Source organism: Scomber scombrus, chromosome 5 (genome assembly GCF_963691925.1).
Source record: "Scomber scombrus chromosome 5, fScoSco1.1, whole genome shotgun sequence".
NCBI classification, from domain to species: Eukaryota; Metazoa; Chordata; class Actinopteri; order Scombriformes; family Scombridae; genus Scomber; species Scomber scombrus.
In genome coordinates this window covers 25495617-25639795 of record NC_084974.1, presented here as the reverse complement: position 1 = coordinate 25639795, position 144179 = coordinate 25495617, and the positions used below count along the sequence as shown (strand labels likewise).

The following is a 144179-nucleotide window of genomic DNA, read 5'->3' as shown; positions in this document are numbered from 1 at the left end:
AAGCATAACACTTGGTAACAAATAGTGGTCTTCTGCAGCAAAGTCCACTTTTTGCCATTTAACCATTTAGCCATCCAGCCAACCCACCACCTAATAAGGAAATAATCATACACTGACATCATCTGAGCTGCGTCACTTCCATTGGTCATAACTACTACGGTCGGTAGATGACGTAAACATAACTGTAGGTTGTATATCTCGTGAGGATGGGCTGCATCTACAGAATGTCTCCACATAATACTCATGTGTGCAAAATATCCCACATTTCAATAGTATTTACCAAAACAAGAATACAGAGAACTGATCAGTCAAGATATGAAAAATATACTTGAGAGAATGTTGAGAGTAGTGCTACTTTAAATGTATCTTTGGTTTGATGTGGGTGAACTTTGGCCACAGTTAATTCATCTCTCATAATCATCAGTTTTAAACTGGGCTACTGCATTAATGAAAAGAACATTCAAATCACAGTAATGAGCTGGTTTTCTTCAACATTTAATTAATGTGACACTATGGCACATGTAGTATCTTGTTTAGCAAGATTATTCTGCCACTATTAGATATTTTCATATCCATTACATGACACAACAATAGTGCAATTATCAGTTGTTTACACGAATATTAACATCAATGAACATAGAAGTTGTTAAATTAAGTCGCTTATTTGTATGCATGGCATCGTTAACCATGAAAAGAGGAGTAGCTTTTCAATATCAAACTTCAACTATCAACATCTTTTGGTAGAATGTTTGTGTGTGGTGCACATTTCACGTTTCACGTGTCATTCACCCAAGAGCATGTGTTTTATTTAATTTTCCTCTGTGGTGTCAGATTTTGTGTGTGTGTGTGTGTGTGTGTGTGTCTATGTGTGTGTATGTGGTCTGTCATAGGCTACTTTTAGGGACAAATTCCAGACTTAGGACTTGTTAAATGAGGAAAACTTTCCAATTGGGGACAAATGCCATGTACCCAATTGGGGAAAAGCTGATTTTTGAGTGAGTGGTTATGGTTAGAGTAAGTCTACGGGTAATGTAAGTCAATGTAATGTCCCCAAAAGTGACCATGGTCTGAGATTTGTGTGTGTGTGTGTGTGTGTGTGTGTGTGTGTGTGTGTGTGTGTGTGTGTGTGTGTGTGTGTGTGTGTGTGTTTTGCTAAAACAGCAGTGAGGTAGCAAATTAAGCAATCCCAACTTGGGTAAAGATCACAGGACCAATATTGGCAATCTGCAGTGAACAAGTCTTTTCCTCCACTTTATTTTCAAGTGTTCCTGATGTGTTGTGGGTGGCAGAGTGAGTTCAGTAAAGGTCAGTCACTCTTTTTCTTTCTTCCTTCTTGAGAAATTATTCACTTACTTTTTTCACACATTTTCTACATACTGTGTTTCAAATGGGAAGAGTCATTTGAAACTCTTCCAATTTTGTTGGTTATAATACTACACAATGTTCTCTTGCTACTATAAATTGTTTTGACGTCCTGTAGCTTTATTCTTTTTGAATCCCTTTGTAAAGCTCCCATATAACATTCATTGTATTGGATTTATTGATTTCAAAGAGATCCTTTACAGCTAAAACAATTTTTTAAAGTGAAAACACTGACATAAAGAAGGAGATGGTGTCAGCGTTTCCTCTACTGAAGCTGCAGGAAGCCAGCTAAACCGCCTTACACTAATCCAGTTAGCTTTCCCATAATTCCTCTTTGTGCTCTACAGTTACAGCAGTCATCAGCCATACACATATTCAATCCACTTTCCTTTCAGGTCATACATCTACACTGCCAAGGTCCCTGCAGGGAAACAGTACAGATATACAGTATGCATCATTCAATTGCACACTACTGACTGCATACAGTTAATTATCATTGTGCACTGTGTTTGTAGTTAGTACAATGTTTTGTACTTTACAGTTATCTGCTAAAAGAAAATAATTCAAACAACAGACTAGGAGCTGCTGATTGGACTCAAAAGAGAAAGTAAAAGTTCTTCCAGACAATAGATTTATTGCTGTTTCAGCTCTTCCTCAAGCTGGTCTTGCATTGCGGCACATTAGTGTGACAGTTTAAAAAAAAAAAAACATTTTCACCTTCCAGCGTCAACACACAACATATAAAAACCCCTGATTGGAATTTGTAATACCGAGTTTGAATGCAACTTTCATGTAATCAGAATCATTAGTGAAAGGCACTACAATAAAGTGTCAAAAAAGCAAGTGTTAAAGGTTAGAGAGTTAAGAGTTATGAAGCAGGAGTGTTTTGAATTCCCATTTCATATTTTTTTAATTTAAACAATATCCTAAATGTTAATTAACATAGAACCATGAGTGTCTCCTGGATAACATCACATATCTAAAGGTTTATGTTATGGACACCAGTTTTAACTATCTCAAATTTGTTTCTGTGGAATCAATTTTGTCCATCAGTTCGAAACAGTTCAAATTACAACAATATACAAGTCTCAGCTGCAATTAGGGAAAAATCCAGTCAGAGGTTTGTCATTGTTTTATTTGTGATTGTAAATTTGTTAATTATGACTTAAATTGTGACTGAATTGATTTAAGATGCATATTACAGTAGTTGGTCTGTTTTCTCAACACTGTAATCTTTAGCTTCCACACACCACTATGCACACAACATGTTGACTGGATATTATTTTCTGAAAGGCAACTTGGTAGTTTTTATATACACTAGCTTCAACCTTTGCAGTTTTATCATTGAAAAATATCTGTTCTAATGCAGTTGTTTATCTTTTGTACTGATGACCCACCAACCAGGAGAGTTTCACACTGATCCAAGTAGTAAAAGTTCTCCAACTGTGAGTCATGTATTATTGTCTACGGGGAAATGAATGGGACTTTTACTTCTGCACTGGGGGCACCTGAAATATCCCCTCCCACTGTGAAATGGTCAATTTTCCAGCACTTGGCCTTTATGTGCGTTTTTACAGGGTGAGTCAAAGCACAGCCGATAAAACATATAACAGCTGAGTCATCACCAATTTTAAAAGAGAGGATAGCCTCTTAAAAGATGCTGTACCTCCAAGACAGGATTTTATAGTAAAAACTGATCAGCGAATGCTAGATAACCTACAATTAAAATCAATGCATACAACCAGTAATGCATGTCTAAAGAAACTGACATGAGAAACAAACACAGCAACCTTCTGACCATGCCACGAAGGATTGTTGACATCTTGCATTCTGTGGCTTAAAGGCCTTAACACACCAGGGACGTGACAAATAAACACCGCTAAAATATAAAATAATCTGTGAGTATATTCCATCAAAACAATTCACTCCAGCAGGGATACGAATTTGCGACACAAACAGAATTTGCAACAGCTTATTCTTCTGAAAAAAATGATTCTCCCAGTAAGGATGTGAGACAGTTGAGAAGAAACGGCAAGATGGAGGAATTTAATTCATCAAACAGGACATCCTCGCTCACTCCAGCACTATTTTGAGGAGACAGCAACTATGAACTACAGCATCTCAATTGTAGAAGTCAGCCATCAATATGTTGAAATGATTAGGTAACAGTATAAACTCTAAAGTTTAGGCTTACATTTCATGTACAATTAATTAACACATAAAGTTCTCCTCCACACGTTGTCCTTGAGTTCATTGCCTTAAAAAATGTGTGTTCTTTGTCATACAGGATGATGACAAACACAATAAACAGGTTCATCATTGTCATTAAGAGTTGTGGCTTCACATCCATCCGTACATGATTGGTTCACGCCTTTATTCTCGGTGTAAAAGCACAGAGAAATCTACCGATTTGCGTTCTGTGTGAAATTACTCATGACAAACACAATAGCAGTTAACCCATAAAAAATATATTGACGTGTGAATTAATCGCACAAAAAAATGAACAAAAAAAAACGCTGCCTCTGTGTGTGTAAAAGCCTTAAGTCTATCTATAATGTGACAGATAAAAATAATTTCTGTTAGGCATGGTGGAAAATGTCTGATCATGCATTTTGGGTGCAATGAGTACGAAGGGCCACACAGCCTTTTGACAGCTGGCACATGAGCAGCCACATTTATCACTTAGAAAGAGAGACAAAGCGATGAGAGAAGAATACAGAGAGGCAGTGAGAAAGAGAGAGAGTGTGACTGATAGCTGCTCGCCTGTCTGACAAGCTGTAAGTCAGCAAACTTCACTTGGCTGTGAGCCATGCATTGCACTTCCAACACTGTTACATTACAAGCTTATCAGAAGAGACTAAATATCATGCCTGACAAACTGAAAATTCATTTAGGCGTGGCACAGCATTAAACCAACACTGCGTTTGGATGCTTATAGACTTGCTGCAAACTAGGCAACCATGTAGAACCATGAGGTTTAGTGTAACATATGTCAACACTCATGTCATACAATTGGGATGTGAATGAATCCCAGCTGAACATAATTGTGCTTGTCTGAATATTTTAAATTAATTTGGGTGCAAGGAGCCACTATTACAAGAAGAAACAAGTAATTGCAGCATTGTTCACAAAGACCTTTGATACACAAAAACACACAAGTATATAAAAAAACATATACCACCCGCCCGCCCACCCACCATACACACAATTGTTGCCATCCACAGAGGAGGTACATCAAACAGCAACAGGTATTATCACAAGATGGCCAGAAGCACTCACCACACTCATGGGGGTCGATCACATCGCCTTTGCAGAGAGGGCTTAGACTGTTCTTCCTCTCTCTCTCTTTGTAAATGGTACTTTTATTTTTTTAAATCAGTCCTTGCACTCCTGCTGCCTCTATCGCTACAACCTCTCACTGAGGCTCAGGATAGATTGTATTTAGCTTTTGTGTCTGTGCATGTGTTTGTGTTTATGTCTTAGTGTGCCTAATCCCTGCTGAGTAGAGTGGGTGCTAGGCAGCAAATGCTCACTGGAGAGTTAGACACACAAAACAGAGGTTACAATGGGATTTGTTATGTGGTAGTGAGCTTAGGGCTTGCAAGGGTCCTCGTTGTGAGATGTATAGAATTATATAGACCATTACAGAATCAGTACATTTACATGTGTTGACCTTCTAATAAGAGCTAATAATTTATAAATCACAATATCACACAGATTTTAGAGAAAAATATTTGCCCAAGCGGGTCCTCAAACACTGAACACACCATTCTGTGCTGAGCCTGAGCAGGGTGGTGAGGGCTGACTATCATTTTAAGCTAAATACAGTTTAGACAAGAAGCCATTTAACTTAATGTTACCATGCAAGCAATGCTCCCCTTCCCCCCAACTGAAAAACATGAGTTAAGTGTCATGATTGATGGTCAGCCTATGAGTCAGTCCATTTTAATCCTAGACTATAAATAAAGATGGATGTTGCGAAGTGTGACATCACCAGTTAATTTGCACTGGAGCCAGAAGTTGAAGCCCGAAGTAGCTGCTAAACACATTTGGAGCCAGGACTTTCCGAATAAGGAGTGCAAGGTGTTTCCTTTGACCCTCTGGATACACACCTGACTACCTCAGACAGAAGTCAATGCTAGCTCACTAGGAACACCAATCTAATGTTAGCTTCTTCTGCAAAATAGTACAAACAGAGCAGAAATCATAATCCAGTAACATTAAATTTACCAAGATATTGAGTGACCGCATCCTGTTAGGGTCTAGTGTAACTTTTTAACCAAAAACGCAGTAGAATTGCATGTTTGATGAAGAACCACAATTAATTTTTCAAACAGAAGCTCTGAAAGTCCAAGACAGCCAAGTCCATTCTTATACTGTACGCTTGATAAGTCTTGGCAAAACATGTCTGAATTCACTTCTTTTGGCTACACTTCATAGTGACACAGAAGCAGTGTATTAAGCTATGGCAAAGCAATGACTTCATTGAATAATGAATTACAGAGCATGTACAGTCGTGGAGTCCATCCATGTGCTCAGACACATGTAATGGTAATGAAGCTGACTAAGTGGTAATAGAACTGATTTTTTTTGCATTTTTTCCAAACAATGACTCTGCTGGTAACAGTCCAGCTTTAATCAGCCACAAACACTGTTTCACATACAGAATGTAGTGAGACAGAATACTGAAATAAAAGGAATACAGCTAGGCGAAGAAAACCATAAGTTAGCGCTCTATGCAGATGATAGTATCGTATATATTACAACAGCGGAGGAATCTGTACATAAATTGATGATAATTGACAAATACAGCAAGGTTTAAAAAATAAATAAATAAGAACAAATGCGAATCATTAATAATTAGAAAAACGGCCCAGTCAAGCATAGAAAGAGTTACAACATAAAATGGGATGAAAAGAAAATGTTTTGGTATTAAGTATTTGGGCATTCATATTACTGATAACCTTGCAGATCTGTATGAGAATAACTATGGTCCCATGGTAGGTAAAATAAGGCAGGGTTTGAATAGATGGGGATTAATACCAGATGACATTTTATACAGAGTAGAAAAAATAAAAATGATGGTTTTTCCACAATTCCTACTGTCCCAAGACAGTATTTCAACAGTTGTAATAAATTGATTTTAAATTTTAAGAAGACCCAGATTTTTCTCTGTGGAGTGGAGAAAATAGTTAGGTATTTTTTATTTAAATGAATACTTAAATATTGAAAATTGGCTAGGTGTTCAAGTGGAAGGTAAGATAAAATCAGTAGATACATTTTTTTTAACATCTTAAGAATAACGGCCATGAAGCAAGTGACACAAACTTGGAGACAGCCAAATACCCCACAACTAAAAACATGGTTACTAAAAATAAAACAAATCTTGAATATGGAAAAATGAACTCTTACAATTAATGATCACATGGATAAATGGAATACGCTATATTCCAAAGACAGGCTAGATAAAATAATGAGAATTATTAACAAGGTGAAAATGACATAGTGAAGGACCCACCCCCCCCCATCCTTTTTTATGTTACCCATTTCTTTTCTATTATTTCTATTTCATTTGATTTTTATTTCATTAGTTAAAGTATGCATATGTTTGATTTATTTATTTATTTTTAAAAGTGTAAAATGTGCAATGAAATGTGGGAAAAATGTGTGTTTTGTGTTTATGTGATGGAGAAATCATTGTAATAAAGTATTTAAAAAAACAAACATACAGAATGTAAACAATGGTTTATTCCTTTGTCCAGCTCTCCAGGTCAATCCATTCTTAATGAAGGCTTTGTTGCCCTAACATGCACTAAAACACACACATCATGAACTAAGTGTAAGTAGATTAGAGGACCGTATGATGAGCTCTTAATAGGACTAGTCCTTGACACCTGAGGCCAGCAGAGCATGACAAGCCTAAACCTTGACAACATGCCAAACTCTACTAATGCGTTTAGGGATAGTGATAACCTGAAGGGCAAACATTGCTCTCTCACAACAGCCAATAAAAAAATGTGTCTTGGAAGAGGGTATTTGACCTCCAAATGCTTAAACATGTTGGACAGCAAAATGCACCAACACTGGGGCTGTATGATTATATAAAATGATACAGAGAAGATGCATTTATATAAAGACTACTTCCATTAATTGGATAAACATGGCAACATTCCCACACAGGTCCAAAGATGAGCCATTTTCAGAACTAAATTATTTGGATCCTTTTGTTTTTTTTGTTTTTATTTTATTTTTGCTCTGTAGGTGGACATGTAGACCTGAAATGTGCTGTGTTATTATCAATTATATTTCCCAAGACAGCAAAGCCAAGAACTATTCCAGCATTTGTTCTACCAGGCCTGTTGACAGAGGGCAAATTCGAATCAACAGCAACGGAGAGCATGAGCATTTGCAGTGAGTGAAAGAGGGTTAAACACACACACACACACACGCACGCACGCACGCACGCACGCACGCACGCACGCACGCACGCACGCACGCACGCACGCACGCACGCACGCACGCACGCACGCACACACACACACACACACACACACACACACACACACACACACACACACACACACACACACACACACACACACACACACACACACACACAATAACAAATACCCAAGGGCTATACTACTACTATCACATATGCTTGGTGTTTGAGCAGCTGGGTTATCTGGGTGTCAGAGGACTTCAGTTGCACTTTAAAAGCCAACCCTAATTTGCAAGATTTGTAACAATGCAATCAAAAACAGAGCATCTTGTTTATATATAACATAATATAATAGAAACAAAGCATTTTTTAAAAAAAACTAATGACAGCAACAAAAAAGGTTTGAAATTGAGTCAAAATGTGTTTTTGTTTTTTTCCCCAAGAACTTTAAGATAACTTTATTACCATAAATGCAGCAGAAATTAGAATTTATCTACAAAGATACTTGAGGAATAAAGTAAATTAATTAACTGATTAAGATCATATGTGAGCATTGTATCACTATGTGGCCAAGCAATTCTGCTTAAAGGCATGGCTTTCAATTTTAATATGATACTCACAGCTGGATGCATAGCTGTGCACCACATCTCGAAAGTCCTGTCCTCACAGTCCGAACAAAACCCTGGTGACTGTGGATGGATTGATGACTTCCAACAACAACTTATCTTTCCAAAATCTGGCCTTATCTCAAGACATTTAGGAGGTTTATTTAGAAAGCCATGTTTCTCAAAAATGATTACAGCTAAGGGTCTTCTTATCTGGCAATCCACATGGGAGCATGTGTCAACACAAAGGATGTGTTGTTCAGTTATTTCCATTTCATTCAAGCTTTATCAAACTAGACAGGGTCCATTAAGATTTATTTGATATGTAATTGATCTGTTCACATCAGAGACAAAGATGGACTCTTTATCTCTTTTCTTGCTTATAAAATAAACAGAACTTTTGTCAAAACAGTTGAAAACAACCATCCTCAGACAAAACACAGCTCGACCCCATCATCAGCTTCATCTGCTGCAGCCCACGCCTGCAGTCTTTTTCTGTTAAGAAAACCTATTTAACCCTAACCCTGCTTCTACCCAAAGGGATCACACGCACACACACACACACGCAAGAAGAAAGTTAGGGGAGTGACAATGGGGGAAATGAGGAAAGGAGAGCAAGGGAGGGAGGAGAGAGAGAGAGAATTGAATAGTAGCGGAGGAGATGAAGAACATTAACAACACAACAAAGCAACTGGTGCACACACACACACACACACACACACACACACGATCAGACTTGCACAGTAAATAAGCTGAAAGAAGCAAATATAAAACTTTTTTTTCTCCAGTTGATTTCATGCTGATTCTTGCAGCGCATCAAATATCAACAATGTCCTAAATGATCATTTCCGATGCTGTGGTTGCTTTGCACTTTTACTAAGGCATTGAACACACAACTAGTGACGCATGTAGAATTTCTAGTAAAAACAAACTGGTATATGCACATAAGAGTTTGACAAATAAAGGGAGAAGAAAGAAGAAATGTTCTAAATAATTCTTCTCACTCAACCATTTAAAAGATCTCCTCCAGACATAATCTGCTTTGCATAACAATTTGTGTCTGATTTGTTTTTTTCACCAAAATGTTCAAAATTCAGAGTTCACGAATATGCAAATATTGTCTCAAATGTTTAACTGGACAAAGATGTCTCCTACTTTACTGTAAAGTTCATCTCAAGTTTTGTGTAAGCTGCATAAAGAACCACAATTGGCTCCAAAATGGTCATAAGTCATGCTTGTACTTGTGCACGTCTTAAACTCAGACTTAAGATGAGCACAGAGAAAGTTGAAACAGTGAAAACAGCCTCCTAGTGTAAAACTCTGCGCATACATTATTCTGCAAAGTGAAGCTCAAGCGTCCAAGAAAAAGAGAATTTTGACTCGATGTTGACTTCTCTTAAAATGGTTCAGCCATTAAAAGATGTGAATGAGGAACATGCACAGCTTAATGCTGTATTAGATGCTTTATATATGAAATGAAATGTCACCTATGGAGAATATTACAGTAATCAACTGACTGTACATTTTTCAATTACAGAGGCCACACACATGTATGAAAGGGACTTAGTTTTGGTGACATGACATGACCCCACTGGTCTGCAGCATGTTTCTTGTCTCCAGCTTTGATATTCCACCAAATTTCTTTTTAATTTACAGCTTGTTTTTTCTAAGCTGTCAGTGTGCAGGTGCTGCTCTGACCCGCCATCACTCAACACATTGTCATGCCAGAACTATGACTGTTTAGTGGCCCATATGGTCTCACCATCCACAACAACTGCTTCTAATTCACATTCAGCATCAGCATCGAAAGATGAAAGCAACACACTGCAAATGAAGTTAACAGAAGAGATGAAGGGGATGGCGACTTGAAGGAGGTGCTTTTCTAATTTAAAACTGACAGAGTAATTGGGGGAAGCATAGTGATTAAAAAACGAAACTAGCATGTAGGTGACATGAAGAACAGTTTCGAAAAGTGGAATAAATGTTACTGTAATAAGCATTTTCCCCTCACATCATAGCAGCCAGTAGTACAACAACATGGACATGAACCTGTATCAGCTTGCCAACTGCCAGTTGTGTGTGATGGAGCACTCAGCCAAGCCAGAGGCACCGTAGCCAGAGATTGAAACTGGGTCTCTGCTGTGGTGGGCAAGTACTTTTTCTTCTGCGCCACCCAAGCACCACTTTCTTCTTTTTTTCTTCTTCTTTTTGTACTTAGATGCACTCAAACACCACATGTACACTGGATTTTACTGTATGAGAGCACAGCTGAAAGGTTTCGTAATTGTTATGTTGATTTGCTACATTTGACATGTTGTCATATGACTCACCAAAAGGAAAACTGTGATTTTTACTTAAATTTGAACATTTTGGCAAAACAAGGTTCTCAGGATGTGGCCACATTGAGGCAGGCGCAGGGAAAGAAGAAAAATGCCACCAAACGGAAAGAGAGGCAAGAGCAGGGGAGAGAGGAGTGCAAGGTAAAGGAGTAGAAAGGAAGTGACTCACCGGCAGCATCTCTGAAAGTGTGGGGGAGACTGAAAGGTAAACAGACTAGCAGAAAGTCTTTGAAAGGAACTAGGTAGAAAGAGTGAGTAACAAAGCGAAAGGTCATAGCTATAATTGGGGACATTCATCATGGGGCAGTTTTAGGAGTTAGGTGTTATGTGCCATCCATCCATTGAGCCACTGGCTCTCTGAGTGGCTGTTGATAAGACTCCGCATGGAGCTTGGCCAACGACAGGCTTACTGCTGCATAAAGCCTCAAAAGCTGTTTTCAAACACTTCATAAATTATACCAGTATGAAAAATGTGTGCCGAGTTTGTATGCATAAGTTCCAACGGCCTATTGTTCACACTTCTCAACAGTATGAACATCTGGAGTTTGCATGCAACATTGACTCAATTGATCAAATGATTAAAAACTGCCCCATAATTCTTTGACAAGCTCCAATTTAGTTTTAATACCTGTTGAGCCTTCATCAAAAAGCAGTGGCAGATTAAGACCACCTGTCTCACAAACTCAACAGTATTCTCACTCTTTTTTCCAGAGGATACGACAGAACAACTAGAACTTTGTAAGAAAGTAAATTGGAATTTGAATTGATCTTGATTTTATATTGTTGTTTGTTGCTGTTGAAAACATAGGTCTATGTGGTTTACTTTGTGGGTATTTATTTCCTGCAATGTCCAGCATTGGTTGACTAGGATGTGAGTACTGTTATGTCCATGTTCTTACAGATGAACAAACTTAACCTTTGAAAAAGGTGGATGTAATACAAAGAAAAAGTCAACAATTTAACAATTTACTATTTAACTTAAATTATGTATAATCTCAGAAGCTGAAGGCTTCGCTGCTAGAGGTAGTACAGGGTCATGGATGGATCCAAACACATCACATCAATCCTCCATGCTTGAACGACTCCCTAGAGGTCGCAGCAGAGAATTTATCTTCACTGTAGTTGCATACAGTAAAATGGAAGCTCTGGCTAAAAGGCGACTATTGCACACCAGGTAGAAAAGAGCAGAAGGCATTAGAGAGAAAAGACAAACTGCAGGGAGGAAAGAAGGAAGAGAGAAGAAAGACTAGAGAGAAGACAGAGACTGACAAAACATTTTATAGGCTCTTTTCTCTATAAATACATATATGTAGCATCCTCTTTTGGATGTCATTTGTTAAATGTCAATCAAATTGCAACAGTTTTTATGTGTGCATGAACTCTAAATCATCAGTATGCTTCAACTGAATTCAAGTCGTGTCCAATTGTTTTGTTTTTCTGAAAACGGCAACACATCCATTTCAGGCATGATTGGCCAGGTGAGAGGAGGTAAGAAAACTGACACAATTTTAACTTCCCATGATTTTTTTTTCCAATTCCAAACACAACTACTACTGTCACTTTTCAAATACACAAATGAGTGCAATGCTATGAATGCTTTGTCTGAAAGTGTGTGCCGTTATCCCTGTATTTTAAGGATTATCATGTCACGTCTTTTATACTCACACCACCTTCATACCCAATGTAATTTACATAGTTTAATCATGAAGTGACGTGTTTTTATAATGTACTGACCTTCCTATTGACACTTATTTAATATTTACAAAATCAACACTTAGTGGGCTACAGCTAAGCCTATTAGTGGGTTAGCTGAGATTAATTTGCATGATGATGTACATCAGACTGAGAGTAGCTGTCTCCTGAAAAGAGAGCTCCTGCGAGCAGCTTGTTGCGAGTTCAGAAAGGTCATGTGAAAGTCTGCAGTTCACTCTGCATCCTGTGTACTTTACAGTGTACATGATTATATTAGTATGTATAATATGCTAATGCACAAACAGATGTAAAGATCCAATATTGCACAGCTACGTGGTGTCAAAAACCCACAAACCTGGAACCCTATTCACAAACATCCTGAAAATTCCCCTTGAGAGATCTCCTAACTTAGCTTGTCAAAACTTGTCACTAGAAGCAACTCTATAGTAGGAAGCTTTATGAAGAATGCACCTGATGACTATCTTAGTAATCAAGTTACATCAATGTCCAAAGATAGAGTCAAAACACAGAAAATCCTCATGGTTGCCGATGTACTTGCTCACATGAAAAGACAGGACTGAAAAAAATAAAAAGCTAGAGTCAGTGCCAGCTGAGCATTCGGTGGAGGTTGACCTTGGCGATGGCCCTGAGTGAGTTCATGCATGTCTAGTTGAGAACTCCACAGTGCAGTGATGGTCACACCCCTGAGAAAAGTGACACAGTTACATGGTAATGGAAGGGCTGTGGAGGTCACATTATAGAGACAAACATGAGTAGGGAAAGCTTACGTGTTATTCCCCTTAAGTCCCCCCAAATATATGAAATATGTGTGATCTTTCTACAGAAAAGTAGTATTTGTCCACTTTTCTAATTTTTCAATGTCAGTTCGGTGTTCTGTAACCATTTTGAGTTTTCCTTGGACCTTGAAGAGCCCCTCTTAACCTTTCTGTCAGCTTTCCCTGCAGGGCTGCAGTTCTGCAGGCTTTTAAACAGCAAGCATACACTGGTCTCAGTAGATCCAACCAAAGAAGTTTTATAACATGGGCTCAGACAAACCACTGGTGTGCACAGCAGGGAGGGCAGGACTGGTCCTGCTGATTTTGTCCTTGTAGTTCCTTTTTATTTGTAAATATGGAGTGGTACTGCTATGAGTGACAAACCTTGAGATAAACTCTGTCGAGGGGGGCAATTATAAAACCCTACAGCAGTATTTTCTCTATATGCAGACCTGTCAACTCCCAATATTATGGTTCTCCTCAGAAAGTGAGCTAATGCAAGTTAAAACACACTATTTATGTCCCACACTATTAGTGCAGTGTTGTCCAATCACAGCAAGAAGCATGTTCCTTAACCTTTTGAAGGGTTTAAATTTTTCAGAAATTAGCACTTAAAGAAAACGTGACATTTACAAGATTTTAATCATTCCAAGAAAAATCTGAGGAAATTGTTTTCTCTCACACAAAATGGGAAGCTTCTGAAAAATAAGACTAACTCTAAATCCTCACTCTAAGCTGTGTGAGACTCTACTCAACATGCTCACAATGACTATATGAGTCGGCTGATATTGAGCAATAATGTTTTACCATTAGCATGATAACATGCTAACAGTTGCTAACATGAGCACTGAACACAAAGTACAGTTGAGGTTGATGGGAACATCATTAGGTTTGCATGCATTAATTGCATTCATTAAAAAAAGTATTGGGCACATTAAAATAGGGCTGCAACTAATGGTTCTTTTTTATTATTGATTAATCATACAATTATACTTATAATTGTTTTGTCTATAAAATGTCAGAAAATAGTGTCTTGTTTCGGTTTGAAATGTAAGATATTTGATGTATTATAATGTATTGTGCTTGATGATTATTTGATTATCAAAATAGTTGCCAATGACTGGACTAAAGTGGTGGACCATCTGGCCTACCAACATTGCCATTCCTGGAGCAGAGTACAAACAACATGGCTAATAGAAACCTCCAAAGCAAAATTATGATGCTCTTCTACAGTTAAAATCAGTGGCAGGTAACATGTGACTAGGGTTTGAGAGACCAAATACAAGCTGTTGATATCAAGACCATGAATCTCCTTGCAATGCATGAATGATTCCATCACAAAATCCAGCAACCAGAGACTCTATGCCAAGCGGAAAGAGGGGGGATGAAGTGTTGATGCTGCTGTCCTGAATGATCTGCAGAGCATCCATCAGTGAAATTGCTTGAACAGCACTTTTTAAGTTTGATTTTTGTTTAACCAAGATGGTCTCTTGAGGCAAAAATCACAGCAGTCACATGAATAAACATGATAAACAGACATTCAGTCAAGGAAGAATAAAGAAAGGAAGAAAGTATACATGGTTTTGGTGCACATTTTTAAAAAGAGAAACAGGAAAAACACAATTTCTCAACAAAAACTATAGCTCAACTATAATCATCAAGTACATTTCTTGTATTTTCCTATATTTTCAAACTATCCCTCCAAAGATACATATTTTACATGTTCTGCATTATGTAAATCCATTGTGACTGTAAAAGAGCAACAAGCCAAAATAAAATGTCCTTGTTGCTGAAGCTCTTTTGGATCAAGCAGTGGAAATAAGAGTGAAAATGTCAAACCAGAACGAGACTGAGGCTGCTGGGACTCACCACCACCTTAAGAGTACACAAAATAATGTCACTGTTGTTGTTCCACTATTGCACATTATAAACTTATTTTACAAATGTTATCCAAGAGCAAATCAATCAGTCAAGTGACAAACAACATTTTATGTCTGTTGGATTGGTAATATTTCTTTCTTAAGATAATATTGAAAATGTAAAGACAAAGAAAAGGCTCTGGTGGCAAAATCCCAGTGTGAGGGACTTCAATCAACATTTAAGATTTCTGTCACATATACACACACAAACACAGCCATAGGTCATTTGTAGCTCCTTGAAACCAAATCCCCTTTTTATCATCAATGCAAATATTTAAACATTGTGGGTCAAGGTGTCTTTCCAAGCTGAGTTTTGCATTTTTCTAAGAGCAGAGCAGGTTTTGGAGTTTGCTCTGTAAAACAAAAACAAAAAAACATTTTCCACCCTGAGGATCACCTGTTTTTCATAATAAAAAAATAAATTCAGATTCATACTTCATTATATGTGTTTCTTTCTGTCTTTTGCCTTAGGTAAACCCACACTAGGAAGTGCATCTGGTTTGAAATGATTTGAGTTTTTCCAATGATGCTGCAGATTTGTCCTGTTTGCCCAGAGAGCTCTAGTGGATGTTTGTAGAAGGTGAGTGTGCCTGTCTGGTGGGAAAAAGTAATATTATGACTAACAGCTCTAAGACTAACAGCTTATTCGGAACTGAATATGTGAGTAAGTGCAAAGACTAAATTTGGCATCTATGGACTTTGACTCTGCAAGCAAACACCCAGCTCCGCACAGCAGAGATTGGGAAATAGTGATGATAAACTGACCCTCTTAAAATCCCATTAGATACAGTGCACAAGACCAGCTATTATGATGAATCAATCATATGAAGGCCGGACTCCTGCCACCATGTGGCCGCTCTCAGACCAAGCACTTTAAACTAAAGGAAAATCAGAATCGGCTTGTTAGCCAAGTATGTTTTAGGCATACAAGGAATTTGACTTTGGTTTGTAGTGGCACTCAATGTACACACAACAAAGTTCAGTAGATACATGTAGACATACAGTGAAAACAAGGACAACACAACTGAACAAAGGCAAGTAAACATTGTAGTATGTAGCAGCAGCATGAAGTGTGCCCGGAAACTATACTGCCACAATATTCATTAACAGTATGCATGTTAGCACATGCAGCAGGTGTGTACCTTGTTCAGGTGAAGAAGTGGTCTCCAACATCTCACAGGTGAGTAGTCCCTTTGGGAACAAAACCTGCTGGCAGAAAACTAGTCTTCCAATTTGGAGGGGCTTTAGAAGCTAATGACAAAAAGGCAACCAGCAACCGTAGTAGAGATGTTCTGCCAGACACAATTATTCCTTCACAGTTTCCCAAATCAACATAATCTAACTGTTGGGAGCAGGTGAGCAGAAGTTTAAGAGATGCATGGTTTTTGCAGCAGAAGAAAAGAGAAGGCAGGGCACAAACAGTTCAAATAGCCCGCCTCACTGCAGAGGGTGTGTCCAATTTGTGTTACAGGCTGTCAGGTGATGTCAGGTGACACTGCAGTGTTGCTGCTCCAATAATCAGCTTGAAGCTCTAACCTTAAAGGGGATGATGCATAGTTACTAGGGTTGCACATCTCTCTGTGATAAACGATTCGATATGAATCTAGATACACAGGTTACGATTCGAACGATATCCTTTTATTACAGACCGATTCGATACGAATCGATTTGATTCGATACGAATCGATTTGATTCGATACAGTGTAAGAACGATTTGATTCTACGGTTAATATTTGGGGTGGTCTTACACTAGGTCTTGGTAGTCCGGGGCGGGGGTGCGATCGTTGTCTGTCCGGGGGGGGGGGATCGGTAACACAGAGCTACAAGAACGCTTTTCTCTAACACACGCTGCATTTATAGTCACACACACACACACACGCACGCACGCACGCACGCAGTCACTCTGTAGTGCGCGTTCTTGCTCTTTTACTCCAGATTCCGGGAGATTACATCTCATTTGCGGGCGTCAGGGAGCCGCTATCAATATGCGGGAGACTCCCGGAACTTCCGGGAGAGTTGGGATGTCTGCTTATTTATCACTCATGCTAATACCAGCTAGGCAGCTACGGAGTTTCACTGGCAGCTTCAGCTCTCGCATTGTTTTAGAGACGCTGGCGCGTGTGTGATGCCGCCAACCGATTCCAAGTCTCGAGATACCCGATCCATGACACACCAACCGATTCATCTAGGAATTCATGGCTAATTCGTATCGATTGAGGAGGCTGCTACCGATGCAGCCGTATCTCTTACTTGTTGAACCGAATATCCGGTCGCATAGGTTTATCGTTCACAACCCTAATAGTTACAGGTCTATATTTAGATATTATGGAGCTCAACAAGAATATCTTTGCATGATTTACTGTTTAAGAAAACAAACAAACAAAAAAACGCCTGTTTTAAGCCCCTCGATGAGCCTATTCTCTTTTGATTGGCCAGATCCCAAAGGTAGCTTTGTTAACAGTCAACATGAGGTCATTGTCTCTTTTACCCACTTTTATCAGCGTAGCAGTGTTTACTGTTTGTATGCTATGTATGCATTAGTAAATTAAAGGGCCAAACTGTTTATATCCCTAACAGGCAGACATGATAATGTTACTTTTATGTGTATGGTTCTTGTTTGTTAGAACCATAGACTGTATATAAGAAATGGACGTAACATCCGTGACGTCACCCATTGGTTTGTGGACTCCTGCTCGGAGGCCAATAGTTTCGGATCTGAGCAGCGCCATCTTGAAAATTTCCAGTGCATGCCGGGAAAAATAAAAACACAGATTCTACTTATATGGGCATCAGGAGGAGCAAGTGGACGGAGCGGGGGAGGTTGCGAGGGCTGGATCTACCAGTCTACACCGGCAACCTGGTGATGCTAACTAAGTTAGCTGTTACGACTAACTATAACATCAAAACTCCCGAGAAAACTGTCGGTGTGAAATAAGTTACTTCCGCGTTGGCCTCTTTTCAGAGGACCGAAACTCCCTGCCTGGTTAGAACATAAATGATTTGATCCCCTGTCACTGATTGCTTTACAGTCAGAACATCTCAGCAACTATAAAGCTGCGTTCACACCAAAAGCGTCTGACGCGAATTGAGCAGCAAGTCTACATAGAAAATCAATGTAAATGGCGCGATAACACGCAATTTTATATCTGGTGGCGCGAATGAAGCGGCGCAAATAAAGTTGGAAAAATCGAACTTTTCAGGCGACATCGCACCGCGACATCCAATCAGCGGCGAGTTTTTCCCAACGTCACATCCGTGACGCAAGCGCGAATGAAGCGAAGGTCCAAAAATGTATATTTATGATCAAGCAGCGCGATACAAGCGATTTTTTCGCGTGTGAACACAGCTTAAGACTCCAGGGAAAATGGAGGGCCAGATATGAAGCATTTCTTTTTTAAAAAGCCTAAAAGACAATTGAGTCCCACAAACTGTCAGATTGTTTAGTGTGATTTTATTATAACATAGCATGAGCAAAGAGGGAAAGAATGTTATCACTACATGTGACTGGTTAGTTTACACTGATTCTTTTCATTCTCTGTATTTGCCTTACTCATTCTAATTACAGAACTGAAATACTGTATATTATGAATAACTGTCCAATATAATTTGTGCATACCTGCAATTTATTGAGCAATCAGTAGATGCACAAGTGAGTGAAAACAGATGTAAAATCTCAACATGAATTAACAAAATTTGCCTGTAGCTGTGTGTATCTGAAGTTAGGTGGTAAGGTAATCATGTAATTTTAATCATGTGAGTAACATATCCATATCCAATGTCCACACTCATTTCTCTGTCCTATGAACAGATCTTAGCAAGAAAGTCTGCTTTCTTTATCTCACCATTATGCATCTGAAGCTGTAATTAATTTAGGAGAATCACAGAGAGTCACAGAGCACAGCGAGGAGGGAAGGGACAGCAGAGACAGAGTAGAGTTATCAAGCAAATGACTGCAATAATAATTTGAATTATATCAGCAACCGAATACCACATTCTGAAATTTCATCACTACTGAATACTTTTATGTAATTAAATAACCCTGAATGTATTGCACTGAAATGTTTGACTTTGAAAACCACCCCTCTGAATTTATGTGGTCTGAATTTCACCTTGTGAAATTTTCAATAACCACTTTCAAGTTTTTCAATTTCAAATCTTTACTTTACTTGTACTTAGATCATAAAATGTGAATTACGTAAATGTTGCCTTGAATGACTTCCCCACATCAAGCTTTTTCTGCACAGTCTGACCACAAAGTTTTACTCACCAACAGTGTGAGTTACCACATTTTTCTTATGCATGTGAAGTTTGACAAAATGCAGAAAGACTGGGTACCAGGGGCTATGAACTCAGAAACAGTAATCAGTTGTGATTGGTGGTAGTGAGAGTCAACAGGAGAGGGGGATGGTGATGGAGGGGTGGCGATGGTGATGAAGCAAGCTCGTTAAGTAGTGAGTAATCTGCCCTCAAGGATTGCTGGACTTTCTCTCTCTGTTTTATGTTTTCTGGCCTTCCACCTCGCTGTGCCTTATTTGCTCTCACCCTCTCTCTCTCTCTAACCATGTGGATGACTGGCCTGTCAGAAGGCTAACTGCACCACTCAGCTGGAAAATGAATGGCTTTTCATGTGGTGTAATAGTCTGGCTCTTTCAACATCCCCAACAGGCAGAATCCTGCCAACACTGAAAAGTCCACTTTCATTTTATTTCTGTATGGCCGAATATACGTGTATAATATTTAAGCCCACAGCCTCAAACATAAAGTGCAGGCAACATTACTACAGTCTCTACATTTTCCCTATACTGTCATATCAAGATAGCACAAATATAATGAGTGTATAAAATAAGGTATTAAATGTTTCACTCAGAAGGAGTGAGAAGGAGTTGGCTTCTCTGCAAGTCCAGACTACAATATCTCATCTAAAAATAACCACTCATGGAAGTGCAATGAAATATGGTACAGACGATCATGTTCACCAAGATGAACCTTGGTGATTCCTTAAATTTTCATCATCGGTTCAATAATGTAATTCGTTCAATACTTTTATTAATGACAAAAAACTACAAGACTAATGATGTTAACCTCAGCTGTACTTTGTGCAGATGTTAGCATGGTGTCACGCTAATTAGGGAAACATTATACCTGCTCCATATCAGCAAGTTATAGTCATTGTTAAGCACCAGTGTGCTTAACTGCCTAAGAGTTTATAGCATGGCTCTAGACTGTTAATCTTGATTTTCAGAAGCTGTTTGATATTTTAGGTGAGCTCTGACTTTTCATCATTGAACATGTTAGCGTGCCTAGCCTTAGTTGTAATCATCTATGCAGTAATGATTACTGCTAATTAAAAAATGTTATCATGCTAATAATCATATCTGCTTAACATTAGTCTCACTGAACATGTTAGCATGCTTAAACTTTTAGTCTTGTAAACTTTAGCTTGCTGCACAAATATTCATTGTTAATAATTTCAGCATCTGTCAATTATGACAGAAATAAGCCAGTTTGCAAATCAGACTTGAACATTCCAAGAATTAATCTAAAGATTTTGCTTTCAATCAAATATTCATCTGACCAGACCTGTATTTCACGGACCAAATGTGTGTTAATTGTACTTCTTACTTTCTGTTGGTAATGTAGCCTATATTAAATAAGGCAGTCCATTTAAGGCTTTTACGTTTTATGAATAATAACCTTATGCTCTCACTTAAAATAACATTATGCTCTTGGCTCTTTCAGTATATCTCCTCCTTATCACTAAACATACCTACCTTTTCATTATAAGCCAGCAGCTAAGCCTGATTTTTCTCCGGTCTATAATGGAGGATGAGTGAGTAACCCTTGACACCAAGACACTGAAGACTGAAGGGGAAGTCTGACTTTCTCAAGATTGTACGACTGTGCTCAAGTCAATGAATTAGTGTGAGTGTGTGAGAGGATAGAGATAGACGTGACTCTTTTTGGAGCTCTTGTTTTTCCCCTCAGACATGCCTCACATCTCTTCATCTTTTCCAACTCTTAACCTTGTCAGGGCCACATAGACATATAATATATAAGCCTGTCACAGTAGCTTTGGGATCAAGTCTTAGCACCAAACCGCTAAGCATTTGAAATAAACAAAGGGATGTTTTCTTTACCACACAATCAAAGTGCATGAGAGGGCAGCAAAAGCTTGAGAGACACAGTGAATAAAATATTTATCTGTTCATTTACATTTTTCTGCAGCACACTTAAGTCAAATTATCAGTGTATTTATATTTAATGTTTGTAATATTCACATTGTTATTAGTGTGAGCCAGTTCCTTTACATAAATCGTTATAGAATTACAAATTCATCCATGAACATCCCAGTTTTACACATACTGCATCTGCAACCAATAACTTAGCTAACATCACCAGTGAGGGTTAAACTATATGTAATGAGAAGTCCTGAATGGAAGATACTGTAAATTATTTGGGGCATGTGCAAGGTCCTGTCTAAATTTACCAGACATCTTACACAAGATTTATTCAATGTTTCTTTACATCACAGGCAAATAATAAAAATATACTATAGATCAATTTCATATTCAGTCAGGGTGACCTTGAGTGGCTCAATATGTTGCTTCCTCTGGTGTACAGAAAGCAAAATAGTCCTCACTAAACATAAAAGCTCATTGAGTGAGATACAAACAGATACAGTATGTATCGGTTTCATAGATTTAACACACTGAACTCCCACAGTGAGTTGCAACTCACACTGACACAGAGGTCAAGTTGTACACTGAGACATTTCTTAACATCACACACTTTCTTTTTTAGTGATCCTCTCTGCAGACACTGCATCATTTGAGATGACCAGCTTAAATCCAACTGTGACAATAGCTCAGTGTGAGTCAGACAATGAATGAAATGTCCTAACACAGAGTTTCTTCATTCAGTTTTGTTTATTAACTTAAATCATTAGTATATCCATCTGTGTAGTAGTATTGAGTATATAAACATTCAAACAGACATTTACGGTGGTTAATTTCTAAACTCTGCTATTGGAAAAAGCTGATTGGGTTGTTTGGAAGCTTGTGGAGCAGTTTCAGGAGCGGGAACACACCCAAATTACACCCCTTCCGGCTCCTATATAAACAAACCTAACCCTCTTCCCTTTCGCTCTTGTATTTGAGTTTCACGTGCAGGTAGTCTCAGTCAGAGTCTCAGTCAGAGTCAGAGCCAACTCACCACGGATAACGAACTCCCGATCAACCTGTCCGACTTGACTGAAGATTTGTGTGAATGGAGTGGTCCTTATTGTTTACAACAACAAAGCACTTTTTTAGTGAAGAGATTGAGATTTTATGTTTGTATTTTGCAATGTAGTCTGAATAAGGAAAAAAACTACAAATAATAAATGTTTTCAAAATGAATTTTATTTTGTACTGAAGACAAGCAGCAATAACTTTTGTATGTTTGTAAGTCTGCATAAGGGAGAAACTAAAAAAATATATATTTTTGCATTTACCTCTGGAGAGACAGAATTTTATGTTTGTTTTTTGCACCAGTCTTTAGTTAACTCAAAATAGCATTTTATTCTAACATTTTGCACTGGAGAATGGCAGAAGATGGCAAAATACTTGCTTGTTTTGTGCACATAGTTAGGAAAAGACTGAAAAACAAAAAGACCAGGTTTTGTGGCCTGCCTGACTGAGGTGTTTTTTGTTTGTTTCTTAGATAATGTCTTTTTGCTGTAGTTTCAGCCTCAGCAAGGTAGTGATCTACTTGTTAATAATAAAAAAGAACCAGTGAGATTGGTAAATGTGTTTTCATTCTTTCTTTGTGAAGCAAAACACTCCCACACACTGTCTCCAACTTTTGCAGTCAAATTGTTTTTCATCAACAAAAATGTTGTTACACAGATCTTCATCGGGTCATTTTTTTTTCATTTTTTATATCGTATCGTGATCCCTATATCGTATTTCGTATGGTGAGTTGACTATTTCGCTACACCCCTACACTTTCACACGTTCAACGTAACCTACCTGTCATTTTCTCTGGTCACTTCGACCATTTCATTATGTCAAAATTAAGGTGTTAAATCTCACTGTCAAACTAATATGAAAAAATAAATAAATAAACGGGTTAAAAATTAATTGGTATCACTCTTGACATGCTAGAAGTTCGAAAAGGAGCTAAATAAAGCTCCACATTTAACCAAATGTTTGGGAAGTTAAAATCTCACTGTCTTCCATCTGAGTGCTGTTTGTTTCTCTGTCATTTGCGTGGTGGGCACTGGGCAGAGCTATGAGCTGGCACTTAGCCTAACGTAAGCTACAAGCCTGGGGTTTGTTTGTATACAGCTTCATTATTATAAGGAAGACATTGATATTAATTAATCACAGCAGAATTGTAATTAATTAGTTAATAGTTTTATTATTTGACAGCCTTAATATGAAACAAGTGTAATATGGCATCAAATTATTAAATAGGATGAACCAGGCTAATTGTTTTACACAAAGTAACATATACACGGTCCCCAATAAAGTTGGAATAAAATACTTTTTACCTCTTTCCATGAAATGATTGTGACAATGTGATGTATTCTTGATAGATAAAGTGTAAATATTCTCAAAATTGTATTGATCAATCTCATTATACCTGATCAAAGGTGATGACCGATGTGTATAAACAGAAAATAAAAAGAGGAATGTGTCTGAAAACAAATATATATTCTAACTTTATGGGCGACCGTGTATATTGTGGATAGGATCAATAATAGCCTTCATCTTATCTTTTCAATCATTTGTTTATCTTATAATATTGTGAGGAGATATCAGGACAACCCTGTTAGTTTGTACTGTTTGTACGTGGCCGGGTGTTCGGCCTATTACGGAGAAAGTCCAGGGCCCTTTTTTGGTACCAGTCCTTCCCTGCTTACTGTGTAAATTCAAAAATACACTTAAAATTGTATGATTGCAAGGCCATACTTTATAGCTGTTATTGATTTATGATAGCTCATTATCAGCAATATCCTCACTCTGTAAACAGACCATTTATGTTTTCTTATTGTTAACTAATCCACTAATCCGTTTGTTCATATATCAACCTGTTGTTTGGACGTGCTGTTTTCTAATAGGTCTTTGTATCTGTACTGTATGTGTTGCTGTCATCCTGTGTCCATGGGCATCAGAGAGTTTCTCAGACCCAGGCATCCAAACGCATGCTCCCCTGTCCTTCACCAACACCATCACCGCTGGAATGCAGGCCAACCGCCTGCTTTAGCCTCTGAACGTCCTAGCCTTGTTGTCTGCTCTCATGAGGCCTGTAATGAAGGCTAGGCAAAGAAATGTCAGAGCACTGATGGGGAATTGTGATGTAATCACAGAGAAAGGTCAGGGGGATGGAGGAGGGAGGAAAGGAATTCGATATTATTAAATAAGTATAGTGTGACTTAGGAGTGGAGATTGGTTGTCAACCAAAGTAAAACTAAGGAGGGAATCTCACAGATATTCTTGATAAAGGTTATGTGATTTCTCTGGTACTACAGCCTGTCCACATTTCAACCTGAGGTCATCTCTGTGTATTCCTTTATATCAGAAGGTCCCTGTAAGCTGCAAACATACATTACATATTGCAAACATTTTTTTAATTCATACTTAGGGCCTGATTTACTAAAGTTTTGCGTGTTTAAAAATGTGTGCAAACTTCACCCGCAAATAATGTGCAAGCTGATCTACTAACGCAGCGCACTGAGGTTTGTGTCTTTCAACTGTGCAAGATAGTACGCGCTGTCCATTTAGTACGTTTGCCATAATGAATATGTAATATGGGACGTTTCAACCCCAGTGTGCAAAATACAGGGAGGAGAAAATGCAAATATGTTATTTAGCACGTGCATTGTGATTTACCAAACCTGAAGGTATTTTTTCTGATGCTAACTGCGTCTATAAATAATACCTTTGAAGGGCAGGTATTAACCGGCTGCGCACTGGGCACAGATGACTTTTGTCACTGTGGAGAGGAGGAGACGGAGGCACAATGACAGAATACGCACAGGACAGAGTTTTTCCATCCTTGTTAATATTTTTGGTTTTACTCACAGCATTGACTTTGTCACAAATACTCTCCCATATGTCGGTTTTTCTGGTATTATTTGTTTTTGTTATAACTCAATATATTTGTGAACCTCTTCCACTAGAACCTGATCACATTTCATTTTGCGCTTGCAGCTTTCTGCTCGTCCAAACTCTCCATAAAGACACGCAAAACCCTCATTTCAATACTGCTGTCTCCACCCTGTTGCACCTGTTTTCATTTACGCAGTTATTCTTAGTAGATCATCCGCAAAACGCACGCAAACGAGACGCGCAATCTATTGCAATGTGCACGCAATTTAGTACCCACTATTTGGCATCTTAGTAAATCAGGCCCTTAATGTCTTCTTTTCTTCTGTAGCACTACTAGTAATAATATGATATTGTAATGTAGATGCACCTTTGAGTTTTTCTTATATTGTTGTGGTATGTAAGTATGTCACAGCATAGCAAATACTTTCATTCGTGTGTTGCACCATAATCTATTATTTTCTTTTAATGTGTATTTATACATTATTGATTGATTATCTTATTTTATTCTATCTTATCATATATCATATTTTTTGCCATTGACATTTTGGTAGGTTGTATTTATATAGTTTACAATTAACTATATACTGCACTTACAGCGCATCTGACACCAAAGGATAGATTCATAATTGTTCATGTCTGTCTGGTGCCCAAATGAACATTGAAACAGGGTTTTTCTTACCATAATTAAGTGAAGGGGGCATGTGACAGCCAGATAAGAAGCTCTGCTGTTTCAGTAAGGATTGTGTTCAGGAAGAAATAGGATCCTCGGTGGTCTTTCGGAGGAAACACCTCAATTATTAATTAATTTATTTGTGTGAGGAGAGAACTGACCTTCAAATAAAAGGGAGATTCCTATCAGATATCTGAAAATTATAAATGATTGATTATTAAATAATCACTCATTTCTGTCATCAGTGTCATCAACACATCACAAGAACCAGTTAGAAATTACTGTTCAGCAAATAAAATAGAGAATAATACTAATACCTTCATTTCCTAAACTAGTGTTCTAATTTTAGCAATTAAACTACAGCCAAATACACTTCTTTGTTTAAAAAATAAATCCATGCCATAAAGTTGTGTGACCTATATAATATCTTAAAAATTGTTACCAAAAAATATCAAATTCATTAAATTGTTCTGAAACACATTAAAAGTCAACACAGTTTAGATGAGTCCAGATACATATTTACATATTACACATTTTAGTGGCATTCCTGGCCATTTCAGAGACTGATTGTGAGTAGAAAGAGAGAAAGAGTGAGAAAGCTGGGTTTTTAGTCCTGGACCATGTTTCCTTGTCATTCTTATGCCTTGAGGTCAGAGGTCATTGTGTCTGTGTGTGGCCCTACTGTATATCCACACAGATGAACTTTATCTTACATCATCATAATGTTTTTAAAGAATTCAACAACGAAGGAATTTTATTCTAAATGAAAATAACTTTGGAAGATAACCACTTAGGCTATGTTTACACGGAAACGATCTGAACAGAAAACGCAAAAGTGGCGTTGCGTTCTCACTTTTTATTCCGCGTTTAGACAAGCGTTTTTGGGGGAAATCTGCGTGCAAACAGTGACGCAAAAGTGACTGACCATTTTGTCTCAGACTACAATTCTCTCCCCCCTCCTCTGTCATTTTCGGCCCCGCTGCAGCGGACAGGTATCAGCAGAAGGATAGGTACGTGACGTCACATGGAAGAGCGTCTGTCACCTAGGTTACAGCTTCAGACCGAAGCTAAAACTCTGCTGCATTTAAGACAGACTTTTGCGTTTTTACCCTTTAGACGGGAACGCGACGGTGAAGTGTTTTTAAGATTTCCACTCTGGAGGGTGGTTTCACTTTTTTGCGTTTTTAAGCCTCAAAAACGCTGTCACCGTCTAAACGAAAGGCACATCTGATAAAATATTTTGTTGTTTTCACCCGCGAGCGTTGTCGTGTAAACAGGGCCTTGGTTTATCTAACGCAGACTGCTGATGCTGACTGCTTAAATTGTGAACCTATTCTTGAAGTGTAGTATGATTTACAGGCTGCATAAAAAGAATCACTGACAGAAGAAACACGGACTCAGCTGATCCTCTTCTGTTGCTGCGTAGGACTATCAACAAAACAACAAATAGGAAGGAGGATGCCCATCTGATTGCTGATTATAATACAGGATGTTAAAACCAAGCTCAATGAGCTCAACAGACAGCTGGGGAATGTGTTGTGTTGTATAGAACTGCAATTCATGCAAATTAAACTAGCTTATTTGATTATATTAAGAAAAAAATAGGCCCTTCATTTCCTACAAAACGCAGTTATTGTACTTTCTCTCAAAATATAGCTGCAAGAGATGAGAGCTTGGCCCCCAGGACGCCAATCTTGGCTGATAAGACCCTGCTGTATCAATTTCCTCACAAGTTTGAAACAGGGATGTTAGGGGTATCATGTTATTCTTCTGTCTCAAAATGTCTTGTTTTTTCTCTCTAATGTAGCAAAACATGTATATGATCCCAGATTTACTCCACCACCCAGCCAAATTTTGGTTTGTGGCACCAACTGTGTTTTTGATCTAGAGCTCTGGATTAGTTCCCCTTAAATCTGTGGAAGCCTCTCATTACCAACAGAAGGTGAAGAAGGCATTCCTGTTTGATGGGAGATTTGTCTTTGTCTGCATACGTTAAATTATCCACAAAGACATATTATTATTCATGAGAAAAGTCCATTTAGTTCAAGTGCTACCTCTATATTTTCCTGTCATTGTCTATTTGCCTACAGCAGTTTCCATGCCTTATTTATTCATGTGTTGAGCGAGCTGTGACACCTGGAGACGATTCCAAGGACAATGTCTCATTAATAAGTCATATGTAATATCAGGGGGAACAACTGTAACTCTTCAAGGATGCCCGCAATTTTAGGGCAAGAGTCTTCACAATACAGTCTGTTGATCCATGACAGAGGTGTAAGAAATTGTGTATTTGATGATACAATTTGATATGGTCCTTACTTAGTTGGAGGTATTTCACACTGTCACAGTGGGTCAAGGAACAGCAGTTACTGTCCTCAGTGAACACTTTTATCAACCACCTTCAATGTGTTGGTGCAGCCAGGTTAACAGTGAATACACTCTTCATTCATATCTGTATATTAGAGGTTTGAATGAATCTGTACACGCACCTCTGGTTAAGGTCATTTTTTAAAGACTCCACCATCACAAATGAACATGAAATGTACACACACACCCCCGAAAACTCGTCCTTCAGCACAAGGCTCTCCAAGAACAGCTCAGCAGTGGGATGTGACATGTTGACAGGCTAGTCTAGATAACCCTGAGGGGGACGGACCAAGAACTACTTAAACACATGCAAGCAGAAATACACACACAGACGTCCTTGAATAAAAGGACAACTGACAAGGTGTCGGGTTACAGACCAACGGAGCGTCTTGTCTTGTTACAGTCCTACTTACGTAGCAAATTTCACTTTAAAAAACCTCTCAGGCCTTTGAAAGTTAAATTTCAAAAGCAATTAGATACAACAGTCTTTTTTTCCCTTTTTTTTTTTTTGCATAAGACCTTTATAGTATTTGGTGTTAAAATGAAGACTTTAGCAAATATCTACCCCCTAGGCCTTGAAAACCTATAGGCAAACTTTGATAGCTGAGAATTTTGCAATTCTTGAGGTCAGACCAAATATAGAGTTGGTAGGCTTGAGATGACACAGCCACAAAGTCATCAAATGAGTGCTCCCTAGCTGGAGGCGGATGCAGCTTCTCCAGTATGGAAAGGATGACCAGCAGTTCATCTAGACATGCTGAGAATAAGAGAGGAAGCAGAAGCAGGTGGCAACAAGGCAGGAATTGTGAACAGAGTCACATGGATTTGTTTTTAGTGTACGAAATATCACCTAAGGACTGATGTGAGGTTGGTTAATCATACAGGGATGAAGGACTATACTCCTAGAATTATAACTTGTATAAAACATTTTGAGACAGTAAAAATGGCAATTACTGTGCTAAGGCTCAACCACTAAACACATCCAGTGCAATTTTAAGATTCCTCAAGGGAATTTAAATGTGCTAACGAAAAATATTAAATCAATATGTCGACCAGTAACATATCAATGAAATTAATTAACGTCATAACTATATTCTCTTTGCCTCCAATATGTTAAACATGAGAATATAATGGTATACAATTAAGACATTAAACACTGTTACTGTGACTTGTATGTGACTGTATATCTGTGCTTACATACAGAATCTAAAGAGTGTGAAATTATTGTTTTTGTAATTGTCTTGTTGCAAGAACACAAATGGTTGGGGTTTGTTTTATGAATGCTACTTAATATGCTCTATGTCAAAACTGCATAATAAATTAACAAAATTAACAAATTAACAGAGCAGTGCCTGAAACGTAATCTTTTTCAGCTCATTGACCAACCCACCCGACCAAATATGAACATTTTGGAACTGGTTAATCTTTAGGCAACAAGGAAATATCTGCACCAGTATCATTAGGAAGGCTACATCAAATACATTGAAATGGAATGAGCAGCAAACTGCACTTAAAATTGAGTCATACATTCCTCATGGAGACTTAAAAGTTGTATTATCTGATGTTTTTATGATTCATGTAGCTTTAAAAAATATATGTTTCTTGTTTATTGTGTATTTATGCTGTATCTGTCTGTTGACTGTGTTCTTGTCTTATGAATGTTTCTTGTTCTTAGGTATTGGAAAGGAGATCTTAATTTCAATGACACTGTCAAACTATTATAATTATAAGATTAAATAAACAAACAAATAAATAAATAGTAGTGATAATTTAAAATATTTCAAGTTTAATTTCAAGCATCAGACAAGTTTGTCATCAATACTAAAATCAGTTTTAAAAAAACAATAAATAATAAGATAGTAATGAACTGAAACCACAATAAAATTAACCCAAAAGGTTTCTTATTGACTGCAGCAAAAAAAAACACAACGAAAGGGCACATGACATCACAGCTGTTTGTTCGAATTGTCTCAGATGTCTCAGGCTGGAGTGTCGTCTCTGGTGATGGAACTCATTGTGACTGGGATCCTTGTCCAAGCTGGTTAAGTGTGTCTCTGTCACTGGCTAATGTGATTGTGCAGAGTCTTCAGCAGACACTTCCACAAAGGTATCAGAGATCTTTACAGCCGCTGCCATGATGGTGGAAGAGGGTTTCTACAGGTGAATAACCCAGTAAGCATTAGCTTCACTGTGCAAAATGGCTGAATAATATACACCAACATCTGATAGACCAAATCAAACATCACTTATTAGTGTGGTTATTTCTCTCTGTAATTCAAGTCTGTAAATTAAGTCTATATAGGGAGAATCATTGAACAAACTCAGGTCTGAACCACTAGTACAGTGAGCTTCATCCTTCTGATGGACTGCGTTAACTCCCAGTTTTTCAGAAGCTTTTCAAAAAATCTGATGCTGTATCATTGACACATGTTCATAATGTGCATAGCTTGCCTGCAAAGATGTTCTGCCACCTGCGGATCTGATTTATTGTTCTCTTCAGTAATGATTTTTTACAGACACCAGACATCATTTCCTTATGGCAGGTGGTATTACATTAGCTGACCATAATAAATAAAAACAGGCTTATAAAATGGGTATAACTTGTCATGCTGATACGAAAGTCACACAAAACAGGTGTCTAATGGCTGTGCAGAAGACAGTGACGAATTTTGTGAAGACATGAGTGAACAGGACTCTCACAAACACATCATGCCTGCTGTGAAATTAATTTCCACATGCACTTACGGAAGGGGAGAACACTGTATGTGATCTACCAGAAAAATTGATTTATGGTTGTTGTTTTTTAAAGGAAAAAAAGAAGAGGAATTCAAATGTACCAAACATTAGCAGTAGTGAATTATAGAGTACGCTACATTAACTTTAGTATTGTGCATCAGTGTGATTTTGAGGTTCTTGTATATTACATAAGTATTTAGTGGAGATTTTATGCTTCTTTATATTTGTAGTCCAATACTTTTCATTGAGAATTTTGATGCTTTTTCACTTCATTACATTAATTTGAGAGACATTATCCCCTCATAAAATATGATGCTGTCGATGTTTATAGATTAAAAGAATATTTTCAGACTTTGGGAAATACACTTTCTTGTCAAGAGTTACTAGACTCTTGTCATCACTGTGAGGGATCAACCACAACTTTTCATTTTTATATTTTGGTTTTTGAACAGAATTAACAATCAAGAAATAATATGTTAATTGATGAGCTTTAGAAGGGTTTAAACTCTAAACTCAAAAACTCAAAAACTTAAAAGGGAATACGTCCTAAACGTTGTCTTAGTCCTATAAACCATCCAGCAGTGTATACCATAAAATGCTAATGGTTTTACAATAATGTACATATGATAAATGTCACACACAAAATGCCGCCATTCTGCATGAGTATATTTTATTCCCTATACTTTTTTATACTTCTTGCTAAAGATCCCAATACTTCTTCTCCCACTGCAAAATATACCAAAAGCTGCCACAGAGATTCAGTAGAAAACAGCATTGACTCAGTGCTGTCAGTACAGTGTAGCATGCAGTGAGGTTTCAAATAAATCATATACTGTAAAGCATGTTTCATGCATGAAACCGATGAAATATTATGTAACCATCGACTTCAGAAAAGACCAGAGATCACATTATATAGTATATTGAGACTGACACGAGTGTGGGTCCTGAGGTTGTAAATCCAGGCTGCTTCTTATTACAATGGCACAGTCCAGAAAGAGCGACCCTCAACCTTTTCAGTCCCTATGTAGTGAGGAGAGGAGATGTGGTGATTATCCTCAATAAAGTGTGCAGACAGACGATGGGTAACGTTATTACATCTGACAGGCCTACAATGCTCAGCTGTATGTCCTGACAGGAGACATCCTGTACCTGATTACAGAAGAGTCAGTACGCATTTCGTTGCACTCTGTCTGATTCAGGAGTCACCCCAGCCAGATGGCTGTAAAATGAATGGTCGTGAGTCGTGACGTTCCCACACAGGAGCCCTTATGGCCTCTGATGTCCAGGAGAGCGTGTCCTCTGTATTCAGGGTCCACCTCAGTGTTCTCTTGGAGATAAAGTGACCAATCACCTGAATTGTTTGCTTTGTCAAATCAAAGGAGAGAACAGGCTGCTTTGAGGGTCAAACAATCATCGGTCACAGTGAATGAGAGCAGTGCAGAGCTGAGCTGGTCACTGTGGGGTCACCATTGGATCAGCTATGCCCACAACACACAGGGTTTCTTAGGTGACTTTGTCACCTTGTAATTTCTGAGACTTGCATTCACGTACGACAAGCTTAATTGAAGATGACATTGTGTCTCTCAAAAAATTCAAATTTAGTGTCACTACTGACAGCGAGGAGCACAAAGGCAGCCCTGCCAATAGTACGGACAGGTTGTTCACACAGGGCTAAGGCTGGAAAAATAAAAAGGAGCATTCAAGGGATCTTTTTTCCCTCATTTTGTGTTTCAATGACAGTAGTATGTAGTAGTCATGACATTTAACTGTAGGAAAAGCACAGGTGAATAATAAAATGATGGATGATGCTTCCATTTAACTGCTTCAGTTTCAGGGTCCTGCTCTTAATTGTTCATGTTATTAGAAATGGGTTCTAACTCTTATGACAAGTCCAAATTTGCCTGTATGCCCTGTATGAGGGCATATACAGTATATTTATTATTATTCTCCACTCATTTACTCAGGTTTTTATATGAATTATCATCTGTGTGCTTTATATTTTCATATTAAGTATTCATGGACAGGAGTCATGTCCTGTTCATGAATAGGCATAGACAGTGTTTATATTTTTTAGGCATTTTTACCATTGTAGGATGATGTTCACTCTTTTGATGAGCTGTTAGAATACATTGTAGTTTCTGCTAATAAGAAGTTAAGGTGTGGTGTTAGAATATTTTTCAGTGTGCAAGTCACATCTCAGAAGAGAGAAAACAGGCAATCTAAGCTCAATTTAAGCGGCCAATAGAGAGCACGACCTGTACCTTCTGCTCCCGTAGTGCTAGATTTTCGATGTATTTTCACTTAAAAACTGAAATATGATATTGGCCATATTCCAATATAAATAGGTGTGCTATTTTACCAGACAGTATATTTAAACACTAACATTTTAGTCAAAATGAATAATGATTATTTTGTTAGCATGTAACAACTACAATAAATGCAAAATCCCTCAAAGATCCTGTGTCATAATAATGAGTTTTGTTTAAATGCAGCAGCTACTAACATTCACAGCAAACACAAACCACTGGCAGCTGATACAGTACCAGAGCGCCAGTCATTTCTAAATCCTTTTCTCTATGGTCTGATTATAATAATCAGGCAGTTGTTCAGTTTTGTTCTTCTGTTTTTGAACTGTTTTTGTCTAACCCTAACCCTAACCCTTTTGATTCCTGCCATACATCTTAGACGGATTACAAAACATCTGTATTTTTTAAACATCTGTAGTCTAAATCTGTAATTACCAGCATGTATTAAAGCAGCGGGTCGGCTTTGAAGGCAGAACTCGGAGGATTTGACCCAGAATCCGTTGTTTGTTATTTTATTTAAAGGGCAAGTCAACTAAAAAGTCAAGTCAAACCAATTTATTTAAACAGCACCTATAAAAAAATGTTTAAATCAATTTGCTTCAGCTAAACTGATTGTCAGCCAATGAAAGCAGACTTATTTTTCTAATATTTGCTCAACAAACAAACATATAGTGATTTCAAGTCACACCATATAGAGGCCATATTAGCGTTATGTTATGTTCAATATGCTCTGTCCTTCCTTTCTTTAAAACAGGAATGTGTCACACAGTGCATCATATCTATGCATTACATATGACGATCCTATCACCAGTGACAAACATGAAATCCATTTCCAGTCTCAGATTAAGGTTATGAATCCCTTTCACCCAAACAAACCATTGCACACACACTGATACCACCATCAGATGATATGATGGTGTGGTGCTGTTAAATCTGTCCTGTGTTCAGAGATGTTTTTGAAGATGTGCTATATGTTCCATCTTCTTCCCTCCCAACAAGCTGCAGGGCTTCTGGGCTTCAGGATGAAACCAGCTAAGCCACGCAGGTAGATTGCTACTTCAGACGGCAACTGAAAGGTCAAAGCTGATGATTGCTTAGATATGAATCTAAAAACCTTTTGACTTTTGAGAAAGATAGAAAATGAAGAGGCTTGACACGCTAGTTAGAAAACACATTACTCCATAATTTTCTTGTTGTTTACATCTTTGTATGCTGGTGGCAATGGTCTATTACCCACATAAGCACTGGCTCTGTGTACATTGAATAATAGATAAAGAACCGGATCAAGTGTGGTATTGTGATCTGCCACCATGATGCGTTCAATGCTCAGTGATCTTGGCTTTGTACTTGTCTCAAAGGCTCTGACAGGTGCGAAGGAGAGTAAATGAAGGGGCATGCAACCAGAAATTTGTGACATTTTCAATAAAGAAACCCTGTAGTGACTGAGAGGAGACTGATATATCTCAAATGTCCTCTTTCCACCTCTCACATTTAAAATTGATGTGCTGTTTGCCACATCTGTCTTACCTTAGTCGTTTTAAAAATTGCTTTTTAAAAGTTATTACATTGAGGAAGCATAAAGAGGTCACATTATGATGAGTTAAGAGAGGGAAAAAATTAAAATGTGTTCCTTTTCAGTCCAATTTCCCACCCTGTCTCAGATCTTTCTTCAAATTACCTGCCAGTTTGCCAAACAATAAATTCAGCGTTTAGTACAATTTTGCAAGTGCTGCTTTCTGGGTTGGGGGGTGGGGGGCAGTGATATAGCCCATTCAGTACCTGTGTAATTCCATTATTGTAATCTCCTTCAAGGCAATCCCTTCTTCAAACAGTATTCAAGCAGCAGACTCTGCTTTTAAAAGCTGAGCTATGATGACACCAAGTGGACAAAAGACTTCACGTCAGCTGTGTGGAGTCAAGTCTTTGAACCTTATAGACTCTCTTCTCATAGGTGTGAAGGAAGAAGTGTTTTTTCTTTCCCAAGTATCTATTTTTGTCTGTGATCTCATTTATAACCTATGAGACAGTTTGGTCAGTTGTTTATTTTCTGAGCTGAGATTTTGGCCCCAACCAGCAGGATATGACAGAGCTGGATTACCCAATAGACTCTTTCCTCAACATCTGGGTGCAAGATGCCCAACCAGATGAGCCGTGTCTTTCCTCCTGTCACCTATTCATCGTGGGTTTTTTCTCCTCTTCCACTTGCATTCCTTTCCACTTTCCTCTACTATCTTCTATGTTCTCTTGCTGTTTCTTCTTTCCTGCTCCTCCTGTCTTTCTTCCTTCGAAGAAGGACTACGACTTACAGCATCAGCTGCTTACAGTATCAATACGTTAAGATAAGGGATACATTACATACAATTTATGAATAAATTAAACGCTTAGCTTATAAAACTACAATGCTTATATGAGGACATGCGGTTACAAAAACATAATGTGAAAACTATTACTTAACCTCGTCTATGCAGTTTTGAACTTCTTTTTGGCAATTCTTGATTAGTTCTCTTGCAGAAAGACAATCATAGACAAAACTGTCCAGTTCACATGACTGAGAAATTGACTACAGCCATGCTAGCAGCCCTATGAGGCTGTAGACACAGTACTGTTTTGAGCTGAATGTTAGCATAATTTTGACTGGATAACAATGCTAGATGGAGAGTCCAGGGATTACCAAATTTATTTCAATTCATCCTACAGTTGACATGATTGTTTGTACCAAATTTTATGGCAATGCATGCAAAATTCAATGGGATATTTTAGTCAGACTGTCAGATTTACACTGGAGCCGTGCTACTAACAAGGCTATAACAGCTATATAGCGCATGTGATTTAACGTTTCATGTAGTCAAATATTCGTGTGAGTTGTTAATTTCCTTGTATGAAACTTTGAAGGGTAACGGGTTCACAGACAACACTTTAAATACACAGCAGGACTTTACAGACAGAGCTGCTGACATTCCTCCAGGATCTGTTTTAGCTTGTTGTTCTCTCAAACTCTCATCCCTTGTTTCTACATACCAGCTCCTCCTGGATCTCAGTCCAGACATTTCCTGTCCCCCAGGGATCGGGGCAGCATTTCATCTGTATGTAACTATGAGTGTATTACAATAGTGATGTGCACTGAATCCTCAGGGTTTAACAGGGATGAGAGAGTTTGGAGTCTTAGGTTGTGACAGGCAGGCGAAGACCCCCCTCCTCACCTTCAGTTCAGTCCACATTTCATTATGACAGGAATCTTAAATCATATGAAGGCCTCGGGGACCCTGCAGTCCAACAAGAAGGATGAGTGAATGGGGATCTGGTCATGATCAGAGGAAATGCGTGTGTGTGTGTGTGTGTGTGTGTGTGTGTGTGTGTGTGTGTGTGTGTGTGTGTGTGTGTGTGTGTGTGTGTGTGTGTGTGTGTGTGTGTGTGTCAGAAAGGAAGAAACTAAAGCTGTTTTCATCATTCATCCTCAGCTCTGGAAGATACATCAGCTTTACAATCTCCTCACTCTCTGTTTTTATTGATTTTAAATGTCCTTTCAATTTTATTTATTCTTGGTCATAACCATGTTGTTTTGAAATCTTGAAATCTTTTTTTTTTACATGCAGTAGGCTCTCTTTCAGATTTATGATGCATTTAGAGTAGTGGAAGAAAGTATTAATATGTTTGTAAAAAGAAATTCAAAGGGCCCCTGCCAAACTAACTTAAGCCAACTTAAAGGAAGGACCAAAAATATGTATCTTGTGCAATACTGAATATATTTTATTCCTGACTACACTTTCCTGGCTCCTATGTAAAACTTCCACTCTGGTCCAAATACTGAATTTTTGAAACCTTAAATAATCTTTGGCCCTTTTAATCAACCATACAACTATTTGCATCTTCTGCAATTTAAAGTCTGATTTATCAGTAAAGCCAGAGGGAGAAAGAATGTGTACAATTCTCGGTCCAGTTCACACATATGTTACACATATATGTTTATAGTAACTCCGCCACACTCTATCTCCAAGAGGCCCAGGCCCCCCTGCTTGGGGAGCAGCAGCCTGGATAAAAAGAGAGCAAAGTCACAGATATTGAGCAAGTAAGGGGAGACTGATCGGAAGCCAGTATTGGCGCTGCTCCTCTCCCCAGCCGGACCTCAAGCGTGTGGGTCCTTGGCGGGCAGATAAACAGGCAGTCCCGGGACTTCGAGGAGGAAGAGCAGCCAGCTGGAGCAGTAACAGAGTGGTATTGTGAGCTGAGTGACTGACTGACGCCTCAGTGGAGCAGAGACGCAGGCTGACGGGGTGGCCTCTTTCTGGGGCCCCTCTGTGCTGATGCGCTGCTTGAAGTGGGTCAGACAGACACAAGAGCACAGTGGAGAGCAATCAGAGGGTGTATGCACAGCAGAGCTCCAAGACAAAGAGGCATCTAAACAGGGGAGCTTGTGTACAGTGAGCTGGAAAGAGACAGGGTCAGAAGGCTTTGTTGACGTAGTATTATAAAACCTCCAGAGCAGAGATGATTATCAGTATTGTGGTCAAATTATGATTGTGGTTGACAGTGCAATAGTCCAGTTCTGTTCAACAACAGAACAATGTTCCCTTATGTTTTAATATAAACCATTGCTCAACCTGGTAAATAAAGATAAAAATGAAATCAGCTTTTTACACATTCATGTTCATTTGGACTCGCAATCTTATGAAAGTGCATAAATGTCACCTCTGTTACCATTTGTTCCCTGGACATAATAACATAACAATCTGTTTCCCTCCTGCCACATACAAAATAATGATTATCATGATGATATCATGAGTTGAAATCCAAATGAAACAGCATTTCAAGAGTGTATAACTTCTGTATTGTGATATATTTCGGAGTGAAACAAGATAGAAAGAAGTGACACATTGAGAGGAATTTGATTCAAACATTGAAAAGTGAGCATGTCTTAACGAATCTCAACTCTGTACTGCTAAAAGCTGACGATTGATTGATGGGTGGATGTCATGATGTTACTGGTTGAAATTGGATTGGTTGACAATTTTGCAGATATTGTTAAATAAGTGCACAAAGTGTCTGGGGATGTGATCTTAAAGGGTTAAAAAGGCATTTTTTTATTTCATTTCAGCTTTATTGACATTATGATAAGGTCTCTTTGAAAAAAAAAGTTCAAAGCAGAGGCTAATGCTGTAGTTGCCAGAGGGAGGCAGTGTTCTCATTCATCGCACATTAACATTCTTCACAGCATCCATTTTGCCTCCAATTCTCTGCAGCTCTTAAAACTGTAAAATGATCGCCGGCCATACAAGCAGTGAGCAGCTAGTTATCTTGTTACTGATGTGGGGACTTTGAAGAGAAGAGGCTGCCACATTCTGGCAGGTGAAAGGCTGGAAGATGGAATGTCAGGAATGAGAGTGTAAAACCTCCTTCAGAGGATGCAGAGCTGCGGCGGTGTCACACTTCAAACCTGGAACATGCCTGAAAATACCATAAAGTTATGAGTTGTTCTGGGTTTATCGGCTGCACGTGGTGAATCAGTTATTAAGTACAATAAATGCTCAAATCTGGTCACAATTCAGCCTGGAAATTATTTCAAATTTTTCAACCCCACCTACACTTCATCTATAATCTCATGAAAAAGAGAATGAGTAGCTTGTTTGTTATACATTCAAACATTTCTTAAAACACAAGTCAAATTGAAAATGTTATAAAACTACCTCGAATACTCAAATCACACTCCAGTATGCAGCAACATGTGTGTATTTGGTGGTTATGCATTACATCTGTCTTGGCAGCCTCTGAGAGCATCATCTGGTTACCAATTCTGTTTGTTCTGAAACTGAACATGCTTTGTATTTACCCACCTACACACAACCCCAGCAGGGAATCCAGTAAGTCAAAAATCAAGCTTAGTTTAAAGAGTAAAAAATCTCTTTCAGCCAAGATCTGGTGACATGCAGTGGTGAAGGAGACAGAGATTTATGTGTGGATTTTGAAAAAAAAAAACAGACCACACTGTCACACGACTGGTCTTGGTAAATACTTTATATGCAATTGTTTCTTGATCTTTGCAAACACTGTATAGAAAACACTTAAGGTAACATTTTTTCAAACATTTAAAGCGCGCCTGAGCTTTCAGACAGACATGACACAGTAATCTACAGCTTTATAAACATTCTCCCCCTCCGGCCTGTCCATACACAGACACACACACATACACACACACATACCTCACCACACTTCCCGTAACATACAATTCCCTTCCACACACACACACACACACACACAAACAAACAAACACACACACACACACACAAACAAACACACACACCCACCACTATCAGGCTCTCCATTTATTATTCACAGTAGGCTTTATAACACTGTTTCTGTATCGTATGATGGTTCTCAATCAACATATTTTTTTATTATTTAAAATAGCTATCAACATTTATGCTGTAATATTTGGAAAGTGATACATTTGTATTTACATAAGCTTATTGAGCGGGATTCAAATGTGTGTGTACATATGTATAATTGTATGCAGGTGTGTGCGTGTGTTTGAGTCAATGATCGATTTCCACCGATAGCTGTTCAACACAGTCCAGTTAGAAAAGGAGAAAGTGGCGTGGAGCTCTGATGCGTTTTCAGCCCCTCAGTCGCTCAGAGAGGCGATGCGGGGAAGCAAGAAGAAGCTCCCTTACAGCTGTCTAGTGATAGCACGAGGACAGTACGGGAAACAGAAGTGACTGGAGATGGTGTGTGAAGTGCTTGCAACACACTGGACTCATCATACATTCAGCAGAAGCTAGGAGGCATCAGTCATTATCTTGGACGGCTGTGATTTAGGGTCCAACTACAACCTTGCGCTGACTGACTGGCACATTCAGACTCATACTTATTCAGCCTTTTTCATTTCATTCGAGATTATAAGTAAGAAAACGTGGCAAATGGTCATAGGACTGTGTCTGATTTTGAAACGCCTCCACAAGCATCGAAAATGGATGCTTCTGGGGCGAGGAGTCTTCACTTCCAGCTAGTCATACGATACATCCTCTTCCTCCTCACCTTTTCTCTTTCACACATAGAGATGCAAGCACTCATGTGTACATTCATATACACAAAAAGTACAGAAGCAATTACACCTACATACACACACACAGAAAAACAACAACAAAAAAAGGTTTGCACACACACATGGCCACACATACACATTGGGACCTGGGTAAGAGACCAAACTAATGTGAGAGGAAAGTGAGGCACATAATCTGATATATATATATAGCAAAATACAGCCTGAATTTTGGTATACTCAAAACAGAAGTCAGATATGGATAATTAAGGTGTTACAGGCTTTCAGCCTCAGTGAGAACTTCTAAAATCTACTTAGCACCTATACACTCCTAGGTGCCATACTCTGAAACTTTAAGTACCTTTTAAACAGAGACAGAGGTAGAAGCTCTGGCTCTACTGTCCACATGAGTAAAAGCCATACTAGCAAATCATTTTGGGGTTCAACTTGGACTAAGGTACCATCGTGATGACATGAGTAGTGCTTAAAAGGCTTAGCTTTTCTTTCACATCCTCATTTGCTATTACCAAGGTCAAAGGCATTGTAACAGAGATCCACATAATTAAACATTTAAAGAATTCATGTGCTCCAACAGTCTCATAAACTCTGGGTAGGGACCCAAAATAAGTCACAGGCCTATTTCTGCTGGGTCCCTACATGGCAAGAGTAGCGATAGGTTTTTCATGAGTTGGGGTCTGAAGAACAGGGACTGCGTTTTGTTGTTCCCTTGATGTGAAAAGCTTAAGAACCACAAACAGTCTCCGCTGGGTGGAGGAGTGACAGTGGTGGGAAATGGAAAAGGATATGTCTAGTCAATCTCTTGAGGGCGTTTACAGAGGTGCTTGAAAGGCCCCTGTGGGTCTTTGAGGGCCATTCATTCAAAGTGGTAGCACTTTTCTATCCCTGTATTTAATGTATGTCTTTTGTTACTCATTTTTCATCTACTTTCCCCTTTATTTAAAAGCTACTTGATCATCCTGGGCGTGTTGGTTAACAGGGTCAGTTAATTTTGATCCAAATCGATAACAGAAAAAGGGATAGTAGGGGAGAATGAGAGAGAGCAGGTTATCTGTCCATCCTTCCAGTCACCCTTCGCTTTGTTAGGATGGGGTTCAGGGGTTTTTACGAGTGTCAGTTCAACCGTCGTCTGGAGTTGAATCTTCAGGGGTGGATGAGTCCTCGGCGAAGTCGTCTGACGAGCCACTCTTGTGGATGCGGCCGTCGCTGCGCATGCTGTGGAAAGTCTTGCGGAAAGCCTCCATCATTGAGTGCGCCAGTTTCTTGGCCTCCAACTTGCTCTCGCACTCCACGGCGTGGCAGTCCATCTGGAAGGACAGGTCATCGTTGATCTCCCGGTAGATCCAGGCAAACACGTTGGGTCTGACGCTGTGGTCAGCTGTGCAATAGGCGATCCGCGCTACTTGGTAGGTGTCCATGGTTACTGAGGCCTCGCCGTGCTCATCCAGGTGATGAAGACGCACCTGGAAGGGCCGAATCTCCAGTAGAGAGTTGTCCATGGGGCAGGTGCCCTGCTTCTGGGTCAGGGCACGGCGCTCTACCAGACCAATCACCGCCGACTCTGTGCAGCCAGACAGGAACTGGGTCCCAAAGATGGTCACCTTGCCCAGGTAGGCAACCTGCAGGAAATGAGACACACACACAGATACTATTAGACTCACATTTAGAAGGTTTCTTTTTCCACTAGGACAACCTGTAACAAACATAAATATACAACTGGCCACTGATACACCACAAGTGATGCACAAAATCACAGCTGCAAATGGAAAAACAACAGGAAAGGGATTTAAAAACAGCTTAAAATGTCAAAGATCATATATCTATTTAAAAAAACTGCTCCTTGGATGAAGTGGTCCCTGTTATAAGGAACGATTCCTCCAGGAAAGTGTGAAGAACATCCAGGTGAAACACTAGCGACCTGGAAAAGGAGCATCCGCCCACCAACATTGAACAGTTCTGCAAAGAACTAATGTCTTCGTGTTCTGCTTTAACGTCAGGGCACTACAGGGCCCTTGCTGAGTCACTGTCATGATGTAATACAATTGTTATCAGGGTAATGGATGGTTGAGCTCACTACTTAATGGTCTTTATTCCTTTCAGGTGGAGTGTACACCCAGTGAGCTGAGGTAAAATGGTGGTAAATAAGCTAAGTTGGACACATTCATTTCAAAATCACCTCAGGCAGTATTCAATATTAAAAGCATTACTTTATAAAAGGCTTAGAGAGAGCTAATCAATGTGAAGTGAAAGTGGAAAAATACTATTCCACTGTCAGCTAATTAATTTCATGTTCAGTATACATCTTTGGGTTACTTAACCTCAAAAACTGGGGTGCTTTAAGTCTCTCTGCGTAGAGGAAGAGCCAGTTGCTGTGATAAAGGGCTTTTCTAATTTTATGTGGTAACCGTGCTGACATGCTGACGGCGAAAACACTCTGTTGAGCTGTGGCTACTACAAGGACCATAGAATACCATAGTAATGACACCGCATACCAGCAGAGCGATAGACTGAGGAGATGGAGAGGGATAAGGGGAAAGGGGGGGTTAAGATGTGAACAAAGCTGGAGTTTTCAGCGGGAACGTGGCCAATTGGAGAGCGGTCCAGGAATAATGGCTGACTTGTGTGCTTTCTCTACATGGTGTTCTTTATGGCTTTATAAAAATACACAGAGGAGGAGCCTGCTACGAGTCAAACACTCAAAAGAGTTTTCACTCCTGTCTGTGTTTATACTGGGGCAGGGGAATACTCCTCTCTCTCTAGAGTTCATTACAGCTGGCTTATATGAAGCACACATTTGACACATGGCTACAGATTACATGTGCAATGATAAGTGTGAAAAAATAACTGTGAATATTAAGGACAGACCTGTATATATATATTATATATATATCAGTATACAGATGTGACCTACAATTGTGGATTCAATATCAGGCCAATAAGTGGTCTCAATTACACTTTCCACTGAAGAAATTTCATTAATCTTTTATGTTCAAGTATTTTCAATTCTTACATTTTATCATTCTGATAACAGCAGACCAACACATACCAATGTCAGGCTGACACAGAACAACTGAAAACAGAAAGCAGAGACCCACGTCCTGTTTTATTTATCACATGATCTGACTGCTTCTCTTTTTTCACAAGTTTTGTTTAGTCTGCAACCATCAGGTATACCTTTCTCTGTCGCGATTCTGACTGAATGGGATCTTTCAGAGTGTGCATGTAGAACAATCAGCCAGTCACTGGCTCTCTGAGTCGGACAGTCTCTTGGTTAGATGGGCGGTTAGACTTGCGTAGGATAGGAGTAGCATTTACCAAAAAGCTACAAAAGTGTGTATTCTGATGAAGGCATCAACATCTTTAATTAGGGCAAAACGTGGTAAGGTACGTTTCCAAATTCTTCTGTCAAATCATGTACTGTACATAATCCCAAAGTTGTAGAGCCCAAAAGTCTTCTTTCCAGCCATAATTACAGAAAAACACATGCCTGATAGAAAAAAAATGGAGCAATAGTACACCAGATTGAGGGAGAGAAAGAGGAAGCTAGTGATGAACAGAAAATAAACCATAAAATGTATTCTTGTAAAATGTAGCATTAGCATGAAGTATTCCCTATCCCCCTACCTTTAAGATAATAGTTCAACATTTTGGAAAATGCACTTATTTGCTCTCTTGCTCAAAAGTGAGATGAGAAGATAGATTTCAATATCGTGTCTCTGCGTTAAGTACAGAGCTGGAGCCAAGAGGTGGTTAGCCTAGCATGGCATAAAGACTTGAAGCGAGAGAGAGAGAGAGAGAGAGAGAGAGAGAGAGAGAGAGAGAGAGAGAGAGAGAGAGAGAGAGAGAGAGAGAGAGAGAGAGAGAGAGAGAGAGAGAGAGAGAGAGAGAGAGAGAGAGAGAGAGAGAGAGAGAGAGAGAGAGAGAGAGAGAGAGAGAGAGAGAGAGAGAGAGAGAGACAGCTAGCCTGTCTCTGTCCCAAGTTCAAAAATACACCCTTCAACACAGTTAAAGCTTGCTAACTAGCACGGTGTATCATATTCAACACACTCAGAAATGTAAAAAGGATAATTTGCAGTTTTAGGCTGAATTACTTCTTCTTTTTCAAGCTAGGCTAACCACATTCTGTCCCCAGCTTGATACTAAACACAGTTATGTAAGTGGTATCAATGTTCTCATCTCACTTCTGCAAAGAAAACTAATACATTCCCCAAATATGTAGAAGTATTCCTTTTGAAATGAAGTTAATGTTGAAGGATCTTTCCAATATAGTTCTTTTTTATAAACAGGGCACATTAAGATGGCTACTTAAATATCCTGCAAACAAAAAGTGCTACAAATGTAATGCTAAAGAAATATGAGACAGAAATATGTCTCCAATGTGGACAATAACTCTTTTTTAGTTTTCTACAAGACAAAACAAAGTGTAAGATATATTAAACTATTGCATGTGGCTGTGAATGAACATACAATATAGCTTAAATCACTATCATAATATTAAAAAGGCTATGAGAAAGATCTGTATTTACATGTAAAACAGCAGTATCAGACCACTATGGTGGATGGTGGTGGTCCCTTAAATACCACCATTGCAGCGTGACATGACATTGATTTCTAGTTTCCTGTAGGCAACAGTAACAGATCCAGTCAGCAAAAGCAGCTGCCTCTACATGCCTGGTTTTCATAAGCGGCAACCGCGGGGTGGGACATGCTGCTTTTGCACCGGATCCATCATTCAGCTGAGCACCACAGGTCTGCAGGAGCAGCCTGGAGGCAGAGCGGTTTGCTAGTCGACCACACTGACACCCAATTGCAGCCAAAAGGCGGTCAGTCACTCAGCCAGCCAACAAATCCAAACACTACGCCAAAATACATCAGCCATCTACACTGTGCTATTTGTACGTCAAACAGCAATAAAGGCTCATTATGGCCTTCTTTTCTCTTTTTCTCCTATTTTGATATTGAATTACTTGTTTAAACGTTGATCGTCCCTTCTGACTGCCTGCTTCCTAGTTGAATGACGGCAGACTACTTTGCCAGGTTTAATTTTCTTAGAGTATCTGGATGTAGGCCAAACACAAAAAGGCAGCTAATGTCTTCTCTCTATCTTCACGTCTGAATTTTGCTTCTTGTCATTGTTGATGCTTTGCTTCTGTTCAGGAAATGATGTAGTTAATGTGCCTGGTTAACTAATGTTCATAACTCGGGGGGGTGATTTTGCACACGGAAAAGATGTTGAATAGGGAGAACGGAGAAAGAAGTATTGTAGAAAGTTCAAGAATGTAAAAAAAGGAGAGAGAGGAAGGTGGAAAAAAGGCCATCTTCATTTGAGGGTTAGGGTTAATTTCTTACAGTCGGTATAATACAAAACAAGGGGTTTACAGAGTAAATTGTTGGCACTTTGTCATACTTTGCACATGCACTGTTTGAATTTATTTGGGCTGAATGTCAAATTTCTCTCCAAGTATCAACTTCTTTCAACTGCAATGCTTCTTCGCTGACTGACCGGAGATCTTTTGGAGGAATGAAGGTCAACTTGAGCTGGCTCTTCAGCAAGTGATATGAGAGTTTGAGGTTGTTTATCTTTTTGGCCGCTGTGAGCCACACAAGCATTATACAGACCAGACCAACAAGTATGTGACAACTGGTTGGTGTGTGTGTGTGTGTGTGTGTGTGTGTGTGTGTGTGTGTGTGTGTGTGTGTGTGTGTGTGTGTGTGTGTGATGTGTGTGTGTGTGTGATGTATGCGATGAGGTGGTCACTAGACTGACCAACGATTGAGTTTGTTTCTTCAGCTGAAGAGGAAATTGTTGAATTTCAACAAAGATGACAAATAAAACTAATAAAAACTGCCTATGAGGCCTTCCTTTTAAAAAACCCCAAAATAAAACAAAAACCAGATACACCACTAAAACTTTTTTTTTTTTTTTTTTCTTATGTGCAGTAGCTGAATTACACATTTTTCCTCCTGGGCTTAGACAACACTGACCCCATTTAGACTTGGCATTAAACTGCGGTCTAGGTAAATATAGCATCTGTAAGAACATTGAATGTTTGTGCATTCATGAACACACTAAATGTAAAACAAAATGTGGAGTTTATAAAGTTTGGGAATGCCACCAAATTCTTGCAGGGAGGGTTGCTGATCAATAGCACTGTCATAAAAAATGAATACATTCTAATTAAATTAAACCCTCAGGAGGCTATTATTTAGATGTAAACACATGAGAAAAAACATGAGATTCTGTCAGTATGAACTTGGTAGACAACACTGCATAATCCTCCCAATTAGGCTTGCTTTGTGGTAACTAATATCAAAAACTTTTTTTTCCCAGTCTGAGATGTTGAAGGCAAATGGTTCAATGTGTGACATATCAGGGATGCATGTGTGGGCCATATGTGTTTGAACGGAATAATTCACAAAATGTATGGTGTCTGGTTATACAGTATTTAAAGAGGACGTATCATGCACATTTACTGGTCTATATTTATATACTGGGGCTCCACTGGTACATCTTTGCATGATTTACAATTAAATTTAATTTTAGCTCCTGTCTCTTTAAGACAAGCCCACTGATTGGTTACCCACAGGCTGCCATTTGTTCGTTGCTCAAAATGATAACCTTTCACCATTTTCTGGTACTGTAAATTAACTTTTTGAAAAGCTTTTCTTTTGATGTTTGTATTGTTGTTTATTTCCTGAAAAGTCAGCCTTGTGATTCCAGCACTGTATCAGTCTTTCCTAACTCAACTGTCCACTGCATGCTCATTGATTTCCCCCCAGTACCCTCCATCTGTGCTAATGTAGGCAGGCAGCTGGTTCAGGGGCATTGTCCCAGGGCCGGGTTGTTCTACGACTGTCACCGTCAGGGTTTCAACGTGTGATTCTGAAGCACCGGTGTCATGTAGTGTGGGAGTTGACAAAAGAACCACCTTGAAATTAGACTGGACAGACTAAATTAAAACTCTTCATTATCTAATGCTAGCAGAGGTGGGAAGTAATGAAGTATTTGTACTTCATTACTGTACTTAAGTTGATTTTCCAGGTATCTGTACTTTACTTGGGTATTTATTTTTCTGATGACTCTTTACTTTTACTCCCTATATTTGAACACACATATCTGTACTTTCTACTCCTCACACTGTCAAAACAGGCTCGTAACTTGTTTCAACCTTGGTGACGTTATAGAAAGAAGACATGACGTGCAGATAAGTAATAGAAAACCAATCTTTTTTTTTTCTTTTGGTGTGTTCGCTTTGTGTTGCCCCCAGTCAGATGCCGCCCTGGGCGACTGCCCATAACAAAATCTGCTACTGAAAGGAAATACCAACAATGTGTGCAGGAATATGACAGCAGCAAGAAGACTCCTACCATATGAACACTGCTGGGCACTGGGCACAGTTTACAGAGGTTGATTATAACAGCAGCTCTGTGACAGTGAGTGAGTCAGTGAGCGATTTTTTAAAAATGAATCGCCAATTTTTTTTTTCTGTACAGGTTGTTAACAAAAGAGTAAAACTATCCTATTTTGTGTGCTGAGAACTTTTTTTCATTTTGGCGAGTTATCAAAAGAGTTATTGTGTCATTGACGGTAAAAATGTATTTTTACTTTTGTACTTAAGTACATTTCAGAGCCTGTACTTTCTTACTTTTCCTTGAGTAAAGGAATTGAATCAGTATGTCTACTTTTACCAGTGTTTTTTTTTTTTTTTTTTACTTCTACTTAAGTACAGCATGTGAGCACTTTTGCCATCTCTGAATGCTAGCCAGTCAGTTGTCTCGACCTTAAGACTTGCAGCTTTGAAATATCCAGTCAGCTTGGGGATTTTTCTTAATAGCTGTGACTCCTGCTGGCCTTTCTCTCTTTGATTTTTGCATTTTTGAGCTACACTTTCACATTTCTTTCCAAACATTTTTGCAAACGTGGCTTTTGAAGTAAATTTCCACTCAAACCAGGAAACTGCCATGCGTATAAACATTTGAATAATAGCAACTCATTCATTGGACAATAAAGTGAGTACCACACAAAGTCAAGCATGATTTTTTGTTGTCCCTGTCAATTTTATTTTATTTTTTTTTCCACGTTTCACATCATCAGGCCTGAGGTTTGAGCCCTGGTAAGCCTGTGCATTAATGCTGTTGTCTGGCAGCAGGCAGCTTGCAGAGGTGGACCTGAGACAAGTTAGTGGGAGACTTTAACAGCTACAGTGTGTGTGTCCATATGTGTGTGTTTATCCGCGTCTCTTTCTGAGAGAGTGCGTGTTTATCAGGACGGTCTCCAAAGATACAAATCACAGGTTATGACTGGAACAACGAAGAGACATACTGACTCAAATGATCATAAATTCTGTCGATGGAGAGGAGTCATGAAGCAGGTTGGATTCAGTGACGGTGAAGAAATTAGATGCTTTCTGACTCTCCAAGCCAAACTTTTGAAACTTGTGGGGCTGCTCTGTATAAGCCACTTGGGTTATGTGCATGTCGCTGGACTTTCTACACATTAAGCTCTGGATAACACTGGTACATCAATCCATTCATCCCAGATCAAAACACATCTGCTGTCCTGTGCTCTGGCTGCCTGCCCGCCAGTCGCCTAAGTACTGGCATGTCAGGCAGGCATCTTAAATCATTCCAGAGATCTACAGAGTCCTCCCCTTTGTTTCAACTTTCCATGTGTCTTCCACTCTGAAACCCTTGTCTTCTCTCACTTTCTCCTCTCTTTTTTACTGCACACATCATCAGTTCCCCCATATTTTTCGCGTTCCCGTCTATGGGTAATTGTTAATTGTTCTATACCATCAAACTGAAAATATTGACTGCATGTGAAGTGAAGCAGAGACAGAACTAAAGGTCGGAACGAAAGCCTCGGGGGCTACAAAGAAGGAATGCTACAGCTCACAGAGAAATGGAGCAAACATTAACAGAAAAAACAGACAGAGACTGAGGAAAACTGTGAGGGACAAGGAAAAAAGTAAAGGTTGAAATGTAAACTATCCACTGGAATTCTGTAGACAAGAAACTAAATGTGTGTGTGTGTGTGTGTGTGTGTGTGTGTGTGTGTGTGTTTTATGCAGGTATATACTGCAGAAATTGGATGCATTAGATCTATACTGTACCTGCTTTGTGGGAGACACAAAAAAGCAAAACAGTGGCATGTGAGAGTGTTTGTGAGTGTGACAGAGAGAGGGGAGGATCATGGTTAAACATTTGCATGTGTGGGGAGACATGTGGCCACCATTACTGACTCTTGGTTCATAGAAGATATTGTCCCTTCCTGTTCTCTCTCTCTCTCTCTCTCTCTCTTTTGTACATTTACACGTACGCATTGGGAAAACACACATAATTGGCACACTCACTTGGAAAGATTAGCACCCAGATATCTCAAACTTTTAGTTCAGTGGTTCCCAACATGTGGTTTGGAACACTTCATGGGGTCTTAAGATAAATCAGAGGGGTCACAAAATGTTTAAAGGGATAAGTAACTGATTTATGGCCATGATAGTGGCTGACAAGGGTTAGATGGCTAGCGCTAGATTAAAAGTGATTACAATTCATCTTCATGACCAGCCGACCAACCGCACTGCCATCCCGAGAGCCATGCTATTAGTAGGACTGTGTGTTATGGACAAAATCAAATATCACAATATTTTTGGCAAAATACCTTGATATTGATAATATGATCATATTGTCGGGATGACAATTGGTGCCTACACAATAAGAATTTGACAAATAATCATTATTAATGTGGATATAACTACCAAGTGGGTAATGGCAAATAAGTTCCGAAAATTAAATCACAATACTGCCATAGCCAAAATCTAAGACAATAACTAGTCTCATATCACAATATCCATATAATATTCATATATTTCACAGTCATACCCACTAATATTTATGATGTTATCATTTTTGTTTTTCTTCGTGTCATCTAGCTGTTTCTGCCTCTTAAGGCCTCCAAAATGATTCTGATGAAATGATCTGGCAAGGAAAAATCACTTTTTGGTTGAAATGCTCAAAACTTACATCCTCAGTAAGGCCATGAAGCTGTCTCATTTTAAGCGGTCAGAAACTACAAAGGTTTCAAATGACTGCTCTACTTCCAAACGTCTTGGTTTCTGTGCTTAAAGGCACATTTATCAATTAGACATGTTGTGTAAATGCGTGCGTGCTGGCTTAAGCTATGTCTCCACATGTTTACAGCAAACAATATTACTTATTAAAACCATATACTGCAGCACATATGTGCCAACAAAGTCATTCTGTCACCACTGTTTGTATGTGCAAAACCAATGCTGTCTGTGATTATTGATAAATGAGTCAAACAGATTTCAACATTTAACTTTTTTTGATGAATCACTTGATGCAAACCCAACAATGCCTGAAAAACCACATTACAGAATGTCAAAGTAGAAGCAGACAGACCCAAGAGTCAGGGAGAGAGACAGAGAGAAATGTACTGTAAAGCGGATAGAAAGAAAAAAATACAAAGACCGACAGAAGAAAATGAGGGATCCACAGAGGTAGACAGAAAAAACATCCGCAGCCCTGCAAGTGAGCCGGTGGGAGGAGAGACAGGAACATCCTGGTCTGTCTGTGTTAGTATGTGTGTATTTGTGTGTGAGAACACAGGCATGCATGTGCACATGAGAGGTGTAGAGCTAGGGCAGCTGCTGCTGCTGCTGCTGCTGGAGCCACAGCTGGTTCAGCTATCAGCAGAGAAAGGAACAGAGGAGACTAGAAGAAAAGGAGGAGGAGGTATGGGAAAAGAAGGAGGAGGAAGAGAGACTTGGAGGAATCAGTGAGGACATACCTGTCCCTATGGAGAGGCTTTGGGAACATGGAGAAAGAAGAAGAAAGGGGTTGAGATGACAGGAAATGGGGCTGAGCACAGAACAAGGAGGTGTTTGTTGAGGAAAGCTGTTTGGTCCTGTTGAATCAGGTCTGGGAACAGACTGTGATGTGAAGGCACAAACAGTCGGCAACACTTCCAGAACTTGTTGTTTCAGCACCGGGCACTTTCCCAGACGTTGGTCAAAGGACTAACAGGTGGTACAGACAAAACACACAGTCCCTCAATCTGGCCTGTTTTCTTCCCCACCTCCACTGTTGCATTGTGCGCCATTCAGTAGTAAGTTTGTGGTGTAGTCAGAAACACTGTGACTAAACAGAGCATGGCTCAACTAAGCTATACTAACTTTGCTAACCAAGCTAACAAGCTGATAGCCACCATGCAGGCTGGAACAATGATCTGTCATGTCCCTTTATATCTGTGGTTTTTAAGCTTCTCTCAGACTGCTGGAACCTGCTCTCAGCCTGGCTGGGTTTATCCAGGTTATCAGTGAGATCTGCGCTGTTAGCCCGGTCAGCCTACCGGCTCCAGCTTATCGAACAGCAACAGCCGACCCTATTGGTATCGGAGCCTCCGTGTGAGACGCTTAGATGTGTCATAGTAATAAATGCTTGCTCAGTACAGAGAGTAGCATCAATAGTACAGTGACTGTCTGATGTAAGATTAATGTTGGCAGACTAAGGTCGACAGCCAAGCAAATCCATGCAATTATATGGATTTATAAAAGTTAATTTTAAAAAGGAACAGTTCAACATTTAAGGAAATCTGTTTATTATGTGAATATAGCCATCAGATGGTTAGCTTAGCTCAGTACAAAGGCAAATTAACAGCTAGCCTCTCACCAATGATAAGAAATGTCACCTGCCAGACGACAACTGTGTGAGTATATCATGTTTATGTAAAAATATTACTATCAATGTCAAAAATCCAGTATCACTTTGGTTGTAGTCGGTATGGCACTGGAATAAAGACAGTTACTAAGCCCAGTGTAAAAACGAAATACTATGTACTAAAGGTAAGACACAAACGTCGCACTGTCAGAGAGGGAGGTTACCCTGGCGTTCTCCCTCAGTAGGCCCCTGTGTCTGGATCCCCCTACATGACTGGGAATCCACTGCTTGGGAATGCAGCATTCTTGAGGAGGTTGTTAACATTCCTCTAAACTTATTGAATCAGCACAGCTGGCTCCGCTTGCCATGGCATGCAAAGATGGATGAGGTTTTTAAAAGTGCTGTGTGTACTTGCTTGTTTGTGTTGCGCGGTGAGAAGAAGGTGCTGTGTGTATGTGTGTATGTGTATGTGTGTGTGTGTGTGTGTGTGTGTGTGTGTGTGTGTGTGTGTGTGTGTGTGTGTGTGTGTGTGTGTGTCCTTGTCTATTTTTTTCTACATCTGCATTTTCCCATGTTCCTTCTATAGCCTGTGGCCAGACAGCTGTATTGCCATGGTTTCATCAACAGATGTTGGAACGTACAATGAGACTGTGCCCCGCACTCCACCCTCCAGCCCCTGCTGTGAGGCAGTTTACATCCGCTTATTATCCAGAGTCAGCACTGGTGCCAGCAACATTTTCAAATCCTGGCCACAAAATGTGGTCTCACCCACAAATTTGCTGCCGCGCCAAAGTGTAGTCCTGTGTTTTCCATACCATTTATGCATAGAAATGTCCTTGCTTAAATGCCTGTGCATTAATATAAAATATGTTGATGGGGGCGGGGTGGGGCAGATCCATTCACACACAAAAGATCCAGTTTATCAAGCCATCCTGACTCTTGAAATGCTAAGTGGCAGATTTTTTACTTAAATATGTAGGTAAAATTGTTCTCTGCCTACTTGAAGATCCCTTTGAACTACCTTGGTGGTTAATCTAAATAACAACTAGAATATTTTCATTATCAATTAATTTATTTCATTATCAAGTACACCACCACCACTTAGTATAACCTCAGTAATAATCAAAGTAGAATTATCACTTTTTTTGACAATGTCAAAAACTGAAAATGTATGAACAGAATTTATAGCAGATCTGTTGTATTGGATTGAATCATATTGCACATGTGTTCCTAATGAAGTCCTGAAGTATATACTAAATAACTAATTACTATATAATATAGTTCAGAGAACACCTTAAATTGTAAGGAAAGTGACAGAATACAATCTGCGGTAAGAATAGGACAAGGTGTGACCTATAGTCCCCCCTAACAAAGTAAAATCCACCTATATGAAGCATTTAAGGGGAGGAATCCCCCCTATTTTGAAAAATGAATTTCAGGCCCTGTTAACTTATATAGTATTTAATATAGAAATAATATATGACTGCTAGTGCATTTAAAATATATTTTAAACTAGGGATAGGCATTTTAAGGCATTTCAGTATTTGAGTTCTTACATTAAATTATTGTACTTGAGTACACGCAAAAAAAAGTAAGGTAACAATAGGGTCTAAATTGAACACCCAAGGTAAAATGTGGGTACGCAAGTTTAATGTTACATAGCTTACACTACACCTTTATTTCCTTTATTTAATCAAAATACTTTCAAATATCATTCTTATGTCTGGTCGCCATTCTGCCTGTAACGTTAGATTGTGTGTTGCATGACTCAAAACGTTGAATGGTCTTTTTACTTACAATTAAATTTAAAAAGTTATCTGTATCAATGCAGATCTATAATTTTTGCTGTTTGGATCTATGCAGATATTCACCAATAGCAGTTATATCACAATGTCCTGTCCAAAATATGTAAACTTTTAATTTAATTTAATACATTTATTTCATTTAACATAATTGTATTTAATGAACATAATATTTAATTTCATTACACTACATCCCTGAACTTCTGCCCAGTCTGACGACTCCACTGATGAGCAGCAGCGCCAGCAGGGACGACACACCACTTAAACTGAATCCAGACTGCCTTTTAACACCTCTCGGCTCCAGTTGCCATACAACAACAACAATAATAATAATAAAGCTGATAATTGTATCACGTCTTCATCAATAAACACACACAAAAATGCAAGAATATTGATGCAAGGGCTCCAATAGACAGCATCTCTCACACACATTCAGCAGGGACCTGTGAGCACCGGGCATCTCACCCGAGAGGTTGTTAATCATCTAAATGTCATCACTGTGTTCTCTGTTCGCTGGAGAAGAAGTGATGGTACGTCCAGCACACTGACTGACATCAGAATACCAAGTACATTGAGACAAAAAGCCTCTCTGGTTAACAGATTAGATAAGACATGATAGGAACAGTCTGGCCCTGGGCTGTTGGCTTGAATGACGTCAAATGAAGAGAATCAAACACCATCAATGGTTTGGATTTTATTAAACAGTGTACAACCTTGCTGCTAACTAGCGTTGCAACTGACAAAAGGCCTTGATTCACAGCACACATTTTGTAATGTCCTACTAGTAGAAGAACAGGTGTTGCTAATGACTTTAACAATGGCTCTGTTGTATTCGAGTGTCCAAGTAAGTCACGACAGTGTGACAGCGAGCCAGCATGCACACCAGGACCCTGAAACTGAAGCAACTAAATAAAATTCAACCATTCATTTTCTTCTTTACGCCTGTGCCGTTTTCATACTGTGTCAAACGTCTCAAAGTCACGTTCGGCCTAATGACTGTCAATCATACCTTTATGGCAACGCCCAAGTGAGAGTGGTATTTCTTTTTACTTTTACTCAGTGTGAGAACAGTGTCTGACCATTTCAATTTTCAAATTAATATACTGTTATAAAATGCAGGCAAAGAAGAGTTAATTGCAAGACTTCCTTCATAATTAACACAGCTAAAACTCACAATTTTGAGCTCTCTATGCCTTTTAGAAAAATCCACAAATTAATTTTCTTGTACAAATTTAGATGAGAGGACGGATACAACTTTAATGTTTGTCTGATAAATATAACACTGGAACGTCAAGCCGGAGCTGGAGCCAGCAGCCGGTTAGCTTAGCATAGCAATAAGAAACCGCTCCCTGCCAAGAAAAAGTCTGGCAAAAAACCTCCAATTAAAATGCAACATGTTGTTTTTAAACTTTCTTTTTGTACTGATTAAACAAACAAGATATTATGTCTTAATTTAATGAGCTTTAGAGGCAGGTTTTGTTATCTTTGGACAGAGCTAAGCTAGCTAATTTCCTCCATGTCGAGTATTTCAGCTAAACTAAGCTAACCGGCTGCAACCTGTAGCCCTATATTTACTGGACAAACACGATATTCTCATCTAACTCTCAGCAAGAAAATGAATAAGCACATTTTCAGCTCCACTTTGCACAACAGACTAAATTCAAACACAACACAATCATGTGTAAAGAGGTGAACTGTATTTTGAGCAGACTCCAAAGTAATTTAATGTTTATCTTGGAGTATGACTGTGAAGCTGGCATAACTGCAGAGTGCAATGAACACATTTTCTCAATGGATGTGAAGTGGACGGCTTCGACAGCAGCAGGCCAGGCAGGCAAAGATGAGAGGTGGCCTTTCATCCATGCTAACTGTTAGGTTTGGCAGTGGGACAGCGACCCTAAGCCAGCCTTCCTGCCTGCCTGTAAACTGGGAGTACAACTGGGGGCTGGGAGCGGACTGAGTGAAGCAGGGGGTGGATGAAAAACATTGAAAAGAGGGAACATAAAACAGTCCATGTGGTTAATAAATGGTATCATATTGTGTTATAGCATATAAGGGCCGAGCAGGAAGGATAGCAAAGATTGGAAAAAACGACCATTGTTTCCTCAGTTTTCTCCCTGTCTCCTATTTCAACACTGAGAAAAATAATGTCTGGAAGCTGAGGTGCTAAAGCAGGTGGGCAGACAGATATGCAGACAGGCAGGTAGTGACTCAAACAGAAGTTACACAAGCCAACAGATGCAGGCAGTGAGGCAGACAGACATGCATATATTGTAAGGATGTAGCACGCAGATGAGGGAAATTTGTTTTTCTTTTTTGTGGTTGGTATTCTGCTGAATAGCTGTAGTGGTATCCATGGCAACATGGCTTGGCATCGTCAGTGAAGCTGGAAAGAGCAGGGAGCACAGAGGAGAAGGCAGCGAGTGGTTGTTGGGTTTCACACTAGACAGAGAGGGATATCAAGTCCAGCTATATGCAGTAGTGGTGTGAATCTTCACTGTCCTCACGATTCGAATCGATTACGATTCAGCTGTTAACGATTCGATTCTACGATGCATCCCAATGCATCTCAACGTATCACATCCTGATTTTTCTATATTACTGCATGGCTCATTTTTCATCAATTGATACAAGAAGTCAGATAAATATGAATTCCCTTTTTAAGAAAGTACTTTAAAAATCTAAATGTCAACATTCAACATACATGTTAGACACAAATGTCTTCACATCAAAATAAGTAGACCAAAATAAGTCAATAATATAGACCTAGTAGGGGTGAAACTCACCTGCCTGTATGAGAGGAACAAACTGAGGGCGGAGTGCAGTGCTGTTTGTTATCTTGTCTCCAGCAGTGCAGAGCAGCCTCTCTGCTGCACTGTTAGCTCCAGGACAGACATCACTGTCCAACATGCTGAGCAGCTGCAGGGTTGTAGAGGTGAGACAGACTGAGCACCGAGTTATTTTCTTCACCTCAGAGTTTACGTTGTTTCATGCTGCAGTGTGTGTTGGTCAGCTGCTCTGTCAGCTGCACCGCTAAAGTTAGCATTAGCTGAGTGACGGCGTTGAAAGTTCTCAGAAAACTTCACGGTCGTCTTGCATAGGTAATTATTTAGTCATTCAATCACAAAATGCTTCCAAGTCCAACTGCTTATATTTTTAAGATGAACTACAGATGCTGCGCTGCCCTCAGTTTGGTTCCGTATTTGTCGTCCGTCAACATCAAGTTATAAACTAACGTTTATAAAAAAATCGATTCTTTACTTTTCTTAATCGATGCAGAATCGTCCACGTCCGCATCGCGATGCATCGTATAATCTATTAATTTCAACACCCCTAATGTGCAGTGTTCACCAAGGCAATACATCAATATTTATCGTCTATCACAGCAATAGAAGAAGAAGTGGCTTAGAATTGGATGCTTCTTGATGCCATCTGAAAATCATTTGTCCAAGTTCTTGGGTTGTATGTCAAGCTTCACCAGTATGTGACCGATAATTAAAAACAATGAGTGAGTTGGGATATTAAGTATGATACACTTAACACCGGGAGAGATGAGTCAGTAACATGTGACAACACTACAGCACAGAGTTAAAGATACTGTATGTACGTTTTTCTTGTGTGTTTTGTGGTGGGGGGTTTTAGACGGAGGAGGGAGGGGTGAGAGTGGTTTTCTTTTGGATCTCGTCCTAGCTTAATTTCTTGGACTAGGATATTGTACCTTAAGTATGAAGTGAAAAGTCATAAAGACCCAGTAAAATAAAAAATAAATTATCCAAGCTTTTATCTCTATATGCCAAATACATCTACTAAAACTAAACTAAATATAATCTCCAAAAACAATAAATTGTACAAACTGCACGCAGCTCTGTTAAAACTAAAATTCAGTTTGGTCAGTCAACTACCAGCTTTGTGGTGTATTATGGAGAAGTATCATGAAAAAGGAAGAGCAGTAACTTCATTTCCAGAAAGGACAATGGAAGTAGATGCTCATCAATTGTCAGCATTCTGGGAATTTTTAAGAACCAAAGCTGGAGTACCCTGAAGCAACGCTGGTGCTGAAACACAATAGAAAAATGCTGATTCTCTGCTAAGTTTTCTGCCAACTGAAATAGCCATGGGGCAGTTTCCATCTGTGTCATGGATAATATGCAAAGCTGATGAGAATCTAGAAGTTCTGTAGGGTTATTTTACTTGTCTGCTTCTATGTTTTGAGCTAATGAAGAAATGGAAACAGTTGTATTTCCCTGCAGTACTAACAAGAGGTCAAAATCTTGCTTGACTTTATCGAGCCTGGCAGACTAACAGCTGTTGTTAGGAGACAAGAAGGTGACGAGCATGAGGAGTGAAGAGTGTAACAGGTGAAAGGATTTGTTGTAAATAATGAAGTGGCTTGACAATGTTACATCATCATATATTTTTATTTTTTATCATTTAGCAAAGCTGTCATCTTCCAGCTTCCATTTCTGTGTTGTCTTTAACTTGATGGATTAAAGATAATTTTAAACACTGTATTGTTTTTTGTTTACAAATCACAAATCAGAAGATATAAGGGAAAACTCTGCTAATTAACATGTCTCTGTGTCTCTGTGTGTGTGTGTGTGTGTGTGTGTGTGTGTGTGTGTGTGTGTGTGTGTGTGTGTGTGTGTGTGTGTGTGTGTGTGTGTGTGTGTGTGTGTGTGTGTGTGTTTGTGTGTGTGTGTGTGTGTGTCCCAGCCAGATCAAACCTGTCTGGTCTGCCAGTAAAAGCTGTCATAATGAGTTTGACTTCATGTTCACATTTCAACTTTTGATATATATTAATGAAGTCTCAGCACTTTTCGCCTCTGAAGTGGCCTGGGAATATTGTGTGTATTCATGTACATGTGTAACCATATACACACAGTATATACACCTGTGCAATTGCGTGTGTGCATGTGTCTCTGTACACTCCTCAGTGATTCATCAACACAGACGAATACCAACAACAAGCACTGGGACTGTTTTCCACTTTTGTGTTTCTTGGTAATATATTCGAAAAGGATAATTTCCCTCAGAATTTTAAGGCAGCTATCAACTTTGAAATATTTATAATAATATAGTTCAGTTAAGTTTGACAAGTTCAATTACTTTTCCGACTGTTAATGGTATGTTATTAATGACTGAAACCACATTTAAGTTACAAAACAAAACTCACAGTCACTTGAAGTTGTCTCACATGTGCCCACTTTTCTGTTTCTGTTATTATGCTGACAATGCTGTGTGTGGCACGGACAGGCAAATACACACTCGTTACTTGGTTGGAAATGTTGTGAGTAATAACAGAGCGTGGCTGCTATTTTAATCCGCAGCCCTGTTTGTTTTCTGTTTCGAGGACAGAGAAACGAGAATAGGCTGTGAGTGAAACAGCTCATTGGATCGAACTCTACATCTGACACTTAGCAGAGCCAAGGAGAGGAGGAAAACAAACACACTCATGCCAGAACACACACACAAACACACACATTTAATCAAATAAAATGTGACTCAGACGTTAAAACTGTGCGAGTTGGGGGTATATATAAAAACGTGTGAGTCCAAAAGAAAAAGGAAAAACAGTTGGATTATGGGTCTATTAATGCTATTATAGATTTACTATTCAGGGACCGGACTGGATTTAAGGATTATTAGGTTCATGTGATTTTACCTTGTATCCAGCATGGGTCCTGTTCTTTGTGAGCGGTGTGGTGGAGCACAGCTCAATGGCCTCGGGCTCATGAAAGATCACCGTGGGCAATGGCTCCTTCCTCAGCGTCAGCACATTTAGCTTGGTCTTCAGCATGCTCTGAAAGTGCTGATGGAGAAAACAGAGAATATTTAGACTGTGCTTTACCCAAACTTTCAATCTGTACCAGACAATCGTAAGCCAGTAGTTCAACTTTTGTCATTTCCAAGTCAACACTGCTGGAGGCCAAACAAAAGATGCAACCCCGATAACATCAGCATTTCAGTGGGGGGTTTTTTTCTTCGTATTTTTGTGTGTCATACAGAATAAGATATGTCTCTAGCCTCCAGTCACAAATATCACAACAGTATGAAATGTGAAGGTAGAGAAAAAATCTGCTTTCTGCTCAATAAAACTGTTACGGTGCTCCAAGGTTATTAAATGCTACTATCAAGGACATCAGGATGTTATGTTATAAACATCCATGTGACACATATAAAAAGAAAGATACCATGTACGTTACTCAAGGTTTAAGTACTCCATATTTCCCCTAACACACACGCCCATAGAAAACAATGCAGTGGTGACAACTGGAGATGAAAATTGGACGCAAGGTGGTGATGGAGGCCTATTACAGCAGAAAGTGGAATGTGAGGAGCAGACGAGGGGAGCTCTGCCCTCACTGCCTTCGTCAAAACAAGACAAGCGAGCCGCCTGCTCTCACACTACGTACAGTCCATGGCCAGCGTTTCCTGAAACCAAGCAGAACCACATGGTCGATCTGGCCCCGTGAGTTGTATGCACACTGTGGAATTTCTGGGCTTCCTCGAAACAGTCGAGACAAAATGGAGCAGCTAATGAAATCAGGACGAGAAAGAAAAGGCAGACCTATGGCATGTCGGCTGGGCTGTGTGTCTGCAGCCTAACCTCAGTTAATTAAGATTGTATAGCTCTGGCAATATATCAGAAAGAAAATAAATTCTTGTACATGAGCAATAACATTTGAGAGGTCTGTTGCACCTGCGGCGGCTGTTTGGAATCTGATATTCTTCTTTACAGCAATTTGTTATTTATCAGTTTCTTTGCAGCTCCTCTGGATGACCTTTCTTGAGCTACCAACATAGTTTTAACAGGTTTTGTATGTCAAGGAAATGAATTTAACTTTTTTTTTATTTCATACCTCAACTTTTGCTCAATTTCTGCTGCATACAACATTAAAAAACTGGGGAAAGACTTTTGCATTAGCTACTTTTAGCTAGCAAGGTTAGCAATGACTCTCAGGGCATAGGAGGTGAAGAGCTCATGTCCACCTGACCCCCTCTACACCCCCCCCCCCCCCCCCAATAATAAAGAAGCAGAAGATCATGTAGGAGGTCTAGAAAAGGATAGAAGCTGTCAGGGAAAGGTACAAATCACTGTCCTTAGCGTTGGCGCTGACAGGATACTTAAAGCAGCTACAATAGTCATATTATAATAATTGCTATAATAGCTATGAACCTACAGAGTTACTGGTGACTCTGCAGTTTCTCTCAGCTTTACAGAGCTACATAGTGAATTTCAGCTCATTGTATAGCTGACCCACAACTATAGCATTTTGGATCCACTTTCACAGCCAGGAGTAAAGAATAAACAGAATAAAGAATAAATATTGCATTTACATGTACTAAATGGAAAGAAAGACAACTCCAAATGAATGATAATGTTGCTCCTGGATGTGCAAATAAGTGACTCTTTGCTAACAAGTACAATACACTAGCTTTAAAGGTGATATGTCAGGAGGTGTTCACAACTTGGTTCTGTTGCCCCCAAGTGGCCAAAAAAATCAGTTGATGAAAAGTACTGAGTCACTTTTTTTTCAACTAACTTACTTAACTAACTAAATGTTTTGGTAGTAACTACATAACGATCATAATGGAAAAAGAGCAGGCCTGCCCACGTTACGCTTTTTTATACTTACTTATGCTACACTTGCTACCACAAGTACCAATTGCTACCACAATTCAAGGCGAGTGAGGGGTCACAGTTGAGGAGGGCACATAGAATTTCAACTCTAACAATAAAAAAAAAAAAATTTAATGTGGATTAAATGTGGACGCATTCACTTTCCTCCCTTTCTCTTTGGCATTTAAAATACTGGTTTCCGTGTTGGACCTGCACAAAATGTCTATTTTTTATACAACAGATGGTCAACATTTTCAGGCCATGAAAGCAGTCAATCCTGCCAATTCAGGCTAGCATCAATCTGCTCTGTTGGTTTGTTGGTGAAAGCCAAGAAGAACCTCCTCAATCAACTTCAAGAAGTAGATCTGGTGTAGGTTTGGTGTCCACAGTATTCTTGTGTATTTTCTACCATCCAAAGTGCATTGTAGCTTGCCTCATCAGTGCCTGTGACAGGTTCAGTCACACTGATGGGTCAACAATTACTTATCAATTGGCTAAAATATCTTAATATTAATACTGTGATGATAGTACTATTAATACAATGAATGGTCCAAAATTCTAACATCGTTTTCCAACTGTATCCTAATCATCTTTGTGTCTATATGGGTTTTTGGGGTCCTGTTTGCAATTGTGTTCTTACGATTTGTTAAATAACATTTAAAATAACATATTACATGGGTAAAAAAAATATATTTACAGGCTAATTCAGTTCCTAATCCTATGATAATGCCCCACAGCACACCAACTTCATCTTGCTGGTGCAGGAACAGAACCATTGGGGCCACAGGCAGACTCATTATAGTGGACCTTCATGTTGACAGAAGAATAATAAAGAAAGGGAGGGGGCCTGTCAGAAAGGAGGAAGATAAGGCAAGAAAAAAAAACAAGGAGCAGATGAAGGAATTATGGAAAAAAAGCAAGATGGAGTTGTGAAAGTAAAGCCACATGTGTGTAAACGCTTGCTGACCTCTGCGTCAGCACTTTACAGCTTCCTGACAGCGGCTCGCATTCCTGCGGTTGGCCCGGTACGGAGAAAGGAGGGGTTGCTTGGGGTGTGTAGTAGGCTCCCTAAGTCCTCCACCCCCCACCAGGAGCAAAAGGCCTGAGCAGAGGGCCATTTATGGAGTAACGCTGGAATTCTATTCATAATATTTTCACTACGTTTAACTGTTTTTATACATCTCAAACCCCAAAAGTCTCCTCATCAAGTCACTGCTGTTGATTGTTTCTATTTTTGACTTTTACTTGGACCTGGGGAGTTTTCTGTCTCCACCATCAGACCAGTGTGGTTGGTTTTGAGCTGGTCTAAGCTTTCGGTCTACATGCGAGGCAATGGTTGCTGTCTCAAGAAAACCTAAAATGTCCAAATAATGGCCCTCTGTCAGGATTACAAAAAAAGTGATACTTAAACAGTCAAGTACATACTAAATATACATTCACCAACATACTCAGATGAATTTTATAGGTTAACTGTGACGTGCTTCTGAAAGGTCCCCCACATTTACTGTGTAATCTTGATCTGCATGTTATATCTGAATCAACGAAGCACATGACATCTCCTCAAAAACTGGATTTGATGGATTCTCAGGGACCATTTAAAAACAATACATATGATGTGACACAGATAGTTTTATAGCTGCTTATATTTCCAGTTTTGAAGGGGAAACGTTTATTCATTAATATAAAGTGGTACAGCCAAGATGTGCTTAACATTCTGAGGAGGCTAACAAAACCTGTTAGCAGTGTGCATTCATTCCTAGCAAGCAATTTCCATCAGTTCACACTATTAATGAGACTTAAAGAAATATATTGTGCACAGAAGTTTAAAAAAAGGTCTGATTAAATGACTACATGACTTCATATACTGTAACATCACTCGTTCTTTAAATTACCATTCATAAATGGTAATTTATGATTTTTGGCTTAAAATGACATCCCCTCCATCTCTCTCATTGAAAAATCCAGAATCTATGATTATACAAATATTTTTAAATTTCAAAAGTGTAACTGCTGGACAAAAGATTTTCCAACTTAACTGTTGACTCCATTCTTAGTGTTTGTAGATTGGAGGCTTCAAATTTCCAAATCACACTTGAAGTTGCATACTGGACCACGATTGGCTCAGAACTCTGATGTCACAAATCCTGCTCGTATGGTACACACCTTTAACTGAGATTTGAGGTGAGTTCAGAGAAACTTTCCCATTTAAGCAGATAAATGTGAAAATACATTTCTAGTGTCAAACTCTGCATATACATTATTCTGAACAGTGAAGCTCAAACATCACACTGTAGGAACAAGAAAGACAAAGACATTGGAGAGACACTTTAAGTTTTATAACTTCCACTCTTTATACATTTAGACTTGCTGTTAATTTAAGCAAACTATTTGGACGTAACCGGTTAGGACATTGACTGTCATAACATTAATGTTCTACATATTTAGCAGCATAACTGTAACACTAAAAGCATCAACAGTGACTCATTGCTGCCTGTATCCATGTGATTAATGTGTATTTATAGAGAAAAGAAGTTACATAAAAAAGGAACTAGACCTAACAGTGCCAAAAATATTACAGTGTGACTTTTACAGGAATTCAGTTTTTTAAATTTTATGAATCTCCATGCCCCAGGCCCAAAACAGTACTGACAATGAACTTTATCCCAGAGTATTTGGCATAGGTTAACTTTTTTCCTAAGGGAACTACTGATATTTAAGTTTGGGCGGGTGACCAAGGTCAAAACTGGATTTTAGCTCTAATCAGACTCCCTCATGGCAGCAAATTCTGAATTACTGCTCTGTAAGTACGTCTCTGATTACTGTTAGAAATCAAGTGTCATCAACACAAGTACATGTGCTAATTTTTCAAAGAGCCCCCACTATTAAATAATTGGAAATTGCCCATGTAAAAATATGTTAATCTGGGAGAATACTTGAACAATCACGTCCATGAGAAGTCAAGCAGACAGTCGTTGGAGAGTGTCTTATGCAGTTTGCCTCCTGCGGTGATGAGCTTAACAGGTCACAGATGGTAAATTAAACTTTTGGCCCCCTGAGGGAGCATTCTTACAGGAAAGAGGTTCTCAGGTCAATCTCATGGTAAGGTCCTGCATAACAGGGCAACAACCGGCCTATGCCACACCCACTGAGAGACACAAAATAGGGTTTATAGGGATGTGATCCTGACAATAACAGCTGGAAATAATATGAAGAAACCGACATGGGCAAAAAGGATAGATGCTCCGTGTCTAAAATGCATGATAATCTAAGAAAATACACCCTTTGGATGCAAATGGCCCTGAAATGGCTACTGGTTCTTCCTTAAATCTGGTCTGTGATGTAGGGTATGGTTTCAAGCTTTAGCACAGACCTCAAGACCAAAACAGTTTGTCAACAACATTAGGCTGTCTCAGATACATCTGCATACACCAACCCAGACCCATATGTAGAGGGCCTGAAGATGAAAGAGCACGTTGAGTTTTACCAGATGTTGTAGGTCTGTCTGGTGCAAGACAGTAGGACGTCACTGTTTGTTATAAGGTCATCTGTTCTGGATCTTTACCCAACCCTCCTGTTTTAACCTTCCAGAGAGAATACACTGATGTTCACAGGTACAGCAGAGCGGGAGGAGGTGGACTACTCGGCAAGGGGCGCCAGACAGTTACTTCCTAAACCCGAAAGTGGGATGCACCACCTCCAGTCTGTTTCCTAAGAGGACTGGGCAGTGTAACTTTCTAAGCTGCTCTACAGTATGTGTTTACAGCCTCCTCCTCTGATCCAGGGGCAGTTTACAAGAAGAAATATGTCTGAATGGGCTTAACCCAGAGAATACTGTGGGAGGTCTGCGTTCAGCCCCTAAAGAGAGGAAAACCTGTTTTTCTCAACCGTGATTGGAGAGCTAGGCTCACAGGAGGGAGCAAGTCAATGATTGAAAGCTGTGATTGGTGGGTTTGTTCAGCAGGAAGGAACTGCATATTAAAGCAACCAAACTTCATAGCCCGGGGGTGGCAATCTCTGGCAGGCAGTAAAAACATCAACAACTCTTTGACGTAAACAATGAACCCACCGCAACATCTTAAATAGTCTATGCAGACGCAGGGCACCCGGGCAAGACCTGTTAATGAAAAAAAGCACTCTCGACATCAAGGTCCATTTTCCATTATTTACCTTCTGTCTGGTAGAAAATGCAAAAGTCCAAAAACACTGTTAAATTTTATTTCATTGAGAATTGTAAGATCTTCATTGGTTCATTCAGCAGTCTTAGGCAGGACTAAATGACTGTTAACTGGTCTCCAAGTTACTGTCAAGATTTTGAAATTGCACTGTGGCTTCAGTCTTTGGTTCATTCATGCCACATATTATTTTCTCAATTAATCGATTAGTTGTTTGGTCCATAAAATGACAGAAAATGGTGAAAATGTTGATCTATAGCCTAACGTGACATCATCAAATTATCTTATGTCTTATTTTGTCCACAACCCAAAAATCAAAGTTTAGTATCACAGAGGACTAAAGAAAGCAGAAAATATTCACAATTAGAAACTGAAACCTGAGGATTTGGACATTTTTTTCCTTCAAAAAATTCAAAATCATTAATCAATTATCAAAACAGTTGGTGATTAATTGAATAGTTACCATCGAATTGACTAATTGTTGCAGCTCTAGATTTGTGTCTCATAAAGGCTCGTGTTCTCATGGCTGAAGTAGTAGTATTTAAAAGTACTGTACTTCTTTTAACCTCTCAAACTTTAACAGACTCTATACATCCCCACAGAGGGCAATGTTCAAACAGTCCATTAGATACAATTTTAACAATTTTTTCAGCATTCGTCTACCAAACCAAACTGTGATGGAGAAATTAAGCAAAGTTTCCATGACTGATGTGTAAACCTGGACTATAGCTTCCATTGAAAGACCAGATTTTTCCCAAACTTGTCTATTTAAACAAAGCCACCTTGCTTTTCCTCCTGCTGGGACTTGGATCAATCAATCAGCTTGCATGACTCTTAGTCCACACAATGTGTTGTTGAGAATTTGGAGACTGGCACGTCAGGTCCTCTGAGAGCTTCTGACAACTATGAAAGCACTTAACACCCTTCTGTCTAAAGATCCACAGAGAAGAATAATTCTACCCTCAGGTATAATCAAGGAAAATGGGGATCTGGACATAACAGAAAGAAGGAACAAATAATTAACAAATGAACACATGTCAGATTGAACTCTGTTAAAGTAAACCTTTGAACGAATACTGTGTATCATTCATTCATTTGAGCTTCCATATCTTTGTCTGAATGGAAAGTGAAGCTTCATGTTTTTACTGGACAGAACAACATCACTGCCCAGACTATCACCAGCTTTACATACTAAACATAACTGTTTTATTATAGCGTCCTCCTGCTCTCTGGCGTAATTTTCGGGGCTCAATATATACAATAATCACCACATTTCAATAAATATGACTGTATTAACAGGAACGCCCTGTAGAAGCACTGCAGATGGTCATTCATAAATTAATATGGAGAAATAGCCTATCAAATTTATGAAGATCCAGAAACCACTACATTAGTGCTTCAGACGAATTGACATTATTTTACACACACAGACCGTACCATTCACGGTGTAGAACCCAAAATATTTCCAGACACTGTTCCGCTCAAGGCAACTGTTCTGCGTGTCTTCCATTTTCGAAAACAAAACATATCATTTGCTTAATTTACAGATGGGGCAAGATATATCGAATAAAACGTGACAGCCGTACCGCAAACAGATAAGAGCCATGCCAGCAAGCCAAGAGCCAAATGTTCGGAAGGGGCAAATGTCTGCTGGTTGAAAAAAAAAAAGCAACCAGTCAAGGCAACCATGGGAATTTTGTGTCAGTCTGCTCATGGATTCCTTTTGCCACAGTCTCAAAAACATAGCTTTCACCACAAAGCAACCTCAGACAGACAGATAGACTTGCAAACAGCTACATACAGGTGGGGATGGCAACAGTAGCAAGCAAAGATGCACAGACAGTTCTGACCGTATCTAACCTCAGTCTGCCATTTCTGCACCGTCAGGTCCACATCTTTTCATCTGCTCAGCCCTATTTCTCAGTGTCACACACATTAAAGCGTCAAAAGTGGAAACCACGGCTAAAGAAAGAGCCGCTGACAAAGGAAAAAAACATGTTTGGTAGCCACAGGGGGATTAAAAAGGAAGCATGTTTTTGTGTTGTGTGCGTACATTTATCCTGCGTGCCAACTTGCATTTATGTGTGCATCCATGCCAAGACCACTGCATATTGTGCAATCTGTCGTTGAACTAACATAGCCTGTGCCTGGGAGGAAGGGCCCCCGAAACAGTTTGAGGGATGTGGTCAGCGAGAGGTGGGAGGGAAAGAGAAACAGTGAGGACAAACGGACAGAGGGATAGAAAACAGAGAGGCAGAGGCAGACAAGCAGCAGTAACACCAAAACACTCCTGATCCTCAACATACTGTAAAAGCTGCGTAACCCCCCCCCCCCCCCCCCCCCCCCGCCAACCTCTATCTATCTCTTCTTCCCCTTCTCTCCCTGACTGAGTGTGAAACATAAATGCAGCAAGACATTAGGTGTTGCTATGGCAACATAGGAACATAGGACAGCGCAAGTGAGAATAATATGGACGGACAACACAGTGAATGAAAACAACCAAACACAAACAAGATGATAAAGCACAAGCACATTCTCGATCAGCCACCTGATAGCTTTGGCTCCAGAAAAACCCAACGATTCCTGATTCAACATCCATGTGAGTCACTTGGGCTTTCTGTGTGGTACATGCACAATTTAGGTATTCTGCTGTTTACCCTGAGAGGAGAGCAACCTGAGCAGATTTTGATGATCCAAGGCCATTCATCGCTTGTTCCTGAATCCTGAAATGTGGGCCACCACAGCTGATATCCAGAAAGAAAGCTAGGACTAAGTGGGTGGTGACTAAAAGACACAAACCTATCTTTCCAACATGTAAGTACTGCCCCTCCTTAATTTAGGAGAAAGATTAAAACAGGCATTATTGCAACAGAGGTCGGAATATTCGGACTTTCAGTTCCTTCTAGTGGTCATGCTCCAAAAAAAACTGGATCCTGCATCTCCCATAATGCAACTTGACACTGACATGTTGACAGTGTCTTTCCTTAGCCTATACCTTCCTGGTCAATGCCCATCATGTCTTTTGAACTCTATGCCAAGCCCAAGCCAAGTCTACATCTAAGACAAGTCTAAAAGTTACCCAGATAGACCAGTTATAAAATCATTTGATTAATCACACAGTATGCATGACAATAAGGGAACAACCCATAACACAACAACCATAACAGACTGTTATGTTAACTATAGTATGGCTACACATCAAATGACAATGACTTTGAGACTGACAGGGTATTTGACACCTGGTAGCCCCAAAAGGCAGAATACACTATAGTACATGACTCAGGTGGTCTTGTGCTGCACATATCCATCAGTCTGTTAGGACAACTACAAGTGTGGAAGTGGTGGACTGAAAATGGTAGTAAAAATGCCAACTTTCATTTCAGAAATTATTGGGCAAGGACACTTTTTTCCAACTTTGAAGGAATTGGAAACTGGATGAGTTATTATTGGTCAAAAATATTAAAGGCTTCGACATCTAATGAAATAACCAACAACAAGCATATGAACCTAAATGAGTTATACTTTCAGACATATCAGCTTTGCCTCGAATGATTTCAACTTATATACAAATGTAGGTTTAAAACTGCACCATGTGACTGTTTTTATGATTCCTTTGAACGCATGATTCACTTGTCATGCACTAAATGAACCAGTATTGCTACATATGACATACATTTAACTTGGTGACCGAAACAGTCACAGTTTATCCAAAACATGTTCTAAGGACCCTAATCGATAACAGAACGTCATCCACTGTTCTGGAACGCGGTTGCTAGGCGACACACAAGTACCACTGGTGGCCATAATCGCTCAATTTACAGCTCAGATTTATAATTGAACTGAAGCTAAAAACTCAACGTCTGCCTGCAGGGACAAACACCCGGAACTCTCGTTTTTTTTTGTTTTTTTTATAATTCGCGATTCCATCTTCTTGACGCCCGGGCAGAAGAGGGGATTGTGCAAGTTGACTTGGCAGGCAGTCCACAGGCCGACATCTGGAGAGCATTACGGTCTGCAGGAGACGTGAAGCCAGGCTCGGTGCGCGGCTTTGCCCCTGGATATCAAACTACGTGTCATTAACGATGGGTTGCCTTTTTTTCCATTTCTAAACAGGTCGCAGACGGCAGGTTACTGGCCGGAGCCTGCTTTTTCCAGCAAATTCACACAGGAATGAGGAGGGAAAATAAGAGATTAAGCATCCTGACGTGGTAACATGAAGGGGGGAAAAATAGTGACAACAGGGGGAGGGCGGCCTGCAGTTGCACTCAGTAGGTTGGTTGTGTTAAAGGTAGAGATTTGGATGAAATACGCCTGTGTTGGTATACACAACTCTTTGATATTTTAGGAAAATCTCCAGCGGTGGATTAGCACAGGAATGCAGCGGAGGTACAAAATGTTGTTGCACAGTACCCCCGGCTTGCATAACGTGAATAGGTAGCATTTAAACGGAGCACAAAGGGGAACCGTACAAAGAAAGACAGAAAGAAAGGAGCAGAAATTGAACACGTAGAGCTGGTTTCAAGCATTTAAAAGACGACTGACAATTTTCAGCTGAAAGACCACGCTCACAAAACATCTGTGGCTGCTCGTTGCACAGTGTTAATACCGTTTATTTACTGCTGCCCTGTCGACAATGAGCGTCTCACATACAGCCGTGTCCTACCTGCAGTCGCTCCGACGCGGGTTGCCACATGTTAGCAGACTCAAAGGATCTCCGTCTTTACTACAGCTTGTTCTCTTTTCGTAGTCCGGTTCACATCTGTTCGCTTTCACGGCTCGCCTCTCTTGTCCTCCTTCAATCTGGACTGGTCGGTAATGAAGGATGTGTTGCTCCGCCTGGCTGCAGTTACCTCACTGACCAGCAGGTGGTGGTATAGCTGCTCTCTGTGTCCGGTCTGGCACCGGATGCTGCTTTCAGGCGCTTTCGGAAATAGAAGCTTTGCGCTGTTTAGTCTCAGGCAACATTTTTAAATTATTTTTGTGCATATGCATTCATGACAGGGCAGACATGTAAGCCTGACCCTACTGAATAAACTATTTGGGCTTCATGACATTACATTTTCACAGTATTTATGTGGTTTACTAAGTCCTACATACAAATGATCAATACTTCACTTGGCTTATGGTCAATTTGTGCAATTTTCCAAAAACGTTCTCATATTATAATTTTCTTACAGATCCATACCACTTTATAGCCTTCAACTTTAATGCTTTGGACCAGTCTTACTTGCTTTCATCAGTGTCATTTTAAGCCACATCCAGCAGATGTTTCCAATAATGTGATAAACCCGCCACTGCATGCTATCTATCACTGAACCCTAGACAGACAAATCAGCAATTAGCTGGTGAAAATATTGAAACATTTTAGCAGCTGAGGAGCCAAATTTCTCCCATGAAAATGTGGAGACCAGACCAAAGCTAAGAGCAAAGCAAATACTAGATCATCAGATGGCCAAAGACATAAACTGCTAAAATAAAGCACATTATCTGTAATAAAACTGAAGAACTGGTGTATGTCCACGTTGTCATATTTGTCTGTGTAAGATAAGGACTGCCTTCTCTAGTGACATCACAACTTTGTCTGTGTGGCTCAGTGAGGAGCCAAGTCTCTTACTGACAAATTTGGACAAAAAGCACCCAATTTTCTGATTAATGTCTTGTAAAATCAACACAAACAATGAATTAGTTTTTCAGCTGAACACCAAAAGGCACTCATAATGATGTTAAGAACCACAATAAAGAAGACTTCAAGGACAGATGATTAGTCATCCAGAGCAGACTAGCCAGCTAGTGCAGGAATGCTGGTAAAGTAGTAATGATCATATAAAAATCTGACATAAATGGCATGGCATTATTTCAGTGGTGACTGGCAATGAAGACGTGGTTAGTTTAAATGTTCCATTGTCATGCTTACCAACGTTTGCAAGGGCAGCTAAGGACAAAGTCTAGGCCGCAGTCATGCCCACACATTTTGATCTTCTTAAGCTTCACACAAACAAGTTGTAACAAAAGCATGACTGTTTTGATCTGAGATTGGTTTGGTATGACCTTGTTATTCTAACAGTGAGGTCTGGAAATTCACTAGTATGGAGTACTATCCATTATTCTGTGGAAAATTCTGAATTAATTAATTATATTGCTGCTAACTAAAGATATAGTACATATTTTAACTATTGAGTAATAATTGTGTTTTTTTCTAAAAAAAAAAAAAAGTGATTCAACCTTATAATGAAAGCACACAGCTGCTTCTTGCCTAGTGACAGAATCTCATGGAGGCCTTAAAAGAGATTGAGAATCTCTGCAATAGACAACGTGTAGTGGGACTCGTGTCCTGACCCTCTAGGGCATAAAGGGGGAAAAGGTCAAGCACACAGCCTCTGACTCTGACCATAAGCAAAAGTGAGAGCCATCAGTACCATCTGGTGCTCCTGCAATGTCTGCGTGTTTGTGTACACATATAATGCATGTAGGTGTGTTGAGCGACGTGACTCCACAGTCCTGCTTTGTAGTTAGAGATGTTTACATGGAGAACATCTGGACAAAGCCTGAGGTCACTGAGGGTGCTCACATCATCAACACTCCATAAAAGGTTGTTCCCACGACTGACGGCTCAGTCTGGTGGGTTTGACCTTGGGATATTGCTGGAAAACAGATGCTGTAAAGAATGTGTTTTTTGTTTGTTTGTTTTTTATCAGGACCCATGTTTTAAAAAAAAAAATTTCAGCCCAAAATATATTGCAGCATGCTACTGTGTCAGCTATTTACAGTCATCTATTTAAATGTATAGAAGCGCTGTATTCTTCCCCAACACACTCAAATAAAGAAACAATCAACAGTACCACTCAATTTTTGTTACAGACTGAAATGTGCATGCAAGACAGATAATTGAAAACAGTGAAGTACCCAAAGCTGGCAGCGAATGTCTGGTCATATCTAAATCTTTAATCATTTATTTTGTGATCAGATTTAAATCAAAACAAAACCCAAAAATTGTCATTTTGGTGTTGGTACTGAAAAAAGTATTTTAAGAGGACATATAAATTGCACATTTCGTAGTCTATATTTCCAGTCTGGGGTTGTACTAGAATATCTTTGCATAATTTACAGTTTAAAAAAATCTACATTTATCTTAAACTGGCCCTTTATGCAGCCCTTCAGATCAGCCTGTCTGCAACAGGCCATTTTAACTCCTGTCTCTTTAGGGTCCCTCTCCAAGCTGCATCATGGCAGACTTTCACCAGCACCAGATATCACATCAAAAAAACCATTAAACAAACTATATTAGCGGGATTTCACTTTTTTTTTTAAAATCTTTAATCGAAATGCAATCTTCTCAAATACGTCCTTACATGTTGGAGCCAGAATCTGATCCAAAATATGTTAGTGGAAAAAGCAAATAAAGCAACAAAGGCCACTGAATGGATGGCCCTTTATGGTAATACACAACAAGGCGACGTCGGCTCGGCATTAAGATAGAACAAATATTGCAAAGGAAGCATTTAGAGCAGCACGAAGCCTGGCTTTTGACTTGCAGGGAGCATTTTATATATATTCCCCTCAAATTTGAGGACTTTCTGACCATGTTTCACAAAGATGTCTGACATCATAACTATATAAAAATAACAGAAAACAAGAAAAAAAACATATGTCCCATTTAAAAAGGAAGCCTATCCCTAAATATCATGCAAAAAAAAAAACAGTAAGTTTTGCCATATTGAAAATGAGAATAAAAACAAAAAGTCTCTGGAGTGTTACCACTTCTTTCTGTTGGAAATAAAAAACAAAACCAGAATTCACACAAGAAACTCAGTGATTATGTTCACTAGAATCTTTATTGTTTACATCATTCAACATAGATAATAGGTAAGCATGTGGTTGCTGTGTTTAAAACGAGAGAAAACAAACTTGAGCCTATTGGTAAAACATTGCTTGACCTTAAGAGGAACAACACAGCTGCACAGACAGAGAGTTTTCCATTGGCAGGACACAGAAGCACATATATGCTGGAGCAATCAATATCATCAACTTTTTTGTTTATTCCCCCTCTCCCTCTCGATCTACTCTTCTTTCTCTTCCATCCTCAGTCTCAAGGCCATTCCAGCAGAGTAACTATTCAACACTGTCAATACTAGAGGTGAATTTGTACACTGGCATAAACAGGTACACTGAGTAAAACCAACTATGTTTCTGTGCATTGAGAAATATACCTACCTATTATCCTAAATATCACTGAAATACATAGAATAGGATGGTAGGGTCACAGCACTCCAGCAAACCCACTTTCTTTACTATTCATACACCATTGAGAAACTTGCATGTAAAAAACAGGACGATATGTATTTTTAAAAGAAAAAAGTCTCCCTCAGCTCCTGTGTGAGTAGTATTTTTATACATGTGTGTATTTGATCTACCAACCACAAATTACCCAAAGAAATATTTGGCACAGTCTTGACAGAGAGAAATACAACTGCAATGAAAAATAACAACCATCAACCAAGTACAAAGGATTTCAAAGTGATGCAGAGAGAACATTAAATCTAACCATGCACGAAGTAAGGCAACCTACTGCAGATTTTTTTTTAAATATAGAAAAAGATACAGTGTATGCACTGTGAGGAGTGCACCTATTTCTACAACACCTGCAAGGACTGTCAGCACTGTCTGCTGAGTTTACATTTAGAAACTGGGCTCCTGGGTTGCAGGCCCCACCTGCAGACAGACAGTCTGGTGCAGACTAAAGTCATCACTCTATTGTACAGCAGAGGTTTCTGGTAGTGTTGCCCACCATCAATTAAGTAATGCAAAGTATGCTCTTATGCTACAATAAAGCCTTATCGTGGACTTTGACAGGAAAATAGATGTATCAAATTCCAGATTTGTTCTTTTCAAACTACAACTATGTTTCATTTTTCTCCATTTTACATTCAATTTTGTTTTGCTGTTTGTTTGTTTTTTTCTTAAGAAATACTTAAAGATTTATACTGACTTTCTGTATAATATGTGTATGTGTGTGTGCGTGGTCTGTCATAGGCTACTTTCAGGGACACATTTCAGACTAAAAACCAGTTAATTAAGCCTTGTCCCCAATTGGTAACAAGCTGATATTTGGGTCAGTGGTTAAGGTTAGGGTTATGTTAAGGTGAGGGTAAGGGTTGGTGTTAGGCAAGTAGTGGTTATGGTTACAGTTAGGCTAAGTCTTCAGGAAATGAATGTAAGTTTATGTGATGTCCCCAAAAGTGACCATGATCTGATATGTGTGTGTGCGTGTGGGTGTGTGTGCAGTTATATGTGTACAGCTTGTGATGTGCTGGGATGGTTGTGTTTTACAAATCCTTTGTTTTGATGAGGGTAACCAAAGGCTTGTCATCAGGACTGTAGTCTTCATAGGCGATGGGAGTCGCATCGTACATGGCAGGCCTGGACTTCTTGCCAAATCTAATGGGGAAACATAAACATCAAGCGTGCATCAATATTGCATCATCAGATACAGTTTTGCAAACCAGCTTATCCATTGTTTGCACTGAGTTAGAAGTGATATGAACAAAATTCAAGAGCTGAAAACTGAGAACTTTATAACTTTATATTATAGGGGTACTCCAGTGATTAAAATGGAAATGCAATGTCAGTTGGGAGGGGAGGACTACAAGTTTGAAAATGGAGAAAATCTGGAGTTGCAGCACTAAAAAGAAGTGATCTTACCAGACCTCTGTAGCCCACTCCTCTATCAGCTCAAGGCTATATGTGATTAAGCCTCATTGTTTCTTTTTAAGACTTGACAAACCTCCTGGAGAGCCAGAATACTTTTTTAAAAGGGTGATCTTTTCCTGTTCTCTCCATGACAGCTAAACAGACCTTTGTAAAATTGATAAAGTCCCCCTTTAAAAATGGCAGATGAATGTAAAGGAAACATTAAGTCACCTAATCAAATACACAAAAAACATCAGCACACAACTGCATAAATTACTCTGTTCAGTGTTTAGTGGTAAAGAATACTATCAGTAATTTACAACTCTTTCCTGTACTACACATTGTTGTTAATCAACACAGTTGGTTGAAAATCTGACCTGGCATGGCGGATGGAGGCGATGGCATTGCTGAACTCGCTGTCGATGCTGCGGCAATTGTAGAACTCCTGGTAGGCGTGGCGTGATGAGCCCTGGTACTCGATGCGGCTGATGCGACAGATGCCCACGATGAGGATGATGAGCATGAGCACGAAGGCCACACACAGCGCTCCAATGATGATATAGAGGGAGTGACGGGGCATATTGGTGAGAGTGTCCTCAGAGTGTGCTGGCTTCCACTGCAGGTCTGACAAACACACACACACACACACACACACACACACACACACACACACACACACACACACACACACACACACACACACACAATGCATACAACTTTCCTTGTGTCTGATTTGAGATTAATAGCTCAGCAGATGTTTTCTGACAGATTGACTTACGGATCTCACAGCTGGGCCCCACCCACCCGGGTGGACAATGACAGATGAAGCCATTTGATTGGTCAATGCAGGTGCCTCCATGGTGACAGGGGTTGCTCTCACACTCGTTAATGTCGACCTCACACTTCTCCCCTGAGTGGACAGGTAAGGTTGTGTTCAATGACAACTACAACAACAAAGCCAAGAGCAGCAAGTATACACAGTCGCTGTATTGTGACTCCTGATGCAGTGGTTTCCAAAACCCAGGGACAATTCAGGGTTTAACAAAATCAAACTACAGAACTATGCTGTGTCATAAATATTATCACAATAGACTACTTATGGGAAGGGTAATTCTGATCTTATTCTTTGTATTTCTTAGTGGAAAACATAATGCTTAATGCAGTTGTTGGTCCTTTGTGTTCAGGTTTGTCACCAGCCATGAAAATGGCACTAAATAATGGCTTGCCTGCTTGTATTCAGGCAAATATACAGTACGAGTGCTCACCCAGGTATCCAGGGGAGCAGGCACAGGAAACATTGAGTCCTGCACTCTCACAGCGGCCTCCATTTTGGCAGTGCATCTTCAGACATGGGTCCTTGTAGATTTCACAGTGTCTGCCTGCACACACACACACACACACACACACACACACACACACACACACACACACACACACACACACACACACACACACACACACACACACAAACATACCTAGTGTTAATATGTCTTGTTGCACATTTTGTCCTGTGAAATCATAACATGCAGACAGTCTATGAGGAAAGCAAAGTTTATTCAGAGATATATGTGCCCATATCTAAAAATAAACACATGCCATGCCTACCTTCAAACTGTGGTGTGCAGACACACTCATAGGCATTGATGAGATCCCTACAGGTGGCGTAGTTCTGGCAGGGTGCAGACAGACATTCATTGTACTCCTCCTCACAGTACAAGCCATGGTAGCCTTAATGGGACACACAAATACACACAGTATATATAAATGTTAGAATCATTAAACTTTTTTTTTTTAAGTTGTTTTTCTGCAACACTGATACACGCTCAAAGTATGTGTTTTACCTTCATTTATCTAGGAAAAGGTTTTGAAATTGATGCTTTTTAGTTGTGATCAGCAGTTAGTCATTGTTACCGTTAGTTGAACATTTTCAAATAAATTTACTGTAGATGAGCAGTGGAGGATAAAGCTATAAACACTTTATAGTTAACCTCAGTTGATATCACATACATTTTTCATAAGTCAACCTTAACCCTAATTCTGAGTGAGTCAGTGTAGCATTATCATTATTTTCATGCACACTGATTCACAATTCTCAAATTTACATCTCGGATGTGATTTGGTGTGTTGACACCATTTGCTCACAAAATATTCAAAACTCTTTCTGCATATGTTTGTGTATCTGTTAATGTGTAAGAAACAGAAGGAAAGTTTGCATATATATGGATGTGACATACTAGTGGCAAGCAGTATTACTACTGCAGCAGCAGTATTTTTAAGCTTTGTGAAGAGGAGTTCCTTGTATAAGCACTTCAGCCACCACCTGATTTAGAAATCTCCTCTAAACATCCTGGCTGGTCACTCATAAAGCTCTCAGAGCTTAACGCAAATTACATACTTGTCTAATCAGTTTTGTTATTCACAATTCACACCAGGGAACATCCCAGTGCAACTATAACATTTGTCTGCAGGGCACTAATGAGCAGTGTGTCGTGTTAAGTGCTTTCCTCATTCACTGTTATTGCAACTGCACTGTAGAGGTCCAACTCTTTTGTGTTTCTTGCAGTAACGTAACACCCACCACTGATCCATTTTGAAGAATTGTTGAAATTTCAGACCCAGAAGTACAAGACAACTTCACATCTTTGAAGCCATCACTGCTTTGAAACATTGCAACAGCACTAACTTATAGATATATCAATTAAATATTAAATTGTCCAATAATGTTGAATATATTATAAGCCCAGGATTTTGCCATCAAAGCCATTCGGCATCAGGTCAAATGACATGCAGTGCCCTGTATTTCCATAGGATGGCAGCTGTGGGCTGAGGCAGAATGAGACCGAATCATCTGAAAACACGGTCAGTGCATGACAAAAAAAAAATCAGGTCCCTCTCCTGTGTCTGTTCAATACCTGTCAGCTTAAAAGACAAATGCAAAATGTAATCTAATGTACAGTATGTAAAAGACAATATGGCTAATGTGTCTGTTTTACCACCATAGGGTGTGGGACAGACACACAGGTAAAGACTAAAAGTGTATGTTTGTCTGGATGTGTATTAACATGATACAAATTTGGTCCTACTGTGTATTTAAATCAGCAGTAATGAGGGTGACAAATAGCAGTATTGTGTGGTACTGTGAGACACTCTCATGTGAATCGCTACTTCTTAGAAATATTCCACCACCTACGAACGAGGAAGCAAAGGACCAGAGTCTCTTGAGTCCCCACATGACTAGTGTGTACAATCTGTTTTCATTAGCTCTGCTCCCACTTTGACTGAATTTCTCAATTGGGTCCCAGTGCTTACTAAGTTTTAACGAAAACCCTGACTGGGCCACAGCTAATGTGTGTTTGGGGAAGGAAAGAGGGGGAATTAATGAGGAGCCTAGTTAGAGCCTCAAGGGCCATCTCTGTGAAATGCCAGTGAAATGTCAATTGCTTTTCCAAGACTCTGTCTGCTTTCTGTGGGCTGGATGGTGGGCTGGCAGCCTCTCGTGTGAGCTGGATTACAAGAAGCTGGAGGACGGCTCCTTCTACATATCAGCTCCCCAGCAGCCTTCTTTCAGACAGCCAGCAGGCATTTACACAACCCCTACACACATCCACACACTTATACCACAGACTGACAAGCACACAAGCTACTGTATTCCTGTGAACGCACATGCAGAAACAGAGATACAAACTTTCATACACAGCAGACACACATCCTCGTACCTTAGACACCAGCTGGTGTTTTGATGAGGTGGTGAAAGGTCAAATTTGGTGTGTGTGTGTGTGTGTGTGTGTGTGTGTGTGTGTGTGTGTGTGTGTGTGTGTGTGTGTGTGTGTGTGTGTGTGTGTGTGTGTGTGTGTGTGTGTGTATTTGTGGTATGCACGTGTGTGTTCGCTGTAATGTCTGTGATGCTAATTATGAATTACCAGTTTCACCAATCCCATTAGACAGGGCTGTCTGAGCTGAGAGATTTTATTGGATGGTAGCATCTGCTCAACCATCATATAGTCACAGTCACAGACAATAGATCGGAGCCACACACACACACACATACACACACACACACACACACACACACACACACACATGCAAGGTAACTGGTTCACCATGGCAACCAGACAACAAAGGATGACAGAGAAATGAGGTGAGGTAAACAGCAGGAAGATAAAGACAAGCAAGGACAAAAAGGACAAGAATGAAGAAGGGAAAAAAATGAAATGAAAGAATAGCACATGACAAGAAAACTGAAAATCATTCAAACCTCCAGATAAACATGAAAAAATATGTGAATAGTAATACATGTTAGAGACATCTTTCAAAAGCTAAATCCACGATTGAAAGTAAAGCTGCGTAGCAATTCATGTGTCCTGCATAGATAGCCCATCTTTATTCAAATATGTTCACAAGACCTCCAAACATTTTTATCTAAAAATGAATTAAATGTCTTAATATCCCTGTGGTTACATCCATATTGCTATAGTAAGAAGCAGCTGTAGAGGCTCCTGTTACAAGAAGATCAATGACAACATGAAATAAGAGATCAAGATGATAACCAGCTTGTTCACTTGACTGACAGATGGCATAAACAGAGAGCAGGAGGAGCAGTAGTGTCAAGTTATGTTTATGGGCCACTGGGAAAGTCATCTGTCTCCCCATCCCAGCAAGATAATTGCAAGACAATGGGTAATGATAAGTCATCATTCCAGTCAATTGATCTCATCACTGAAGCCTCAGCATCAGTGTCACGATCACCCCATCTAAAAACAGCTCATCATATTTACTGCTACTCTGAGTACTGAGTCTGAGCCAGTACTGCAAGTCACTGTCCTTTTACTTATCGCAAACCTTTATGTGATAACACCAGATTTAGAGTGGAGATAAGGGGCAAAGAGAAAAATGGAAGGAAGAGAAGAAAATGTGCCTGCAGCACAAACACACACAAGCTGAATTTTTGAAAAAAATTGTAGTTAATTTCTGATGATTCATAGTGTTGTGAAGGAGGGTTCCCTCATCAGGTCTTCAACCCTGGTATCCCAGACCACAGATGACTGAACAACTCACCCAAAGTGTCAAACCTCCAAACCAACGGCTAGCGTGTCTAGTCATCTGTGGTCATTACTCTCTAGTGGGCACAGGCCTGCACTGTGACAAATAATTCAATTTTCAAGATTATCTAACAAATTCTCTTTTCATTACTTAGCTAATGTTCAATAAACAATGAGGTGAGCTGTCGCTCATCAGCGCTGTGACGTTAGTGGGCAACCAGACCCTTTACAAAAAGTGTCAGTCACTGAGATGTCTGACAGTGATGCTCACCTGGGACACACAGACACCTGTAGCTGTTGCCCACGCTGCGGCACACCCCGTGGGCACAGGGGTTCAGGGCACAGAAGTCCACCAGCTGGGCACATGTAGGGCCGGTGAAGCCTGCGGTGCAGCTACAGCCAAAACCCATGGGGCCGGGACCCTGTGCGTAGCACGTCCCGTTATTGTGACAGGGGCTGGAGGCACACGGATCCACCTTCTGCTCACATGTAGCACCCTGGAATCCTGCAAGAGGTATTAGAGAGAGAAGGTGAGTGAGAGATGGGAGGACAGCGAGGGGTAGAGACAGGAAATTATGAAAATGTCATATCGCTTCCACCAGTCTTCTGATCTATAATCGATAACTACGACACCATGTGTGCCTAATACTAGAAAGACATTTTAAGATATTGTAAATGTATCATTAACTTTGTCACTAATAATCTTGTCACAAAACCACAAGTGAAATGTACAAGTATTCTTATCTTCTACTTGTTGTTGTGCCAGTTCTGTCAGGCACAAGTCAAGTGAACTTTTTCTCAAGTTTTGGGGTGGGGGTGTAATGCAAATCAGGTGGCGCAGTGCAAGATGTGATATCCAAGAGCAGTCTCTTTCCTAAATGGATATTAGGAAAGAGACAGTGCTTACACTTCTGCCCACTGAAATTACCTCTTAATGCAAATAAACTTTTTCAACTTCAACATTTTTCATGGGTTTAGAGACCTGTACATATGAATATATGGTAAGTTATGTCTTTCGTTTTAATATATCTATTATAAACATTTAACAACAAATCAAGATACCATTTTTAATGTCTTTAAGGCACTGTATGTGCTTCATTACATGATTCCTACCAATGATGTCACCCACAGCTGCTTTTAGAATCTATGAGTACCTTCCGTCACAGAGGATTAAATCTGTACAGCCATCCGAGGGCGGCCAAAATCATGTGTTTGTGTTATCTGAAGGATGCGCTGAGCATTTTGGAAATTGCTATCACAATTACACATGCTACTTTAAGTGTGGGTATCTTTATTTAATCTCATGACACAGCACTAAGGACTAAAAATATGCAGCCTACACAAACATCTGTAATTTATTCCACACAGATTCTAAACTGTGCAGCGCAGGTGATTACAAGTGTAGGAAGCAACCACAGGATGACATTAGATGTTTTTTGTTGAAGCAGAAAGATAAAGAAGCAAAAAATATCTTATGTAAGGTAAACAACGTAGTTATATTTGCATTAAACAAGCTTGAATCCTGGTCACAAAATTAGCCTTTAATATTTTAGACTCAATGTCTTTTCAATGCAATTTTTTAAATTAAGTACTTTGACATAATCTGACTTGATTTCCATCCACAAACACAATATAATAATAATTGGTTTACAAAGGCAACTACGTTGACATTTTGGGCTCACTGTTTCGCATTCCTGCCAACATCATGTCTGTAATGTTTAGTATGGTGCTAAGATTAGCTTAGTGATTAACACTGAATTCAAGCTAGCCTGGATTTCTCCAAAGTTTTAAAATACATCTCCCAACACCTTTAAAACTCACAAAATAAACTGCATATATTTCAACTTTTATTAACAAAAGAACCATAAAAATGACAATATCTGTGGTTTTAGGAGGAACATCTGTAAATATTTTTTGAGGAACACCAATTTAGCTGTCAGCTCACCACTTCTGATTGACAAGAAATATGGCACCTAACTCCCCATTAAACCACAAGATAACATGATATTGGTGGATGGAGTCTGGCGAGCTCTTTCTTCCTGGTTCCAGTCTTGATGCTAAGCTAAGCTAATTGCTTCTTGGCTGTAGCTCCACTAACAAACACAGACATCTGAATGATAGATCCTTTCATTTAACTTTCGGCAAAAAAGCAAATAACTGCAACCCTTCCTCTGAGTCAAGCAATTCTTTTAAGCCTTGTCAATGAAGTGTTTTTTCTAGCAGCAGTTGTTGGAAGAGTCACACTAACGATTAAAAAATAGACTATATACCGTCATCATCTAACACCCAAAATTACCACCTAAACAAATTTGAATGTTCTCTCTGTTAGCCCTTCCTCCTCATTGTTAGATAGAAAGAGAATCCAAGTGAAGGCTTGTGCTTGTGTGTATCTCTGTTATTCTTTCTAATAAAGTCTGTTTATCTGTTCATGTGTGTCTGTTTTCTGCCTCCTCACACACTCCATTTTTCTTTTGTGGGTGACTCGTTGTGCGTTGAATCTGTTTCTCCTCCACCTCTTCTCATTAGCTTGTGAGCCTCCGCTTCTTTCCCCTATCCTCCTCTAAAAATAACTTCCTCCTGCTCCTCTTCACCCCTTCTCCTCCTCTGTCTTCACCTCCCATGAGAACTGCCTGAGGAAGACTGCTGTGTTCAGTGTGTACATGCACATACGGTGTGGTAGTGTGATATATTGTAGTGTGAGTGAGTGAGTGAGTGTGTGTGTGTGTGTGTGTGTGTGTGTGTGTGTGTGTGTGTGTGTGTGTGTGTGTGTGTGTGTGTGTGTGTGTGTGTGTGTGTGTGTGTGTGTGTGTAGGTCTTCTGATTTACAGTAACACCCTAGTAAATCCCTGCGCTGACTGCACACTCCATTGAGCTAATGAAGAGGTCTCTCCAAAGCATCCATTGATCTGCAAGACTTTATTTCACTTGTGTGAGGAGGACATTTATCATTCAGCAGCAGAGAGATGGGAGTAATCTGCAGCAGTCAGGCAAAATGTTCACCCAACGCTCTCTTTCTCTCTTTCTGTCCACTGCCTCGTTCTGTTTCATCCTTTCCCATTTTTTCTCCTCCGCCTCCCTCATATCTGCTCCATTTTTGCCTTTTTTCTCTCTTATTCGTATAAGCTTGCAAACACACAGATGCTAGCCCACGCACACACTTACACAAGCTCTTGCATAAATTTAATTGTATTTGTTCTGTCATGGTTTAATCTCCTGCTGTTTAGCTTCTGCACTGTGTGAGAACTTTTTTTCTTACACATCTCCACATCTTGAGTTCAATTTCCCACTCTGCCTTTCTCATTTTTTTGTTTATTTATCTGTCTCACTAAAGATGCACACATTAAGACATGGCTGACATAGAGGAGTCTGTTCAGTCCTGCTGCCGGCATTCAAACCTGCCAACACTAAAAGGAGTTCACAGTTTAAATTTAGCTGGCCCGCTCACTCCCCCACCCTGCTAGTTTTGACTGGAGGCAGTCATGGTACTGACAGTCACACTTTCTCTCCTGTCAGTGTGTGTGAGATAGATACAGAGAGGGGAAAATAAGTGAAAGGAAGTTAATGTGAGTCTCTGTTGAAGAGTCAGAGAGCAAAATTTACTTGAGCACATCCATAAAATTCATATTATTAATGGTATTTATACAGGTTTGAATTTATCACTCTATCTTGAACTGTGTGAGAGTGAACACTAGACATGAGTCAGAGTGGCGACCTCCATAAATACAGTACATTGTATAGTACAGCTGGTTGCCTGGAGATAATGTTTGTATGCTTTTAATGTTCTGTTATGGTAAATCAACCCTGTAACCATGCACAGATTTCTGATTGAAATAACATCAGAAATCTATCATGTGAAGTACTTAAGATGGTACACAAGAATTTACCATTAGTACAATCGATGAAAGCTATTATGTATTTATTCTCTTTTATGTAATAAATATCCAGATCAAGATAGCCCTGGATTATAATCAACTTTTGATTATTTGTGTTGAAGATGATCAAATGATCACACGTCTCCTGTCCACGGCTTGAATACAGTTAAGTTGTTCATTTTTATCGGCTCACATTAAAGGGATGTTGGATGGCCGATGTTAATCATGGTCAACGTTCCAAAACCTGAGGTGAACGTATGTAAAAATGCTCCCTGAAAGTCAAAAGCCAGGGCTTCAGGCAGCTCTGAATTCTTCATTGGAAATGTTACTTCTACTTCCTTCTTGTGATGACGTCAGATTGTGCATGTCCACAAATGGCTGTCCGTTCCATAGCCTTCATTGCTTAGTTTGTTCCACAGGTTTTTCCACATATTTCAGATCAGACTCGGGCTCAAACATATACGCATGTTTTTCTATACGCAGTTTCTATTTGGAGAAAAGACCCAAGAAAAAGAGTTGAAATCCAACTACAGTGTGGCATGCCAAGTCACAGTTTCCAGAAGCCAACCAATCAGAGAAGAGTGGACTCATCTGGAGGGGGGCCTTAAAGAGACAGGAGCTAAAACGGCTTGTTTCAGACAGACGCTGAACTGAGGGGCTGTAGAAAGAGCCAGTATACGATAAATAAGGAGATTTCTGACTGTAAATCATGCAAAGGTATTCCAGTGGAGCCCCAGAATATAAATATAGATCTCGAAATGTGCATGATATGTCACCTTTAAATTATTTTTTGGTAGGATGTTAAACCCCACAGGCCAAATTGATGTTAGTATGAATGAACTGCTAAATTCAAGTCTATATCTCACCAGCCCAAGTCTATCTGAAAATCTGTCAGTTTTCTAAATATGCTGCTGAGAGTGAAAAAAAACACGAATAAAAACATCACCTCCCTCTCTGCAGGGTGAATCTATTTGAATACCACTGCTTTGAAATGAAACAAATAAAAATGCAGCTTTTGTTCTAAACGTTGGCCTGGTGATCGCAGAGTTGATACATCCCTGGTGACAGCTGCTATAGTTGTCATGCCATTCATCATTTTATCTATTACCTGTGAAGGAACTATGTAGGAAAAGATTGGAAATGATGTATGTGGGTGTGAGGGGAATACTGGTTAAGCACTAAGTAACAAGCAGAAATGCTTATCTGTCCTCTGTGTATGCTCATTTGGCCGTTTGAGTTTGTTTTAATTCATTTGCCTACAGAGGACACTACTGTATAAATTAAGTCCCAATCATCACTTACTGTATCGCATTTTTATAATGTTCCCTCCCCAAAGAAACAAAAAAGCAGAAAAGAACTTGTCACTTCTGCTCCAACACAGAGACACGGACTCAGTCCTGAGGGAAATGGATGCAGGCAGAAGAACACAAGGTCTCATTTCTTATGTATTATCAATTCTCTTTTCTTCTTCTCCTCCTCTTGTTATCGCTCCCTGTTGTACATGCTGAAAGTTTTACACAGCAAAGGCATCTTGGACTTGGGGGGTTAATGAAACCCTTGTTTGTTACGAGAGGAAGCATTTCTATCATAGTGCACTATCTATCAAGTTAAAAACATAATTCTGCATGAAAAGTATCTGCTCTCCCCAGAGGTTGTGTATCCAAAGAGACATCTAAAACATCCTCCTCTGATATATTCATCAGTATCAGTGAGGATACACATCTTGCTACATATCTGTGTTTCTCTCCCTAACACACATATTTATTCCCTGAAGAAATGTCCAAACTATAAGCTCTACAAGCACTCAAGTGAATGCTTATCTTAATCTTTTATGGTTTGTTTGTTTTTTTTCATTTCAATTTAGTTCATTTTAGAGTAGAAAATAAAATAATGTCAATCCCATAATGTCTGTCTTTTAACCAAAACACAAATCTTAACCAAAATGTTTAATGGTCAACTGGCCTCTCTGCCAAAAGGGAGGTGAGTCCCCATAAGGTGACTGTATGAGCAGGATTATTGTACAGTACTAGTGAAAAGTTTGGACACATTTTCCCATTCACATCAATGAGAAAGTGTGTCCAAACTTTTGACTGGTACTGTATGTCTCTGTACTAACAAAGAGAGAGAGAGAGAGGTAAAAGCCAATTTATATACAGGCCTGCCAACCTGTACACATTTTCCATAGCAGTCAAGCATTTTGACATTAAAGTACGCTGGTGGTGCAAGTTGTTACTTTAAAGTACACAAAAAGAGGCTTTTTTCTTACACAGAGCCAAGACAGATGATGACAGAGATGTTAAGCTGGCATGATCATTTGTTCTCCTACCAATAAGCTCTCTACCAATAATTTTAAAAAAAATGACTAATGACAATAGCTTTAAATGTCAGTCATAGCACACTGTGTGCACCTAGAAGTTGCTGCAGGAAGCCTCCCAAATCAGTAAAGCCTGTATGCCAACTTGCTTGTAAAATTACATTGACTGTAAAGCCTTAATTTTTTTTGAATGAAATGAACTCCAGCACTCACAGGTTTGATATACATTTGACTGACAAAACAGGCGTTCTAATCACGATTGCTTGTGATTCAATAGCGCTAATGTTAGCTAACAGCGTAGCTAACAGGTTGTCGCTAACTTCGGGGCTACATAGCGCATTGGTGTCTTTTCAACTGCCAAACTGCTGACACATGTGTTTACATTATTCTAACTTTACCAGAATGCCGTGCAGGCTGCACATTAGCCAGCAGTACATTTAGGAATGGCTTAGCCTTCTCTAACCTAAATTACCCATCGCCTCTGGTCACATGTACACAACCAGGCCAGCTTCTCACTGAAGACACTAATAAGTGAGGAGAGGAAGAAAGGAAATGTCACCACGATATATTGAAGGAGAGAAGTGAAGGGAGTGTGAGTGTGTGTGTGAGTGTGTGTGCGTGTGCGTGTGCGCGTGCGGCACTGTGTAGTCTAAATTAAGTACACAACATGTAATATATGTAATTATGTACAATTATTCACTGTGCAAACAGCAGTGATTCACATCTGGCGCAAGTAGGTCACCAAAGTGGTACTCACAAAATTCTTCCAGGGTTGGCAGGTCTGTATATATTGTGACGTCCGTCTATCACTCTGCCTTCTGCTTGTGTGATTGGTTTCGCTTCCTGGCTCAGGAACCAATAGGCAGAGCTGGCGAGGACATTAGGAAACTACCTACTATTAACTAGCCTATTTAAGTGGTTTCCTCTTCGACCGCTTTCTCTTCCTCCCTGGTCTCCACTAGCTATGTGGGTTAGGGTTTTGAGTTTTGTTTGTACACTACACTCATCCAAACAGTACAGCTGACATTATTTTGTTATTTTACCTTAAACAATACATGTCATTTTAGAAAGTTTATTCCTGTGTGATTCACTTTTTTGGCACAGACTCTGAGACAGTTTGTGACAAATGAGTGGAGCTTTTCTTTTTGCTGACCAGTTACTAGAGATATCCTGGCTCATGCTAATTATTTTTATTCCTAACAAGAAAACAAATTCAAACAAACCACAGCAGCTGCTGCAATATGGAATTAAATTACTGTCTAAACTTACTTAATCAATTGACAATAACAATTAAAGTTGCTTTTTTTATGTGGTTCTTTGTTTTCATGAACCATAACTGGTATGAATGTTTATCGGTGGTATGTTGAGTGGCTTAATAGCATGTGGTACTACTGATTGTCTTATTGCAAAGTATGACATGTTCTAGTACTTAACAAACTGATTAATTATTCATTAAACAGAAAAATTGATGGGGTGTTACAGATTGATTTACCCTGCAGCTACTAGATAAACAAAGCGAGAGGTAATTTGTCCAAAAGTCGAACTTCTGTTAGACACAGAACTAACTAATAAGCTCATGAAAATTTCAAAAGCCCTCCTTAGACAAAATCTCCTTCACACTAATTAAGAGGTGCTGCCACAGTTCTCATAGTCACCCTTACCACTGTTTCTGTGAAAACAGACACACATATAAGCAGTGGATTATAAATTCCTTTCGTCTGTGGAAACCTTGTTTTTTTTAGAAGTAGCAGATTAACAATAAAGTCAGGTGTTGTGGTGTGAGCAAGGCCTCTTCCATATCGAGACCGACTGACTACTGGGAGTTGCACCTGGAACAATGGAACAGCCCTCCTGCCAGGTTTTACATCCATCTGTTGTTTCTTTATGTAGTGAGGTCCATCGTTACCCAATGTTTTCTTTGTATTTTGTCGGTGTGTGCATGTATCTGTGTGGTCATACACACTCTGTTAGCACTACTGTTGATACACGGTGTACATTAATGGCAAACGAGCATGCTCTTGTTGAGAATTGCTCAACAAGATCAGCAGAGATTTTGCAGTCACAGATTACCCCAGAGAGGCTGATGCAGGTCGCTGAGGCTATGAAGACTAATTAGAATAGAGGAGGAAGGTTTAAATTAAGCAATTCAGTGGCACAGATACTGTTAAACACGCAGCAGACAGTGCATATTAACTGGAATCAGACAGATGAAAACACCCTCACTATAGCACAGTAGTTTTTTTTTCTTTTTTCACAAAGACACAAACTTCATGAGCTGTTGAAGTTTTTTTTTTGGCAGACGTGCAAATGCAACCCAGGTGTGTGTATCTGTTGAATAAAAATTTACTTTGTGTTTCAAAACAAATGCCTGAAATACTGCGCACACTGTTCTATATTTAACACATACAAGCCATGTATTTTTGGCACTCATTCCTTCTGACACGCTTTAGTTCCAGTGTGCAGTGACTGTTTATTTACCTTCGGGACAGTAGCACCTCGGCCCAGCCAGGCTGCTGAAGCAGGTAGCTCCATTCTTGCAGGGCTCAGACAGGCAGTGGTCAACCAGCAACTGGCAGCGTTCCCCTTCATAACCTGAGAAACACAGACAATAAAGCAACTTGATTTCTTACATTGATTACATACAGCCAAACGCAGCTAAAAGCTAAAATTGTGAAAAACTCAACTGCAGCACAGGCCCCTGATTTAATAGTCCAGAGATAATGTCCATGCAGTATTTATGTATTGTATTGTATTGTTGCAACCCAGAACAAATCCAACAGTAGAGAATAGTAATTATAGAGCTGTAAAACTAAGCACCATTACTAACACAATGTAGCATCCAAAGATATAAAACATTTTGTTTTATTTTGCATTTAACATGTTTGATTGATTATGTTAGTTATGAAAAAATATATGGCTTATTGTTGCATGTAATTGGTTGTCAACTGTCAATGTTACAATTATACTTTCTTTGAACCACATGCAGCAACCACAGTGGCTTATTGTGACACTAATAAAGAAATACAGAAATGCAGATTTGCAGCATGTAAATAATTAAGTATTGTCTTTAAAATGCACATTTCAGCCACCAAGTTATATTTGACATTGCTGTTTATTGTCGTTTTTCTCATTAGCTACTTACGCAGGCCTTGTTAGCACAATTCCCTAATGAGAAGTGATGTGCAACCAGTGGTCACCTCTGGCATTTACCTTCATAACAGAGGCCTTCACTTCAAGTCCCTGTCCCCAAATAAATCTGACAAGATCAAAGGTTCAACACACTCTTTTGTTATAATTTGGTGATTTTATCAAAGGTGTCTTTGTCTTTACATTTGCAAAGCTCTAGGACAAACAGTCAGTGACTCTCCAGTGTGTCTCCATGAAGTCTTACATAAATGTGCACAACCCTGAAATCAACACACACAGGGGCTTGAGAGAGCATGAAGAAAGGTACAGTGCACAGATGAGCCCACATGAACAGACCTGGTGGGCAGGTGCATGTGAAATTGCGTCCTTCACCCCCCTGTCTCACATCAGTGCATGTGCCGTTGTTGCGACAAGGTCGGTGGTGGCAGGCGTCGAATTCCTCACAAAAGATTCCTGTGTAGCCATCCTCACACTCGCAAAAGAAAGTGCTCTACAAAAACAAAAACACATACACACACACACATGTAATTTTTGAAATCAATGAACCTGAAAGGTGAAACATTGGGAAATAAATATCACAGGAAGAAAAACTTGTGAAACAGAAATAATGAGATAAAATGTTTCAGTAACCGCAGCAGCAGTTACACAGAGTGATTTTCTGATATAGTGACGGGAATGATAATGAGAAACTGGGAAAAGACAGAAAAAGCATGAAAAGGTTTACAATACTTCTCTCTTTACCCGCTCACCCACTGCTAGTTCAAAGTGCGGATACAAAGGGGACCAATGGGTCTCAAGTGGTTCCTTGGACTTTCTCTGCAGTGTCATCTGTCTCTTCAAGTGCTAAATTAGAAACAAGCTGATCCAAATGCATTTTTTGACAAGCAGCAGATGACAAGCATTTAAATAAGGCTTATTTGGTCATGTAGCACTGCTGTAATTTGGGGCATTGTGATGTGTAATTTTGTTCTATCGTAGCTTTTGTTGTGTTGTTGTCTGCTCTGCTCTGCTCTGTTCTCTGCTAAGTGAAGCTCATAGAGACATGTTTCCACTTATTATCAAAGGGAGTTTACACCACTGTGTGCAATGATGCATCTCCAGTGAGAATGTTACAGCAATAACCCTGTTTTTGCTTACTTTGCTGTTGCATTATTATTGTGTTATAAGGTTGTTGAGTGAGAGATATAGTTATTCAACTTATTTCAACCAATACTAATAAACTAGTAACACACCTGACTGAATAACATTGATCTATACAGATATTTGGGTGATTCTCCAGATTTCTGAGGGCTGTTAGCTTTATGAAATTTCCTATTCTACTATAAACTGATACAGCAGCATTTTACTCCTTCGCCTTTCAGCTCAGCTTCTTCTAATAAGGCTGAAATGTCATCTTGATATGAAAGAAACATCTTGAGTTTTGAGTGTCTCATATCGTGGATTTCTTACCTCAGAGGGCTGTGTTATACATTTGCCTTTGCCGGAGCACTGAGGGTCACTGAAGCTGCTGCCGGGCTCCACACAGCTGCTGGCCTTCACTGTCAGGTTGAGACGCAGTGTGACCTCAGGGACTGTGGGGGCGCCCACACGCAACACACCTGCCACAGAAGAGATGAGGTGCTTATGGACAATTCATGTAGCATTTTTACTAATGCAGCAGCGTTTTATTCTAAATATATTCCCCACCTTGATAGCTATTATTAAATACGTCATCTAATGTCTCAAAATTAAGAAAGGAGAAGAAATATAATATGAGTAATTTGTTAAAACAGTATTTTAAAATGTACTATGGTTGTCAATTTGTAAGTTCCTTACCTGAAAACTACAATTTGCTGCCATTTTTAAAGGGTTATAGAATGTAAAACTGTATTAACCATGGCGATTTGGAATAAGGACAGTTCAGTATGCACAATGGACATATTGTGCACCTCAAATCCCATTGCTGCCTCCTTCATGTGCAAATCCCACAGCAAAGGCTGCTGTAAAACGTCCCAGTCCCAGCTAGGCTGAGTTAAGTCTTCATTTTACACTCTCAAAATTTGCATACAACAGGCGGTCCAGCCCACTTTCTGGACTGGCAAGTAAGGACCGAGAGCCGCGAGAAAACAAAGAGGGAAACACTAAAATCGAGAAGAAAAATGGCAATCACTCAATCATCCCCCAGCCTCAGACAGAAGAGCTGACTGGACTGTTTATTTTGATGGCAATGTCCCAGCTACAGTTTGGTAAAAACCTGAACCTGAACCTGTGGGTCTGCTTCACCAGCCTGGGTCAGTACACCTCAGGACTGGCTACCAAACCTTTCCTGACAGAGGGATCAGTGCCAGCTGTCTGTGGCAAACCTGCAGTAAGGGAGATGTAAGAATTTTAAAATAAAGTTCTGTGTGTTTCCTTTGCCGTTTAGCACTGGCTAACACTAACAGCAGGTTAGCATACAAATACTGTCATTACTAGTTTGGGAATCAGTCCCCACCACCAGACTTCATCTGTGGAGCTTTCCACAGTGTCATCCTTCACTTTGCTCCTAAAAACAATGCTGTGCAGGTAAATTAAACTGTGGTTACTTAGATATTATGAACATCTGTACAGTTTATGCAGTTACTTACTTATGTTTGATTTTCTCTTTACTGTACAGGCCTCTACCTGGCTGCTCTACATTACAATGAAAATGGTGACTGAACACAATCCACCACATCTGCTGGAGACCCTCCCTTCAAAGTGCAGAGGCAGGAAGAGATGATACAGAGCCAAACCAGTGAAGACCAAGTCGTCATTCTTTAAGTATCACATTCCTTTATTTTTCACCCAAAAACTTTTATAATGTACATGCAGTATAAACTATTGCTATTCTGTTTCATAAAACTTTCAACACACAATAAACAATCTAGAAATACATTTATATACCTGAGATAAAATATAAGTTAAATAAAGTGTAATGTGCCATTATAATAAAATCTGTTGAGTGACAGTGTCACTGTTTAGTGACACACAACATAAAAATGAAAAAAACCAAAGTTACATACCCTATTTGGAGACCTCAGAGAACAGTTTACATTATCAAAAAAAAAATCATTTTATAACCCCTTTAACTACACACAACTATAAACTCCCCTGTGGCTTAAACATTTAAGAGAAGAACTGATGCAGGCAGCTCCTCATCATGACCACAATAGCCTGCGTTCCCCTCCGTCTTGTCTCTCTCTAAGTTCAGAACATTTCTTATTATCCTCAATCAAAGCTGACAGCCACACAGGCACTGGGATAAAAATAGCCTCATAGTGAATATTAACAGCCATTTTTTAGAGTCTGATGCTAGCCAATGAGCTGCAAGCACACCGATGATGAGGTGCAGACAATGCAAGCCCCTCAGCCAATCGGCGGCATCCAAATGACCGAATGATTGTCAACCCAATCACATCGTACACCAGACCTGCACAGTCACTGTTCCTTTAAATGCTCGATCGTGAAAGCATGAAACAATCAGACACGATGACGTGCAAAAGAAAGAAATGCAATGTCACTGCTCCTCCCTCCTTACTGATGCTACACAGGGTTTCGCAGCACGCAAGTGTCTGCGCAAGGTCACACACCTTCAGGCCTACATGCTACACACTTCAATTAACGTGTAAAAATATGAGTCAGTCAGTGTGAACATTATTCATTTAGTATCTAGCCCGAATGCTGCACAAAACCACAGTGCGTCTTCATCTTTAGCAATTTGACCTTCACTCTAACCCCCTTCTGTATCCCCTGTCCCTCTGTCTTTTTCTCTAATCCCTTTCTGTCTTACCCTGCCTTCTTTCCCCGTCTTTTTCACTTTCACTCCTTATCTGACTCTTTCTCACCCTCCATTATCCTTCCTCCCCTCTGATTTACCTCCCCAATGTCACCCCCCCACTCTCTCTCCCTCTCTCTCCCTCCCTCTCTCTCTCTCTCTCTCAGGCTGTGCTGCCACAGAGTTAGCAGACATGTCAGGCAGCATCAAGACATGTCAAGGTCAGCAGTGAAACAGCATCAGGCATGTCGAGCACACACAGAGGTCAGCCAGTCCTTCAGTCAAAGAGTTGTCCCCCTCCAGGACCAGCTGTAGCTCACGCCACAATTTTGGCACAACCGTGTGAATACTCTTTCATAAAAATCCACGTCTGGGTGTGTGTGCGGTAGTGAAGCACAGATGGAATATCAGCATAAATATCTGTTGTTTTTTCTTTCAATATGCAAATATGATATTCTGAATCTATATGCAAATATTAAGCATTTCTCCCCAATGACATGTCAGGAATAAACACTGTAAATACAATTTATTCAAATTCATTAATCTTCAAATGTTTTTGGCTCGCTTGTAAATGAGCTCTTTCGAGGTATTTCAAAAATGTTTTAGCTTCTCCGTAGTTGTTAGTTGAACCATGAGAAGTGGAACTAAATCTAAATTAAATGATAAAAACTAGAGATAATCATAGTATAATTAAAATGAAGCATTTCCCCCTAAACTGTAACTTATTTTGATAAAGAGAGGAACGGATTGATTAAAACACACTTCATATGACAAATAATTCATCTGTGTTTCTGTGCACTCAGGTGAATATTCATCATTTTACCTCTCAAGTGGTCATTATGTTGGTTATGGTGGTCTGTGACATCAGTTTTTATGATTTTAATCACATTTTAAATAATCTACACAGTTTTTTTAGCATGTAAGTTGTTACATTAAGTTCCAAAAGCTACAAAAACATATTAATCCAATAAAAACTTGAAAAGTTGCTTTTGTTGCATTTTGATGAGTTACAGTGTGCTATAACATGGACTAACTACATGCATCAGTTAACTAGAAGAGCCTACAATGCTGGTGTTTAGCATGTTCACCATTTTAATTAGCATGCTAACATATGCTAATAGGGTGGTTTGGTAGTGACATTGAGATTAAGCTTATTTTCATGAAAACCTTGTCTCTCCAAAACAAGGTAAAAGTTTAAAGCAAATGTATCAGTTCAGTTATTTCAGTTAGTTTTTGTCACTTTACTTTTTGTTAGCTTCGCCACAGCATGAATCACCTTCCTGCTGCTTTCGTACTGGGTTTCCTTCTATAGCAGCAAGAGCAAAGCTGTAATTGATAACAGTTTCCATGCCAACAGCTCTACTGTATGAGTGTATATTTGAGTTTTAGCTAATAAGCTTTATTTTATGTCACCCATTTTTTGACTGTATGATAAAACAGAGGTGATATGAAAACAGGTCTTTGATAGTGTTTCATATATTTTATTAAGATCTGAGATGACTTACTGAGGAAATAGTTCTGTCCCAGGGGCAGCGAGTGGTCTGGCACCACAAGTCCATCAAGGGCCTGCAGGAACCACACTGTTGTGCCATTCAAAATGGAAGAACGGAGGAAGCCCTCCTCATTCACACGCCACAGCACTGGGGCTCCACTGGCATTTACCACCACCCTGGTTGAAGGAGAGAGACAAGTCAAGAGAAGCGGGCTACAAGAAGGGAAATCTGATTGCTGTGGACTCATTCAGTAGATAAAGCTCTACACATAATGGATTGCAGTAGATGTTACCAAGAAATACTTTTTGATCCACAAAATATTAGGAACACAATCCACATATTGTATATTGTTCTTTGGGTATTATTTTATACTCCCAGTGAGCACTTGATTCTTGATTCTTGTCAGACATCTTAAACAGCATTAAAACGTCAACAAAATCGACTTTCAAGATAAGATAAATTAATTATTACTCTATGTGAATTTCACAACTTCTGCTAATCCTTATTTAATAAGACATGGCTCTACACTCTGCCACACAAGGTGCTCATTAGCAGCACAGCAGTAGAGATGCTGACAGTCAGGACACTTTGTCCCATGTTTGAACCCAGGACTGATGACCGGAGGACAATCTTCCTGTTTGTTACCCCACCCTGGCATCATGGCCAGGTCCAGTGAGTAATAGCTGCCAGTGATCTGACTCAGTGGGAATTGTGATGTTTCTGTGGAGACACTGTGACCCTCATGAACATAATTGTGAAATACAGTCATTGTGGTCAGGTGCTATAATTCATCATGACCTAAGACAGTTTGTACAAAAGAGAGAAAGATCAAAACGGACCAAATGAGAAGAGAAGAGTGTGTGGTCATTTCAGTACCACAACTGATACTTTGATACTCAAATGTGATGCATTAAGGTATGATATCTGTTAAATTGTACTTTTTACAATCAAATTGTTTTCATTTTTTATTGCTGTTGGAAGGTTTCATGCAGACATGAACAGATTCTGGAGAGACAACCACATCCTGCCATGAGGAAGTGATCAGACACACAGAATCAGCATTTAATGGCATTTATGCTCTCCAGAGGATGAACCCTTTAAAGTTTGGACACTGCATGAGCTTTCTTCCAGTTCTAATCCTCATGTTGTCAAATGGATGTTTATGGTGTTAAATTTATGGTGGTAAATACTTGATATAAACAGTACATCAACAATAAAATAATAAGTTTTAGGCACTGAAAAGTAAAGTAGGCATCCTTTCAAAAAATTATGTTTTTTATCCATCAATTAACTTCTTATGTAAACAGAAGACATCCAAATCAAATCAATATCTGGTGTGAGCACACGTTGCATTCAAAACAGCACCACCCCTCCTCAGTACACCTGCACACACGTTTGTTTTCAAGGTTGTTTCTGCATCTTGGAGAACTTTCCACAGTTCCTCTGTGGATTTCAGCATCTCATAATGCATAATGGATAAGAATCTAAACTCTAAAGTGCCTAAAACTTTTGCACAGTAGTGTACCTCTAATATAACTAATACTGGACACACACAAGGAAACCATACCTATTACCAAGAAAACTTTGATAAGGCTGAAGCTAATAACATCTACATTTTCAGAATATATGCCTGACTCAGGTATATGTTCATAACAACCATCAAAAGGGACAAATCATTTATCTAGAGTCAACATTTCTGACAATGCAAATGGTATTTTGGTTTACTTCACCTCTCACTTCCAGTAAAACCATGGACAACATGAACCAAGAGGATCGATTATCTAACGGCAGGCCTGTTGTGGTTGAGGCTGCCCATAGGAGGACATTGAGGAGGCTCATAACGCCATCAGTAAACATCTGAGTAGATCAACTCATGGCGTGTTTCCTGCCAGAGACACTGAGCTCCAACAGCTGCCAGCTTGCTATGGAGACAGCAAAGACCAGAGCCGAGCCAAGCTGGATCATCACACTACGAGTCCTCGTGAAAAAAAGAAATAGCAGCAAAGTGAAATCTGTCAACCAGGACTGAAGCCTCCCACCAGTAAAATGTTTCTAAGTATCCTTCTAACCTCACACCCACATTTCAAATAATCATTCCCATGTTACAAAAAATATGCGACCCACTTTTGGCAGAGATAAAATGCCATCAGAAGAAAATAGAGAGAGCAGAGTTCAGTACATAAATGGAATATATTTTGGGTCATGTTCATGAGTCAGGGAAAGTTGAAACGTCACAGGTGGACTGACGTGATGGTTGTCCCAAAATCTCACTGAAAAAAGGAAGCCGTATAAGTCTGAAGGTGAAGCTGTGAGCAGTGACTGAAATAATAAAATTGTGGACACGCTACTCGCAGCTGAAATGAGTTTTCCTTTGCAGGGTGTCTGGGCTCAGCCTGCGGGACAACATGAGGAGCTCATATTACTGAGGAGCTGCCGTTCCTTTCAAGCTGAAATGTGTCATTTGAGATTTTGGTTGTTTTCTGCAGATTAAGAAACACTTTGAACTTAATTAACTTTTCTAACTATAACATTAGCTATAGCTACCTTAAATTCATGTTAAATCAACAATCATCAGCGAGAAATGAGAAGCTTGCTTTAGTTTACCTGTGACTAAAACTAAAGACCCTTTGTTTCAAAATTAACTAACAAGTCTGAGTGATAAATCTGTCACCATTATTTTTCTAAACTGCATACAGGCCGTGTGAGGACTGAAAGCTCCACAGGCATATACAAAGTGGGGGTGGGGCTCAGTGAATGGTTGTTATTACTAAATTAATTTCAAATCAATTAAGTTATTAAGACAAGAGATACTCAGGAGTAATACTCAGCATCAGTGTTGTTAATATTACGACATAATATTGTAGTCTATCTGTAATTCTTTCGCAAACACACAGCAGAGGTATGACAACCACTCTCTCACTCACTCTCTGCAGCCTCTTTGCGATTCAAGAGCTTTATTACATTATTATCAGCATCTCTAAATCGATGTCACTTTTGGATCAGTGTTTCATTTCTAAGTGGTGCGTGTGTGTTTGTATGTAAAGTGTCCTTCACCGCCTGCATCTGCGTCTGTGTTCAGGTGTCGTGTGTAATTATACAGTATGAAAACAAAGCAGCGGCAGTTGATTAACTCACAGCTCCCAGTCTGCAATGGTGAACATGGCCCTGAGTCGTGCCTGCCATCTATAATGAGGGGCATGAAGGACGACCAGTATTCACCTTGACCGTAGCTTCTGCATAATTCATTGACCTTCTTCACAGAACTATTGTAATACTGTTATTATATATTTATATACTTATTAAACATGTACTGAAAAGATGGAAAGCACCTGGACTGGTGTAACACAGTGTTTCAGGAGCCACAGGTCAGTCATGAGGATATTTGAGTGGTAAGACTCTATCCAAACTCTGTGAAATGTTGCAAACAATTACAAAAGTTGCTGCATGGCAAGTATGCAGATAAAATGCTGAGCAAAGCAGCTTCTATTTTAAGATTTCTACATATTCTTTATGGTAATTATGCATAAAGCAAACAGCATTCTTAATTGTTATTCTTGTTGATTAGTGTCTAAGAAAAACAGGGCAAATTTTTATCAATTAAGGCTAGATTCTAAGAAAAGTTAAAGTATGCTGTATATATACTGTATACTCAACGCTCTGTGTCTCTGAGCTTTTCATGCTGAAAATTTAAACCCTATTACACATTTAGGGTCAGAGTGTACTAACCACATCCTGTACATTGCAGTAAGGTGAGGACCTGGTCCCATGGATGAAAACAAAAACACTGGGTGTTACTTTTCAAAGGAATATCTTTTATGGGTCCTGCACACCTGCACAGGTGTTTCCATTTATTCTGGCTGATTACAGTTGCTGTAATTAATGGAGTATTCCTTTAAGGAGACAGACAACAGTCATCAAAAGGTACTCTAATGGTGCTCTTACTTTACAGCCGTTTCCTCAGGCACCTCCAGAGACAGTGTGAGAGTTCCTGATGTCAGCTCACACAGCTCACTGCTCACACAGTGCAGACCCTCCGTCACCTGAAGGAGGACACACACATACACACATAATATATATATATATAGATTCTTAAGATGAAGTCTGCAGTAGCAGCAGCGCGAGATCGTGGAAGTTTGCCTCACCCTGTCTGCCTCCCATGGCACCACCAGCAGCCTCTGCCCAGGTTTGGGTTGCCATGGCTGCAGGGTGGGAGGTGTTGTTGTTGTAGTGGAGGGGATGGTGGTTGGCTGTGGTGGCTGAGTGGCGGCTGCGGTCGTGGAGGCGACGGGAGTAGCCAGCTCAGGAGCGGAGGGGGTGGCGGGGTCCCAGTCTGCAGCTGGCAGGTCCAATAGGATTTGATCGCACCTCTCCCCCTCATAGCCTTCACTACACTCACAGGTGTAAGCCCGTTCCCCCTCCTCCCCACCATTGCTCCGGCTGCAGTTTCCATGGAGACAGGGGCTGCTGGCACACGGGTCTGTGAAAAACTGAAATAAGGGGGGAAATAAATATAAACAGGGGGAAGTCAGTGAGAGAGACAGAACAAAAAGAGTATTATCTAAGTGTGTTTTTCACCCTGTCTGCACTGCTGTCTTCCTGTCATCTGCACTGTCTGAGCAGGTACTTCTTTTTTTGTCACTTTTTTTCCGTTCCTCCAAGTATCAATCTTTGATTCAGCCTCATTTTATACAGGCTCACAGAGTGGTCCTTCAAACACTGAAGAACAAGTAAATGCATATTGTAAGTAGTCAAAACTCTCAGCTCCTTCTTTTATTGCTCTCTGACTCAGCTTCCTCTCTTACACCCTCCGCTTTGCTCTTTCCTGTCATTACATTGTGAATCTGTGTTAATAATATAGTGTTGCAGGCAGACTCGGCCTGTGGCATAAACAGTATAAGCGAATAGTACATCCATCCATAGGGGTGCCTGAAATGAGGCGAATCAAAATAATATTACAAAAATTATCCCACAATAACATGACTATATTGCATAACCTATAAAAAAGGACCTTATTTTGCCTGGTAGGTATAGGGGAGACTTTTTGGTTTTGATATCATGACTCAAAAACCTCTTGAACCATTTGAATGCAGTTTCTTATGTAAGTAACTTGTATCTGTGTTCTACTTGTTAATCATCAAATGTTTACAAGCAATGTTAGAGTCACAATATTGATTGAAATACTAGAAGCCAATGTAACATCTGCCCCCATGCGCAGCCACAACACACATAACACACAAAATACATTCATGTAAATACCAAGGACCACAATAAACTCACAAGAATATAGATTCAGTTAAAACATTTAATATCCATTGAACAATTAATTCCAGTTGAACTAAAACAGTATAATTAATCATAATTATGTAAATATAAAAACAATTTCTAATGAATAAGCAACATAATCATCCCCCCCCCCCTACACACACACACACACACAAATAAAATAGGATCTCCCTTCATCAACATTTTAGATATATTTAGAGACACCAGTTTGTGTCTGGCAGGCAGAGAGGGATCATCAGACCATCTGCATAATGACTTTCATGGTTCTGTCTTGTCTCTGATTGGTGCAATTTGAGATGTTACAATTGCCCCCAGTCTACTCCCGCTGATTGTGTGTAGAATTTAAAAGGATATAATGAGGCTTAAGTGCAATTATTGGCTTGGTTTCACCAGCAGCAGTTTCTTTATAAATATAATGTAACACCCCATGGTCACATATACTCCTCTCTTCAGATGCACTTTTGAAATATATTAATCCCATCCCTGCAAATCCTGGGCCACCTGCAGACACCTTCTCCACCTCAGCACCTTCCAGCGATGCAGCATCAAAAGCACTCCTGTCCCTTCCACCTCAGACAGACCTAGAGATGCAACATCAGGTTCTTTAATACTGTTATTATTTTGTGGGGGGTTTCTTTTATTTGTTTTTGTGAAATAAAGAACATATCCAAGACATGCAGTTTCTGTGTGACTGTATGAACATTGGTGATGGAATTGGCTGCGATGAACCAGCTTAAATGTTGCCCAGGGCACCAAATCACCAAATTGGTCAGGGAAGGCTCTGGTTGCAGGGCTACATTTCTCTATCCCTTCTGTAGCAGCTCTTCTGCACTTTATATTTTACACTGGTTGAGGCAGCAATATGACAGGGGACTCCCATTTAAGAGTCAGGGACTGGAGGTCTTCATTTAGTTTAATTATAATTCTTCATCAGCAGATGGTACAGGTGATGGTATAGATGATTGGAGGTGGATGATGTGAGGATATGAGGATATGTGGGTGTGTGTGGTTTATCATTTAAGGAAGCACATTAGGGAAAATAAAATTAGCCGGCTTCATCGCCTGTAACACTTTAACCGGACAGGAAGGAAATCATGACAACAACAAACTTAAGTACCGCCCTCAGTCTTTTTAACACCTACCATTCCCCCCTCACTTTCATATACACACACACACACACTGGCATTTCATTTCAAAACAAGGTTTCCCCCATCATGCAGCAATAATAAAAATGCACCCTGACAGTCTCCTTCATGCTGGTTTCTCTCGTCAATAATTGATCATATTTGGAGCAAAACATTCCTGTATGGATGTTGAAGGTGAAAGAGGACAAAGCCATGCTTTACAAAGCTTACTGCCTGACACCTTGTACTTTTTCATGGCTTTCAGAGCCTTCTTAGGCTTAGGAATGTCTATAATCCGGCTGCTTCTTTTTCTTTTTTCTTTTTTTTGGCAAATTCACTTAAACAGCCTCAGGTATCTGCAGCTCCAGCTGTCCGATTTAAATGTTTTCAGATAACGGTTTTACTGACACCAGGAGAAAAACAAAAAGCCATGCTGGAGCGACGGTGAACAGAGGGATGTTAATGATGCTCAGACCTAATCCCTTGGTGCATATAGATGTGCATATGAGTATGTGAATGTACATATGTATGCTTGTGTGTGTGAGAGAGAGAGAGAAAACAGTGAGAAGCAGAATAACAGAGCGTCATTAGCAGTCCGCTCTCTCCACAACCGAGTCACAGCTCATTAGTACTAATCTCTCTTAGGTTCTAACTTGCGATGCCTCTATCAAACTTTCTCTTTCTGGTCCAAAGCACAGCAGTCCCATCAGGCCACTCTGCAGTCCTCACACAGTCTCTTGTTCTTATCTCCACCCAAACAGCACCAGGGATTGACTTTAACCTTAAACCTTTAGAGACGGCAACATCGGCTTGCTTGGGTTACAGGAAACATTTGAGTCCAGCTCTTGGCCTTTTTCATATGTCACTCCTGATTTCTCTTCCATCCAGGCTGCACATATACTTTGATAAAGCAGGAACATCTGGACTAATACAAGGCTGCTGATACAATCTAAAGTCTGTCTCAAAATAACATGTCACATTTATCTCAATATAAATGTAACAATTTCTTTCATACATCATTAAATCATTTTCTTGTGCTTTTCAGATATTTGTCTGAATTAACAACACTGTAATCCTTTAATGATTCTGGTGATACTGACAGTAACAACTTATATTTTATTTTATTCATAATTTCAGTAATTTTTCAAGCAAAAATGCCAATTTTTGCTATTTTTGGGTCTGATCAGGCCAATTAAAGATGGAAACTTGGGCTCTGGAAGATTGTTATGGGCTTTTCTACAGTTTTATGAAATTGTTTAGAGTAGCTTCTTGCTCTTTTCAAAGTCTGAGGCTGTGAGCTTCTCCTCAAACAAAGCATGGATCCCACCGCATGGATCCCACAAATACATTAAAAAATCTTTCCAAAGACAAGACATTTATTAGTTTATGACTCTGTGAAAGTGGAAAAACCAACCAACCAAATCATACACATTTAGGCTTTCTACATGATCTGCTTTTGATAACTAATGTAATAAGTAGATTAATATGATTCTCTGAGCCTCCCCTGAAACTGTCTGGAGCTCCCTGAGGATGCCCACTTTAAAAAGCTTTGCTTGGACTAAATGATGAGTCTAAGAATATATTGTTAAGATATTGTAAATAGCAGCCCTTGAAACTGAACTTCTGCACTGTTGACTGATTAATCATCTGGTTAAATTATCTGTTGAATTAGATTCAGACTATTTAGTAAAAACGGTTGGTTTTGGTCGGTATGAGATAAACAATGTTAGTAATTTCACTAATTTTGTTCATCATTCATCCCTAACTTGTTAGTGGTATAACTATTCAGTGTATATGACACTTGCTATGGTTCTTGGTATCATTACTATTAATTTATCTTGGGCTGCATGATTTTGCTCGTTACGCTTATATGCCCTGGGCTCTGGCAAAGCATGTGAATCAATTTCTTCTAAGCAGCTGGTAATAACCCATATTAGTCCCTTTATCTACAGTATATCCCCACATGCAACAACAAACAGAACAGAGTGACTCTCTGAGGCTAAATTAATTGCTACACCAGGTGCTGTGATCTATTTGCTAATTTGAAATGGCCGCCCTGAGGAGGAGGATCAATACAGCCAGATAGAGGGAAACAGCAACGTTACTGAAGCTATTGGTGCCATCAGTTTAACCTGGTGGAGGAGCTGGGATGAGTCTGTTTCTCCAGCTGTATCTCTCTCTCTCGCACACACACGTTCTTCAAACTCTCGTATGGAGACACATTTATGCATATGAACGCATACATATGCATTTCTGCACAGTATGTTTTAAATAGACTGCAGTGGTGAACGGAGCTCAAAAGACACAAAAGAAAGGCAGCATGCGGAAAGTCAGCAGAACTCGAGCTGTAGGCTTATTCATTTGGAAGGTTGTAAATTAAATATGAACCCCGGCAAATGGATAATGTAATTTAGCAGTGTACACACAACATGTGACCACTATATTACATCCTCATCTCAACATATCAGTTATGTAAGTGAGAGAAGTCAGACGCAAACGAATGGCTGACTAAGCCTGGTAAGAAACACATTCTTACAGTATAATTTGTCCTTTTAGAAATAATTGCAGCCATATGTCTTTTGTTGTGTTGTGATGCACCTAAAATGCCGTGCGGGCACTGCCCCTTGAGATCAACCAAACAAACTGAACTGTGTCTTTTCAGAGCGTTCACCTGTACGCCTGACAGCCTGACATGTCTGACAATTAACAAAGATGTTTACGGTGCCACATTGTCATGAAGGATTTCACTGACGCGTTCACGGGAAGTGAAAGGTTTATGCTCTGATGTACCCAACAGATGTGACGTGTCGTGTCACTGAGCTGAAGCTTCAGTAATGAGAAAAACAAGAAAATTCATACACTCACATTATTTAAAAAAAAAAAAAAAAAAGGTCAGCTCAAAAATTGGGCTTATCTCCTCCTCCTTGCCCTCTTAAGGGCATGTAAAACATTCTCCATAATTTAACATTTGATATCTGCTTAATAATATTATCTTTAAAATCTCTTAATATGACCATTTGTACTAAATTGTTCAAAAAAGTGAATCAAAGTCAGTTGGGCTGCAAAGATAGTAATGAAACAAGCTCTTTAAAAAAAATCAGACTGAAAGACTGTCAGAAGTCCCCTTGAGCAAGTAATTACAGTGAATCCAAACCAGTGCAAAAGATATGAAGCTGCCCTCTGACCTCTGAGAGAGTAAAAAGAGAATTTCTCTATGCGGATTAATAATTCTTATTATGAAACTGCCCACTAGCTGTTTTATATCAGCTCTGTCCAGGGGGTTATACAGTAGTTGGGTTGTATTGAAGCCTTCAGAGGGTTTAACTCAGTCTCATATTACAAAGTAAGTGGGCGGTGATCATAAAAAGTGAACATTATTAGAAAAATGTGGTTCTCTGAGGAAAAACAAGGCGGCAGTATGATGATTTATCTTCCACGTCTGATGTTATGAAAAAACCCTCCACAAACTATTTCTGTACAAAATGTTGTTGTTGGGTGAAAACATGTGCTGCCTAATTTTCAAAAACTCAGAAAAATGGCCTTGTTTTTAGCCTGACCATGACTGAGCAGTATGTAACCCCTCAAGTAAAGCTTAACAAAGACCAATAGCCATAATTATGAGGTTTTCTCACTGCGTAATGCCTGAAGCAACTCAGTAAGGGGCTGAAATGCTTTATGTGCAAAAACTGTGGTCAGTTATTTGATCACAGTTGTGACTGGTGAATGTTAAAGGAGATTATTATTTTCATGCTGTTAAAATGGTGAATGTCTATGTTAAACAAGGTCCAAAAATTAATGGAATGTATGTAAAAATGCTCCCCGCAAGTCAAAAATCTGGGTTTCAGTCCGCTATGAACAATTTGTTTGCAGACACCTCTACTTCCTCATCGTGATGACGTCAGATTGATCTGAGAGATTGATTCGGGCTTGGAAGAATTTATAACGTTTCCTTTAAAAAGTAAGTGTCCTTCAACTCTGAGTCTTCCTGTTCCATTATAATAAGGCCCCCATGCACAGAGTGAGCTGAATAAAGAAATGGTTTTGTGTGGAAGATGTTGACTGGCCTTCACAGAGCCCTGACCTCCACCTCATCCAACACCTTCGGGATGAACAGACACGTTGACTGCGAGCCAGGCCTCATCACCCAGCATCAGTGCCCGACGCTCAAAGGAAGAAAATCAAGAACAGAAGGTGGACAGTGTGTAGAAAAAAACCCCGAAAGTCAAAACAATGCATCATGAAATGTTTTGAGAGTTTGCAGTATTCAGTGTGTGGAACAGAGTTATTATAGTTAACGAAAACTAAGACTAAACCTCAAAACAGCAGTGGAAAAATAATTTAGGAAACTGAAATAAAAATAAAAGCTACAATAAACAATGCAAAACTAACTAAAACTAAACTGAATTACACCTATATTATACCTGAAAAACTAAAATTAAATAAAAACTAGTCAATTCCTCAAAATAAAAACTAAACTAAAACTACTTAATCACTTGTTAAACTAACTAAAACTAAACTGAAATTTAAAAAAACAACAAACTGAAAAACGAAATAAAAATAAAAACTAATGAAAATTTCAAACCATAATAACCCTAATGTGGATTATACCTCTCATTATTTCTTAGCAGATCTTGTGGAAAGACTGTTTGAATCATTGATTTTAGGACTTCAGGTTGAAGTACTTAGATCAATGGCATCTTCTGAGAAACCTACAACCCTGGTGGAGCTTCATCCATCTGCTGTTTCATAGCAGTAGTTAACTGAGTGCTCCATTTCACCAGTTTATCAGCCATTTACCGTTTATGGGTGACTCATTTGAGCAATAAGTGATTACACTGCAGGGGTTCACTTGAATGGCTTGACTGTTCAGCTAATCCCACACAAAATTTAGGCCAGGGATGATTAGAAAGGCAGACCCTAACCCTAACCCTAACCCTAACTCACAATGCACATCGAAATGCACAAACAATATACAACTAAAGAAATGCCAACCAAGTTTTGCACTAAGTATGAACATGGTGCAAATATACATAATAAAAAGTGTATTATAGTTTAGATTTGATCAAGCATAAAATGTTTGTCTGCAAAGTATGTTTTTCAGCATTTTCAATATATAATACGTATGCATGATTTGTATATGTATTGTATACGGTATGTAGTCATAACATGGACAAACACATAGAGACACACCAACAAAGAACACGATCACATGAAAAGATGGGTGTGAAAATCTGATATGGTCACTCAGTAGGTTGCCTGAAATTGTTCTATGGCTCCTTTGTAATGACCAAGATGTGTTGCCATAGCTACAGTAGATAGGTAACGTGACAGCAATTAGCACACAGTACTATAGACAGTGTGTGTGTGTGTGTGTGTGTGTGTGTGTGTGTGTGTGTGTGTGTGTGTGTGTGTGTGTGTGTGTGTGTGTGTGTGTGTGTGTGTGTGTGTGTGTGTGTGTGTGTTCATGCCCCCCACCCCCACCTGTTCCTTGCACACAGTCTCAATATTTGCCCAAAGAATCCCATCATGCTGCAGAGATGTGATCCATCTTATAATCCACTTACTTGCTCATCTGGCCTGTTTATCACCATTTTGCCCCCCTCGTTCAGAGAACACCCTCACCATTACTATCACCAACACCTCCACCCGCGCCCCAGAGGGAGAACAGATACAGATAGCATTCGCTTAATCACTCTCATGAAACGCTTGCACACAAATAAGGAAAAATATCTCTGCAGGATCTCAGAGAGGTTTCATTTGTCTCATTTATTTCATAAAAGTTGCTCCAGCGGCTATAGGGGACATAAGGATGTTGGTATCTGGACGACTGCAGTCACTGTGATGCAGTTATGTCACAGATTATCTGCAGTGTCTGACGGTGAAGTTTGAACGCTGACAAGTGCATTTTCCGACACAGCTAAATTATTTCCAAGAACAGGATGACGTGTTCAAAGTGAAGCAGAGCTGTTAAGATGAGCAGCGGGCAGGTAACGTTGCATTTTAAACTGTAGTTTAAGATATTCGACTCATCTGACCGTCACCAGTGACAAAACTGAGAACATCTCAGGCCATTTGGTCTAACTGCTTTTTAACACATACAAAAGGTAAACCCTAAATAATCCACTGCCAGCAAGTTGCCTTTCTCCAACCTTACATACATACTCTATATGAGGGAAGGACCAGATCTCTTGACACTGATGAACCCGCATCATTCTCATCTTATGATGTGGGCTCCAAAGTGTGAAAGGGAAGCAGATACTATTTTGATAAAAGGTTACTTCAAGTCCTCCTATATATCCTTCATAAGTAGTCTGTAAACATTAGTAAGAGTTTACAAAACACTATAATGCAGTTATAAACAGATATAAGGACTTTTTTGTGTTTATTATTACAGTACAGTATTTCTTAAGACATATAACTTCTTCTATGAAGACATATGTTATATTATTACAACTGTGTTTAATATATTGTCATTTATCACCTGTTTATAGCATTACCCACATATAGATGCCCACAAGAGGTGTTATAATTGTTGACAAACACAAAAATAAATGTTCACGCTAAATTAGTGTGTTGTAAACAATTTATTAACTGTTTATATACTGCCTATAAATGCTAAATAAGGGGACTTGTTTAGTGTAAAGAGACTGAGATGTAATGAGACTGGCTCTCTGTACTTGACCTTACATGCAGATGAAACACACTGAAGATCACAAGTGTATCATCACTGATTCCCATTTGAAACAAAAAAGGAAAATGGTCTAAATGTAGATTCACAGATATCTATGAACTAATCTTTAAATAATGTTTCATTTCTGTTCTCATCATTATTAAATGTCATGTTCCTGAGTTATTCAGGAACAATTTGTTAGAGTTCATCAATTATCTGGCTAGATTTGATTCTTACTCATTTCTTGGTAACTATTCAATATTCTGTTTACCTCATTGTTAGTGTAACCAAGAAAGGAAACAAGAATAGTTGGCAACTTGCTTCGATTTTTGCAGTTGTTAAATATAGTCATTATTATTTACTTCTTTATTTGAGCTTTTTGAAATATTAATAAAATTAAATGATCGTTAAGTGCTTTGAGATGCAGTCTGTGTTGTGTTTCAGCCACAAATGTTTGTTCATACAAAACTCTACTTTTTCATTTTTGTCTGAGCAATGAGCACAGTGTATAATATGTTACACAATACCATATACGAGTACTGGATCACTTCACCTGATGTGTGTCTGATTGTTTTCCTGAATCAAGAAGAAATATTTCATAGGCTAAAAACATCTAGATGTTTATCAAATCATTTATGGTTAGTAGTGAAACTAAAAATCTGCTTCAGATTTAGCCAGAGACAGACATCATTGTGAATTATTCTGGAGCCTATCCCCTAAAAAATAAGCTTTTCATTAGGGTAAATAGTAAGAATTCAACTGAAAACCTGTGGGCAAAAGAAAGGGGAAACATCACTTCAGCACCAGGATCTGGGGTTATGATGATATGCAGCTCTCACACTGCAGCCCGACTACAAGGAATATCAGTAGAAACTTCATGTGACGTGTCTACAGGGGTCTTATTTTTCATGTTTTACTAATGAGGGAGTGGTTAAAAATTGATGCATCTGATCTAGATCCATCTTTTTTTTTCTTTTTTAGAGCGAACAGGCGAATATTTGTAGAGCATTCGTTGTTTGCTGAATTCAAGGGTACAGAGAGAAACTGGAGCATCTCTCTGCATTGCGTAATCTCACAGTAGCAGAACAAATATCAGGAAATATAAAGGCTGGAGACACAACCCTGCAACACAGGCCATGCACCCCACAACACACACACACACACACACACAAACACATTCACATATATATAACTCCATTAGTCTCCAAAGATCGACAGCTGTGAAACATCACATCACCACGGTTTGGGAATTACTAGCAGAATTACGACTATAACAGCCAGGGAACAAATACTCCGTAATTATACAATCAATCACAAAGCAATTAGCTAGATCAACTAATTTAAACTTTCATATAGCCAGCAGTAATTTTTATCTCGAATGTTCAGTGCATAATGAGCACCAGCTAAAACAAAATATTTAATTCATGATAGTGACAAAATAATAGGCCTACTTGAAAATCATCCTTCAGTGGTGTAATTTTCCCCCTCAGTATTCTCTCCAATCTGCTCTCCTGAGGTTTGAACCCTGGGATGTGAGCTGTTTATATAAAGAAGAGCCACAAAGATCTAGAAATGAAGTAAATACATTCAGAAAAGCATGAAATTTGCTGCTGGTACATAATTAACTGTATTAATCAGGTTAAAAACGCACTACGTTGGAAATGTCAGCTTTCATACAGCTGCAGGATTGTGTGTTTCATCTTGTTGTTGCAGCACTGTTTTATGTGAGGAGTGACCCTGGAATTGGAGTCGAGCAGAGGAAGAGGAGCGAATGAGGCATCAAAAAACAAATAAACCAAAGAGTAAGGAATTGACACAGCAGACAAGTGGTCCAGACTGAAGACAATGAAGATACAAGAGCATTTCCAGAAATTATCAAGAGTCTGATAGAGCTTCATGAAAACAACTGGTCAAAGAGAGAGATTTCCTCCGTTACAGAACTGTATTTAGATCTTTACAGCCCTGTCCATATGACAAAATGTGACAAACTGCAATATGAACTCCTGAAGCGTGATTACATACTAACTGGAGAGTTAAAATTATTAGTGGAGGGAAAAAAAATAACGTGGGCGATTCTGCATCAATACACAAATGTCAACTGCATGGACTAAGAGCTCTGCAGTGTGAACACCCCACAATTATCTTGTGGTTCATCTTCAAAATAGGCAGCGGTTGCAAGCATGTTTTGATTTCATGACTAAATAATTATCTTAGCTAGACGAAGTATAAGACAAGTATACTGCAAACTCTCTACGCCATCACTCAAAGACTAACATTAGTAGAGCGGAGCAGCAAACAGCAGTAACAAACACTGCAGCATTAAACAACCAACCAACAAACCAACAGGTGAAGAAAATAACTCGGTGCTCAGTCTGTCTAACCTCAACAACCCTTTAGCTGCTCCGTGTGTTGGACGGCAATGTCTTTCCCCAGAGATAATGGTGCAGCAGAGAGGTAGCTCTTCACTTAATAACACAGCCAAGCAGTACACCTCCTGCTCATTTTGTTATCCTCATACAGGCAGGAGACTGTAAGAGTTCATTCATTCGTAATTAATGCAGTAAAAAAAAAAAGTATCATTCACTCATTTATCACATTTATCTTAACTGCCAGTTATGTTTCATAATGTACTTCAGTGGAATAAGGACACCAGTGAGTTATTTGGCACACAGTGAACTGGAGCAAGAGACTGAAAATGGTGCCCCCTTTTCTATTCATTCAATCAAAAATAAACTTTGAATCGAGAATCGAATCTGAATCAAACTGGACACCAAAGAATTGTAAGATTTTTCCAAAGATTCCCACTCCTTGTTAAAATGCTTCATACTGAGATGTGAATACAAGCTTGTCACAAGAATGAGCTGAGTTTCAAGTTCACACATCATGATGCAAGACTGTGTCAAACATTTCCATCCTGAAAAGTGGTGGTTTTGTTCACAAGAGGATCAACATTTTTGCCAGCAAGTCTAATCTCTGCTCCTTCTTACAGTACAATAGACTCATGGAAAACCAGCTGAGTCTAAGTGCCAAATAAAATTGAAAGACATGAGTCACAGCTTTCATGAATATTTTAGGATGTGGCTGGTGACTGGGGTTAAATTCAACCCATAAAAAAATGGCAACCTTGCTTAGTCTTGAAGACTGCATGGTGGAGAAATGTATTGATGGTATTGAAATATAAAGTCAATTTTGTCCTTTGTATATTCATATTTTGTTAATTAATTGTTTATCATGTACTTGCACTACAAAGCCTCTTTTCACCATAACTCAGAGGATGTTTCTCCTCGAGCCACCTAAAATTTCTTGAAAGAAGCACAATGTCTTCAAATGCAAATGAATGCTCCACCCATGAGTGAGTTAAATAGAGAAGAGCTAAGATCCCTTGTAATTACTCAAAGCACAAAAACTAATTTGAGGAAAAAAAGGATTTACTGAGCATTTATTAAGAAAAAAAATGGAAGCATTGGACTGCAGAATATTTTCCACATTTGTTGGCTGTGTCCGAAATTCTGACTCAGCTGCCGAGGGAGACTAGTGCATGAAAAGCATATTTTTGGCCAAAATAATAAATATCCTTTTTGTGTCACATGTACATTTGTTTCAGTACATTTCAGTGAAATAATAAAGTATTGTGTTGAATACAAACTTAAAGTAGAGGCCAGAGCTAAATTTGAAATTGATCAATGGTTAATCAAATCAAGTTGATTTGTAGAGCAGATTAAAAAATAACTGTCATTGACCAATGTGCTGTACAGCTTTTACATGAATAACTACAGTATTTATGTATTGGGCTCTGAGTACAGCCAAAACGCAGGTGACCTACGCTCAACACTATATCTGAACCTTTCCTGTGTAAACAGACAGACGATGCAATCGCTGCTGCTGCTGCTGCTCTGCTCAACGTGCTGCTGAGTGCTCACGCTTTGCTTTCTGTGTAGAAACCGTGTCAAGACCAACTCGAGCACTCTTACAGTTTCACGACGCTGTTTAGACATCCATAAAAAAACACATATGGTACTTGTATATGGAATAACGTGTAATTCCCTCTGAGCCATCATATTTTATTACATGACTATTGTAGTACAAACATTTAAGCGCCAGTGTGGTGGATAGCCTTCTGAGATTTACTTGCAAAACGAAAAAAATCTACCTACATTTGACACTTAGGAGGTGTTAATTTCAAATTTTGTTTGTTGGTAATCTGAAATACAAGCAAACAACATTACAGTTTGGTCTATTTGGTGTTAAAAAGAGCAAACACCCCCTGATAAACTGGCGAAGAAAGTCTAGTGACTTGAAGATCCAGAGATTTTTATCAGAAGCTGGTGAAGAACAAAGTAGAGCTAAACCAGTGACCAGAAGCACAACTCAACAGCCAAAACCCTCTCAGCTGAAAAATAAGTGCTAATATTGTGTTTTTCTGCATGTTTTGACATTTTTTCTTTCCTGAAGTGGCCATAATTAATTAATGTTAACGCAATTAATTGTGGAGGAATGCATTTACTATCATTTCACAACACTCACTGTGAGTATATACTGTTTTTATGAGCTCATGTTAAGCCAGTGGATGATGCTGTTTGTATTAGCATGGTGCAGATTATTTGGTGGTCTCATCAGCTCAGTGAAGATGCTGGTTTTTAATCTGGGTGTTGTAGTTTTTATTTTATTTAAACAGTCCAAAGATTGGCAGGTCAAACAAACTGAAACCTCTAAATATCCTGTAGGAGTTAATGATGCTGTTCAATACGCACTGGCAACCTGTCAAGAATGTCCTTTGGCCAAACATGATAAGCTTGGGCCTGCACCCAGGAACATTAAAAGTGGATAAAGAAAGTAGTTTTCTTCATAACATTTTCAAATAAGAAGGTAATCACCTGCCACCCCGTCAACAGTATCATCTCAGTGATATCCAAAGACAGGGTAATGCAGTGTTTTGAGCTGGAGGTTAAGCATTTAAGCAATATCCCTTCAGTATTCCAGGCAGACTTTATTGTTGTTATGATTTATTACACCCGTCAGTCAGAAAACCACCCAGCATAAAACCCCTCATGATCCAGCCTCATCACTTCTGCTGTCAGCACAGACGAAGCTTAAAGACACCATTTAAGATACTCAGTCTGAGACTTTTCCCCCATTTCTATCACGGTCCTGAATGAAGGAGCAGATGTTTGGTCGGATCGACTCATGGTAGGAAACTAGCAAATATCAAAAAAGCACATTTCTTTCCTTGCACCTTTGTCACTTTCATGTTACTTTATGACATGCTGTGTCCTCAGCATTTTTCTGTCACAGTTGTTGAAGCTGAAACATTATTATTGGACAAAGAAGATGAGCTCAGACATCGTCATATCATGAAAACAAAACAACATTTTAATCTTTTAAGCCCACGAGTGAAACTGAATTGTGTTGTTGTCTTGGGACTCAAGCTCATTAAAATACATTAAAGTTCTTGTCATATGGAAACTCAACAGAAACAGGCAAACAAACAACACATTTTAGGGCTCAAGCTTTAGTTGAAGACACACATCAGTGTAAAAACAGTCCTCGGGCTTTCGCCTGTTTGGTGCAAAGACAACAGCAGACATGAATCAGATCATCCACTGATAAGAGAGTGACAGCTGATGAGTGATAAAAGAGCTGAGGTGACAATGAGGCTGATAAAAACTTTACACCTACTTCAAGACAACTGCAATACTTTAATAAATAAATATTGTAATAAAAAAAAATTTAAATGCTTTACTAAAAGAGCACAGAACAGGAATAGACTTTTCTATTGAGCCTTTTACATGCAATGTCTTAAAAATGAGATCAGTTGGAACTTTAATGATCCCCGTTGGGAAATTGGGAATGGAAATAGAAAAATGTGTTGTTCTGTTAACACACAGTGTATTGTCTCAGTAACAAAAACACCACTGAGCTCATGCTGTCTCTAAATCAGTGACAATCAAAGAATAAAAAGACAAAGAGAAAATAAAGAGAGAAGTTATGATAGAGTTTGGGTGCAGCCAGTGAAATGAGTATTTTGCCCTGTTTCCCACCAGGAGAAGCAGCAGCAGCTCCTGAAAAAATCCAGCACTTCACATTCAACACCATGAACAGCCAATACAATTACTACACTACATTGATCTGCTTAAATAAACACTGTGTTTTCCTCGTCATCATTAGGAGGTGAAGGGCCGGTCTCTTCTCAAGTGGCTGCAGTCCTCAACAAATTTAGACGTGTTTAAATGTGGATATGATCACGTTTTATGCTATGAGCCATTTTGGGTGTGAAGGTAAACTGGAATGAAGAGTGTCAGCTGTCAGTTCTGCTAACTGTGAGGTGATTGACATGTCTCAGACACAGCTAATGCAAGAAGAGGTGGTAATCTCACTGACACCACAAACAAACGAGTTATATATAGAAAAAAGTATGTAGGAGATAAAGTTGCACAAATATGTTCATATTAACACTGGGTCAAATTATATTTGTAGCATGAAAGACGTCGCTGTTAGTGATGAAGCCACAAATAAATATCACCAACCTTCTCTTGGCTCCATAAAATATTTTGCATTTTTACAGCTCCCAAATGCAATTTTTTCTGTCAGCTGGATGTGTAAAGTCAGGTGTTTGCTAAGTTGTTCATCATAACATAAAGTGACAATATGCTAAATATGTTTTCAGCTTGTTCCACTGCCCTAAGGTTTCCAAAAATAAATGAATATAGCTTTAAACCTGCATTGTCTAACTTATTAGCAAGCAGTTGCTAATTTACACATTCAGCAGATGTGGTGCAACATTAGTATTTATTTGGAAGTGTGTTTCTGTCCGCCTGTTGAGTGTAGGTCCTCTAATATTCACTCTCCTTTTATCTCTGGTTGGTTCTCTTTCAACTCCTGAGTAAAATATCTCTCACTCTACCATGCTAGTCGCTAACTTTGTATGTTGTCTCGTGCTAGTCAGGTAGCATACAGCAGTTTGTTAGAGTGACTTTGCTGTGACTTGCAATACAAGTGTGATCCATTGTTATTGTGAAAATACTGATTATTGTGGCTTCATTTTTTGTATTAATCATTCAGCTTCATATGAATTTAGAACAATTTACCAGATGTACAAAGATGGTACAAATGCTCCACTTGCACAAAATTTAATATGACCAACAATCCAAACTGCTGTAAAGTTTATACAGCCCCTCAATGCAGCCTCATAAAAACATATTACAGCAAAGCCTGCAGGAGTGCTGCAGAAGATGGATTACTCTCATTCACTTACAGCACAGGGCTTCCCATTGACATAGCTAAACAGCCTTGCTCAAGGGTACTTAAAAAAACACTAACTACTGTTAGAGGAAGAATTTACGTCCTGCGACTCGATTTTCTGCTGAAATGTCCTCATATTAAGGCTGCTGCTGTCCACATTATCAGACTGAGCCATATGAACCAGTTTAAAGGGATAGTTCAAATGTACAAGGTGGTTAACCATAGTCAGTGTATTACCTTCAGTAGGCAGATGGACATCTGTTTAAGATAAAAGATGTTTTGCTGCTGGCTTCATCCACAGCAGTACATTGCTTAGCTTCTGTGCCGGTACTCCTGGTTGCACCTCCAAAGTTTGGGGGTGCCGAGCCAAATCTACTGCAGGTGATACACTGACTATATGGATAACTATCAAATCTAAACTATCCCTTTAATGTGCTCACTACTGATAAAATGCCAATATGTTAATGATCATCTATTAAAATATATATTTTAAAAAACCCTCCAGGAAATATTGATAACTGTTCCTTAAAAAAATGTGGCTCCCAAAAATGTATGAAAAAACACAGATAATCCTGAAATAAACACTAAGCCTACATTCTCCTTCTCAATCTGCAACCATCTGCTTTATATTCATCCAAGTTTTTGTACCATCCAGTAACACAGGATGATGCTTGTGTTGTGGCCAGAAAGTGTGTTTTTGTCAGCGAGACTTTAATGTTATCTATTTCTGCACATCAAAGTGTCTGTCATCCCTCCCTCTCTCTAGCAAACTTCCCCATCACTTCCTGGCCCAGTGGCTTCAAAGAGCAACTCCTCTTTCACAATTTGGACCCATGAAGCCTACACAAACATGGTTGAGCACCCTGATAAATTTCAATCTCGCCTTGATGCATAAATAGATGTAAATGGGGGAGCAGTGGAAGGAACATGTTAATGAGGTGAAACTGCCCACCGCGCTCATGAAAATTGTCATCAAAATATATATATATTTTTTTTAAATCAGTCTGTTTGTTCCTCGTATTTTAGAAAAGCTTAGGGGGGTTTTGCACACGATGTGTCACTCACAAGCCAGCACACAGCAGGAGAACACATACTTCACTCTCCAGTGCTGTCATCAAACACATGACACTAAATAACCTGCCATGATTGCCCGACATCATCCCTCAAAAGACAATTACCTCTCACTCTGCCAAATGCTCAAATAGAGAGAGCGATAGAGGGACTGATGCAACAAAATGAGACCAAGAGTAGGAGGAGGAAGGGGAGGAAGGGAGGAGTAAGGAGAATACTAAGTGAGTGGAGAATGATTTAAGAGAGGAGGTGCTGCAAGGCTCTATTTATACCTATCCAAGTCAAGCCAGGGCTGCAGGGGAGTCGGGCGTCTCTTCTCGAGGGCTGGGACACAGTTGTCTGTCTTTTATTCCATCAGACAGGGACTAAAATGGATCAGGAGCTCTCAGGCTCTCTCTCAATCTATCAGAAGCTGCTCCTGCACTAGATGCTCTGACAGATAGAGAGATAGAGTGACTTTTGTTTGGTATTACATCTCCTATACCCAGCTTTTTCACATTACAATGACAGCTAGTCTGTCTGCTTGCTTTTTAAAGTAAATATGCTGAAGCTCATCATTTAAACATATGACAGAGCAAAATGATTCATAAAATTATATTTCTGTTTGGATCCGTGATCTAAAAGCCTCTAGCCTTGGAAACATTTTGTTATGGGCATGTGTTGGGGAAAGGTATGTGGCCTTGTTTTCATGTGCAGCTGGCTGAATCTGAGAACTGGAAGCTTAAATTACCAAATTTGCAACAGCAAAATGGCACATTTAAATAAAATGAATGGGAATGTTTAAAAAGAAAATGTCACATTTATTCAACAATGTGATGTGGCTGGCTTCATTTTTTTCATACTACATACTCATTATAACATGTTTTAAGTATGTAGAGTGGTTACACTGGGTGAATGACAAGTGAAGTCCCACTCTACTCAAAAATGTGTTTTTCTTCTTGTTCCTTCAGTCGGATGTTTGGACTTCACTGTGCAGAATGATATATGTGCAGAGTTTGACACTAGAAGGCTGTTCTCACATTCATCTGCTGAGGGAAGGTTTCTCTGAGCTCATTGTGAATCAGATTTTAAGGGACGTGCCTACGAGCATCATTTGTGACATCACAGCCAGTCTGGAAGCCAAACTTGGTCCAGCTCACACAAGCGTGATGTGGAAACTTGAAGCCTCCAGTGTACAAATTATCATTATCATCAGACACAAATTATTATTTAGAGAAGACTATTTTTGTATGACTTAAAACATGTCTGGAGGGGATCTTTAAAGATATTCATAATGCTAAAAAGGTTGGATTTTTGATTGTGACTAAAACTGAAGGAGACTGGTCTTTTGAGGTTGTGGCTCCTAAAACATGGAACTTTCTCCTATTGGATTTAAGATCTATAGACACCTTTAAAAGCAGTTCAAGACTCTTTGTTAAGACTTTGCTTTGTGTTTTTTTTCTATTTATTCTATCATTATTATTATTTTTATGAATGATTTTGCTTTATCTCTTCTGTGAAGCACTTGGTGAAGTCTCTACTCTTGAGAGGTGCTATATAAAGAAAGTTACTAAATATACTGCACATGGAAAATGGAGGCACTGTTCTCACAGCTGCAAAATATAACTTATTGCAGATGGTAGAGACAGCTGGAGAATCTCTAGGAAAACAAAAATTAAGCAATAAATCATTGGTAAAACATACAACTTTTTCATTTCCTGTTAATACAGAACAGCAAAGCACTGTAGCGTCCTGTGGGAAGAAGAAAATGTCACCTACCTTTGTTTACAATTTATTAGCAAACACAGGCTGCTGTGGACTGTAACGGCAAAAAGGTTAACCGTAGTTTACGACACATGTTTGCAACGCTGCAGCAAATCACCAAACTCAATACTTCCACAACAGGATCTTACATAATCACAACCTGTAACGTGCGAGCCCTGTAAATTATGTGGACTTTTAAGTGACATACAACTCATCTCATGAGGAAAAGTAACCGATAAAGTCTGTGTTGAGAAATGGTCTAAAAGGGTCGGACTTAAGTCCCCTCATTAATCATAGCCGTGTTTTGGGCGTAACACGCGGTAAACCAATCAGAGTGTCATCTCTCATTCCCTTTAATATCCAGGCGCGCTGTCACCTTGGCAGAATATTAGTTTGATGGCGGATTTACCAGGATTGGTCACATGACTACATAGACAGTTTCATTGATCATTACTGCGATTGACCGATTCTGATACATAGTGGCACGTCATTGTGTGTCAATATGTTGATGTACATCATAATACGAATTCACATTGTGGTCCTTTTATTTGTGATGTTTTGCATGTTTGTGTGCTGCTGCGCGCCCATGTGTGCGTAACAGGCACAGTGTCTGCGCGCTGTGCACCCGCCTATCTAGGAGCGTATTGGACTCTTGATGATGCGCCCCTTTAATAACAGTGACATATGCGCCAGTGACTTTAGACCTGTTTGTTTTTTTTGTCAGTAGCGCAATCGCTTTCCTCTGCCTCAAAATAGCAACGCGCCACCAATGCGTCTGACCACAACTCATTTTGAGACCAACACGCCCATAGGCGCACAGACTGGTGCAAGTGCATTTTCGCTATTTAGACAATGCGGGCGTAGGGCGAGAAAATGACAACTGCGCCGGGGAAAACTAACTAAGACACATGCGCCACGCCCGCCATCCGCTGTGCGCCGACCGCCAGATGGGGCCCCCTATCTCTATTCCCTTCAGTTAATAACATATTTTCCTTCAGTCCTGCCTCCTTGCCCCTGTGTGTGTCACACACTTAGCATAACTAGCTCCAGGTAATAACTGAAGATCAACTCCCACATTGTGATTATGTAAGACTGTGCACAATTTACAAATACACTCACCAGCCTCTTTATTAGGTACACCTGTGCAATCTAATTCAATCCATTACAACAGCTCTGCTTTAAATTCTACATTAATGAAGTTTATACATTTTCAGTTTTTGTTAACATTGAGGTCATAGCTGTTGATGGTAGTGTACTGGGGTGCATTATATTTAATGGTGTTCCTAATATTTTGTCCCCCTCATGTATGTTAATTCTGTGGACAAAAGATTAGGAACACCATTAACAAAAACTGAAAAGTATGAACTTCATAAAAGTAGAATTTATAGCAGAGTTGTTGTATTGGATTGCATGAGATTGTACAGGTGTACCTGATGAAGAAGCTAGTGAGTGTATGTGTACACATGTGTATGTGTTTCGTATTTCTTCAATATTGTGATTGTTCTGTGTTGTATAATGATATTATCCATATATTAGTATATCATACATAGACTTAAGTACTTTTACTCTGTGCAAAAATAATAAAATTGAATCGAATCTAATGTTCTATTGAGCCTTTAAAAAATGTTATTACGAATAACCATGTGTCATTTTCCATATTTATTATAAATAAATGTTCCAACATACATAATTACACAATGAATAAAACAGTAATACAAAACTACAATGTGAATAATAAATACTTAGATAAATAGACCTACAGTAAAATTGTCTACACCCGGCTAGGAAGGTGGTGGCTAAGGGTCTCCAGGTGATGGGGACAGGGTGAGGTGTGGCTGTAGGGTCTCCAGGTGATATTGACAGGGTGGGGTGTGGCTGTAGGGTCTCCAGGTGATATTGACAGGGTGGGGTGTGGCTGCAGGGTCTCCAGGTGATGGAGACAGGGTGGGGTGTGGCTGTAGGGTCTCCAGGTGATGGGGACACACTGGGGTGTGGCTGTAGGGTCTCCAAGTGATTGGGACAGGTTGGGGTGTGGCTAAGGGTCTCCAGGTGATGGGGACACACTGGGGTGTGGCTGTAGGGTCTCCAAGTGATTGGGACAGGTTGGGGTGTGGCTAAGGGTCTCCAGGTGATGGGGACAGTAGACATTGAACATCATGCTTGGGTCCCTCATCAGACAGTGCTGCTGCAGCTGATGAGACTGCTCAAGGGCCAGGTCCTGAATTATCTCCAGAGATGGGAAAATTGTTAACATTTCATTAGTTTTAAAAGAAAAAGAAAAAATGTATAGTGACCAGATAGCTCCTATTACACATAGAGCCACACATAGAGAGGTAATTCTCTTATATTGATATAATTTGGGCCTTGTTTCACAGGATAGGGGTATTTATGTGGGGAATTATTAGCAAACCTGGCATAAAAAATACTTTATTTACCAACGTTACAGGAGATATACATCAGATTATATCCCTCTATATAACACATCCTGGATGTTACTTGTCCCATCTATGTGCTGTTGTTTCTTCTTTAACTATGGTAAGAAAATGTAGTAAATGATGTAAATAACGCGGGAGATACGGTATAAAGCTGTCTTCCAAATTACTCTTAAAATCGCAATAAACTGCATCTACATGTATCACTGATGTAGAATATATTATATAATTTGTCCTCCAGAATTTATTAGCAACAATGCTAACGATTCATAAGATAAACTACTTATCCACCCTAACTTTGGCTTTAATTAGCATTTGGCCTCAACCACTATCTAAATACTGCCAATCTTATTATCACACTTATAACAGTACTACTAATACACATGCCACCTGTATTTACATAGCAATAAACATTGTTTCCCCTTACTGAAGATAACTTACCGTCGGGCAACAGGTGCGATGTTTCCGCCATCTTGATCAGCAATTGCTGTTACTATGGTTACTACAGCAATGCGCGTCCATGCACCAAAGGAGGGTGGGTTTGTTTTGGTGTTCTGTTCAAATATGAACCTTTCTCCAACATCGAGAGGGCGGCAGTGGATAAACCTGAGAGCGATGCTCTAAGAAGTACAGCGAACACACTCACAAGGAGACAGACAGTGATAATGTGATTGGTCAACTCTATTGGCTGGAGAGTTTTGACAGATCTGAGAGCAGCAGAGAAAAGATCCGAGAGTTTCACGAGCCCACACAAGCAACCCCGAGCGCGAGCAGCAATGTATCTGAGTGCAAGCACACAGTTTGAGCACGAGCACAGCAAATTTAAGCACGAGCAGAGGTTATTTGAGTGCGAGGACAGAGTTTTGAGAGACAATATTACAAAATCAGAACGTGAAATCAATAAATAATGCTCTCAAATTGATATAATACGCTCTTGAATTAAGATAGAGGGGGAAAACATAGATCGCCAGAAGTATTTCCTCATCTTGAAAAATGAGCATTGTGTATCTTCATTAAAATAAAAGTGATCCAACTTACTGACAGCCCAAAAATCCAAAATCACAGTCGCAGACAGTTATGCTGCGACACTGGGTGAGTGTATGTTTTTATGTGAACCATATATCACGAATACGTCACGTTACAATGAAGTTAAAGCAATAACACCACAGGGCCGACGGCTGTTTTTCTGTATTTTCTCACTGCTGCCTTCTCCAAAGCATTAAATCAGATGCAGACTCTGCTGTGCGACACAGAAGACTTAATGATTTGGATGGGCGCCCTCCTCCCGGCTTTTAAGCTGCCTCTCTGTATGACATGCTGTTTCATCATTACTTCCTGCATAAAAAGTTACTACCCCACTGCGATACTGCTTCATGAAGAGCGTTATTATAGGCCTATGTTACGGTAAATTTAGTGTAACAGGTTTAGATGTAGATAGTTTGTGAATCCAGAGAGGGGGAAAGAAAGTATAAATAAATGGTTTCACCTGGGTAAAAAAACATAATGCAACATTAATTGTGTGTTTCTCTTTCAGGCCACAGCTGGTGGAGATGGATGTTCTTCTGCGTGGTGATCTGCGAGCTCACTGTTCACTCTGACCTACATACACAGAAGGTTCCTTTCAAAACAAGATATCCAGCGTATGAAAAAAACGGTGATACCTGCTGCTGACTGGATTAAACAGGAGCTGACTTGAAAGCAAAACAGTTTCTGGTGCTGAATCAAAGACATGAGAAGTCTTGAAGGCTTCTCAAATACTGAGCGGTGATTTCCAGGTCACATCTTATTGTTTTAAAATAGGTATGAGGCAAATGTTAGAATCGCTAAAATACCAATTTGCTTCACACCGGGCTATAAATAAGTCTAGAGCCAGTCCAGCTGCAACAGGGAAGTAATCACGCTGCAAGTGGAACATCCTGTTCCCATTGTCACCTAAAATCTGATGTACATCATCACCATTCATTGTACTTGCCTCTCAGGAAGTGAGGTGACAGCAGGATGGCTATTGTAAACATGAATAATTCTGTTTAAAAAATGTTTTACAAAGGAGCAATTTTGAAAACCTGTCATGACTCCTGTCAACCACACTGTCTGTGCAATGTGGACCACATGATTTGTTATTTTTCCTTTCTGAATAAAAAAAAAAAAAGCAGCTGACATTTTGTGACACTTTCCACCTGTTGATCTCTTGACACTGCTTGTCAATACATTGTTCTGTCGCCATGGAGACCCTCGAGGAGAAATGGGCACGTGAAAATGAAAACTGGGCCTCACAGTAGGAGATGACACTGGACATGTATCATCACTCTCCTCCCACCGGCTTTGCCCCTGTTTTTTAGAAAGTGCAACAGCGAAGATGAAGCTTTTCATCCCATTTGAGCATCTGACTGTGATTTACAACACCGGCTACAGAACATGCTCCAACGACGACGGACGCAGAGAGATGGATGACAGGAAACATGATCTGAACGGACAATCAAAATTGTTTGATTCTGGGGATTTTTTTTTTCCTGAATGCAGTTGTGTGCGTTTAACTTTATAACAGAACTGAAGCAGACCATAGAAATAAATGTTAATAATGTTCATTTTCAACAAATCCCAGGACAAGAACAAAACTAACAGTCAAGCCCAATATTTTTCTTCTTAAGATGTAAATCTTTCAAGAACAGGTCACAAATATAATTAAATTGTTTTAAAAGTGAAATGATTTCCTAAAACATCGGAACAGTGATGATCTAAGCAAACGTTGCTCAAACAGCAGTAAACTCTAAATTTGTTGGGGACTATTTTTTGTGGCGGATTAAAACACTATTGAGTATTTACAGGAGCAGAACAGTGTGTGTGGGACTGATTTAAATAAACCAGTGTCCATGAGTTCATGATCATAAAGGAACATGTCACCCAGAGGAAAAGTGTTTCATGGTTTTTGGACAATAATATGGGTCTAATGGCACAGAAGGGAAAACTGGATTTTCAGACGGAGGCTGTGAGAACGTTTTATTTTCTCATGACTTTTTATCACTACATGTGTTGTAATGCAGATCCAGATGTGTGTTACAGTTCTCTTAACATTTTATGACTAAAATAACACATTTCAAGTATTGTGCAATCTTTCTAGCTGTTTCCCTGCCAATAATGCTCCCACACTGCCAATCAACCAGTAGGACACAAGTTGGAAAGAGCAAGGATGTGTTTTGTGATTTTTGCCTTTATTTGATAGCAGACTTGTTCATATAGAGGAAGACAGGAAACAATGGGAGAGAGGGAGTATGACATGCAATAGGCATCCTCAGCCATATTCCAGTCATGGACGTTGTGGTTTCGTGGTACGCCTTAACCATTCATTTCTTTTGATGAAAACAGTGGAGTCGTGATTTTGTCTTACAGTAATAGGCTATCCATATAACAGAGATAGTAGAGAAACGTTTTTGCTCCTCTTGTTGGATATCTTGGTGTATATTAAAGCCTTATCCCTGCCTCCTCTCTCCAAACTCTTACCTGCTTATTTTACTCTACAACAAAAACAAGTGTTGTTAAAAGTAGTTAAAGACTCAGCGTCTTTATGCCTGGTTCAATATGTTGATTGTTCAGTCCTCTCACTTAAGTTCAATATTATCAAAAGCAAGTGGTATTGAATGTACCGCACAAAAGGTAACATACAAATGACTTTAGAAAGCTTCATATAATTTGGTGAAATGTTGTTAACATAAACTAAAAAGCCAAAGAAGTGCAGTCTCATAAATGTGTAAAAATCCCACTGACAAGCAGTGATCAACGGCTGATCAATGAGGTTTGATGTGATCAGAGTGGAGCTGCTGGAGGTGGATGAAGCAGCAGGAGTTGAAGCTCCAGACAGGATCAATTCCTTCCAGCAGAGAGCTCGGCTCTCCCCCGCGGCTGTAAATCAAATCTAACACACATCACTGTTTACCAGTTACCCAACAGCAGATATATTGTTTAAAATCCCATCATATACATAAACATCTGCTGTGATAAACACCTGTTTATACAAAAGCTGAAAGACCAGTAGGGTTCACATAATTCCTTAAAGAATAATTTCTCCTTTAACAACATGAATCATCTGCAGAGCCTTCTGTTTTAGTGTTGGGATTATATAATTTATATTATTAGAAAACGTGTGACATAATGCCACAGATGCTGTGTAAAGACCAGTTCCTTGTTCACTTCAATGTCAGTACAAAATCCAAACAGAGAACTTTGATGTACTGCAGTTTTCACCATCATTTCAACAGACTTTAATTGGACCTTTGGAGACATTGACATGGATTTATGTGAAATGTATTATGTAAATTTCCAAAGCAGCTTACAGTACATTGTTCATTGTAAAAGTACAATCTGTAGTGTATGCTCATTAAATGTAATGAGTAAATACCAATATGCTAATAACTGTTATTTTTGAATATTTTGTGTTTTTGTTGCTGCCCTGAGAGACAAGTGAGAAGAAAAAAAAAATCAGGTGATCCGTTTTCTAAGTCTGATCTAAACTGCTTTCGCTCCTTTGTTTATGTCTTAAGAACAAGGGAAAACATTTTTTTATTTTTTTATTTAACATTTTTTTTGTGTTTGTGTGTGTTGTTGTAATAATAATTTCAGCCACAGGTGCATCATTACCCATATTCTTAACAGGACTATATGCTAAATAAGTATTAATTATTAATTTATATACATATATATATATATATATATATATATATATATATATATATTGTGTGTTAGCTAGTTATGTAACATTACTGTCAAGTTTTTCTTTTGGCTAGAAATGGATTTCATCTGTGCTAATCTGCTGTTAACGTTAGCTATGCTGATATTAGCCCATTAGCTATTGGGGTAAATATTGTTCATGACTAACAAACAGCTAAGGTAACTTAACTGCATAGCTAACATTAGTTTACTGTAACGTTAGTCATGGTAATGGGGACAGTTCATCCCTTAGGAGTGGGATGTTTTATTACCCTATTCCTTATTTTTATGGGGACACCCTGTAACCCCCCTCAAGGTCCTCTGGGGGTCCCCAGACCCCACTTTGAGAACCACTGATTTAGACCATTCAAAATCACCCTTAAGGCCGGTCAGCTCATTTTTGTTGGTTTAATATTCCAGATGTATGTCCAACATTTGACTTTTCCATCCTAGTGCAGTGAGAATTATACTTTCTTTTTGTTTTTTGTTTTTTTACTTTTAGATCGTTCCTTTTGTTTGCCATGATTTTTACTATATGATTATTGCAGTAGAGCCATTTCATTTAAATGAATCATATCTCTTGATAAAATCTATAGAAAAAATACAGTCTGTCCACTGGTGGCCAAGTACCTGAAACTGATCAAATGACGGCATGAAGGGTTTCCAGAGGTGTACCTATATTTTTGGAGAATAGAATCAGGTGTTTACACAACCTGAATAATGTCACTGTATGTTATCTCTTGTAGACAAAATATTACATAATTAAACCAAAGTCTGTTTAATGACATCAGTTCTGTATCAGTAATGCCAGCCAGGAAATAACCTTAGGTTTAATGACCCCTATCATCAGTATCTACATTTTGTTACAAAGACATTTCTTTGATAGAAAAATGTTTCCATTCAGTTCAGTTTGTATGCGTGCACCACCCAGTAGTTTATAATAATAATAATAATAATAATAATACATTTTATTTGCATAGCGCTTTTCTTAGTAGTCAAAGACGCTTTACAGAAGCACGGGTAAAAAACACAGTGAACAATGAATTAAAATAAATATAAAAACAATAAAGTACACGTAAAATGATTATGCCACAATGTCTCTGGTTACCATGTACTCAGCTGATTTTAGAGAAGATTAAGATACAAATACATTGTCTATTTACTGCTCCAGTGTTGCTATGGGAGATTAACATTGGCTAATCTATGCTAGCAAGTGATCAATAAATTGTCACAGTTGATGTTGAAAGTTTTTTAAATTAATTTAGCTAATTAATTAAAATTTACTAAATTGTAGCAAACTACTTTCGTAACTTAGTTGTGGACTAAACAGCTGATATTATTTACAACTACTGGTAACTGAATGATGGTCTAATATGAATAACCTGAGCAGATTATGTAGTCTCTTCAAGGAAGCAGATTGGCTATCCTGTTGATATCTACGATCAGATTAGCACAGATTAAAATACATTTCTAGCCAAAAGAAAGACAGGCCAGTGTGTTACATAACTTGCTAACACACAATTCATGTACCTTGTGTTTAGAGTGCATAGAGAAATTAAAACTCACCTGGAAGAAAACATGAATGCTTTTAGTCCTGTTTAGAATATGGCATAGTGGTGCACTTCAGCCTCTTGTGGCCAAAAGGAGGATAACAACAACAAAGATTAAAAAAAAAAAAATTATTATTATTTTTTATCCTGTTCTTAAGTCATAAACACAGGAGACATTTTAAATCAGACTTGGAAAATGAATCACCCAATTTTTTTTTTCTCACTTGTCTTTCAGGCCTTCTGTGTTACTCCCGCCTTCTACTACGACCATTATTGCTTTTAACAAAACCCATTTTCCTGTGAACTTTCTTTAAATTGTAGTGTCTGTATGGGTTGTCTGATGAATAAATTTGCAGCACAATCCCCCAACAGACAGCCACATTTTCCACAGCGTCTGTCCTATCAACTCGCAGACAGGCCCAGCTGTTAATACGAGCTAATCTGTGTGTCTGACGGCGAGACTGGTGACTGTGCCCCGCTCCTCTCTCTGTCGGAGGTACTCTACTGGTCCTGAAGGGATTTTTGGGATTAAACTGGCATTTATTGTCTACAGCTAAGAGAAGATGTTCAGGACACACACCAGTACACACACACATGCTACAGAGTGCTGGCTTGTCTCCCAGTTGGCTTCATTAAATAACATATTGTCAGATCAACTTAACTTGTGTGTGTCTGAGGGGGAGACAGCGAGAGGCAGTTCTGCATATGTTTCTTAATATCTTGTGGTAGCGAGGGCAACAAAGCAGAGGATGATACACACACACCAACTCTGCTGTCAGTACCTCCTCTGCACACTAAAATGCTCTGCACAGTTCAGAGCTTGTCTCAGTGAGTTAGGCCCCCCACCCAAAAGATTTTTTTTTGTTTGTGTGTTATTCTGATGAGACATCCAGGTTCAAGTCTAAGGAGGGAGATCCAGAAAACTTGATGTTGTGTTCCAAAATGTCACTCATTGGTTTTCAATGAAAGTTGCTCACCTGTTGCATAAGCCAAAAAAGTTTTTCTGTGCTTAAAGCCCACAGAGCCTGCACATAAAACTTCTCTGAGCTGCCAGACTTACCACTGGCTCCCTGCACACTTCAATGGCATGAAAACAATTTAATGACATGGCACTTTGAGTGGATATAATGGCTCAGATTTGAGCCTTGTCAGAACGTGTTTGAAGCACTCAGAAAAATGTATTAATTATTTAACAGATTTTTTTTAGTCTTCTGTGGTTTTTCAGAGGACGAAAGGTTAGAAATCAGAGGGGGTGGTCGATAATTTGATTAAACTGCCACTTTATTGCACTTCATTATTTAGTCTAATATATCCATTTCTGTTTCAGCGGGGTGTCATTTAGTTTAGTTTTTTTCCCCCATTAATCTATCAGTGCGTGACGTTATTCCTCCCACCAATGTTATTATAAATCAGCATAGAAACAGTGGAAATTGTTGCCAGCGTTCGACAGTAAAACAGTAGTTTGTACTGTGCACAGTAATATGATTATTTTTTATTAGTAACAAGAAGTGTAAGTAATTACAATTTGAAATTCAGTAATTATATTACTTTTGTATATTATTAAAATACAAAAAAATATTCTCTATTTAAAAAACTGCAGTCTAAGGCAAAGACATCTAAAGCATACACAGTAAATGTTTTGTTTACTCAAAAAAAAGTTGAGAAACTGATTATCTCACTTTTTACCAGGCAAAACAAAAAAAGCAATGAGCTTCGGATCCCATTCTGACATATGTAATCGAGTTCTTCGAGAACTTTTGGGAACTGTCGGCCCCCTGTCCATAGCCCTTTGTACTCCTGAACCAGGACCATTTAGGGTAGAAGGGTCAGGAAAGGTCGAAAGGCAACAATGTGAAGTCAAAGGGGGCCTAGTGCCCAATGTTTTTCCAAGGCCTGTTCAGCCATACAGTTATCGACTTGCAACTACTGCAACTTACAACCTCGGCATCTCGCCAATGCTGTGCGTCCATTTTTGTCACTATTGGACCCACAGGAAGTGGCCCAAAATTGACCCTCAATTTCAGAAGGTCAGTCACTCAGAAAGCTAGCTCCATGACACCAGAACTCACAGAAGCTTTATAATCTGGCTTTCCTGGGCTCCCCCTCAGCTCACAAAAACTCAGACAACTTCAATAATCAGGCTTCAGACTACAAACCTCAGTTCAATTCAAAAAGTTATCATTTAAATTCGGTACAGAGAGAGAGAGAGCGAGAGCAAGAAAAAGGCAGACATGTAGTCAAGTCCACATAATTATAATGCCCAAGACAGCTACTGTTATGCCCACATTTTATTATTATTATTATTATTACCTATTTTAGGCTAAAATGATATATATGAATTATACCAGTCCCACACGTCTTCCTGATTATATCATCTGCATGTCACCTACTGTCAGTACATGAAATTTCATACTTTTAGGCACTATAGGCCCCCAACTCTTAATTGTATAATCACTGCTGAACTACCACCACTGGTGGTCGGTATCAAAAACAAACACCGGTGGCTGCAATCAAGAGGGAGAAGACTAAGGAGGCACAAAACATGTAGAAAAAGAAAGAATATAATTATAAACACAACTCATCTGCCCAACCGCCCCAACTGGTGGTGACACACCCACACACACATCGGTGGGTCAAACTGAGAAAGGGGAGAGGGGGGGGCGTGTGGCAGAGTCCTGTACCAAGAGTCTGGTAAAACAAGCTTCAGTTGTAAACAGGGTTTGTTTTTTTAAATACGTGAAAACCTCTGATATGTTCAATAACAATTCTACATTGTAACATTTGAAAGGAATTAATGTTCACACAGATATTATATTGGATTGTATTAAATCTTATTTTTTTATCTGATTGTAAAATGTGAGGGTGAAAAACAACACCTGAGACTCCACTATCTCACTGACGGCAGGCTCAAAGTAAGTCAGTTCCCTCCTCCTCAGCTATTCCCAATATTTACAGGAAAAGGAGACCAAACTGTGTTCCAACTGATATTTTAAGTCATCCAAGTTTTCTTCTTTGTTAAAATTATTTCCCTCATCTTCACTCTCTGGGCTGTCATTTATCAGGAACACTCTCCTCTGTGCTTTCATCTCCATCATTAGTTTCTCTTTAAATGAAATGGTCACTGTGATGCATCGGATGTATCTTACTTTTATGCATGTTAAAAGTTGGGTTGACATTAGCATCAAAGGAGCAGTCTTGGAAGGGACGTTGAACTTTGTGATTAGCCTTAAAATGTTTATACAAATGGGGAAAAAATAATCTTCCTCTGTGCATGACTCACCACAAAGTCACAAAGGTGGCACTGGTAAGATATGTGAGTTTGTGCCAGCCTACTTGATTCACCAATATTTAGTTGTGAGCAGTTTTGAGATAAATGCACTTTCAATGCATTAAAAGATTTCAAAGAGCACAGCCAGTCTGAATGGAGGCATGGTACAGGCACAATGTGGGAGTGTGTTCCAGGACATAGACGATAATGCTTGAAAAGTTGTTTTCTCTTTGCAGAATAAAATATGCAGAACTGACATTTCCACTGCATGGTATCACAACATCCAGGCAAATCTGCAACAAACAGCTAAAAACATCATTATGTACAAACATTCAGATTGTAATACTAAAATATAAAGATCTTCCTATGTCTGTCCATCTCTAGTTTTAACTGTATTTAAATGTTAAATGACTTCCACAACACTCGTGCTGACACATACAATTATTATGATATTTAATTTGACAGTAGACTAAAAAATCAAGGTTGTGGAATTGTCTATTAAAATGTTCTTGCCACCAGGTCTTTTACCTGGTTAAACCTTCCTGTATGCACAAGAAACAGGTGTAAACTTAACTAACTAAAATATTTCTAATCATTTCTGGAGTAACAGATGCAATCAGGAACTGACCTGATTGAATCCTAATCCATTCAAATATCTGATCAAATATGTATCAAATATAAATATTAAATCAATTTTCACTTAGATTCCTGCATCAAGTGGGACTGGGCGATATGGACAAAATAAAATATCACAATGCCAAAGATATCCAAAATCTAATACTCATATCACAACTTTGCTGTAATATTAATATATTGCCCAGCCCTATTTCAAAGTAACTTTGGTTATGAAGGTACAAGTCTAAAATTTCTAAGGGAAATTCTTGCACAAAAGATATTTGCAGACTGGTTGCAAAGATCACTTCAACCAGACAGTAACTAGGACTTTCTTAGTTAATTTAACTTATCTGTTCGATGTCTCACCAAACTCTGATATGCTAGATTATTTTGTACACTGCTCTTGGTTAATAAAAGAGTGTCAGAGCAAAATGCAACATGAACAACATGATTGGCTTTTCTTAAAATGCAGAAAAGCTATGCTAAACCCTAATTAACACATTAATAAAAACTTCATTTTTATATTAGCATTACTACTATTATTCTAACTTACTGATGATAATCATTTACTTTTCTAATGAGTTTCAACTTGGTGACTAGCATTATTCACTAGGGCAAAAACAAGCTTGTTCATTGCTAAAAACTAGTGTTAGCTCATTAGCTGTGGTCATCTCATGGCAATAAGTGAATGTTAATGCAAACCACAATAACCAGACATGAGCAGGTTTGATTAACCAAATTAGTTTCTTTGTGGCTATGTGTTAGCTAGCTAAGTTACATTAGCTTTGGCTAACAGGGCAAAACAAAAAAAATGAATTCAGGATAAACAAAATGAACAACGAGAAAGTTAAACATAAAAAGGAGTTTACCTTAATGTTCAATGAGAATATCTTCTTTCTGCCACATCACTTCAGGCTACTGCACCTTTAACGAAGTCCCCACACCTGTCTGGCTGGTACAGGTGCAAAGCGCGTGCATTGGAGGGAGCGGACACACACACGTGTGCGTGCACCAATTTCAGGTTACACTATTAGGGTAACTTTCTATGGTAATGTCACTTCAGTAGACTAACAATAGTTGTGTAAACTAGTGTGATGCAACATCACACTAGTTTTCTAAACACTATAGCCTACAAAACAAGTTAACTATTTTTGTTAAAATCTATTACATTTATTTGTTGTTGTTAATGCCAGTTTGATTAAAATAAAAAAAATACATATTTTGGCATATAGTTCAGTTAAAGGCATTCACCTTTAACTGAACTATGTTTTTAAGCATTATGTGTGGATGAATAGTGTTAAAAGCAGAACTAAAGTCAATTAAAAGAAGTCTATCCAACAGGACTTTCTAAGTGCTACAAAACAAGATGCATCATTGTGGAAATTGCAGCATTTGTGCTGCAATTTCTTATGTAAGCAAATTCTGATCTAGGGGTGGCTACACTGCCCTGTGTATTTCACCTGTCGGCTTTCTAAGGATTTCATGACATTGGGAGTTAAAGCCACTGACCTGTGATCATTATTTTCCCAAGGAGAAAATGGAATCTGTCCACTCTGTCAGATATCAGGTAAGACTTTTTGAGATCGCTAATTATAATATTTATTATAATATTTTTCTTTCCAGAGCTCTGGCACTTTGTGTTTTATGGAAAGCTGAAAGATTCTATGCCAGGCTGGTTGAAGTTCCTCAGGGAACATCTTTAAAAGAAATGGAGATATGCCACATTGTCCCATCACTTTGTTAGAAATGAAAGTTTTAAGAACTTTAGTAACAGGATCTATGAAAAATCTGTTGTCACAAACACCACACATTACTCCATCTAAAACTACAACTACAGCCACCAAGTGAGGAGAAATGTGACTCCAAGTACCTCCAAAGCTCTCTATTTACAGGTTGTGCCATCATACCTGGCTTGTTATAGTTACCTGTTGATAAAGCTGCATTCATAGAATTAGCTGGTTTGGTTCAACGTTAGAGACTACGGGAAGAGAGCATGGCAGCTTCACTGAGAGGTGAGAGGACAAGACTTCATGCAGTCACTGGACATAACATTTAGATGGCTGTTGATGGTCATAAAATACCTCCACCCTGTATACTGCTGGTTGCTCTCAGTTTCTTCTACACATGTTAACACAGAAAATGTTACATTTGGATGTGGATGTTTTGAAATGATTGAAAATGCACCTTTGATGTAGCTGAGTAACTAAAGAGTTGTTATAGAAAGTTGAAAAAGACGGTGTATTCAATCTTTGATTGCATTAATTGTTTGTGGCCATTTTTGTTGCAGTTTTTCAGGACTGTAGCTTTAAATTGCAGAACAAATCAGAGATATGTGAGGCATCAGAGGAGGGTAATAAGGAAATGGGGTCCAAAGCAGAATATCACAAAGGGAATCGAACATGCTAAAGGTTGCCCTGACATGTAGGCTACCTGTGTATCAGCAGTATATGAACACACACACACATAACAGTGCCAGTGTGTTCGCATACACACACAGATACGCAAGTGAAACACAAAATTTACTAAACACACACACACCTCCTTCCTGCCACATACTGCAACAACACCAAGACTAATCATTAGGAGCAACAGTGTAATGATGGTTTCAGAGCAGAGGGTTATTATAGAGGTGAATTACTGCTGAGTAAGAGTGCTTTGCCCTTTCTTACGTTATGCTGTGAATGGTGACACGACTCACTGTTACATTAAAGATATAAATAGCAACGAGGGCAGACAAAAAGCAATAAAAAAACACCTAAACTAAACCACAGGGAGAGATGTAATGACTTATTTTCTATCCAGGACAGAGGAGGGACGTTTCACCTGCAGACTCGAGTAAAATGAAAGAGCCAATGACACGGAGATGAGAGCTCTGTTCATGATGAGCTGTGGCGATAAAAAAATGAAATATGGGCTGGAGATATGTGAGCAGTCAGGAGTGCTTGAAAAATGGTCAACGGCAGCGGCTGATTAGACTGTATTTAAGGAAATCAACAACAAAGAAGCAAGGATGAAAAACTGCTACCTTAAATCTACGGAGATTACACGCTACAGCCTGAAATCTGCAATGACACAGTTAGTTGCTTTAGCTGTCCATGTTTTTTTATGTGAGAGTTATTTTTTATTTTATTAAATTGTGGTGATGTGTTTGTGATGAAATGTGGTGTCTACTATAGGAAGTTTTATTTCAGAAAGACATTATTTTATTTGTCCATCGAGTTAAAAATAGATCTATGTTAATTGTCAGTCTGATCTTAATTTATATATTGATAAAGATTTTTCTTTCCATGATCTGTTATTTTCCCCATGAACTTTTATTATAGATACAATTAAGGCCAGTGAGAGTCTGCCTGTCTGCAAGAAACACATTTTAAGCACATTTGTATTTCATATAATTTATTACATGTGAGGCTGAAAATTCCTGAGCATCTGGTTTGATAAGAGTTAACCATTTCCATTTTCACTGAAATATTTAGCATAATAAATAATTTCCAGTGTTTAAAAGAAACCCTAATCATAAATAATGACTCCACAATTATAATATAAATAAATAGAGACAGATAATAAATTATATAAATACATTCTGCCAGTAGAAACGATTCATGTGTCTCTGAGCAGGACATAGTATAAATACAGAATGCAGGTTTTTATTCATATGCAGGAGTTTGTCAAAAAGGTAACAGGCTGCAGAGAGAAATCACTGCTGCTCTGGCAGTGATAATTGTGCAGCTTCATTAGTATTAGGATATTGCACATGTGTGCAGACACCAACTACATCAAACGTTTCCACAGATGACAGTGTCAGAAACGGATTTCACTTCACATGATGCTTCAGAAGAAACTTGTCTCACTTCTCTAAAACCATTTCCTCATTTCCTCTCTCCTGGATCTTTTCCTTGCGTCTCTGCATGTATTTTTAGTGGGAGGAACTTAGACGGAAAAGAGGAAAGTGAAAGAAACATGGATATAATTAAGGGAACTGAGATTCACTCCATTAGTTGTTGAAATATTTTCAGTCTGGAGTCTGGACCAAAGTGGTGAACCAACCAGCTGACCAACATAGCGGCATGGCCACCCCTAAAGCTAAATGTTTTTTTCACTAAATCGTCACCAAAAATCCTGGAAAAGAAGGCAAGATAGATTTTCAATTAGAGTTGATTTAGATTTTTTTCCCCCCAGTAATACTAAATGCTTCTGTCAGTAAATTAGAAGTTCTGCACTGATGGTCTGAAGATTTCAGACCATCAGTCTGACCATTTTTTTCTTCCTCCTTCTTCCTTCCTCCTACAGACATACAGTTGTTTACATGGCACAATAATAAAAATGTCTTTGATTCATTTATTCCAAATTGCAAATGCATTTGAAAACTAACCTGTTCAAATAAATCAAATGAAAATAAATCCAATAAATGATCGTTAACTGACTGTAGAAATCGATATGTAGAGCGTTAAGTACTAGTGCTGTCCACTACAGACCATCTCCTGTATCATCCATATGTATAAGTCCTCACTAAACCATCATGCCGCCACCTACTCCCGCACTTCCCACAGATCAAAAGGCCAGGTGATGTCTGATATGGAAATGACCAAAGTGATTGGCCACAAGCCCTCCTGTTCAAAGGCAGCACGGTCCACATCGTAACATCTAAGGACTTCAACATGAATAGCAGTGAAAGCTCAGTGATTATAGCTCAAAGCCATCTCTTTTTTTTGCTGATGCGTAGCCACGATATCAGAGGTATAGGCTTGGTTATAAGCAGCCTGTTACCAAAGAAACATCGCCTGCTTTCATCACACCATCTGTAATTGATTACCTGAGAATGCATGTTTCCATGTGCAAATCATGCTTGGTTTGCTACAGTTTACCATCGATTTACACATTAACTGTAAAAAAAAAAACTACAACAATTCACTTTAAAATATTTTTTTTGTAAAAAGTTTGACGTCTTTTTACTTTTGACACTTCATGAGCTTTTTCTTCCGCCACCCCTCAGGCTAAAATCTCAGTTTTGCTTACAAGATATCTTTTAGAATCTAAGAGGCACATTTTCTATGAAATTTGCTGAGCACATTCTTGCTCCGGAGGAGATGAACAGTTTGGAATTTAATGAACATCCTTCCCTTCATCTCCACACTCATACAAAATGCTCCACAATACATGTCTGAAATTCCTTTATATTAAGAAAGAGAAGAATGAGACCAATGAAAGGAGGCATTAAAAATGAGTAAGAATACAATAAAAGAGAAAAAGTAATTACAGATCCTTTCACAGGATGGTCTGTTTTCAACAAGACAGTTCATCGTCAGATACATTGTGTGATATTTTGACACAATGTGGTTCATGTCATCTATAGTGTTGCATTCAGTTCACTCTTGTTATTTTTTTAAACTTTTGTCTTGATTGTAAAACGCCATTTTTGAAGACCATACATAATCCTTGTTAAACTGGCTTTGCACTGGTCATCTCTCAGAGGAATGATGGGAATCCTGCAGAGGGTTTGACAGTTACAACAAAGATCAGATGACTTTTGTATTTTATTATCAACGACTTCTGGTGGTTCCGACTGACAGATAATGATTTTCTGCTGTATTCGTGTCCAAAAACAGTGTGATGACAGAATGAAATGGTAAATTAGAGGAAGGTTGTTGATGATATCTGGCCAACCATAAGCATTACTTACAGTGGGGGGGGCTTTAATTTTACTGTATTGTAGAACTACTGCAAACATTAGTATTAGTAGTAGTAATTTATTTCAGGCCTTATTAACAATTTTCCTAAAAGAATGAATAAATAAATAAAATTAAGCCATTAAAAGAAGAAAACAAAAAAAAAACTGAAATGTCTTCAGAAGTTTTACTCTTAACCATAATTATTATAAACGTACTTAGATTCAGTCAGCAGCTGGTTGAAGTCTGTTCAGAAAAAGTGACTTCAACCAAAAAATAAATGAATTCAGGTTTTTTGAAAAAACATTCAGGGCTGCAGCCCCAGGAGCTAACCCCTAGTTTCGCCCCTGATAGCAAGTGAAAGAGCTGATATTGGCTTTTGGGGAACACCAGCTCAGGCCATATGGATGATCGTCTGAACAAACGACACCACTGACAGCTGCGTTCAACCAAAGTGCTTCAGCAAATAGAGCAATAAAAGAGGGCCAGACTATATATACACACACAGATATTTTATGTAAGTACATTCCTCATAGCTTCTACCTCTCCTCTGACTAACAAGCCAGGGATATCAAAGAGACCAAAAACTGGTGATGAGCTTTGAACTCTGCTTAATTGGATGCAGCTCAGGCTGTATCTGTAGCAGCAGAGTGAATGGCCCTGGGAGACAAGAGCTGACCACCACACACACACACACGCGCGCACACACACACACACACGCGCGCGCGCGCACACACACACACACACACACACACACACACACACACACACACACACACACACACACACACACACACACACACACACACACACACACACACACACACACACACTCAAACTCAAACTCTCTCTTTTTCGCAATAACGATGAAACAGCTTCAGGACTTGGCTTTGTTTGCTTTCACTCAGTCTGTCAACTTGTGCGTGGGAAGGTTGTCACTTCCAGCCTAACAGGAAAAGAAAATATATCTTCTGTCATTACCGAACAAGTGTCAGTTACTGCTCGACACTTTTTTAAACCAGCTGGATTGCAAGTGAATGGCTGTCGGGTGTATGTAGCGAGTTTCACGCTGCATTCTCATCTAATTAACATCTAATTAACATCTTCAGTCTACTGCTGAGTCTTGTGAAAAAGAAAAAAAAATCTGCCAAATCTGAGATCATTTAACTTGTTTCCGTTGCATATTAAGTGTTGATTGAGGTGCAGCTTCCCTTGAGACTGCAGGAGTGGTGCATCTTATGTCAGCATACCGTTACTTTTTTAAAAGTAAAGGTATGTCTCATAGTCTGTAAAAACATGTGAAACCACAACAGACACAGATCTCTTCATCCGTTAAAAGTTTTTTCTTGCTTGAAATTAAATGGGAGTTCAGAGTCAACATCCGTCTTTTCATTTAAACAATAATCCTGCAGATGGTGGCACCAAGCAGCAACTGTCACAGCTTGAGGCTGAAGCCAATTCAAAAATAAAGTGCAGTGACACTAACGGCAACTAGATGCTGGCTCCTAATAGTCCTAGATGCCGACCATAAGCTGCAATTCTTCAAAACCAGCATCAATGCAAACCAACAGGTGATGTCACACCTCACTACATCCATCCTTATATACAGTTTATGGTTGGCACAGATACATTTCAGAAATATGGCAACACATAGAAAGAAATAGTCTGGTATTTTAGGAAATACTGTTATTCGCTTCTTGCTGTGAGTTAGTTGATAGGCTCAATACCAGCACTGTTTGAATGGTAAACATGAAGCTACAACCAGCAGGCTGTTAGTTTAGTTGCACACAAACAAATGAGACAAAGTTCTAATTAGAAAGGTTTAGAGGTGCTGGTAGTCGGATTTTGTTGCCTTAGTCTCAGGTAGAAAAGGTGGAAAATGCAAAAATCTCAGTAAGAAACTTGATGAAGAAGACTTAAAATGATACTTGTCAAACTTGTGAGTGGGAAGACACCTCTGGAGGCATCATGAGAGAAGGGAGGGTGATCTAAAAATCTTCATCACAAGGATCAGAAAGCTCAATCACAGCCATGACATGCTTCGTGCAAGCTCATTTTAATATGGCAGAACTATCTAAATGACTGCTGCTCCACTTCTGAGATATCACCTCTTGAAACACCTTCAGTTCCATGTCCCCTCTTATATAAAAACAGAATAAAAGATTTAGGCGAAATCTGCAAATTCTGGCATGATCCACTGCTTTCATATCGCAGAATGGCTGAGTAACCCAGCAACAGCTCCCCAGACTTGTTTCATGATGGATAGCTGTTTTTTGCGCTGTCAAAGCCCTATTGTGTTGTACAGCAAGTTACCAAACAGGACTTTCAATAATGAATAAACTAGAGGCTGAGGAGCTAATAACTCATAGAAAGGCCAGTGGCAGTGAATTCCAACAGGACAGCTTACAGGCTGCGACCCAGAAAAGGTGCTGGCCGATATAAAAAACTGGTGAGTTTAACAAGTAGAGTGGGTTGGTTTTCCCTTGGTGCCCTGTGCTGCAGTTTGCATTTGGCTGCTTTGAGTCCAACAGTATAAAACACAGCCAGGATTAGCAATTTAGCTGGATTATTAAAAAAGAAAAAGAAAAAAACAAGCTTGTGAAATATCCTCTGAAATCAACAGACATTACTGAGTTAAAAGATCCCCTTCAAATGATGGTACCGAAATCTGAAACCGTGTGTCCAAACATCATCATTCAGTGTAAAAATGCATTGAAAAGTTTATCTGAAGCTTATAAGGCTTCAGCAGTCTGAATTAGTCATATCAAGTGGATATCTGACACATTTACAGTCTTTTTAGCATCAAATTCCCTCTTTATGTTTCCCTGTTGAGCTGTGGTGGAAGTATAGTAACAAAAATAGGCACTAAAAAATGTTGAAAGATATCTACTTGATTTGACTCATTTGGGAGACTTCATAAGCTTCATATTAGATTCAGATAAAGCTTTAAATACATTTTTGCACAGAGGGAGGACTGTGGATTTTGTCCCCCATCATTTACATTATAATTGCATTAAGAAGGGATCCTCTAAGGGTCAGTATGAACATGAGGAATGATTATGACAAGCAGCGCCTCATGTCTGACACAGAATTCAAGATAAAAGAACAATGAGAGGGACAGAACAGCATTTTTTCACTGAGCTCCACAACCAGGACTTTACTCTCTTTAAGAAGACATCCATTGATGATCAGAGCACTTTTTACTCCCCTGTCTTCCCTTACATTGTTTTCTCCTCCTCTCCTATCTACTTTCTTTAATCTCTCCTCCTTCTCATTCACTGGACCATCTGTGTTGTGATGCATGCTGAGGGCAGGGGATGCAAACCAGGACTGTGCTCGTCCAATCAGGTCATTTACCAAATCTCAATTGACTGCTGCTCCAGTTTCCATGGAGAAGAAACAACCAGATAGAGGGGTGTGAGGCAAAAAATCAATAATTCCTCTCTGGCCCCGTGCCTGGCCTGAGCTCTGGCTCAAAAGAGGAATAAAGCTGGAGTGGATGCTGTTGTTTCAGGATTTCACATGCTGGAGGAATGATGGCTCTGTCATCCTGGCATAAAAAAGATAACTGTAAAATTTCCCTCTATGCATGTGTTGTCCAGCCAGAGCTCAGGCTGTGTGACAACACTGTCCTCTGTGGTTTGTGAGGAGCAGAGCACAGTGAAGCAGGCTGCAGAGGTAACAAACTGCAGCTTCCCCTGCTGCTTTCTATTCTGAGAGACTAAACCAGGACAGTCAAGGAGACGCTGCTCAGGTCCCTGGCTAAATGCTCCAATAAACGGCCCTGACTGCAGACTAGCAGCAGACTGTCTTATTTGCACCTTCCACCCTCAGATACACTCACATGCACACAGATAACTAAACACGTACTGCGTTCATACGCACGTGTGAACACAAGAGGAGGGGGGATATGGCTGCCACCTGTTGGTGATTCTGCTAAAGTTCACCCAGTCACCTTGCCGCTTTTCTCCGTGATGCTGCAGCAGACTCATTTATCCTCTCCGCTGCTGGCAGATGCTCTCTTTCACCCCAGTATGACTCAGAGGCCTGGCTGCCTATTGAGCTTAACACTGCTGAGGCTCAGACTCTGTCCGTTTATAATAAGCTCAAACGACTCTTATGCAGACCAGAAGAAGGGCAGGTTTACACACACATCAATAAACTGCTAAAGTAAAATAAAAGAGGGCTCCTTCAGGACTTTCAGTGTCCTTGACTATCAAAATGCTTAAAAAGCAATCAGTTGGAAGGAAAAAGGAGAGTAGTTACAGCGTAGGTCAACATCGGGGACATTTAAAAGAATGTGTATGTGGATTAGATCTATCAGACTTGACCCTCGTTGTCCTTATTTCAGTATAGTAAAGAGAAATCAGCTGCAAAATGTACATATTACAAATCATCAAACAAAAACATTATTGGTAAACCAAATATAGATGTAAAGAAAGCAGTGAGATTTAGCTGAAAGCTCAGTAAAAAACTAGTAAGTGGACGTTAAGTGTTGAGGTTCTTTTGTATTGTTGCATTAGGTGATCATTTAGAAATTAGATTCATGATATGAGAAGAAAAACTAATACTTCAATAATGTTATCATTTAAATTCATAGATAGGTAGTACTGCTGACGCACTCGCTGCCCCCAGACGGGGATTAATAACTTTGAGAATATGAGACATTGATGTTGTGGATCCTTCAGCAGGACACTTATGTTATTCATGTCCAGATGTTCTAGTTAATAAATGCAGCGTGGAGACTGCAGGTCCTTTGGCCTGATTGTCAGTATCCCAGATGTTAATACATTCCCCCGTCCTTGAATTTTTACGCACAGCCCAGAAATACATTTAACATCTTACAGGATCCAATACAAGTTTGCACACGAAACTAAATGGGTCCACAATACCAAGCAGCTTACACTGACACACAAACACACACACACACACACACACACACACACACACACACACACACACACACACACACACACACACACTGACAGTTTTCACTCACATCTCAGCACTGACACTCTTCCTTCCTGTTGCCACAGCAACGCAGCACTCGTCTCCTTTCCTCAGTGACAGCACATGCTCCCATTAAAAAAACACATCCCTTAACAGCAGAGAGCGAGAACCGTCATCAACAGCACACATGCAAATCACAACACACACACATACACACACACACACACACACACACACACACATACATACACACACACACACACACACACACACACACACACACACACACACACACACACACACACACACACACACACACACACACACACACAATGCCGGTCCAATACATCCAAGGTGGTCTAGGTTGATGTGAAGCAGTAGCAATATTACATACTAGAAATGATAATGGATTCCAATGACACCAGGCTTCCTATGATTCCTATCAAAAGTAAAAGCAAATACAACTCTTTATTCTCTGCTTTAGCAACAGATAAACTCAGATAACAGAAGGCTATGTTCTCCACATGACGCATTTCAGTCTGATGAAGCCAACAAACAAAATTAACACACACAAACGCCCACATACACATAAAAAACAGCTATTAACAGACTTGTTTTGGAACTTCAGCTAATTTTCAGCCCTCTACTCCATGCTCACTGTTACTTTCTGTGTTGAGTGAAATCTTCTCAAGCTGAGGAATAACATCACACACACACACACACTGCCCAGTATAGATCCAGTGTTCATACAGGTTGGTGAGGGTGAAACCAAAAGTACTCTCACCTCACAGTTGCGACCAGTGAAGCCCTGGCTGCACGTGCAGGTGTACTCCCAGGTGTCCTCTGGCCTGCCAGCAGAGGGGAGGGCCAGGCAGAGCCCACCGTTGAGGCAGGGTCGGCCTTCGCAGGGGTCCGGACGAGGTGTGGCCTGGGTTGGGATGGGCTCAGCCGGAGCCGGGGTGTCCGGGGCCAGCTGGAACGGGGAAGGGACGGCCCCGATGCTGCTGCTCAGGAGCAGGAGGAGGAGAGGTACCGGGGATGTGAAGCTTTGTATGACACGGCACACACTCATCCTGGTTTCCTCTTTTCTTTCCTTTTTGTCTATCTTCAGAGCTCACACAGCTGCTGGTGGTGCTGGCTGTGCTCAGCAGCAACTGAGGTGTGTGATCGAAGTGTATGTGCGTGTGTGAGGTAAGAGAGAGGAGGAGGAGGAGGCTGTTAGGATGTTGAGCCTAAGCTGTGCGCAGGCAGAATGACTGAGAGGCAACTGGCTGATGCTGTGGAGGCTGAGGGAGAGAAGGCAGGGATGTGGGAGGAGAACAGAGAAAGGGAGGGCTCTCTGTTGTCACTGTGACGATGATAGCTGACGACATTCACACACACTCCACCCCCTTCATACACACTCCCTCTCCCGGCCGCTCTCTCTCTCTCTCTCTCTCTCTCTCTCTCTCTCTCTCTCTCTCTCTCTCACACACACACACACACACACACACACACAGTGTAAACTAACGAAGGAGCTCTGCACCCTCCTCATTTAGAGTCTCATCATCCATAACCTCTCCTTGGAGCTAGGCTTCCAAGGAAGGGAGGGAGGGAGGGAAAGAGGAGGCTGTAGTCGGGGAGGACAGGAGAAGGAGGAGGAGGAGGAGGAGGAGAAGGAGATGGGCTAGTGTTGGAGAAAATCAGCTTTGCCTTTGCTGCTTTACAGTGATAACAGGCAATGTTACCATAAGGCAGTCAGACACCAGAAGCATCTCGCCATCAGAGTCTGACATGCCAAGGTTGGCTCAGATGCTGAAGGTTGTTTAGAGGCTAGATCAAAATGATAGTTTATATGGGTTGTGCTGTCACAAAGGTCAGAGATCATTCAAGTAAGGTTGTGGGTGATCTGAGTCAAAATAAGCAGAGTCAGGTCTCCTAAATCCCAAAATAGGAATTATTTATGAACAGGAACCCACAAAGAACAACAGATGTATTTTGGGCTGTTAGCTGTAAAAGAGGAGCGACCTTTGTTTTTAACATTTAGAGTGACGTATAACTACAACACTACTCATTTTGTAGTCTCATCTATACTGTTATTTGCAAAAGATTGTCATGAATCTTCTTTTGGGGTGGATTTTCCCTTGAGAACACAAAGTCCCTAATCTGATGCCAGGCTCCTTTGTTAAAATCCTGCAGTGGCTGCTCGCAGAATCTTCTGTTTTACTGATTAACCAATTACAGATCTGTGGTTTGAGGGCTACTCCACTGATTCTTCTTAAATGTCAGCATCATTTTACAGTGAAGGTATTACGTGTGTTGTTACAAATGGCCCTGCACGTCAGGCCAGAACATTTGACTTCTAGCGTTTCAATCAATATTGTGAGTCTAACATTGCTTGTAAAAACATTTGAGTCATGACATCAAAACTAAATGTTGTTACAATTGCTCTGATCTCCCCTGTTATGTTCTCTATGGTTCTGGAGGAGCTTTGACAAGTCTGAAAAAAATTACTTGTGACATTTCCTGAGTCATCTCAGTTGGAGCTGATAAATTTATGATAGATCCTCCCTGTTTTTTAAACATTGTCACACTAACAAAATATGCTCAGCTTTTTCTTATTTTAATCCGCCATTGACGAGAGCCCAACTTCATGTAAATGCAACACTGAAATGTTGGCATACACCTTAATTTAATATTAAGACATGTGAAAAGGAATACTCATTATGAGTGAGAGAAAAGCCACTGGGGCTCTTCTGAAGTTTAGTTAACATTTCATCATTCAGGGTCAATTAGTTTTTCATCACTGATCAGTGATTGCTATTTCAACACTGACACACACTTTAATGTTAAATGTTAATGTGAAATGTTAGATCCACTGTTCTCTTATTTTGTTAAAGTTTGGGCTCCCAGTTGTGGGTAAAGATTAAA

General features: G+C 39.4%; 2 protein-coding genes across 2 annotated transcripts; both read right to left on the bottom strand.

Annotated features, from left to right (window-relative positions):
• Positions 1-39302: 39302 nt before the first annotated feature.
• pid1 (phosphotyrosine interaction domain containing 1) lies at positions 39303-70433 on the bottom strand. Its single transcript, XM_062419553.1, has 3 exons — positions 70294-70433; positions 59500-59646; positions 39303-41978 (listed from the first exon to the last, which is right to left on the bottom strand). The coding sequence occupies exons 1-3, from the start codon at positions 70321-70323 to the stop codon at positions 41478-41480; spliced, it is 678 nt and encodes a 225-aa protein (XP_062275537.1). The 5' UTR covers positions 70324-70433; the 3' UTR covers positions 39303-41477.
• A 4433-nt stretch (positions 70434-74866) lies between these two features.
• Positions 74867-142341, bottom strand: dner (delta/notch-like EGF repeat containing). The gene is made up of 13 exons (XM_062419909.1): positions 142054-142341; positions 99100-99444; positions 98900-98997; positions 94970-95133; positions 91139-91287; positions 90026-90179; positions 89021-89134; positions 80628-80861; positions 76923-77045; positions 76583-76696; positions 76096-76227; positions 75695-75941; positions 74867-75065 (listed from the first exon to the last, which is right to left on the bottom strand). The coding sequence occupies exons 1-13, from the start codon at positions 142339-142341 to the stop codon at positions 74954-74956; spliced, it is 2274 nt and encodes a 757-aa protein (XP_062275893.1). The 3' UTR covers positions 74867-74953.
• Between the last annotated feature and the right edge of the window lie 1838 nt (positions 142342-144179).

Excerpts from the sequence above, each read along its gene's own strand:
- pid1 (XM_062419553.1), bottom strand. The coding sequence starts at position 70,323 with ATGTGGCAACCCGCGTCGGAGCGACTGCAG. Across the intron at positions 59,647-70,293 it reads CCGCGTCGGAGCGACTGCAG|CACTTTCAGAGCATGCTGAA; the intron begins GTAGGACACGGC and ends TTTCTCCATCAG. Across the intron at positions 41,979-59,499 it reads GGACCCATGCTGGATACAAG|GTTGCCTACCTGGGCAAGGT; the intron begins GTAAAATCACAT and ends CATTTCCTGCAG.
- dner (XM_062419909.1), bottom strand. The coding sequence starts at position 142,341 with ATGAGTGTGTGCCGTGTCATACAAAGCTTCACATCCCCGGTACCTCTC. Across the intron at positions 99,445-142,053 it reads TCACTGGTCGCAACTGTGAG|TTTTTCACAGACCCGTGTGC; the intron begins GTGAGAGTACTT and ends CCCTTATTTCAG. Across the intron at positions 91,288-94,969 it reads GGGACAGAACTATTTCCTCA|GTGTGTTGCGTGTGGGCGCC; the intron begins GTAAGTCATCTC and ends CTTCTGTGGCAG.